The sequence below is a fragment of the Pan troglodytes genome, chromosome 6 (genome assembly GCF_028858775.2).
Source record: "Pan troglodytes isolate AG18354 chromosome 6, NHGRI_mPanTro3-v2.0_pri, whole genome shotgun sequence".
Lineage (NCBI taxonomy): Eukaryota > Metazoa > Chordata > Mammalia > Primates > Hominidae > Pan > Pan troglodytes.
In genome coordinates this window covers 68,330,876-68,475,054 of record NC_072404.2, presented here as the reverse complement: position 1 = coordinate 68,475,054, position 144,179 = coordinate 68,330,876, and the positions used below count along the sequence as shown (strand labels likewise).

General features: G+C 41.1%; 4 protein-coding genes and 1 pseudogene across 8 annotated transcripts; all 5 read right to left on the bottom strand.

Annotated features, from left to right (window-relative positions):
• Nucleotides 1–31,530: 31,530 nt before the first annotated feature.
• LOC134810617 (nascent polypeptide-associated complex subunit alpha, muscle-specific form-like) lies at nt 31,531–46,250 on the bottom strand. The gene is given in 4 exon segments (XM_063815926.1): nt 31,531–44,283; nt 44,285–44,674; nt 45,419–45,538; nt 46,155–46,250. Coding segments are annotated over 4 exon segments (1,455 nt in total). The 3' UTR covers nt 31,531–43,434.
• Nucleotides 31,531–51,076, bottom strand: LOC129144582 (putative uncharacterized protein FLJ92257). Its single transcript, XM_063815406.1, has 4 exons — nt 50,818–51,076; nt 49,875–50,065; nt 47,759–47,816; nt 31,531–47,666 (listed from the first exon to the last, which is right to left on the bottom strand). Exons 3-4 carry the CDS (start codon nt 47,759–47,761, stop codon nt 47,052–47,054), a joined length of 618 nt encoding a protein of 205 aa, XP_063671476.1. The 5' UTR covers nt 47,762–47,816; nt 49,875–50,065; nt 50,818–51,076; the 3' UTR covers nt 31,531–47,051.
• A 6,869-nt stretch (nt 51,077–57,945) lies between these two features.
• LOC129144581 (putative uncharacterized protein encoded by LINC00269) lies at nt 57,946–69,536 on the bottom strand. Its single transcript, XM_063815407.1, has 5 exons — nt 68,564–69,536; nt 67,221–67,410; nt 60,302–60,420; nt 59,888–59,892; nt 57,946–58,445 (listed from the first exon to the last, which is right to left on the bottom strand). Exons 2-5 carry the CDS (start codon nt 67,314–67,316, stop codon nt 58,195–58,197), a joined length of 471 nt encoding a protein of 156 aa, XP_063671477.1. The 5' UTR covers nt 67,317–67,410; nt 68,564–69,536; the 3' UTR covers nt 57,946–58,194.
• Nucleotides 69,537–70,445: 909 nt separating this feature from the next.
• LOC129144580 (coiled-coil domain-containing protein 144A-like) lies at nt 70,446–117,529 on the bottom strand. 5 transcript variants are annotated; one of them, XR_010158877.1, is made up of 8 exons: nt 117,316–117,518; nt 101,586–101,799; nt 97,490–97,546; nt 95,948–96,123; nt 95,295–95,376; nt 92,816–93,765; nt 77,823–78,313; nt 70,446–72,248 (listed from the first exon to the last, which is right to left on the bottom strand). XR_010158877.1 is itself a non-coding variant. In XM_063815405.1 (5 exons), the coding sequence occupies exons 2-4, from the start codon at nt 101,777–101,779 to the stop codon at nt 95,336–95,338; spliced, it is 411 nt and encodes a 136-aa protein (XP_063671475.1). In that variant the 5' UTR covers nt 101,780–101,799; nt 117,316–117,494; the 3' UTR covers nt 92,816–93,765; nt 95,295–95,335. The 5 variants fall into 5 exon arrangements, 1 of the variants encoding a protein (XP_063671475.1); XR_008549019.2 differs by lacking the exons at nt 70,446–72,248; nt 77,823–78,313 and adding an exon at nt 94,353–94,477 and having other exon boundaries at nt 92,834–93,765; nt 117,316–117,529; XR_008549020.2 differs by lacking the exons at nt 70,446–72,248; nt 77,823–78,313; nt 97,490–97,546 and adding an exon at nt 94,353–94,477 and having other exon boundaries at nt 117,316–117,500.
• LOC129135589 (U6 spliceosomal RNA) lies at nt 71,209–71,308 on the bottom strand (annotated as a pseudogene).
• Nucleotides 117,530–144,179: the final 26,650 nt, after the last annotated feature.

Below are 144,179 nucleotides of genomic sequence, written 5' to 3'. Positions count from 1 at the left end.
ATGAAAATTTGTATTAAAATTACAAGAATTACATGCACATTTGAGAACAGGAGAGTCATGATTGTTTATCAGCAATAATAAACATTATTAATTTTAATTGTAATCAGCTAAAGGAGATTAATTGCAATACATCATGATTTATAACGTGACTGTCAAAAGGAAAATATGATTGTAATCTTATACTACATCTATCAATGTCTTTGATTCATAAGACTATAGAGTAAGCCCCTAGTTTTCAAAGCCAACTTTTGAGGAAGTGACATCTTATGCAAGTTTGCTGCTTTCTGCCACAGTGATCCTTGGTCAGCTGGCACAAATTGTTTTACAAACGCCCCTAGGTCTAAAAATAGTTTGGCTCACAATGAACACAGAAACAACTTCATCCCTTCAGAAATACCTATCAATTACTTCCAATACAGAATGAAAAATTGACAAACGAAATATGTGGATTGTAAAAATGCCAGTTAGCTTGCATCTACATGAAAGAAAAATGCCATTTTTATTACATTAGATCATTGTTTCACATGAGTTTTGCCATAGCACAATGTTGAACCAAGGGCAAAGAGAGATGAATTAATGAAGTCTTAAGACATCAAGAATTTGAAAGAAAAGGCAGGTCATCTTTGAAGGTTAGTGACATAGCATTCATCTTCTGTTGTCACCTTTTCCATCATTCCCTGTATGCCTGATGGACAGGTTTCACTCAAGTTCAGAGAACAGCATGCAAAATTAGCTACCAGTTAATCTTTAGGAAGTGAGCTGCATTTCTAGCCAGACTGAGCTTACGTTTTAGCAGGAAGCATTTTTGGGAAATGTTTATGTTAGAGTTTGCCCTTCTTGACAAGGTGAGACATAAATGTCTACTTTAGAGACATGAATTAAGATGGGAAGATATTTGGGGGAATCATTTACTCAAACTCTAAATAATAAAGGTACACAAAGCCCAAATTAGACTAGATTTATTTCCCACTTGTTTTCTATGTCTCATGCAATTCACCTTGATTCCCTTCAGTTTCTGTTTAATGTAGAAAGTGGCATTTTCATTGTTTTAAGCTTCTAGCACAATGAAAGAATTTCTCTTTTTCATGAACAGAATCATAAATCAAAGGGAGGAAGGGTGTCCTATATCATATTTATTGTTCAACAAAACACTGCTCCATGGCTTAAATTCAGTTTAAAAAAGAGAATTTATTGAACATCTAACACATACACAAAAGGCAGTAAAGACAAATGAGAAGAGGGCAGGATATTGAAGTATACAGACTTCAATGCTGAGTTTTATATCTTAGGAAGTTACTCCACCTTACAGAGGCACAATTTCCCCTGATTTAGGAAGGTGATGCTAATGGGTATTGCATAGATGTAAGTATAAAAATGTTGTATTTAAGAGAATCCCACAAGCTTGGTATAAGGCAGAAAATAAATACATGTGACATGAATAAGTAGTTTATTACATTTGTATGCTATCTGCGGACTAGAGGAAGCAAGAAACACAGCCACTATGCTTGATTAGCATTATAGAGATGGTACAATGATAGTTGTCAGAAGCTGGGGGGAGGAAGAAATGGGGAAGTATTGTTTAATGGGTAGATTTTCAGTTTTACAAGATGAAACGAATTATGGAGATGGATGGTAGGGACGGCTGCACAATGTTATGACTATATTTAGTACCACTGAACTGTACACTTAAAATGGTTAACAGAGTACATTTTATGTTATGTGCATTTTACCACAATAAAAAAATAAAATACCTTAGGAACATTTTCATGAAAAAGCCCACATAAAATTCATTTTAATGCACGTGTTTATGCATAGCTTTCTATTTTTCTCTTTTCTCTTTATATTCCAAATTCTAATCAGAGAAGGGAATCCCCTCTGTACCTCCAGGGTATTCAGTAAAGACCACTGGAGGTTCATGCCCTAGTGACAGTGCTCGTTTAGGTCCAAATTGCAGATGGCTCTAGACTAACTCCACAAGGTTTAAAGAGAAGATTTAAAAAAACAACAGAAAAATATTCATCCTGAAGTTACTGAATTCCCTGCCACAACATTGTTCAAAGGTAGCCAATGAAATGTAGATATTCAATAGCATAACATCAAAATACCCAAAAAAAAACTCTGACATGCAAAGAAGCCATAAGATATATATACTTAAGACATATATTAACAAGATAAAAATAAGTATTTTATAAATGACAGAGAAGAAGGAAATTTCAAGGTCCTTAAAGTAAATATATTTTATAAATACATATAGATAAATACATATATATGTCAAGGTACTTAAATGAAAATTGAACATAGGAGAAAAATAGAAGTTATAAAATGAAAAATGTGACATGTATAGATGAAAAATAAATATTTGAAATAAAAATTCCATGAGATAGAACAAGTAATGGATTTTATCCTAACATCAGAAAATTTATAGAAAAAAATAGAAGCTCTACAAACTAAAGGACAAAGGGTAAACTAAAATAAGAAAGCCAGAAACTCACTGATACGTCAGACAATATGCAGCAGTGTAACATACATGTAATTAATATCTCAAAAAGGATGGGTGGGGGAATTATACGTGAATAAAGAATGGTACACTCATTCCTGAGGGCACCGAGGAGGGAGGATAGCTTTAGATTTCTTAGGGAGGGTATTATCCATTGATGAAAGTCCAACCCCATGTACAAACACCTCCCAGTAAGCCCCACCTGCAACACTGGGGATCAAATTTTAACATGAGATTGGAAGGGGCAAGCATTCAAACCATAGCAAGAGTTAAATTTCCTTTTTAAAAAAATCATTGATATGATTCCATTTCGCCATAGATAAAAGCTAGTATTTCAGCCTATCATCGAGTGTGCTTATAGCTCACCAAAAGGGCACTCTGTCTTGGGAATAAAGATTTGCCTAGAGGTATCCTAGTGCAGTCAAAGAAAGAGCAATGAGGGATAGAAAAGGTTAGTGATGGAGACACCAGCGCTGCATTTTGCAACAAAGAATGTAAAAATTTTACGGATTGGTTCTGCTAACTTACTACAGTTTACATTCCTCTCAGGTGGGAGAATTGTTGCGTTTCTTCTCAAGAGAGAAAAGCAATTCAGATATTCTGAAATCTCCACAAGAATGATAAGAAGCAAAGCAGAAACTATTCTAGGTAGGAAGTCAATCCTTTCAACTGTCTGTGCTCCATAGAAACAATTGTCTGCACTGGGAGTCATATGAGGTACAGACAATAGCCAGATATCTGATCCTCTCATTAGTGATTTCAGGAGAAATTACCAGTCAACTGAGTAATTCACGGAGTAAAGTAAACATTTGGCACTGAAAGAGGTTAGACGGATAACTATTTGTATCACCATATTCATGAAGCTGGAATATTTTCCATTACTGGTATCACATCCGAATGGAAGATGTTAAAAGGTCTCTCATCTTGTAAGATGGATATGACAGAACTTTCTCTGAGAAATGAAATTACTAACACACCTGCGAGGTGGATGGAAGAGAAAAAAAAGAATAATCAGCTTGAATTCTTCTCCTTGATAAGACAACTCACTAAAAACTTAAAGAGAAAAATACAACTTTAAAATAATTAACAAGATGACGACTCTAGCGTTTTTAAATTGCTGATAAGATTTTAATTTGCTCCAAATTGAAAATAACTATATTGCTTGTGTTTTAAGGCACATAATGAGCAATTATATCACACATGATAGTTTCAGCAGTAAAATATTATCCGTTAACAGCTGGAACTCATAAAAGCATAGCACAATGTGAAGATGGAATTTGCTAAAATAAACCATCTGCTGAAAACTACTATTCTGCAAATTTAAAAATAAAGTTTGAATATTATTTGTCTTATTTAAAAGGTCTGTGAAAAAATGCGCTATATGAAAAGTAGCTGCTACCTTAATTAATTCTTTATATTAGATGGCTGGTTACAGTAATGCACAGTAAGGTGCTACATAGATATATTGCTAAATTTTCTGCATATACTATGTATTTGGCTTAAATTATTTGAAATTATATAGTTAAAATAACAAATGCATATTTAAATGTTTTGACACAAATTGCAAATATACCTTTAAAAAGCGTCTTACACTCTAAATATTATTTGTCACCTATATATTTGTCTTTTCTCTATAGGAAAGTTTAAATTTTTCCCTTGAAGCTTTAATTATTTGAGTCTATAAAACAAACTGATAATGTACAAATTAACAGGAAAAAAAGGTTTACAGATATGTGCACAAGTATGCACTTGGTGTTTACATAATGTATATAAATATATCTATACAAATATTTGTATATTATAAATAGATATACAAATATATACTATATATATAAAAACTCCAGGAAAGGCAAGGTAGTCAACACGCCTATGCTGTCTTGAGGTTACAGAAAACACAGAGCTGTAGGTTGGTAAATCAGGCTTTGCGGAAGACAGGTGACGACAAGGAAGAAAGAGGAGCCTGGCAGCAGAGGTGGTCTTGTTACATGGATGAAACCTCACAGGGAGCAGCCCTCCTCTTGGGAAGAATAGATAGGAAATGGTTTTTAAAAATGTAAACGTGCCAGGCTCAGTTAATCTTTCCTAAACCCAAACAAGGGAGTATCTCAGGGAAAGCCTGTCTATATCAATGCAGATTTTCTCTACAAATGCAAATATCCCCAACAAACACAGCTTTTCAGCTATTCTTGTAGAAGAAGCTATCTCCAGTCTTCCGAGTAGCCATCTTGAAATATGTCAAAAAGCTGGCCAGGCAGATGCCTGTAATCCCAGCACTTTGGGAGGCTGAAGTGGGTAGATCACCTGAAGTCAGGAGTTGGAGACCAGCCTGACCAACATGGTGAAACCCCGTCTCTACTAAATACAAAAAATTAGCCGAGTGTGGTGGTGCATGCCTGTAATCTCATCTACTTGGGAGGCTGAGCTAGGAGAATTACTTGACCCTGGGAGGCTGAGGTTGCAGTGAGCCAAGATTGTGCCATTGCACTCTAGCCTGGGCAATAAGAGCAAAACTCCATCTCAAAAAAAAATGTATTTTAGGGTAATATTTTGAGTATCTTTACCTCCATATGTACAATAAAGATTATTGTGATTTTTAATCTTTTCTGTGGAGAAAACACAGGTGTGATTTCTAGTGTAGCTGAACATCGTTTATTTGACAATATTGCACTTGTGTGTGGGTGCGTGCGTGTGTAGCTACTCTTTAATTTTGTTCTCACATAATGATTAGATATTAACAATTAATTCAGTAAAATGTATGTTTTGCAATATTTCTCCATGTTATCATGCTTTAAATTAGTTTAATCATGTCCCTATAATGTGTACATTTTAACCTTTGACTATAGGTCTCAATCTTACTTTGCTTCCTGTATTTGAATTTATGCTAATAAAGTCCTACAGCTAAAAATATTATATAAACTATCTACATTTTTACTAGTATTCTGGTGTCATTTTATATTATGTAATGAAATCAAATTTTAATTTGGATTATTGTTACCTGAGTTAAGGATCTAAATTTTTAATTTTCTTATAAATATTACATAATTATTTCTGAACCATATATTGACTAATCTGCCCTTTATATGATGTGCATTATAAGAGCTTGGGATTGTTTCATTTGCAAAGATGAATGCTTGAGAAGTAGATATTTAATCATAACATTTCAAAATCTACTGGATAACCTAGAATTGAAAAATAGCCTATAGGTTGAAAAACTCCTGTAATGAAGAAAGAAAATAACTAACATACAGCGACAATATAAATATTATAAGTATTTATTTTATTATCGCCCTGAAATTTGATAATACAAACATGTAATATCTACATATCATCCATATATCAGGTCACAAAAATCAATACGTTCTTCAAAAATTTAGCATAACAGAAAATGCACTCTCTCTCCTTGACAGAATTAAGTTACAAATAAAAGTAAAAATACATAGATAAGTAGATGGAAGTAGATGTTTAAAAACAAAGAAAAATATTTGTTTTGGATAACATAAAATCTCAATTGACAATTCCAATATTTCCAGAACTTTGCCTGTCAACTGGTGGAGAGTTTTCCCAGGAGACATTTGTCAATGTCTAGGGTTATTGTGGGGATGTCAAGACTGGTGGAGGTGTGAAATTTAGAGGTCAAACGAAACACCTAGCATTGCTAGGGCAGCCTCCCACAACAAAGAATCCTCTGGTCCTAAAGGTAAGTAGCACCAAGGTTCAGAAACCATAATCTAGACAGGAAACACTAAGTAGCTATTCCAAGTGCTCAGGAAAACACATCAGTGCCCTTGAGGGGAAAAGTGTAAACATTTTAATTGCTGTACATGGTGACACAAATCCATGTTGTTAATCTAAGTGGAAGGGGCTGAAGCACAAAACGTAATTCAAAGAGTTTACTTGAGCCAAAATGAGGACAGCTGCCTGGAAGAAACAGACCCAAGTATCCCTGGATATGAACTCCCTTTGGAGCTTTGCAACAAGCAGTTTCTTAAAGTCAAAAAAGGGTCCAGAAGTGGGATGATGCAAAGAGGTTTGTCACAAATTCTCATTGGCTTATGGAAATAACATTTATTAGTGACTGGCTATACACTGTTACACTATTATTGGGTGTGGATTATAGTGTCTGGTGTGGCGTTATTGGTTAATTTATAGCTACTGTGGCAACAGCAAGCAGCCTAGATGAACACACAGCTCAAAGAGGAGCAGGACAGAACTGCTGTCTCTGTTGAATATCTCTCTGGGCCTGATTATTTAAAAGGGCTTGCATTTCTCACATGAAAGTTATTTTCTTTTCTCAATGTCCATAAATGAGAATAAATAGACGTAAAATAGATCTTTTCGAGGGTGAAGTAAATGGAATGAAAAACAAAACTCAAGCTGACCAGAAATCATAGAGGGAAGAAAAGGTTATAAATATATGGATTTTTCAAAGTGATTTTAAGCTATTAGGAATCAGTTAAATGTTGGTGGATTTTGTCTGAGAATGGGCTAAAGGAGAATGTCCCTTTTGCCTTCTGAAGTTTCCCTGAAAATCACTAATAGGAGGCAGATAAATAGTAGAAAAGGCATACAGGTTTCTGCAATGTGTGTACACTGGGGCCCTTAGAACGAAGACCCAGACACACGATGCGTGCAGAAGCTTATCTACCACATGAAGTTTACAGAAAGAATGGGGTCTTGGATCACAGGGGAAAAAAAATAGGTTATGTGAGAAAACGACCCTGGCTAGCAACAGTGGACTTATTACATAGGTGGAACCTCAATGGGAGCAGTCCTCAGAGAGAATAGAAATAAAATGTTTCTTTGAGACCTTTGGAGACCTCAGCCTCTCAGTTAACCTTTCCTAGATCCAGACAAGGGGGCAGACCTCAGAGAAAACCTGGCTGCATCAGGGCAGATTCTCTACCGATGCAAATCTCCCCAAGACAGATTTGCAGCTAAGTTTGCATTTCCGGCCCTTCTCAATAGCCATTTTGAAATATATCAAGGAAATATATTTAGGGGTAAAATATATTAGTTTCCTTCATACAGCTACAAAACATACAGGAATAATTTTTGTCAATGTCTACTACAAATCCAATATAGCAGTAATTATAAAACCCACCAGATATTGAAGAAAAAATATGTAGAGTACATCAATTACAAATGTTGATACTAAAATGCCAAATAAAATAAAAATAATATCCAACAATATTTGAAACAGTAAGACAAGAAATTGGGGAAAAAAAACAAATATCCACCTTGGGGATGAAAGTGTGTTTCAAAATTTGGTAATCCAATAATATTAATAATCATATTGATTAGCCCAAATTAAAAAAATAGGGGAATCTCAGTACATGCTAAAATATATTTGTTAAAAGGCAATATTCATGTCTTTAAAGTTTTTAATGCTATAAAGAGTCTGATATTCTATATGCAAACATGTGTATGTCCATTAGAAGAAGAGAGGCCTGATTTTCATATGTTACTACATAGAGATAGAGAAGTGGATAGATTAATTTGCATATGTATAGAGAAAGCATAACATAGAAATTTACTATCATATTAAAGGAATTTTAATTCAACAATAAAATAATTCAAAGGTAAAATTTTTAATTTTAACAGGTACATTATTAATATTAGATAATATTTATAATAATTGTGAAAATATTCAATGCTAAAATAAGATAAAATGTCTAAACATCAGTATTAAAACTAGTATAAATATTTGTTTGTTTATACAAGGAAAGTTCAAGCTTGACCTAAATTTATATAAGAAATAAAAGAAAAATTTTAAGGGAACTCTTTAATAACATAATCATATATATATATACACACACACGTAGCATGTATATATGTTATAAGGGATAGATATAGATTTAACATGTTATAACTATATTTGTATCTATAACTGCAGCTGTATGTATCTACATTTCTATATATTTACTCAGTGATATAAATATAGACTGGAATAAATATAAAGACACATATGATTCTTGGATAAAAAGGATTTAGTATCATAAAGACAAATTCTTTCCAAATTCACTTATGATTTCACAACAATATACAGTTTCATTAGTACAATTTAAAATTTTTAAATAAATTCCAAGATTCATTTAAAGGAATATACATGTATACAAGCAGTCAAGAAAGAAGCAAGAGTGCACTAAACTAACTTGCTATTAAAATACATTTTTAAACTTAGTAATTAAAACTGAGCAGTACTGATTTGGAGTACTGGAATTTAGGTATATGGGATCTCAAAAGCACAGAGCTCAAAGGAGACCCCTGTATGCATGAGAGCTTAGGATGTGCTTTAGAAGGCATTACCAAACCACGGGCAAAGTTACTTTAGTGTCTCAGTCTTACTAGGTTTGAAAAGCCAGAGAAAAGACTCAAGAACACCATATAAGAGCAAAACAAAAGGACAGGGAGAGAATGTGAAGATACTGAAACATTTTACATTAAGTTGTATAAAACATCCTTTAAAGAAAATATAAAGTTTAGGATATACATCAAAATCAGCAGAGCCACTAAATAAATAAATAGGCATTGTAAAAAAGCAAGAGAAAATTTAAGTGGATTTCTAAAAAATATTGGCACCTATGATTTTTAAAATATGTTTAAGATATCCCGTATTTCACAGGGCAGCCTTTCACAACACAGATATGTTAGGACATAAAGGTCCTTCTGTTTTTAATTTACTAGTGTTTATAGGGTTACAAATGTCTTCTACCCTTGTCTTTTGTCTGACGGTGCAAAAAATTTTCATAAGCATGTATTTCTGAATGCCTGCTGGATTGACATATATAATATGCTACTAGTATTAAAATATGTGACGGAAAACGCATCCAATCTTCTCACTGTTTACATAAATTCTAGGTTTCTCCTATTTACTTCAAGCACGTATGGAGCGAATTCTTACCTTTTAATATTGCCATGGCATTCACATTGAACATAAGTTGAACTCTCTCAAATGTTAGATGGGTTCAGATTCCCTTGACAATTTCCAGATCTAACCCTCACATTTCCTCAGTGTGGCTGGCCCAGATATTGACCCTACACAGTTGCCTCCTCCTGGTGACTACCAGCTATGGAACCGTTGGATACAACTTACCTGACTCACCCCACAGACCTCACAGCGCACATGGACAGCCCCCACATGCCCAAGTGACCTGCTCGGTTGCAGCGGGAGTCAAGAAATGTGCCTGCTGGCACTCACCCCACCGACTAGTGCCCCGTGGAAAACTTATTTGGGTAATGTTCTGGGCCCAATAAAGGCTGGAGTCCCACAGACCCCTTTTCTCTCTCCTGCTCCCCACTCATCTTCCCCATTTTCTTCAGCCCTATGAGGTGTGCTACTGTATTAGTCCATTTTCACACCGCCGGTAAAGACATGCCCAAGACTGGGTAATTTCCAGAAGAAAGAGGTTTAATAGACGCACAGTTCCACATGGCTCTGTGGGCCTCACAATCATGGCGCAAGGTGAAAGGCACGTCTCACATGGCAGCAGACAAGACAAGAGAGATTGTGTGGGGAAACTCCCCTTTATAAAACCATCAGATCTTGTGAGACTTATTCACTATCAGAAGAACAGCATGGGAAAGACCTGCCCCCATGATTCAATTACCTCCCACCTGTTCCCTCCCACAACATGTGGGAATTCAAGATGAGATTTGGCTGGGGACACAGCCAAACCCTCTTCTCAGCTACCCTCTTCTCTCTGGATCTGTGAGTAATAAATCTACTTTTGTGATTTCCCTTGTTCGGTTCTGTGGCCTCCATGGGTCTGAGCTGACCTACACTGGAACCTAACTCTCCTCCTGGCCAGGGTCTCTGAGAGTGGCTCTTGTCAGAAATACACAGGACACAGGTCAGGCAACAGTCAGCAGGCATCTCCTAGTCTCAACAGATGTTCTGTGAGAGGGAAGCCTGGTAGTGGGATGCACACCTGGCCACTGCTGGGGTAAGGAAGTGTCCTGTGAAAGGCACATGTTAAGCATCCACAACCCCCTGACCAGAACCCCAGAAAGGCAGGGCTCCAATTGACAGTCACTCTCCAGAGACAAACCTCAAGCCCTAACTGGAGGAAAAGAAAACAACATAAAAAGTTGAATTTACCTTACTATTTCAATGATCCAGTAAAGACATTCTCTGCCTGTACACCACATATTTTCTTCGATTGTGGATTTATTTTAGATAGAATTTTATGTCTGGCTTTCACTTTAGCCTGGTCACTACCTCAAGCATAAAGTAAAGATTTTCCATGCGTTCTTTTCTGGTACTACTACCTGCCAGTGTGGGGTCATGTCCTAGTCTATCTTGAGGGAATCCCCCTGTTCATTATTGTCAGAGTGAGACTGTTAAGTCTTGATTTCCCTGGACAACTTCACTGCATGAATTTTAATATGATTTTTTAATATATCCTTTACTGGACAATAAATTATATAGTTATCTGAGTAAGAGATATGGTCAGGAAGAGGCATTGCCTCATTCAGCTTTTCTCTTTGGTGAACTCGCATATGTTCTCCTCACCCGCCAGTCACCTCTAAACCGTGTTGTTCCAAGACAACAAACAGAACCCGAGTGTGTATCTTTCACCACTGGATTTGTGTTTCCTCCATAAAGCTTCATGCTTAACAGGGTTTCTGTTAGCATTTTCTCGATTTATTTTCCCACAAAATATCACAGGCCTTCTTCATATGGAATTATGGGTGATTTCCTTCAATCTGCGTCATATCAAGTTGAGGTTCATGTTGATGTAAAGTAAAACATACGTTGAAAATATCAGTAATGATGTGTTCCCCTCCTTTCCAGCACCTGTGCTTGTGATAGAAGCACATTTTAATACAACTGTAGTCTCATGTTTTGATCATTCCTATGATGAAAATAACATTTTTAGATAAAATATCTGAGTTTTATGAGGCCTTTAGTATGTGATGTGATAGAATATCAGAAGACCATACTTTTTTCTAGTTTTCCGTGCAATTCTATCATTGTTTCATCTTTACACCTACCAGTGTAATTTTCCAAAACAGATATCTTGTCATTCTTCCTGCTGTTATCAGTAAATAAGTGAAATGAAAAGCTAGATTATATAATTTATCTAGAACAAGAAAGTAGAATTCAATCTATATTCATTAATGAGACTAACCAGTCAATTACACAGGAAGGCATTTTACATGTTGAGGATCATATGGACCCATTGTCAGAAATAATATTATTTATGTCTATATTGATATCATCTGTGCATATTTACATAGCAATCAATGAGAGCTGATTTTCATTTTTATTATATGTATTTTTTGAGATAGGGTCTTGCTTTGTTGCCCAGGCTGGAGCGCAGTGGTGTAATCACTGCTCACTGCAGCCTCAGCCTCCCAAGCTCAAGCAATCCTTCCACCTTGGCCTCCCAAATAGCTAGGACAACAGGTGCACATCACCATGCCCACTTTTTTTTTAACTTTTGATAGAGACTGGGTCTTGCTATGTTGCCCAGGTTGCTTTTGAACTCCTGGGCTAAAGGAATCCTCTCATTTCAGCCTCTTCGACTGCTGGTATTACAAGCATGAACCACCATATGGGCTGGAAGCTGATTTTTACAATACTGAGATCATATAGATAACAGCATCTGAAAAATAGACAACACCAAGCTTTATGTTAAAAGGTGTGAAGGTATCAATATTGTTGTAGCTATTGGGGAGGAAAACATCAGTAAAACCAGTAAGTTAAAGCTCTTGCTTTAAACTTTGGCTTTAATTTAACAAATGTTCTATGGAGTGACAGTATGTATGTAACCATGCTATGCCCATTCACAGATGCAGTAGAGGGAAGAATTTCTCAAAGACAACTGTTTTAAGACTCAAATTAAACTGTACTGGGTTTGAAAAGAGAAAGTCCAGGAATTATCAAATATTTTAGATATCAGATAAAAGAGAATGCCAGGTATGCAATGATAATCAGCAATGGTTGTTCACACAATACATCAGCTCATTATTTGAATTAGCTTTTGAATTACAAGGACAAATGGATCAAGTCTAGACTCTTTAGTAGATAAACCTTATTAGGCTGAGATGTGTTTTCCCCTGGTTTTCCACAAGGAGATTACAAATTTGCAAACCTCAGCTGCTCTCATTTTATGCTCTCACCAAGCCAAAAGCTGAAGTTCATCAATCAGTGTGTTTAAGTGTCCACTAGTTATATATCATTTTGTAGTTTCAGCTATCTTTCCAACTTCGTAAATCATCACCTTCATTTGATCTTGTTTTTTTCCACTATCACTTCTTTATTGACCATATAAACAATATAAGTAAGTTCTTATTTTGTTATTGTTCATTTTAGTCTAATTTCCTCAAAATATCACAATGTTTTAATTACATTTTAATTTCAAAGTTTAAATGAAACCTACATAGAAATTAGTGTAAGATTTACATTTGCATTATTTTGGCATCAATTTGCTATCCTACCTCATGCACATAGAGATCATTTCCATGTACGTGATTTCAAACATCCAAGTGCAGTATTAAAAGCAGTTGTAAATTATGGTTCTCATTTTCATGATACAATTACAATATAAACTTCCTCTTGCTGCGGTAACCAATTACCACAAACTTCATACCTTACAATAAGGTGACCGTTAATCCTACAGTTCTGTAGTTCAGAAGCCTTAAATGAAACTCACAGGGCTAACATCAAGTTTTGGGTAGCGCTGCAGTCTTTCTGAGGGCTATGTGGCAGAATCTATTACTTGATTTTTTTCAGCATCCAGAGGCCACCTTTATTCCTTGGAACATGACCTCATTCTTATATCCTATTTTTCCTTTTCTTTTTTTTTTTTTTTGAGATGGAGTCTCCTTCTGTCACCCAGGCTAGAGTGCAGTGGCATGATCTCAGCTCACTGCAACCTCTGCCTCCCGGGTTCAAGTGATTCTTCTGCCTCAGCTTCCTGAGTAGCATGGACTACAGGCACTTCCCACCATGCCCAGTTAATTTTTTGTATTTTTAGTAGGGATGGGGATTCACCATATTAGCCAGGATGGTCTCGATCCCCTGACCTCGTGATAAACCCACCCCAGCCTCCCAAAGTGCTGGGATTAGGCGTGAGACACTGCACTGGGTCCTCATTCTTGTATCTTAAAAGTCAGTGATGTTGAGTAATTTCTCATGCCACCACCTCCAAGGTTGCCTTTCTTCTGCCTTCTTCTTTCACTTATAAGGAAGTTTGTCATTTCATTGATCCCACCCATTTAAGATAATCTATCATTTTTCTGCAACCTTAATTTCACTTGAAATCTAATTTCACATTGCCATGCAACCTAACATATTTGTATGTTAGACTCTGGGAATTAGGACATGAAAATTTTTGGGAGGCCATTCTTTGGCCTACAGCAGACATAATCTATTTACCTGCAGATTAAAGCATTCTTTATTTTTCTGTCTCCCACTCTTAATTTTTTAAAAATAATATGAATTGTAGTAAAGAGAAAGAAAGAAAAGAAAACAAAGAAAGAGAAAGGAAGGAAAGAAGGAAGGAAGGAAATAAAGAAAGAAGAAAGAAAAGGAGGAAATGAGGGAAGAAGGGAGGGAGGGAGGAAGGGAGAAAGGCAGGAAGGGAGAAAAAAGAAAGCATGAACACAAGAAAGAAGGAAAGAAAGAAGGAAGGAAAGAAAGAAAAAGAAAGAGAAAGAAAGAAAGGAGGAAGGGAGGAAGGAAAGGGGAAAAGAGAATGGTAAAAGGGAGGAAGGCAAAGAAAGAAAGAGGTGAAGGAAGGAAGGAAAAAGAGGAAAGGAAGGGAGGGAGGAAGGAGGAAAAGGAGGGTGGGAGGAAGGGAGAAAAAAGGCAAGAAAGCAAGAACGTGAGAAAGAAAGAAAGAATATGAGAAAAGAAGGAAGAAAATGGAGGGAGAAAGGAAGGGAAGGAGGAGGGAAGGAAGAATAAGAGGAAAGAAAGAAAGAAGGAAAGAAGGAATGAAGGAGAAAAAAGAAAGAAAAGAAAAAAGGGAAAGAAAAAAGAAAAGAAAAGGAAGAGGAAAAGAAGGAAGGAAGGAAGAAGGCAAGGGAAGGGAAGAGAAGAGAAAGGAAGAAGGAAAGAAGGAGGGAAGAACGCAAATATTAGAAATTCTGGGTTTGTTAGAGAATATGCCATACTGTTTTTTTTTCACTTGAAAAGAAAGAGTATCTGCCATTGAAGATTGGATGTCTTGTTGGTGATATTGTTGTTCTTATCTTCCACATGATTACTGAGTTTGTGCCTAGTCTTTCCATTACTAAGACAAAAGTGTTGAAGTCTGCAAATACAATTTTGGATTTTCCTAGTTCACTTTTGATTTCTTTCCTGTTTTACCTCATGTATTTGGAGGTTCTGTTGTTAGCTGCATACCCTAATTAGTAGGATGTTTACATCTTCTTGAGAATTGATTATTCTATTATCTATTATCTCTCATCTCTGATAGTGTTTCTTTTTCCAAACGCTGTTGTGTCTAATATCAATGTAGTCCTTCCACAGCATTATTTTAGTGTTTCCATGATATGGCTTTCTCCATATCTTGATGATAACCTATTTATATCTCTATATATTTGGAGCAAGATATAAAATTTAGACTTGATTTTTTAAAGATTTTTCAAGATGGAATTCTTATTTATTTTTGTTCTATTTGACATTCTATGAGTTTCCTATATTTGAAGTTTGATTTTCTGTCACTTCTTTTAGAATATTTTTGGCAGTTATTTTGAAAAATATTTCTTTTGCTCCATTATTTTTCCCTCTTTTCTTTTTGGGATTTCAATCATAACTAGAGCAGGTAATTTCATCTCAGTCTTATGCAGGTACTTTTTCTCAGGGTCTCAGGAATGTAGCATTCTCACACTTCTGTTCTTTTCCTGGCTGAGTTGGTGAGCTCAGTGATATTCCTCCTTCACCTTCAAGAGCAGTTTTATTTTGTTTTTCCTGTTTTCATACTCCCAGCATCAGGAGTATTCTAAGTGTGGCAGTTTTTGTTGCCTTCCCCTACATATTAAGTGGAATATCTTGCTCTATTTGGACTCTTATAACAAAATAACATAAACTGGGTGACTAAAAAACAACAGATATTTCTTTATTCACACTTCTTGAGGCTGTAAGATCTCAGGTCAAGATGCTCACAAATTCAGTGTTGATGAGAGCCCATTTCATGGTTCATAGGTGGTGCCTTCTTTCTATGTCCTCACATAGTGGAAGGCACACAAGAACTCCACTGAGCTTCTTTTATAAAGGCACTAATCCCATTCATAAGGGCTGGGCCCCCAAGACCTGGTCACCTCCCAAGTGTTCTGCTCTCCCTGATCTGTGTCATGTACAGACTCTCTTGGATTCCTTACCAATCGCTTGAGAGATCGCAGTGGGTTTGTGGGGGAAAAGTTTTCAAGATGATGGATCTTTCCCAACTTCTGCAGCTGTCAGCGGTCTCCCAATCTGACCAGCCCCACTTTGTCTTTAGTAATTTATTGATTATTCCAGCTTTACTTGTCATAGTGGTGTCTATTTGCATCTGTCCTATGTAAGTGCATCTGTCCTCTTTCTCCTTTCAGGTGCTTGTTTTCCCTCACATTTTGACTCAGTTCTTGGCAACCTCGTTGCTATAAAAATAAAGTCATGACTTTGAAGTTAGTTTGGTTCTTTCATTGTTGTCAGGTTAGGAACCCTATTCCCTCCCAGATTTCCAAAACCTAGAATTTTGGGGGGTTGAAATTTTAGGCTTTCTCTTTGAGTTGTAGTTTTATCTTCTTTCAGTTACCATTTGCATTTTCATAATGATTAATGAGACTAAGGTTTTTTTTGTGTAGTTGACTGTACCTTTGGATTTTTTTAATTTGGAATATAAACACCTTTTTAATTTGGAATGAAATCACCTTTTTTAAAATTTGGAATATAAAGAGAAAAGAGAAAAATAGAAAGCTATGCATAAACACGTGCATTAAAATGAAAATGTTCCTATTTTATTTTTTTATTGTGGTAAAATACACATAACATAAAATGTACTCTGTTAACCATTTTAAGAGTACATTTCAGTGGTACTAAATATAGTCATAACATTGTGAAGCCATCCCTACCATCCATCTCCATAATTCGTTTCATCTTGTAAAACTGAAACCCTGTACCCATTAAACAATACTTCCCCATTTCTTCCTCCTCCCAACTTCTGGCAACCATCATTGTACCATCTCTATGATTCTGTCCACTTTAATACAAACGGAATTATACTGTATTTGTCCTTCAGTGGCTAACTTATTTCACTTGGCATAATATCCTCAAGTTTCATCCAAGTTGCAACATATGTCAGAATATTTCCCTCATGTTTAAGGCTGAATAATATTCTATTGTATGCATATATCATATTGTGCTTATCCATTCGTCTGTTGTTGGACATTTCAATTGCTTCTACGTTTTAGCTGTTGCCAATAACGCTGCTGCAAACATGGATGTGCAAATATTTTTTCAAGACTGTGCTTTCAATTCTTTTGCTATCCTGAGATGTGGCGCTGCTGAATCATATAGCAATACCATTTTGATGTTTTGAGGAACTACCATAATCTTTTCCACAGCAAACATAGCATTTGGCATTCCCTCCAATACTGCAAAATGAATCGCCATATCTTTGCCTGTGGATTTTATTCACAAGTCCTGTGGCTCTCTCTACATCCCGGCCACCATGTGTTATTTCCTGTTTATGTATATGACATCAAAGGTGCAGGAAGTAATGAACTAAATTGGAAGGATAAACATAGAAAAATAGAGGTAAATACTGACTACATAAAACCATAAGAATAAGAATTTTGGATGATCTGTCTATTATATAACTATTTATCTAACATCTATCTGTTCCTCCATCTGTAATTAAAATATATTACAGTTAGAGAACAGAGGAAAATGTAGGAATACATGAATTTAAATTTTAATTCTTCTTAGATTGTCTCACAGCATCACTATAGGAAAGAAAATTTATAGGTCAATATCTGTTAACTATAAATGTAACATTCTTAAAGAATTCAAATACATTGAATTACAGCATGAATAATATATTACAATCCATTCAAGTTTATTTTATTCCAGGAACACAAAAATACAAATTTCACTTGCAATTAAAAAAAACCAGAAATTGATACATATGATTGATGTTTAGACACACAATGTATTTTTAAATATACATTTTTTAAAAATAGAAATTTTTCTAGGACAAATACTTAAAATATCACTGAAAATAGTGTTATTAGCTAATACCTTCATAATAACTCTGGTATTACATAAGAAACCAAAATTAAAATTTCAGGTACACTTAGAAATTAAAACTTTTAAAAATATTATTCTGTTCTCCATATGTTCATATTTAATATTATTTCTTGTTTTCATTCGTCTTCAGTGTTGCTCTACTAAAATATAACATACAATACTAACTTTTGATTTCTGTTCTTATTACTCAGAATTGTATACATTTTCTCATGCTCTTAATTTAGTTATGCTACTTTTCTGTACTTTGGAATTTTCACATTTGTGTTCACTCTCTTTTGAGTTCCCATAGTATCAAATGAGCTTTTTTCCCTCTTTCTGATTTGAAGGTTCATCTTCTAATAATTATTTTTTCCACTCAGTTTTTTTTCATTCTCAGTTAAGTGCCTCTCATCTGGTTTCTTTTCATTTATAAGGTTTCCTTTCATCTTAAGCCAGTCTTTCATTTACATTTTGATTTTGTTTGGTGGATGACATGCTTCCCTGAATTTTATGGAAGAGGCCAAAAGGTTTGTTCAAGTTTTTACCTGATACATTGGATTAAGTTATCTAATGTACACACTCTTAATTTAAGTCTAGGGGCGACTGTATACTCTTGATTTTGTACAGTATTATTTTTCTTAACATCCAAGTCCATCTTCATCTATTTGTATAAGATCAATAAAAATATGTTTGTCCAGAACCCTGCTTTGGTGGAGTTACTTCTAAGTAGTAGAGGTAGCAGTTGAGACATGAGATGGGTTCTGGGTCAGTTTAGAGGGCTGGGCGACATTCCTCCTTTTGATCTGTATGACTGAATGAATGCGGTTCTTGCTGTCTCGCTCCTCTCCTTAACACATTGAGCCATTGCAGCAGATGAGAAGGAATAATCTTGATCTGCCATTCAGGTGGAACACATGTTCTCTCCAACCACACCCATAGGTTGTACTCACACTCGGCCAGAAGGTATCCTGTCAATGATATGGAGATGTATCTAGCTATCTAGATAGATATCTACTTTGGTTTATGCTCTCTGGTTGCCCGTAAATTATCTCCTTAAAGTGAATATCAAAAGAGAGCTTGGTGATGGCAGTGTTATAAAATCCTCAAAATGCAGCACCCACACCCAGAGGAATTTGTAGATTCTGGGATTCTAATTCAGATACCAAACTATATAAAAGGGGAATTGGTCATTGAGGGTTGCTAGGCTCTTTGTTGAGCCTATTTGCTCTTTTCATGACTTCGAAATTATTTTAAAAATCTAACCTTTTTCTCAGTGTGCTGCAAGATGATTTGATTTAAATGCATAAGCACTAATTCTCCCCTAAGATTTGTACAATATATTTGCTCTGACAAGCCATAGCCAGCAACTCACTTCAAAGCAATTTATAGCATTTCCTTATTGAATTATTTTTAACTAGACACTCTTTGCCTTAATAAAAATATGAAGAAGCAATATACTTGTTCTAATTAGGTTCAAAAGTTGGCAGTCTCTCTCCTGGAAAGAATAGTAAAACTTTACAGCGGCCTAATATGCATCTATAAACACACACACACACACACACACACACACACACACACACACACGTAAGCACTATTCATAATATTTAAAGCACATTCTGTTCTATGACTTCATTTGTCTAGCACAAAATAAAACCATCTCAGTATATGTCAAGTACCAATTTTTTCGTATGGCCAATTATAGATATTTTATTTTTTAAAGATTAGCGTGTTCTTGAAGCTCTTTCTATTTCTTTGTCAATGAACTAAACATTGGCAAATATGTAGGGTTTCCCACATAAGAACATTATTAACATCAAAATAGAAAGCTGGTGGTAGAAATAATGATTGGGAACACAGAGTCTCTACTCAACGTTCTAGTTCTGCCATACCATAACTTTGTGATCTCAGGAAATCTCTCTCCATGTTGTCATCTCTATGTATAGTTCTGTCATTTTTCAATAAGAGCTTTTTGCTTAATTATGAAGTACTAGTTACTATAACCATTATTTTGAGTTTCATGTAAATCAAGAACACATGGACTCCACTTGCAAAACACTGAAAATGTAGTTAGGGATGGGGGCATAAAGCAACATTTTAAAATGTGTAAAGACAATGAGTAAGCAACAAAGTGTCCAATTTTTTAGAGGAAAGTTGCATACGTTAGGAAAAGGCAAGATTAAGTAACAGAGAAGTTGAATGATAACTGGCCAATTGGTGTCATTTACAATTGCAAGTCATACAAATGAAGTTTTCTGTGTTAAAGAGAAAAGGAGTTATTTAGAATGGGTCAACCTATTGGGGAAGCAATGTAGTTAGAGACAATGCCCAAAACCATGTGAGCAAATGCTCTGTAGAGCGCACCCCTGCAATGCTGCCATTGTGAGGCCAAATCTCTACTCGTCTTGGTACTGAGCCCTCTGTTCTGCCTCCATCATTGCCACTGTAGCTGCCACAAAATGATCCCTCAACCACCGCTGCCCAGGAGCAAAGAAAGAATTCTGTCCTTCCGTGCTCTCAGATGAATTTCCAACATCAGGTGAGACTTTGATGGGCACTATTCAGTTCCCATATCCCTGAAATAGATGCAGTAAAAACATAGAAATTGCCTATGTGTTTCCCAATAAGACACATATGGAAGCCTGTTTTCCCACAACAGGAAGGGGTTTGCACAATGGGTGTTCAGAGGAACTATATTCCCTGTAAACCATACTTTGCCCATATGAAGAAAAGCAATAAGGATTATTTAGTAAATAGACATGGAAACTCATCCAGGGTTGGCTGATGAGAAGCTGGTTAGCAAGGGGGTGTGCCTTCAGTTAGGACAAGGTCTGTGTTTCCCACGGGTTCTCTCCACAGCAGGAGGGAGGCAAACTTCCCTTTCCTCCCCTGCACCTACCCTCAAATGGCCCAGAGGTCTTCAGGTGCTAGAATTTCTCAATTAATGCTGCACAAAATATCAGACAGCCTTGACTGTCACAGTCTGTTCTCATGAAGCTAGTCTCTGCTCACTACATAAAACAGGATAGTAAGAACAAGGGTGTTTAACGCTACCCTAGCTCAAACATGTTTCTCTCTGTATTATGCCAAGAACCTGGGAACCAGTGCATCTGTTGCTTTCCCTTCTCGGATTCTAGCCCAGACAAAAGAGGCAAGGGGCATTTCTTCAGAGGCCTTGAGCTTCATTACACAATGTCCCAGGCTCTGCATGCACCCTCTTTATATATTTCTACCTTGAAAAAGTTTTTACATAATATTAATAATATATATTTTATATAATAAACACATGTTTATTTTATAGATAGATATAGATATACATAGATAAAGATCTCTAGTCAGCCTTTTTTAAGGCTGGGCTGATCGCGGTGCCTCAAAACTATAATCCCAGCACTTTGGGAGGCCAAGGTGGCCAGATCTCTTGAGTCCAGGAGTTGGAGATCAGCCAGGGCAACATGGTGAAACCCCATCTTCACAAAAATTAGCTAGTATGGTGTCATGCACCTGCAGTCCCTGCTACTCAGGAGGCTGAGGTGGGAGAATCGCTTGAGCACAGTATGTGAAGGCTTCAGTGAGCTCTAATCACATGACTGCACTTCATCTTGGGTGACAAAGTGAGACCCTCTATCAAAAATAAAATAAAAAGGCTACCACCATACTCACAGATAAGTGTGTCAGGTATATTTGCAGCTATCCTTCCTATATTCTATTTGGTAAAAAAAAAAATGCAAAGAACTCTTCTCATTCTAGATTTTTGTATTAATTAGACATTTGAAGTTTATAGCAGAAGAGCTATAATCATGTTTTGTATGCGTACTCTATAGACCAGATAGTGCAAACCGATATCAATGCTTTCTAAAAGTATATAAGGTTATTAGAAATATTTTAAACTACCTATAGGTATATATGTATCTAATTGAACTATCAAATGCAAATAAGATCATTTCCTTAGCATGTGAAATCCACTCAATTTATTAAAATATTTTCTAATATCTATTACAATATTTCTTAATTAGCTAACATAAGAGGAGTTTTAAGACATTTATATGTACTCACTAGATTCAAAGTCGATTCCACTATTTTCAGAAATCATACTCTGAGACAAGTCCTTTTTTTATCTGTTTCTGCCTATATTAAAAGACAGATATGTCAATTTTGCTAGTCATACTGTTCCAAACCTCTCCATCCTGATTATTTTTCAGTTAGTTCTAGCAGTCATTCAGAGACTTACTTATATTCAAATTTCTCTCTAGGTTTAACATTCATGTATGTCTTCTTGTGGTTTTGTCTATTTTTGCTGTATATAATTTAAGACATTTTATTGACATATATCATACATGCAGAAAAGTACGATGATTAAATATGGATAGCTTGATTAATGAAACACATGTATTTACTTACACCCATGTACGAAAATAGAACATTAATAAAAATAGTGATACTTCTCCTGCCCTTTCCAAACACTAACCCTCATCCTCAATAGTGACAGATTTTTTTTTATCATAGAGCAATTTGGTCTACTTTCAAATTTTTATTAAATAAATCAGAGTATCTACTCTAAGTCTATGTTTATTTCATTGTTGTTATTTTGCTTGTAGTATTTATCTGCTAACGGACATGGTAGATTGAAGACGGCTACATACACATTTTTTAATTAATAGATTTTTTGAGCACTTTGTGGCTCATGCCTCTAATCCCATCACTTTGGGAGGCTGAGGTGCGTGGATCATGAGCTCAGGAGATCCAGACAATCCTGGCCAACGTGGTAAAACCCCTTTTCTACTAAAATACAAGAAATTAGTTGATAGATAACATCAAGATAACATTTGAGTTCTTAGCTGCACTGAGTCAAGCCTACTTACATCTTTGTCTTCCGCTGCACTTTTCCTTCCACATCACAGTCCGGGAATGCCAAGCTGCGTTGGCCTTCTACCGCATTTCCACTATTGTGTCCCTGCCACCTCGGCTTTTTGCTGCCACTGCTTTTTGTCACCACCGCTGAGGGTTTTTGCCTCCGCTGCTTTTTGCCACCGCCGCCGTGGCTTTTTGCCCCCAACGCTGGGGTTTTTTCTGGCTCTTTGACCCACCACCGTGGCTTTTTGCGGCTTTTTGTGCCTGCCGCCGCGCCTTTTTGCCCCCGCCGCTTCGGCTTTTTCCCCGCCTCGTGAATTTCTGCCCCCGGCACTGTGGCTTTTTATCACTGCTTCCGCGGCTTTTTGCCCCCGCCGCGGGTTTCTCCCACCGCGGATTTTTGCCCCCGCCGCCGTGGCTTCTTACCCCCACCGCCGTGGCATTTTGCCCCCATCACCGTGGATTTTTGCGGCTTTTTGCCACTGCGGCTCTTTGCCCCCGAAGCCACAGCTTTTTGCCCTTGGCACCATGGCTTTTTGCTCCCGCCACCACGGCTTTTTGCTCCCGCCACCACGGCTTTTTGCGGCCTTTTGCCCCCGTTACTATGGCTTTTTGCCGCTGCGGTTCTTTGCCTCCAAAGCCATGGCTTTTTGCCCTTGCCGCCACAGGTTTTTGCCACCGTGGCTTTTTGTCGCCACGGCTTTTTGCCCCCGCCACCATGGCTTTTTGCTCCTGCCGCTGAGGCTTTTTGCCGCCGCGGTTTCTGCCCCTGCCACTGCTGCTTTTTGTGGCTTTTTGCCCCCTCACCGCCACGGCTTTTTGCCACCCCACAACTGCGCCTTTTTGCCCCCATGGTTTTTCCCATCGCCATGGGTTTTTGTGGGTTTTTGCACCCGCTCCTGCTGCTTTTTGCCCCCACTGCCGCGGCTTTTTGCCCCACCACTATGGCTTTTTGCCGCCGTGGTTTTTTGCCCACAAAGCCACAGCTTTCTGCCCTTGCCTCCGCGGACTTTTGCCCCCGCCGCCATGGCTTTTTGCCCACGCCGCCACGCCTTTTTACCCCCGCTGCTGCGGGTTTTTGCCGCCACAGCTTTTTATCCCCACCACCGCTGCTTTTTGCAGCTGTGGCATTTTATCGCCACCACCATGGCTTTTTGGGCTCACCACCGCGGTTTTTGCAGCTGCGGCTTTTTGCCCCCCGCACCGTGGCTTTTTTCTCCTGCCACTGAGGCTATTTGCCACTGCGGTTTTTGCCCCCGCCGCTGCTTTTTTCGGCTTTTTCCCCCTGCTGCTGCGGCTTTTTGCCCCTGCGGCTTTTCGCCCCTGCAGCTTTTCCCTCCGTCGCCGTGGGATTTTGTGGTTTTTCTGCCCCCGCCGCCACCGTGGCTTTTTGCCCTGCTGCTACAGCTTTTTGCCCCCGAAGCCACAGCTTTTCGCCCCGCCGCTATGGCTTTTTGCCCCCAAAGCCACAGCTTTTTGCCCTCACCGCCGTAGCTTTTTGCGGCATTTTACTCCCCGCCGCTGTGGCTTTTTGCCCCCGCTGCGGCTTTTTATCCCCATAGCCATGGCTTTTTGGGCCCTCCGCCATGGCTTTTTGCAGCCGCGACTTTTTGCCCCCGCCACCATGGCTTTTGGCTCCTGCCACTGAGGCTTTTTGCCGCCGCGGTTTTTGCCCATGCCACCACTGCTTATTGCAGCTTTTTGCCCCCCGCCACCGCGGCTTTTTGCCCCTGTGGATTTTTCGCCCCTTCTCCGTGGGTTTTTGTGATTTCTTTGCCGCTGCTCCTGCTGCTTTTTGCACCTGCCGCAGCAGCTTTTTGCCCCATTGCTACGGTATTTTGCCGCTGTGGCTTTTTGCCCCCAAAGCCACAGCTTTTCACTCTCACCACCGCAGCTTCTTGTGGCTTTTCGCCCCCGTCGCCGTGGCTTTTCAACCCCGCCGCTGAGGCTTTTTGCCGCCGCGGTGTTTGTTCCGGCTGCTGCTTTTTGTGGCTTTTTGGCTCCCGCCGCCATGGCTTTTTGCCCCCGCAGGTATGGCTTTTTGCTGCTGCAGCTTTTTGCCCCCAAAGCCAAGGCTTTTTGCCCTCACCGCTGCGGCTTTTTGTACCTGCCGCTGGGGCTATTTGCCCCCGCTTCCGTGGCTTTTTGCCACCTCTGTATTTTCCCCTGTCACCACGGGTTTTTGCTGCTGTGGCTTTTTTTTAACCACCACCGCCGTGGCTTTTTGCTCCTGCCGCTGCGGTGTTTTTACCTCCGCCGCCGAGGTTTTTGCCCCCACCGCCTTGGCTTTTTGCAGCTTTTCGCCCCTCTCGCTGCAGCTTTTTTGCCCCCTGCCACCGCGGCTTTTTCCCCCAGCCACAGCGGCTTTTGGTGTTTTTTTGCCCCCGCTCCCACTGCTTTCTGCCCCGCCTCAGCGGCTTTTTAACCCCCTCAGTGTGGCTTTTTTCCCCCACCGCCGCGTCTTTCTCCAACCTCCACCGTGGCTTTTTGCCCCTGACGCCGCATCTTTTTGCCACTGTGGATTTTGCCCCCGCTGCCTTTGGAACCTTAATTTCACTCGAAATCTAATTTCCCACTGCCACGCAACCTAACATACTTGTATGTTAGACTCCGGGAATTAGGACATGAACATTTTTGGGAGGCCATTATTTTGTCTACAGCAGACATAATCTATTTACCCGCAGATTAAAGTGTTCTTTATTTTTCTGCCTCTTTCTTAATTTTTTAAAAATCATATGAATTGTAGTAAAGAGAAAGAAAGAGAAGAAAGAAAAAAGAAGGAAGGAAAGAAGAAAGAAAAGGAGGAAATGAGAGAAGGGAGGGAGGGAGGGAGGAAGGGAGAAAGGCAGGGAAGGAGAAAAAAGAAAGCAAGAAGAAAGAAAGAGAAAGTGAGAAAAGAAGGAAGGAAAGGAGGAAGAGAGAATGGTAAAAAGGAGTAAGGCAAACAAAGAAAATAGAAGGGAGGAAGGAAGGAAAAAGGAAAGGAAGGAAAGGAGGAAGGGAGAATGGTAAAAAGGAGTAAGGCAAACAAAGAAAATAGAAGGGAGGAAGGAAGGAAAAAGGAAAGGAAGGGAGGGAGGGAGGAAAAAAGGAAGGGAGGAATGGAGAAAAAAGGAAAGAAAGTGAGAAAGAATAAGAGAAAAGAAGGAAGAAAAGAAGGGAGGGAGAAAGCAAGGGAGGGAGGAGGGAAGGAAGAATAAGGGGAAGGAAAGAAGGAAGGAAGGAGAAAAAAGAAAGGGAAAGAAAGCGGAAAAGGAAGGAAGGAAGAATGCAAGGGAAGAGAAGAGAAAAGAAGATGGAAAGAAGGAAGGAAGAACGCAAATATTAGAATATTCTGGGTTTGTTAGAGAATATGCCATACTGATTTTTTTTCACTTGAAAGGAAAGAGTATCTGCCATTGTAGATTGGCTATCTTGTTGGTGATATTGTTGTTCTTATCCTCCATATGATTACTGAGTTTGTGCCTAGTCTTTCCATTACTAAGACAAAAGTGTTGAAGTCTGCAAATACAATTTTGGATTTTTCTAGTTCACTTTTGATTTCTTTCCTGTTTTACCTCATGTATTTGGAGGTTCTGTTGTTAGCTGCATACCCTAATTAGTAGGATGTTTACATCTTGATAATTATTATATTATTTATTGTCTCTCATCTCTGATAGTATTTCTTGTTCTGAACTCTGTTGTGTCTAATATCAATGTAGTCCTTCCACAGCATTATTTTAGTGTTTCCATGATATGGCTTTCTCCATATCTTGATGATAACCTATTTATATCTCTATATATTTGGAGCAAGATATAAAATTTAGACTTGATTTTTTAAAGATTTTTCAAGATGGAATTCTTATTTATTTTTGTTCTATTTGACATTCTATGAGTTTCCTATATTTGAAGTTTGATTTTCTGTCACTTCTTTTAGAATATTTTTGGCAGTTATTTTGAAAAATATTTCTTTTGCTCCATTATTTTTCCCTCTTTTCTTTTTGGGATTTCAGTTATAACTAGGGTAGGTAATTTCATCTCAGTCTTATGCAGGTACTTTTACTCAGGGTCTCATGAATGTAGCCTTCTCACACTTCTGTTCTTTTCCTGGCTGAGTTGGTGAGCTCAGTGATATTCCTCCTTCACCTTCAAGAGCAGTTTTGTTTTGTTTTTCCTGTTTTCATACTCCCAGCATCAGGAGTATTCTAAGTGTGGCAGTTTTTGTTGCCTTCCCCTACATATTAAGTGGAATATCTTGCTCTATTTGGACTCTTATAACAAAATAACATAAACTGGGTGACTAAAAAACAACAGATATTTCTTTATTCACACTTCTTGAGGCTGTAAGATCTCAGGTCAAGATGCTCACAAATTCAGTGTTGATGAGAGCCCATTTCATGGTTCATAGATGGTGCCTTCTTTCTATGTCATCACATAGTGGAAGGCACACAAGAACTCCATTGAGCTTCTTTTATAAAGGCACTAATCCCATTCATAAGGGCTGGGCCCCCAAGACCTGGTCACCTCCCAAGTGTTCTGCTCCCCCTGAACTGTGTCATATACAGACTCTCTTGGATTCCTTACCAATTGCTTGAGAGATCGCAGTGGGTTTGTGGGGAAAAAGTTTTCAAGATGATGGATCTTTCCCAACTTCTGCAGCTGTCAGCGGTCTCCCAATCTGACCAGCCCCACTTTGTCTTTAGTAATTTATTGATTATTCCAGCTTTACTTGTCATAGTGGTGTCTATTTGCATCTGTCTTATGTAAGTGGATCTGTCCTTTTTCTCGTTGCAGGTGCAAGTACTCAGGAGTACACTGTTGTTACTAATTACTCAGTATTGGTTGGTACATTGTCAAAGATCAAAAAACATTTTTAATGATAAAAAAAAATTCTTGGAGGTTGTGTAATGAAGGGTTAATTCTGCAGACATGGCTTTCCAAAACCTTGTGCATTCCAAAGGTCTTCAGGACTGGCCCTTGACAAGCTCCTGGGAGATGATAACCTATGAGCCCTTGGTATATGCTGCCTGATGAGAGTCTTTGTATACCTGAAAACGTAGGTCATATCAAATAGGCGATGTTTACAACGTGATTTCTTGTGAGCACCTGTTTCTGTATGCCTAAGACTTTGTGTAATGCCATATTAATATGACCTCTCTTAGGGCATAGGGAGGTTGGGAACTAAGTAGCTAAGTTCAGTCACAGGACGTTCGATGCGTATTTGGTGGAATCCTAATAAAAACCCTGGACTCAAGAGTCTTGACTGAGCTTCCCTAGTTGGCAACAAGTTCACACATGTTGTCTCACACCATTGTAAAGAAAATTAGTCAGTGTGAAGTCCCCACTATGAAAGGACACCTGTAAGCTCACATCTGGTTTGTCCTGGACTCAACTTTATGTGCTTTTATGCTTCTGATTATTTTAATCTGGTTTTTTTCACTGTTAGAAAATATAACCACAAAAAAAATCAGCTTTCTTGGGTTATGTGAATCATTAAAACAAAGGGGGACTTGGGGATCCCTAATAGAAAGTATATATATTCTTAAAAAGAAAAAGAAAACTGGCTATAACAGATATTGCTGATGACTTGTCTTCTGTGTCCTGGACTCAATGTGTTCACCTGAAATTCACCTGTTTCCAGCTAACTGAGAGCTCCCCACATCATGCCTGTCTTTCTGATTTTTGGGCCTGCCTGTAAGCTTCTTGAGGCTAACCAGTGCTTCTCAACCACACATAGGAACAAAAAAGGAGTTAGGGGTGGAGAGTTAATGATTCTAAGGCAATCCTTAAGCAATAAGAGATGGGGATTCCAGCATCCCCATCTCTTTGTAAAGTTATTTTGACACAATCTCCATACCTCCATCATTACTGAGCACATAGCAGTAACTACTCATTCACACTGGCTTTGTGTTCTGTTTCATTTTCTCCATTTCCGTGCTTTCTCACTCAATTTCTGATTAAAGTATCTGACCCCAGATATTTGTTTCATAGTCTATTTTTGAGGGAATCCAGAGCCAAGACAATAACAATAGGAGCTTTGCAATGAGGGAGGGTGAGTATAATCATCATCAGGTTACCTACCTCACTGGGAACATGAAGGCCTGGAGAGCTTGCTGTTTCAATGAGAGAAACATGTTGAATCTCAGTTGAATACATATATATATATATATATATATATATATATATATATATATATCCAAAAAGACATGCCCTTTACTTATATCAAAGGAAAGTGCTCTTTACCTCTCTTTGTTGTTGTGTTTTTATCACTATTGACTACACAAGCAGAATATCATACCTAGGATTTAAAGCCCTCTCTGCAGGATTTTCAAGCTCATGTTTTTATCATAAGTCACTCTGCTTCCATGTGTTTTCAATCTAATCCTCACTCCTCTGCTTTTACACCAGAGAATTCATCACTGACTTATTTTTGACTGACCTCCTTATAGAGCTGTCAAGTACACAATTTCTGCTGTGACCTTTCTCTTAGAGTTCAGTCATATAGCCTCTCACTAGATATCATTTCCTCTTATCTTTACTAATAATGAATTGTGAGTTAAAACTCAATATTTTTAAGATTGAGCTTACCATCTGCACACACACACACACCATTATTGGTGTATTCTCATAGCCTTGAAACACTAATGTCACGTTGATGTCTGCCTTTTCTTTCTCTGCTACCTCATTCCTCATCCTTAGATTATTCTAAAAGATTCAATTAGATCAAGTTAGCTAATTATATTTATGAGATCCTCTCTACCCTTACCAACTTTTCGTTTAACAAAATTTAAAAATTTCTGGCAGGAGACTGTTGAAATCCCCATGGATGACTTTGGTTGTACTATTTTACCTTTCAGTTTTAATAGGTTTTCTATTATGTATTTTGAAGTAATGCTATTGTGTGCATACGTATTTCTTATTTACATGACTTCTTGGTGTATTTTCCCCTTTGTCATTTTGAAATGTTATTCTTCATTTATTAAATAGGGAATCCTTTCCCCATTGCTTGTTTTTCTCAGGTTTGTCAAAGATCAGATAGTTGTAGATATGCGGCATTATTTCTGAGGGCTCTGTTCTGTTCCATTGATCTATATCTCTGTTTTGGTACCAGTACCATGCTGTTTTGGTTACTGTAGCCTTGTAGTATAGTTTGAAGTCAGGTAGTGTGATGCCTCCAGCTTTGTTCTTTTGGCTTAGGATTGACTTGGCAATGCGGGCTCTTTTTTGGTTCCATATGAACTTCAAAGTAGTTTTTTCCAATTCTGTGAAGAAAGGCATTGGTAGCTTAATGGGGATGGCATTGAATCTATAAATTACCTTGGGCAGTATGGCCATTTTCATGATATTGATTCTTCCTACCCATGAGCATGGAATGTTCTTCCATTTATTTGTATCCTCTTTTATTTCCTTGAGCAGTGGTTTGTAGTTCTCCTTGAAGAGGTCCTTCACATCCCTTGTAAGTTGGATTCCTAGGTATTTTATTCTCTTTGAAGTAATTGTGAAAGGGAGTTCACTCATGATTTGGCTCTCTGTTTGTCTGTTGCTGGTGTATAAGAATGCTTGTGATTTTTGTACATTCATTTTGTATCCTGAGACTTTGCAGAAGTTGCTTATCAGCTTAAGGAGATTTTGGGCTGAGACAATGGGGTTTTCTAGATATACAATCATGTCATCTGCAAACAGGGACAATTTGACTTCCTCTTTTCCTAATTGAATATCTTTATTTCCTTCTCCTGCCTAATTGCCCTGGCCAGCACTTCCAACACTATGTTGAATAGGAGTGGTGAGAGAGGGCATCCCTGTCTTGTGCCAGTTTTCAAAGGGAATGCTTCCAGCTTTTGCCCATTCAGTATGATATTGGCTGTGGGTTTGTCATAGATAGCTCTTATTATTTTGAAATACGTCCAATCAATACCTAATTTATTGAGAGTTTTTAGCATGAAGGGTTGTTGAATTTTGTCAAAGGCTTTTTCTGCATCTATTGAGATAATCGTGTTGTTTCTGTCTTTGGCTCTGTTTATATGCTAGATTACATTTATTGATTTGCGTATATTGAACCAGCCTTGCATCCCAGGGATGAAGCCCACTTGATCATGGTGGATAAGCTTTTTGGTGTGCTGCTGGATTCGTTTTGCCAGTATTTTATTGAGGATTTTTGCATCAATGGTTCATCAAGGACATTGGTCTAAAATTCTGTTTTTTGGTTGTGTCTCTGTCATAAATGGTGCTGGGAAAACTGGCTAGCCATATGTAGAAAGCTGAAACTGGATCCCTTCCTCACACCTTATATAAAAATCAATTCAAGATGCATTAAACATTTAAACGTTAGACCTAAAACCATAAAAACCCTAGAAGAAAACCTAGGCATTACCATTCAGGACACAGGCATGGGCAAGGACTTCATGTCTAAAACACCAAAAGCAATGGCAACAAAAGACAAAATGGACAAATGGATCTAATTAAACTAAAGAGCTTCTGCACAGCAAAAGACACTACCACCAGAGTGAACAGGCAACCTACAAAATGGGAGAAAATTTTCACAACCTACTCATCTGACAAAGGGCTAATATCCAGAATCTACAATGAACTCAAACAAATTTACAAGAAAAAAACAAACAACCCCATCAAAAAGTGGGTGAAGGACATGAACAGACACTTCTCAAAAGAAGACATTTATGCAGCCAAAAAACACATGAAAAAATGCTCATCACCACTGGCCATCAGAGAAATGCAAATCAAAACCACAATGAGATACCATCTCACACCAGTTAGAATGGCAATCATTAAAAAGTCAGGAAACAACAGGTGCTGGAGAGGATGTGGAGAAATAGGAACACTTTTACACTGTCGGTGGGACTGTAAACTTGTTCAACCTTTGTGGAAGTCAGTGTGGCAATTCCTCAGGGATCTAGAACTAGAAATACCATTTGACCCAGCCATCCCATTACTGGGTATATACCCAAAGGACTATAAATCATGCTGCTATAAAGACACATGCACACGTATGTTTATTGCAGCATTATTCACAATAGCAAAGACTTGGAACCACCCCAAATGTCCAACAATGATAGACTGGATTAAGAAAATGTGGCACATACACACCGTGGAATACTATGCAGCCATAAAAAATGATGAGTTCATGTCCTTTGTAGGGACATGGATGAAATTGGTAAACTATCGCAAGAACAAAAAACCAAATACCGCATATTCTCACTCATAGGTGGGAATTGAACAATGAGATCACATGGACACAGGAAGGGGAATATCACACTCTGGGGACTGTGGTGGGGTGGGGGGAGGGGGGAGGGATTGCATTGTGAGATATACCTAATGCTAGATGATAAGTTAGTGGGTGCAGCACACCAGCATGGCACATGTATACATATGTAACTAACCTGCACAATGTGCACATGTACCCTAAAACTTATACTATAAAAAAAAGAGAAAAAGAAATGTTATTCTTCATCCCCAGTGATATTTCCTGTTCTGATGTCTACTTTGCTCATCACAGTTTTAGGGGATTTTGGTTTGTTTGTTTTTCTATTTTTTGGTTCAAGTAAGTTTCTTACTAATGTGTTCAATTCCATTTGATGATTCCATTTGATTCCATTCGAGGATTACACTCGATTCCATTCGATGATGATTCCATTCGAGTCCATTCAATGATTCCATTTGAGTCCATTCGATGATTCCATTTGATTCCATTCGATGATGATTCCATTAGAGTCCATTCAATGATTCCATTCGATTCCATTCGATGATGATTCCATTAGAGTCCATTCGAAGATTCCCTTCGATTCCACACGATGTTTCCATTCGAGTCCACTCGATGATTCCATTCGAGTCCATTCGATGATTCCATCAGACTCCATTCAATGATGACACAATTCGTGTCCCTTCGTTGATTCCATTCGATTCCATTCTATGATGACTGCATTCGTTTCCATTCGATGATGAGTCCAACGGATTCCATTCGATTTCTCCATTCGATTCCATTCCTTGCTGAATCCATTCAATTCCATTAGATGATGACTCCACTAGATTCCATTCGATGATGATTTCATTAGATTCTATTCGATGATGATCTAATTCGATTCTATTCAATGATGATTCTATTCGATTCCATTCAATAATTTCATTCAATTCCATTCGAAGATTCCATTCAATTCCATTCAATGGTGATTCCATTCATGTCCAATTGATGATTCCATTGGATTCCATTCGATGATGATTCCATTTGAGTCCATTCGATGATTCCATTCGATTCCATGTGATGATTCCATTCGATTCCATGTGATGATGATTCCATTGAGTCCATTCAATGATTCCATTTGATTCCGTTAGATGATGACTGCATTCGGTTCCATTCGAGGATGATTTTAACGGACTCCATTCAATGACTCCATTCGATTCCATTCATTGATGATTCCATTCGATTCCATTTGATGATGATTCTATTCGATTCCATTTGATGATGATTCCATTCGATTCCATTCGATGATGATTCCATTCGATTCCATTCAATGATGATTCCATTGGATTCCATTCGATGATTCCATTTGATTATGTTTGATGATAATTCCTTTTGGGTCCATTCGATGATTCCATTCTATTCCATTCGATGATGATTCCATTTGATTATTCCATTCAATGCCATTTGTTGTTTTGATTCCACTCAATGTTGATTCCATTTGAGTCCATTCGATGTTTCCATTCGAGTGCATTCCATGATTTCATTCGATTCCATTCAATGATGATTCCATTTGATTCCATTCAATGATTCCATTTGATTTCATTCGATGATTACATTAGATTCCATTTGATGATTCCATTCTAGTCCATTCAATGATTCCATTTGATTCCATTCGATGATGACTCCATTCGAGTCCATTCAATGATTCCATTTGATTCCATTCAATGATTCCATTGGATTCCATTCTGTTTTATTTTGATTCGTTTTGATGATGATTTCATTCCGTTTCATTCGATGATCCCATTCGATTCTATTCGATGACGTTTCCATTCGATTCCATTTGAAAAAAATTCCATTCGATTCTATTTGATGCCGATTCTATTCGATTCCATTCAATGATGATTCCATTTGATTCCATTCGATGATTAAATTCGATTCCATTCAATGATGATTCCATTCGAGACCATTCGATGATTCCATTCAATTCCATTCATTAATGATTCCATTCAAGTCCATTCGATGATTCTATTCAAGTCCATTCAATGATTCCATCTGATTCCATTCAATGAATCCATTCGATTCCATTCTATGATGATTCCATTCATTTCCATCTGATGATGATTCCATTCGATTCCATTCAATGATTCCATTCGATTCCATTTGATGATGATTCCAATCAATTCCATTTGATGATTCCATTCGAATCCATTTGATGATGAGTCCATCCATTTCAATTTCATGATAATTCCAGTCGTTTCAATTCGATAGTGTTTCCATTCAATTCTATTCAATGTTGATTCCATTAGTTTCCATTGGATGATGATTCCATTCGAGTCCATTTGATGATAATCACATTCGATTTCATTCCATAATTTGATTCCATTCGATGATGATTCCATCTGATTTCATTTGATGATTCCATTCGATTCCATTTGATGATGATTCCATTCGTTTCCATCCGATGATGGATTCCATTCAATTCCATTCGATGATCATTTCATTCGAGTCCATTCGGTGATTCCATTTGATTCCATTCGAAGATGATTGCATTCAAGTCCATGAATTATTCCACTCCATTCCATTCGATGATTCCATTTGAGTCCACTCGATGATTCTTTGATTCCATTCGATAATTCCGTTTGATTCCGTTTGATGTTGATTCCATTCGAGTCCATTCGATAACTCCATTCAATTCTATGCAATGATTCCATTCAATTCCAGTTGAAGATGATTCCATTTGAGACCATTCGATGATTCCATTCAATTCAATGACTCCATTCAATTCCATTCGATGATTCCATTCGATTCCATTTGATGATGATCCCATTCGATTCCATTCGATGATGATTCCATGGGATTCCATTCGATGATGATTCCTTTCCGTTCCATTCAATGATGATTTCATTCAGTTCCATTCAATGATGATTCCTTTGGATTCCATTCAATGATGATTCCTTTCGACTCCATTTGATGTTGATTCTTTTCTATTCCATTCGATGATGATTCCATTTGATGCCATTTGATGATGATTACTTTCGATTCCTTTCGATGATTCCATTCGATTTCATACGATGATGATTCCATTCGAGTCCATTCGATGATTCCATTCAATTCCATTCGATGATGATTCCATTTGATTCCATTCAATGATTCCATTTGATTCCTTTTGATGATTATTCCATTCGAGTCCTTTCGGTGATTCCTTTTGATTCCAATTGAAGATGATTCCATTCGACTGCATTCAAAGATACCATTGGATACCATTCGTTGATGATTCCATTTGAATGCATTCCATGATACCATTCGATCCCATTCAGTGATGAATCCATTCGATTTCACTCGATGATCCCATTCAATTCCATTCTATGATGATTCCATTTGAGTCCATTTGATGATTCCATTTGACTCCATTTGATGATGATTCCAATGATTCCATTTGATTCTATTCGATTATGATTCCATTCGATATTGTTCAATGCTGATTCCATTCAATTCCATTCGATTATTCCATTCGATTCCATTCGATGATTCCATTCAATTCTATTCGATGATGATTCCATTCGATTCCATTTGATGATGACTGCATTTGATTCCATTTGATTACATTTTATTCCAATCGAAGATGATTGCAATCATGTTTGATGATTCCATTCGATTCAATTCAATACCATTTGATTCCATTCGATAATGCCATTTGAGTCCATTCGATGATTCCATTCGAGCCCATTTGATAATTCCATTTGAGTCCAATCCATGATTCGAGTCCTTTTGATCTTTCCATTTGAGTCCATTTGATGATGATTCCATTCGAGTCCATTTGATAATTCTTTTTGAGTCCATTCAATGATGATTCCATTCGAGTCCATTCGATGATTCCAATTCGATTCCATTCGATGATGATTCCATTTGATGATCCCATTTGATTTCATTCAATGATGATTCCATTCGATTCCATTGAATGATTCCATTTGATTCCATTTCATGATGATTCCATTTGCGTCCATTCAATGATTCCATTCGTGTCCATTTAATGATTCCATTGAGTTCAATACGATGATGATTACATTGGATTCCATTCTATGATTCCATTCAATTCCTTTTGTTGATGATTCCATTCGATTTCATTCAATAATTGTATTTGATTCCAGTCGATGAAGATTCAATTCTATTACATTGGATGATTCCATTTGATTCCATTCGATGATGATTCCATTTGATTCCATCCGATGATGAGTTCATTAAATTACATTGGATGATGAATCCATTCGATTCCATTTGATGATGATTCCATTGTATTCCATTCGATGATGATTCCATTCAATTTCATTCGATGATTACATTTGATCCCATTCGATGATTATTCCATTCTATTCCATTGGATGATTCCATTCTATTCCATTCGATGATGATCCCATTCGATTCCATTCGATGGTTATTCCATTCGGTTCCATTCGATGATGATTCCATATGATTACATTCGATGATGATTCCATTCGATTACATTCGATGATGATTCCATTGGATTCCATTTGATGATGATTCCACTCACTTGCATTCGATGATGATTTTAATTGAGTCCATTCGAAGATTCCATTCGATTCCAATTGATCATGACTCCTTTCGAGTCCATTCAATGATTCCATTCCATTCCATTCCATGATGATTCCATTCAATGCCTTTCGATGATTCCATTCGATTCCATTCATTGATGATCCATTCGAGTCCATTCTCTGATTCCATTAGATTCCATTTGAAAATGACTCCATTCGAGTCCATTCGATGATTCCATTCGATGATAATTCCATTCGAGTACATTAGAAGATTCCATTCGAGTCCATTTGAATAATCCCTTAGGTACCATTCATTGATGATTCTATTCGATGCCATTCAATGATTCCATTTGGTTCCATTTGATGATATTTCCATTTGAGTCCATTCAATGATTCCATTGGATTCCATTCAATGATGATTCCATTCGTGTCCATTCAATGATTCCATTTGATTCCATTCAATGATGATTCCACTTGAGTCCATTCAATGATTCCATTCGATGATTCCATTCGAATCCATTCGATGATTCCATTCGATTCCATTCGATGATTCCTTTCAATCCCATTTGATGATTCCCTTTGAGTCCATTCGATGATCACTCCATTCTATTCAGTGATCCCATTGGATTCCATTTGATGATGATTCCATTAGATTCCACTCAATGATGGTTCCATTCAGTTTCATGTGATGATGATTCCATTAGATTCCAATGATTCCATGCAATTCCATTTGTTGATGATTGCATTCGATTCCATTTGATGATGATTCCATTCGATCATGATTCCATTCTATTCCATTCAATGATGATTCCATTTGATTTCATATGATGATTCTATTTGATTCCATTCGATGATGATTCCATTCTATTCCATTAGATGATTCCATTCCATTCAATTCTATGATGATTCTATTTGACTCCATTTGATGATGATTCCATTTGATTCCATTCGATGACGATTCCATTTGTGTCCATTTGATGATTCCACTCAATTCTATTTGATGATGATTCCAAACAAGTCCGTTAGATGATTCCATTTGATTCCATTGGATGATGCTTCATTTCGATGCCATTCAATGATTCCCTTTAATTTCATTTGATGATGATTCCATTCGAATCCATTCGTTGATTCGATGATGATACCATTCGATACCATTCGAGGATTCCATTCGATTCCGTTCTATGATTCCTTTCAATTTCATTCAATGATGATTCCATTCGAGTCCATTCAATGCTTGCATTTGATTCCATTCAATGATGATTGCATTCGAGTCCATTCGATGATTCCATTTGATTTCATTCGATGATGATTCCATTCGATTCCATTCAATGGTGATTACATTCAAGTCCATTCGATGATTCCATTCGATTCCATTTGATGATTCCATGCGATGCCATTCAATGATTCTATTCGATTGCATTCAATGATGATTCCATTCGAGTCCATTCTATGATTCCATTCAAGTCCATTTGATGATTCCTTTCAATTCCATTCGATGATGATTCCATTTGAGTCCATTCGATGATTCCATTCAATTCCATTCGATGATGATTCCATTCGATACTTCCATTTGATTTCATTCGATGATGATTCCATTCGATTGCATTCCATGATTCCATTCTATCCCAATCGATGATGATTCCATTCGAGTCCATTCGATGATTCCATTCACGTCCATTTAATGATTCCATTGGGTTCAATTCGATGATGATTACATTGGATTCCATTCTATGATTCCATTCAATTCCATTCGTTGATGATTCCATTCGACTCCACTCGATGATGATTCCATTCGATTTCATTCAATGATTCTATTCGATTCCATTTGATGATTATTCCATTCTATTCAATTCTATGATTCCATTCGATTCCATTCGATGACGATTCCATTTGATTCCATTCAATGATGATTACATTCATTTCCATTCGATGACAATTCCATTCGATTCCATTCGATGATGATTCCATTCGATTGCATTTGATGATGATTCCACTTGGGTCCATTCGAAGATTCCATTCGATTACATTCCATGACGATTCCATTTGAATCCATTCGATGATTCCATTCGACTCCATTCGACAATGATTCCATTTGATGCTATTCTATGATTCTGTTCGATTTCATTCGATGATGATTCCATTCGAATCCATTCGTTGATTCCATTTGACTCCATTCGATGATGATTCCATTCGATGTTATTCTATGATTCCATTCGATTTCATTTGATGATTCCATTCAACTCCATTCGATGATTCCATTCCAGTTCATTCTATTATTCCATTAGATTCCATTCGATGATGATTCCATTCAAATCCATTTGATGATTCCATTCGATTCTATTCGATGATGACACCATTCGAGTCCATTCGATGATGACTGCATTCGATTCCATTCGATGATTCCATCTTATTACATTCGATGAAGATTCCGATCGATTCCATTCGATGATTCCATTCAATTCCATTTGATTATTCCATTTCATTCCATTCCATAATTATTCCATTCGAGTCTATTTGATGATTCCATTCGAGCCCATTCGATAATTCCATTTGAGTCCAATCTATGATTCCATTCGAGTCCATTCGATCATTCAATCTGAGTCCCCTCAATGATGATTCCATTCAAGTCCATTCAGTGATTCCATTCGAGTCCATTCGATAATTCCATTTCAGTCCATTCAATGATGGCTTTTGATTCCATTCAACGATATTCCTTTTGAGTCCATTCAATGATTCCATTCATTTCTATTTGGTGATGATTCCTTTCATCTCTATTTGGTGATTCTATTCAATTTCATTTGATGATGATTCCTTTTGAGTCCATTAGATGATTCTTTTCGGGTCCATTAGATGATTCCTATCAATTCCATTAGATGAGGATTCCATTTGAGTCCATACAGTGATTCCATTCAATTCCATTCAATGACGATTCCATTCAATTCCATTTGATGATTCCATTTGATTCCATTCAATAATGATTTCATTTGAGTCCATTCAGTGGTTCCATTTGATTCCATTCGATGATGTTTCCATTCGATTCCATTCGATGATTCCATTTGATTCCATTCAATGATGATTTCATTCGAGTCCATTCGATGATTCCATCTGATGCCATTCAATGATGATTCCATTCGAGTCCATTTGATGATTCTACTCAAATCCATTTGATAATTGCTTTTGATTATATTCGACGATGATTCCATTTGACTCCATTCAATGATTCCATTCGATTCCATTCAATGACGATTCCATTCAATTCCATTCGATGATTCCATTTGATTCCATTCGATAATGATTTCATTTGAGCCCATTCAATGATTCCATTTGATTCCATTCGATGATGTTTCCATTCGATTCCATTCGATGATTCCATTTGATTCCATTCAGTGATGATCTCATTCGAGTCCATTCGATGATTCCATTTGATGCCATTCAATGATTCCATTCGAGTCCATTTGATGATTCTATTCAAATCCATTTGATAATTGCTTTTGATTATATTCGATGATGATTCCTTTTGAGTCCATTCAATGATTCCCTTCTATTTCATTTGATGATGATTCCATTCAAGTCGATTTGATGATTCTATTTGATTCCATTCTCTGATGATTACATTTGAGTCCATTCGATGATTCCACTTGATTCCATACGATGATGATTCTGTCCAATTCCATTTGATGATTCCATTCTATTCCATTCAATGATGATTCCATTCGAGTACTTTAGATGATTCCATTCAATTCCATTTGAGGATGATTCTATTCGTGCCCATTAGATGACTCCAACTGATTCCATTTGATGATGATACTATTCGAGTCCATTCGATGATTCCATTCGATTCCATTCAAAGATGATTCCATTCGATTCCATTCATTGGTGATTCCATTCATTTCCATTCATTGATTCCATTCCATTCCTTTTGACAATGATTCCATTCGATTCCATTCAATGATTCCACTCGATTCCACTTGACGATTCCATTCGATTCCATTCTATGATTCCATTTGATTCCATTTAATGACTGCCTTTGATTCCATTCTATGATTCCATTTGATTCCATTCGATGATTATTCCTTTTGATTCCATTTGATTATCCCATCTGATTCTATTCGAGCATTCCATTCGATTCCATTCGAGTCCATTCTATGACTTCATTCAAGTCCATTCAATGATTACATTCAAGTCCATTTGATGATTCCATAAGATTCCTTTTTATGATGATTCCATTAGAGTCCATTCGATGACTCCATTCGAGTCCATTCGATAATTCCATTTGAGTCCAATGATTCCATTCGATTCCATTTGATGATTCCATTTGAGTTCATTTGATCATTACATTCGAGTCCTTTCAGTGAATCCATTGTATTTTGATGATGATGCCATTCGATTCCATTTCATGATGATCCCATTCGATTCCATTAAATGATGATTCCATTCGAGTCCATTCGATGATTTCATTCGATTCCATTCAATGATGATTCCATTCAAGTTCATTTGATGATTCCATTCGGGTCCCTTCATTGATTCCATCCAATTTCATTTGATGATGGTTCCATTCGAGGCCATTCGATGATGATTCCATTCGATTTCATTCAATGATTCTATTTGATTCCATTCAATGATGATTCAATTCTACTCCATTGGATGATTCCATTCCATTCCATTTGATGATGATTCCATTTGATTCCATTCAATGATGATTCCATTTGACTGCATTCAATGATGATTTCAATCGAGTCCTTTCGAAGATTCCATTCGATTCCATTCAGTGATGACTCCATTCGTATCCATTCGATGATTCCATTCCATTCAATGATGATTTCATTCGATTCCATTCAATGATTCCTTTCAATTCCATTTGATGATGATTCCATTCGAGTCCATTCGATGATTCCATTCGATTCCATTCGAAGATGATTCCATTTGTTTCCATTCCATGATTCCATCCGATTCCATTCGATGATGATTCCACTCGAGACCATTCGATGATTCCATTCGGTCCCATTCGATTATTCCCTTAGATTCCATTCACTGATGATTCAATTCGATGCCAATCGATGGTTCCATCTGATTCCATAGCATGATGTTTCCATTCGAGTCCATTCAATGATACCATTCGATTCCATTCAATGATGATTCCATTCGTGTCCATTCGGTTTCCATTCGATTCCATTCGATGGTGATTCCATTTGAATCCATTCGATGATTCCATTTGATTCCATTCGATGATGATTCCATTCGAATCCTTTTGATGATTCCATTTGATTCCATTCAATGATTCCATTCCATCCCATTCGATGATGCCCTTCGATTCCATTCGATGATCATTCCATTCAATTCAGTGATCCCTTTGGATTCCATTTGATGATGATTCCATTCGATTCCACTCCATGATGATTCCATTCGGTTCCATGTGCTGATGATTCCATTAGATTCCATTCGAGGATTCCATGTGATTCCACTTGTTGAAGAGTCCATTCGATTCCATTCAATGATGATTCCATTCGATTCCATTCGATGATGATTCCATTCGTTTCCATTCGATGATTACTCCATTCAATTTCATTCGATGATTCTATTTAATTCCTTTTGATGATGACCTCTCTCGGCATGGGAGGGGCCAGTGAGAGGCAAGGGGCTCACGCTGACCTCTCTCGGCGTGGGAGGGGCCGGTGTGAGGCAAGGGGCTCACGCTGACCTCTCTCTGCCTGGGAGGGTCCGGTGTGAGGCAAGGGGTCAGCGTGGGAGGGACCAGTGTGAGGCAAGGGGCTCACACCGATCTCTGTCAGGGTGGGAGGGGCCAGTGTGAGGCAAGGGGCTCATGCGGACCTCTCTCAGCGTGGGAGGGGCCGGTGTGAGGCAAGGGGCTCACGCCGACCTCTCAGCATGGGAGGGGCCAGTGTGAGGCAAGGGGTCAGCATGGGAGGGGCCAGTGTGAGGCAAGGAGCTCACACCGACCTCTGTCAGGGTGGGAGGGGCCAGTGTCAGGCAAGGGGCTCATGTGGGCCCCTCTCAGCATGGGAGGGGCCGGTGTGAGGCAAGGGGCTCATGCCGACCTCTCTCAGCGTGGGAGGGGCCAGTGTGAGGCAAGGGCTCACGCTGACCTCTCGGCGTGGGAGGAGCCAGTGTGAGGCAAGGGGCTCACGCTGACCTCTCTCCGCGTGGGAGGGGCCGGTGTGAGGCAAGGGGCTCACGCTGACCTCTCTCTGCGTGGGAGGGGCCGGTGGGAGGCAAGGGGTCAGGGTGGAAGGGGCCGGTGGGAGGCAAGGGGTCAGGGTGGAAGGGGCCAGTGTGAGGCAAGCAGCTCATGCGGACCTCTCTCAGCATGGGAGGGGCTGGTGTGAGGCAAGGGGCTCACACCGACCTCTCATCATGGGAGGGGCCGGTGTGAGGCAAGGGCTCACGCTGACCTCTCTCAGCGTGGGAGGGACCAGTGTGAGGCAAGGGCTCACGCTGACCTCTCTCGGTGTGGGAGGGGCCGGTGTGAGGCAAGGGGCTCACGCTGACCTCTCTCTGCCTGGGAGGGTCCGGTGTGAGGCAAGGGGTCAGCGTGGGAGGGGCCAGTGTGAGGCAAGGGGCTCACACCAACCTCAGCATGGGAGGGGCCAGTGTGAGGCAAGGGGCTCATGCGGACCTCTCTCAGCGTGGGAGGGGCCGGTGTGAGGCAAGGGGCTCACGCCGACCTCTCAGCATGGGAGGGGCCGGTGTGAGGCAAGGGGTCACGCTGACCTCTCTCTGCATGGGAGGGGCCGGTGTGAGCCAAGAGGTCAGCGTGGGAGGGGCGAGTGTGAGGCAAGGGGCTCACGCTGACCTCTCTCTGCGTGGGAGGGGTCGGTGTGAGGCAAGGGGCTCACGCCAACCTCTCAGCCTGGGAGGGGCCGGTGTGAGGCAAGGGGTCACGCTGACCTCTCTGCGTGGGAGGGGCCGGTGTGAGCCAAGGGGTCAGCGTGGGAGGGGCCAGTGTGAGGCAAGGGGCTCACGCTGACCTCTCTCTGCGTGGGAGGGGTCGGTGTGAGGCAAAGGGCTCACGCCAACCTCTCAGCCTGGGAGGGGCCGGTGTGAGGCAAGGGGTCACGCTGACCTCTCTGCGTGGGAGGGGCCGGTGTGAGCCAAGGGGTCAGCGTGGGAGGGGCCAGTGTGAGGCAGGGACTCACGCCTCTGGGCAGGGTGCCAGCGGCATGAGTTGGGCATCAACAGGCCACCGTGAGGGAGGAACTGGGCCGCATGCAGGCTGCCGGGAGGCAGGCAGGGACTTGGCCCCGGGAGGCTGCCATGGCTTCGAGAGCTGGGCCTGGAGAGGCCCCTGGGAGGCAAGAGTGGGGCCTGCAGAGGCTGTTCTACAGCCAGGGCTGGGCCTGTACAGGCCACCGAGAGGCAGTAGGTGGGCCTGAAGAGCTTGGCTTGAGAAAGTTCGGGGCCTACAAAGGCGGCTGGGAGCTGGGCAGGAGTTCAGCCAAAAGAGCTTGCTTACTTGCTGGGAGGCAGGGCCGGGAGACGCCGACTTCAGGACGACTTGGGCCTGCAGAGGTCGCCGGGAGGCCCAAGCTGGGCGTGGAGGAGCCCACCGACCAGAGACCATTTCGGGTCTGGAGACGCTGTCGGAGGGCAGGAGCTGATCCTGGAGAGGCCACCGTGAGGCCTGACCTGGGCCTGGGGAGCTGGGCTTGAGGAAGCTCTGGGCCGACCAAGGCCGCCAGGAGATGGGCAGGCGCTGAGTCCAAAGAGGTTGTTGGGAGGCAGCAGTCGGGCCTGGAGACGCAGCCGGGAGGAAGAGCTGGGCCCGGAGAGGACGCCAGGAGGCTGCAAGTGGGTCTGGAGAGGCCGACTTGAGGAGGTTCTGGGCCCGGAAAGGCCGCCGGAAGGGAAAAACTGGGCCTGGAAAGGCCGTTGTGAGGAATGAGCCCCATGGGCCTGAAGAGGCCACTGGCAGGTGGGAGCTGGGCCTGCCGAAGTGGCCGAGAGGCAGGAGTTTTGGACTCGGGAGGCCACAGTGAGGCGAGAGCTAGCTGGGCGTGGAGAGTCTGCTGTGAGGCCGAGGGTGGGCCTGTGCAGGCCTTCGGGAGGCAGGAGGCCGGGAAGGCCGCCGGGAGGCATGAGCTGGGCTGGGCTGAAAGAGGCCACTGGGAGGCAGGAGGAGCTGGGCCTGGAGAGGCTGACTCGAGGAACTTTTGCACCCGGAGCGGCCGCTGAGAGAGGCCGGAGCTGGGCCTGGGGAGGCCGACTTGAGGACGACTTGGGCCTGCAGAGGGCGCCGGGAGGCAGGAGCTGGTCCTGGACAGGCCGACTTGACGACAGTCTGGGCCTGCAGAGGCCGCCGGGAGGAAGAGCTGGGCCTGGAGAGGCCGACTGGAGGAAGTCCAGAGCCTGGAGAGGATGCAAAGCAGCAAACGCTAGGCCTGGAAAGGCTGCCCTGAGGCACAGGCTTGGCCTACAGAGGCCACTGGGAGGCAGGAGCTGGGCCCGCAGAGGCTCCCGAGAGCGGGGAGCATTGCCCCAGGAGGCCACGGTGAGAAAGAGGTGGGCCTGGAGAGCCCACTGTGAGGTAGAGGCCGGGCCTGTAGAGGCCGCCGACAGGCAGGGGCTGGGCCCGTTGAGGCCACGAGAGGCATGGGCTGGGCCTCAACAGGCCAGTGTGAGGCAGGAGCTGACACTTGGGCAGGTTGCAAGAGGCATGAGTTGGGCGAAAAGAGGCCACCGTGAGGGAGGAGCTGGGCCTGTACAAGTTGCCGAAAGGCAGGAGCAGCTTTGGACTGGAGAGGCAGCAGACAGGGAAGAGCTGGGCGTGGAGAGTCTGCTGTGAGGCAGACGCTGGGCCTGTACATGCCCTCGGGAAGCAGGAGGCTGGGCCTGGAGAGGCCGACTTGAGGAAGTTTTGCTCCTGGAGAGGCCACTTAGAGACAAGAGCTGGGTGTGAAGAGGCTGACTTGAGGTCGATTTTGGCCTGCAGAAGCCACTGGTAGCTAGGAGTTGGCCCTGGAGAGGCTGACTTGAGGACAGTTTTGGCCTGTAGAGGCCACTGGGAGGGAGAGCTTGGTCTGGAGAGGCCAACTGGAGTAAGTTCAGGGCTTGGAGAAGATGCACAAAAGGAAACGCTCAGCCTGGAAAGTGTGCTGTGAGGCATTAGCTTGGCCTACACAGCACTTGGAGGCAGGAGCTGGGCCTGCAGAGGGTGACTTCAGGACGATTTTGGCCTGCAGAAGCCTTTGGGAGGAAGAGCTTGGCCTGGACCGGCTGACTGGAGGGAAGTTTTGGGACTGGAGTATGCGTCAAAAAGCAAAAGTTAGGCTACGAAAGGCCACTTCGCGGCATGATCTTGGCCTACAAAGGCAATTGCGAGGCAGGAGCTGGGCCTGTAGAAGCTGCCAAAAGGCAGGAGCTTGGCCTTAGGAGGCTATGCTCAGGCAAGTGGTGGGCCTGGAGGGTCTACTGTGTGGTAAGAGTCTGGGCCTGTGTAGGCCGACATGAGGCAGGAGCTGAGTTAGGAGAGGCCAACTTTTGGAGAATTTGGGCCTGCAGAGCCTGCCAGGAGGCAAGAGCATGCCTGAAGAGTCCGTCTTCTAGCATGAGCTGGGCCTAAAGAGACCATTGTGAGGCAGCAGCTGCCTGGGAGGCAGGCAGATTCGTGGCCTGGGGAGGCCACCGTGAGGCAAATGCTCAGTTTTCGGAGGATGCCGTGAGGCAGGGAGAAACTTGGCTTTCGGTGGCCGCAGTGAGGGAATAGTTTGATTGCCGAGGCTGCCGGGAGGCCGAAGGTGGGCCTGGAAAGCTTTACTTTAAGAACTCTGTGGCCTACAGAGGCTGCCAAGTAGCTCAGCAGGAGTTGGGCCAAAGGAGGTTGTTGTGAGGCAGGAGACGGGCCTGTAGACGCACTGGGAGGATAAGCTCGTCCTGGAGATGCCGAGTTAAGGACATTCTGGGCCTGGACAGGCTGCAAAAGGCAAAAGCTGTGCCTGGAAAAGTCGCCATGGGGCATGAGCTTGGCCTAAAGAGGCCATTGCAAGGCAGGAGCTGGGCCCATAGAAGCTGCCGAAAGGCAGGAGCTTCGCCTGAGGATGCCACAGTGAGACACCATCTGGGTCTGGAGGGTCCACTGTGAGGCAGAGGCTGGCCTGTAGAGTCTGACAGTAGACAGAAGTTGGGCAAAAGGCTGATTTGAGGAAGTTTTGGGCTTCAAGAGTCAGCCAGGAGGCAGGCACTAGGCCTGGAAATGGCCCGACAGTCATGAGTTGGGCCTAAATGGGCCACTGTGAGGGAGGAGCTGTGCCTGTTGAGGCTACTGGCAGGCAGGCAGAAACTTGGCCTGGGGCAGCCACCATGAGACAAGAGCTGGGCCTGGAGAAGCCCCTGGGAGGCAAGAGCAGGGCCTGTAGAGGCTGTTCTCAAGTCAAAGCTGGGCCTGTTCATGCCACCGGGAAGCAGAAGGCGGGCCTGGAGAGTTTGACTTGAGGAAGTTTTGGGCCTACATTGGCCGCTGTGAGCTGGACAGGAACTGGGCCAATAAAGGCTGTTGTGAGGCAGCAGTTGTGCCTATAGACTCAGCCCAGAGGAAGAGCTAGGCCTGGAGAAGCCCCCATGAGGCAGAGGTTGGGCCTGTAGATGCTGACAGGAGGCAGGAGCTGGGCCTGGAGAGGTCAACTTGAGGAGATTTTGGGCCTTCATAGGCCACCAGGAGGCAGCAGTTGGGACTAGAGAGGCTGACTTGAGGAAGTTTTGGGCCTGGAGATGACGTCCTGGGACAGGAGCTGGGCCTGGAGAGGCCACCATGAGTCAAGAGCTGGATGTAGAGGCCAGTGTGAGGCAAGACTGGGCCTGTCTAGGCTGCTGGGAGACAGGCAGGAATCTGGCCAGGGAAGGTTGCCATGAGACAAAAGTTGGGCCTGGAAAGGCCCTTGTGAGGCATGAGCTTGGCCTAAAAAGGCCACTGGGTGGCAGGAGCTGGGTGTGTAGAAGCTGCTGAAAGGTTGGGAGCTTGGCTTGGGGGGTCCACAGTGAGGCAGATGCTGGGCCTGAAGAATCTGCTGTGAGGCAGATGTTGGGACTGTAGAGGCTGACGGGAGGCAGAGGCTGGGCCTGGAGAGGCTGCCAAGATGCAGGAACTGGGCCTGGAGAGTCTGCCAAGAAGCATGAGCTGGGCCTGGTGAGGTCGACTTGAGAAAGTTCAGGGCCTGGAGAGAAGGCTGGAAGGCAGGAGCTGGGTCTAAAGAGGCCATTGTAACGGTGGAGCTGTGCCTGTGGAGGCTGTTGTGAGGCAGTAGCCTCATCTGTGGAGACTACCGTGACGTAGGGTATGGGCCTAAATAGGCCATTGTGAGTCATGAGCTTGGTCTGTGGAGGCTGACTGGAGAAAGTTCTGGGCCTGGAGAGGCTGCCAGGAGGTAGGAGCTGGGCCAAAAGATTTAAGCACATTACATTTATTAGGCACTTTATTTCCATTATTACACTGTAATATATAATAAAATAATTATAGAACTCACCATAATGTAGAATCAGTGGGCGCGTTAAGCTTGTTTTCCTGCAACTGGATGGTCCCACCTGAGCGTGATGGGAGAAAGTGACAGATCAATAGGTATTAGATTCTCATAAGGACAGCACAACCTAGATCCCTCACATGCACGGTTCACAACAGGGTGCGTTCTCCTATGAGAATCTAATGCTGCTGCTGATCTGAGAAGGTGGAGCTCAGGCGGGAATATGAGCAAAGGGGAGTGGCTGTAAAATACAGACGAAGCTTCCCTCACTCCCTCACTCGACACCACTCACCTCCTGCTGTGTGGCTCCTTACGGCTCCATGGCTCAGGGGTTGGGGACCCCTGCTCAAGTGCATCCGAAACGACCCTTCCCACACCAGTCTTCACAGTGGTCAAGTGCAGCAACCACTTAGCTCCCAAGGCATGTGCCTCAGCTGGCATTTCGTCACAATCAACAGTAAGTGGTAGCTTGAGTCATTGTGAGGTCACTTCCTGGAAATCACCAGCATCCCATTTCCCACTGGCAAAGAGCTCAGCACTGCCCCCTGGGAAACCAAACCTATGCCCAAATCCCATCTGTGTGGGTTTATCTCCTGGGACTCTTCCTAACATATTAGTCAGAGTCCAATCAGGAAGCATAAACCACTCAAAAGTTTAAAGTGGTAAAATTTAATACAGAGAATTATTCATTATAACAGGTGAACAGCATAATGAGAGATTGGCTAGCACAAAGTAAAGAGAACTCTAGAGAATATAGGGCTAGCCCAGGCCAGGCATGGTGGCTCATGCCTGAAATTCCAGCAATTTGAGAAGCTAATGCAGGAGGATTGCTTAAGGCCAGGAGCTAGAGACCGGTCTGGGCAACACAGTGAGACCCTGTCTCTATCCAAAAAAAGAAAAAAATTAGCTGGGAGTGGTGGTGCACACTTGTAGTCCCAGCTACTCGGAATGCTGAAGTTTGAGCCTGGGAGGTCAAGGCTGCAGTGAAGCATGATTATGCCACTACAGTCCAGCCTGGTGACAGAGAAAGACCCTGTCTCAAAGAACGAAACAACAACAACCATTTACAGACAGAAAAGAAATAGAGCTAATAAGCTAAGGGAAGATGTTGAAATGTGACAAGTAAAGTAATATGAGGTCTTTTATCTATTTAAAATAATCAAACAAAAAATGACTTACTAAATTATAATACCCTGTGCTGGCAAAGGTGCAGTGAAATGGGCACTTTCTTATACTATGAGGGGTGTTTAAATTGTGTATAAGCCTTCCAGGGTAAAGCTTGTCAATTTTTTAAAATAATAGAGACAGGGTCTCACCATACTGCCATACTGCCTCCTCCAACTCTTGGCCTCAAGCAATCCTCCTGTCTTAGCCTCCCAAAGTGCTAAGATTGTAGCTGGGAGGCACCCAAAACCTTGTCCATTTACATCAAGGGTAAGGAGAATGTCCATTCACCATGACTCACAGTAATCTTACTTCTGGGGAGACAATTCAATCTCAACAAAAGGTCATCTGTACAAACACAGTAAAAATCTGGGGAGTAACTGAAGACAGAGTTGGTAAGTGAAATAAGAAACAGTTATAAGAAATTAAACTATGGTATCAATAGGCACCTGGTAAAAGGTCAGTTGGTGTTAGCTGCTACTTTTTTGTTGCTCTGAGACAGGGTCTCACTCTGTCACTGAGGCTGGAGTGCAGAGGCCTGATCATGACTCACTGCAGTCTCAGCCTCCCTGGGCTCAAGTGATCCTCCCAGCTCAGCCTCCCAAGTAGCTGGGACTGCAGGAACATGCCACCACACTAGGCTAATTCATGTATTTTTCTGTAGGGATGGTGACTCCCTTTGTTTCCAAGGCCTATCGCAAACTCTTGGCCTCAAGCCATCCTCCTGCCTCAGCCTCCCAAAGTGTTGCGATTACCAGTGTGAGCCACCACACCTGGCCAGCTGCTACTTTTATCATTATTATTATTATTCCACTCAATTAAAAATTATTATTTTCAAGGCTATGCAACAGTATGTATCCTACAGCGTAATTGTAAAAACATATACCGTCGTCCCTCAGTATACAGAATTAGTTCCAGCCCCCCATCTCTGCATATACCAAAATCCATGCTTACTCACGTTTCGCTGTCACCCCTCTGGAATCCACGTATAGGAAAATTCCAAATATTAGTTGGGCATAGTGGCAAGCACCTATAGTCTCAGCCACGTGGGAGGTTGAGATGGGAGGATCGCTTCAGCCTGGAAGGTTGAGGCTGCAGTCAGCTGTGATAGCACTACTACACTCCAGCCTTGGAAAAGAGAGGGAGACCCTGTCTCAGAAAAAAAAAACCAACAAAATAAAACAGGTTAGAAATTGTAATGAGGTCTGTTGGGCAAAATTCCATATAAGCAAAGTATAAATTAATAAAGCAAATGGTGATAAATTAGTACGATTGACTTTCTGGAGTTTCTGACAATAAAAGTAAGGAAAATGCAAAACACAAAGACAGAGAGTAAAAAGAGAAATTAGGAAAGCATTCTACATGTTTAATAGGAAGACACTGGCCATGTTCGTGCAGCGGCAGTATGTCATGATATGACATACCTTGGAGAGAAGTTAACAGATGAGGAAGTTGATAAAAATGATCAGAGAAGCAAAATACTGGTAGCGACACTCAAGTAAACCACGAAATTTCCATAACTTATGTCAGCAAAGTGGGAATATTGTACAGTGTGTGTTGAAGTTCCTATACAACATTGTTTATCTGCCTTTTGTTTGTAAGGAATGTATATACTAAAAGTTCTTCTTGCTGTCAAAAGAATATGTGTGAATAAGTCATTTTAACTTATGCTTCTGTTTTTCTTTTATCTTCCTGCCATCATCCCACAGCCTTACTTTAGAAATTTTTTTTTTAGAAAATTGAACAAGTGCTCCTTGTGGTGGCACATACCTCTAGGATGGGAGGCAGGGGTGGAAGGGTCACTTGAGGCCATGAGTTTGACACCAGCCTGGCCAACAAAGCCAGACCCCATGTCTACAAAACAATTTAAAAATTAGCCAAGTATCGTCATGTATACATACCTACAGTCCCAGCTACTCAGGAGGCTCAGGTAGGAGGATCCTTAGCCCAGGAGTTCAAGGCTGCAGTGAGCTGTGATAGCACTACTGTACTCAAGCCTGGGTGACAGGGTGAGACCCCATCTCCTAAAATAAAAAACAAAGAAAAAAAATAGTTCAAGTAGCAAGTTGTATGTGGCTTACTCTGAATATTTCTAAACTAGAAATTCTCAATCTTTTGGGGTCTAACATCCCTTTACATTTTTTAACTTTATTGAAGATCTCTAAGACTATTTCTTTCTGTAAATAATTATATTAAAACTAGAAAATAAGACAAAAATGTTTAAATATTATTCATCACATATTAAAGCCATTACATGTTGATATAATACAAGATTTTAAAAATATTTAATATTCATCACATATTAATAATAAAACCATTACATGTTGATATAATACTTTTGTTTTTTTCTTTGAGACAAAGTCTTGTTCTTTTGCCCAGGCTGGAGTGAAGTGGCGCAATCTCAGCTCATTGCAACCTCCGCCCCGCAGGTTCAAGCGATTCTCCAACCTCAGTCTCCCAAGTAGCTGGGATTACAGGCGCCCACTACCATGTCTGGCTAATTATTGTATTTTCTTAGTAGAGAAGGAGTTTTCCTAGTAGAGAAGGCTGGTCTTGAACTCTTGACCTCAGGTGATCCACCCACCTGGGTCTCCCTAAGTGCTGGGATTACAGGTGTGAGCCACCGCGCCCACCCCGATTAATATATGTTTTAAAACACTGATTAGACAGGCAACAACACCAGGCAGGGGTCTCCTCCTTCCCAGCGACACAAACCCCACTGCACGGCTGAGGGGTTGCAAGGGCTGCAGAGCCAAAAGGCTCTGACTTGAGATATCATTATTTTACTTGTATTTTTATTTGTATTGTGAGACAGGTCCTGCTCTGTCACCCAGACTGGAGTGCAGCTGTGCACTTACAGCTCACTGCAGCCTCGACCTCCTGGGCTCAAGCCATCTTCCTGCCTCAGCTCCCCAGTAGCTGGTAGTACAGTTGAGTGCCACCATGCCTGGTTATTTTTTTAATTTTTTTGTAGAGTGAGGGGTCTTGCTATGTTGCCCAAGCTGGCCTCAAACTCCTGACCTCAAGAGATCTGCCCACTTCAGCCTCCTGAGTAGCTGAAACTACAAGTACACATCACCATGCCTAGCTACATTTATTTCATTTTGAAAAATATTTTTGTAAAGAGCAGATCTTGCTGTGTTGTCCAGGCTGGTCTTGAACACCTGCCCTTAAAAGATACTCCCACCTCTGCTTACCAAACAGCTGGGACTACAGGCACGAGCCACTGCAATGAGCCTGAAGAGATTTCTTTAATCTAGCATCCCATACTTGGTTAGGATTGGGAAAGGCAGTAGTGTTTTTTAAAATTACTTAATAATTTCAGTAACAATCAAACTCATCCTTGACCCCTGCCTTCTCACACCCCATATCCAGTCTGTCAGGAAATCCTGTTGACTGTCTTCGACATGTACTAAAGATCGTCACCCAGCAACTCCCTGGCCTCCTCCCCTACTTCTCCCCTCTGACCATCTCTCAACACCACCACGACCCTGGTCAGGACCACCATCATCTCCCGCCTGGATGCTGCCAAAGCTTGGCCCCCATGCTTCTACCCACATCTTCCCACAGTCTTTCTCAACGCAGCAGCCAGAGAATGCTTTTAAATTGGGAGACAGATCATGTCGCCTCTCTGCTCAGAACCTTCCCGCAGTTCCCATCTGAGTCAGAGTAAAAGCCAAAGCCCCAGGAATAACCTCCCAGGGCTTATGTGATCTGTACTGATCCCCACCCAGCAACTCCCTGGCCCCCTCCCCTAATTCTCTCCCTCTCTCCGTCTGCTCCATGGGCCTCCTTCCAGAGCCTCAGACACACCTCAGACACTTTATTCTATTGTTTCTGCCTACAATCCTCTTCCCTCAGCACCTTGGCCAGCTCCTTCCCCTCCTTCAAGTCTTTACTCAATTTTCACTTAGGAGGCCACCCCTGACCATTCTATTTAACATTGCCATCTGTCCCCATGCCCACCATGCTCATTTCTTCTTTCTTTACTTTCTTCTTTCTTTTTTTCAAGATCTCACTGTCACCAAGGCTGGAGTGCAGTGGCGCAATCACAGCTCACTGCAGCCTCAAATTTCCAGGCTCAAGTGATCCTCCCACCTCAGTCTCCCGACTAGCTGGGACTCCAGGTTCATGCTATCATGCCTGGCTAAATTTTTTAGTATTTTATTTTATTTTGAGACAGAGTTTCACTCTTCTTGCCCAGGCTGTAGTGTAATGGTGCAATCCCAGCTCACTGCAACCTCCACCTCCCAGATTCAAGTGATTCTCCTGCCTCAGCCTTCCAAGTAGCTGGGATTACAGGTGCGTGCCACCACGCCCAGCTAATTTTTCTATTTTTAGTAGAGCCGGGGTTTTACAATGTTGGCCAGGCTGGTCTCGAACTCCTGACCTCAGGTAATCTGCCCACTTCGGCCTCCCAAAGTGCTGGAATTACAGGCATGAGCCACCATGCCTGGCCAATTTTTTCATTTTTTGTAGAGACAAGGTCTTACTATGTTGCCCAGACTGGTCTTGAACTGCTGGCCTCAGGTGATCCTCCTGCCTAAATTCCTAAAGTGCTGGGATTACCGGCATGAGCCATCATGCCTGGCTTCATGTTCATTTCTTCTTGCTGCTGCAACATAGTTTGCAGTTTCCTACATTTAGTGGCTTAAAACACCACAAATCTACCATCTTACAGTTCTAGGGGCCAGAAACCCAAACTAGGTCTATTAAGGCTAAAGTCAAGGTGTCAGCAGGGCTGCATTCCTTCTAGAGACTCTAAAGTGTTCCCTTGGCTTTTCTAGCTTCTAGAAGCCACCCCCATTCCTTGGATCATGGCCCCTGACTCCATCTTCAAAGCCAGAAGTGAAGCATCTTCAAATCTCCCTCTCTTACCTCTGCTTTCATCACCACATCTCCTGCTCCAATTCTGAATCTCCTACTCTCTTTCTTTTATAAAGACCCTTGTAATTGCTGGGCATGGGGGCTCCCACCCGGAATCCCAACACTTTGGGAGGTCAAGGCACGAGGAACACTTGAGGCCCGAAGTTTGAAATTAGCATGAACAACAAAGTGAGACCCCCACCTCTAGAAAAAAATAAAAATAAATATTAGCCCAACATGGTGGTATGCGCCTGTAGTCCCAGCTACTTGAGAGGCTGAGGTGAGACAATCGATTTAGCCCAGGAGTTTGAGATCAGCCTGGACGACATAACTAAATCTCATCTCTACAAGGATGAGGTGGGATGATCACTTGAGCCCAGGAATTTGTGGCCAGCCTGGGCAACAAAAGAAGACCCCATCTGGCCAACATGGTGAAACTCCGACTCTACAAAAATGAGCTGGGCATGGATGACATGCATGTGTAGTCCTAGCTACTTGGGAGGTTGAGATGGGAGGATCGCTTGATCTCAGAAGGTCAAAGCTATAGTGAGCTATGATCACATCACTGCACTCCAGCCTGGATGACACAGGGAGATTCTGTCTCAAAAAAAAGAAAAGAAATATATATTTCATCTCTGTCCCTGGTTCCTGGCACAGAGCTTCTAAAGCTCTTACAAAGACCTCAGTGATAGATGTGACAGGAACATCTTTTGTTTTAATATTTGGTCTTGGTCCCAGGTTTCTAACACAAGAGCCTCTAAGAATTTTGGAATCTCCAGCATGGTAAGAATGCATTTGGGGATGTTGTTGAGATGACTGGGTGACTGCAAGCTCCTAGATTTCTTCAGGAGGAGGGCTGATTGCCAATGGAAGCAACCACATGATTAGACGCTTGGAACTTTCAGCCTCATGCACTGAACTCCAGGAGGAAGAGGGGCTGGAGACTGCCTTAATCACCAACGGCCAAAGATTTTATCAATCATGCTTGCATAATAAAGCCCCCATAAACACCCTGAACAGGGTTTGCGGAGCTTCTGGGGTTGCTGAACACAGAAGATGCTGGGAGGGTGGCATGTTCAACAGAGGACATGGGAGCTCTGTGCCCCTCCTAACTTACCTTGCCCTGGGCATCTTTCTTTTTTTTGAGATAGGGTCTGGCTCTTTTGTCCAAGCTAGAGTGGAGTGGCACAATCTCAGCTCATTGTAACCTAAGCCTCCCCAGTCCCCAGCTCAAGGTGTCCTCTCACCTCATCATCCCTAGTAGTTGGAACTTTAGGTGCACACCACCACACCCGGTTATTATTATTTTTTTGTTTTTTGTAGAGACAGGTTTTCACCATGTTGCCCAGGCTGGTCTCAAACTCCTCAGTTTAAGCGATGCTCCCACCTTGGCCTCCCAAAGTTCTGAGATTACAGGCGTGAGCCACTGCATCCAGCATGTACGTCTATTTCATTGGCTGTTTCTGAAATGTATCCTTTGCAATGAACCAGCAATAGGAGATGAACTGGCCAGATGCGGTGGCTGACATCTGTAATCCTAGCACTTTAAGAGGCAGAGGTGGGAGGATCACTTGAGACCAGGAATTTGTGGCCAGCCTGGGCGACACAACAAGACCCCATCTATACAAAAAATAAATTAGCCAGATGTGGTGGTGCAGGCATGTAGTCTCAGCTACTAGGGAGGATGAGGTGGGAGAACCACTGGAGCCCAGGCAGTCAAGCCTGCAGTGAGCTATGACTGCACCATTGCACACCAGCCTGGGCAAAAAAATAAGACCCTCTCTCTCAGAAAAAAAGAAAATAAACTGTTCTTCTGAGTTCTGTAAACTGTTCTAGCAAATAATTAAACCCAAGAATGGAGTTATGGGAACCCCCGATTTGTAACAGGTTGGTCAAAAGTACAGGTGACAACCTAGGACTTGCCATTGGCATCTGAAGTGAGGATGGTCTCGTGGGACTGAGCCCCTAACTTGTGGGGTCTGTGCTAACTCCAGGCAGTGTCAGAATAAAATCATGGGATACCCAGTTAATATCCAGAGCACTGGAGAATTTGGTGTAGAAACTCCATACATACATTCAGTCGGAAGTGTGTGAGCAGAGACAGACACGGGCTTTTCTTTCACCTGTCTACCTGCTTAACTGCATAGGAGAGGCAATACGTGGTGCTCATGAACAAAGCAAGCATTAAAGTCAGACCAGACATTCGACTCAGTCTTAATATCCAGGTGAGCTTGGGCAAATCACTCATTATTGCTAAGTCTTCATCACTTCATTCGTAAAATGGGGATAACTGTGGCACCTACCTGTGATTCTGTGAGAATTAACGAAATATTATGCTTGGTGTTATTGTGATCATTATACCTATTCCAAACTATTTGACAAGGACAGTGATGGATGACAACATCAAAAAATTAGAAACTGTAGTGAGATCTCTCAGGCAAAATTCCATACAAGCAAATTACTGTCTCCACAAAGCATTCCTGCCACACCTAATTCACCATTCCCTGAACAAAATGTGCCCTCTTCATTGTCCAGGTCTGTGCAGTGCTGGTTTCCCTGCCTGCACAGCTCACTCCAGCCCATTCCAGCCCATTCCCCATCCCTCCACCTCCCCCTTCCCTCCCCACTCTCATACAACTCTTTCTCATCTTTCAGGACTTAGCTTCAATGTCACCTTAACTGGAAACTTCTCTCAGCCTCCAAAAGAGCTTCCCATTGCATTTGATGCATGCACATCATTTTTGAATTATAGTCCAAGTCTTTTTGTACCTGAATAACATGTTACCCAGTCAGTCTCTTTTCCTGGATTCAGAAGTCTTTCATGGTAGATCCAGCTGGAAGTGACAAATACATTCTTTTGAAATAAAGGGATGACACAAACAGACATAAGTTCTTAAACGTCTTAAATGGTATGTGAAAATTAAACAAAATTCAAAGACTTGTGGGAATACTTAGAAGGAAAGTTACTGGGAATGTCATAAAGGGTTAATTTGTATTTTATTTTTTGAGACATTATTTTTATTTGATTTTTTATTTTCTGTCACCTAGGCTGGAGTGCAGTGGTGCAATCAGGGCTCACTGCAGCCTCGACCACCTGGGCTCAAGTAATCTCACTTAATTTTTATTTGGTTTAAGAAACAGTCTTGGTTGAGGGTGGTGGCTTATGCCTGTAATCTCAGCACTGTGGGAGGCTGAAAGAGGTATATTACTTGAGGCCAGGAGTTTGAGATCAGTCTGGGCAATATATTAAGACCTTGTCTCTACCAAAAAACAGAGTGAATGTGTGGAAGACAATTTTTCCACAGAATGGGAGTGGAGGGAATAATTTCAGGATGATTCAAGTGCATTACAAATATTGTGCACTTTATTTCCATTATTATTACATTGTAATATATAATGAAGTAATTCTACAACTCACTATAATGTAGAATCAGTGGGATCTCTGAGCTTGTTTTCCTGCAACTAGACTGTCCATCTGGGGTGATGGGAGACAGTGACAGAACATCAGGCATCAGATTCTCGTAAGGAGCGCACAACCTAGATCCCTCGCATGCACACTTCACAACAGGGTTCGTGCTCCTATGAGAATCTAATGCTGCTGCTGATCTGACAGGATGTGGAGCTCAGGTGGTCATGCAAGCGATGGGAGGGGCTAGAAATACAGATGAAGTTTCCCTTCACTCGCCTGCTGCTCACCTCTGGCTCTGTGGCCCTGTGGTTGGGAGACTGCTGCTCAAGTGCATTCGAAAGGATCCATCCCATGCCATTCTTCAGTCATCTTTACTGCTGTAGTGGTCAACTGCAGCACCCCTAAGCTTGCAGGGCATATGCTTCACCTGGTATTTCTTTTTTTTTTTTTTTTTTTGAGACGGAGTCTCACTGTGTCGCCCAGGCTGGAGTGCAGTGGCACAATCTCGGCTCACTGCAAGCTCCGCCTCCCAGGTTCCCGCCATTCTCCTGCCTCAGCCTCCCGAGTAGCTGGGACTATAGGTGCCCGCCACCACGCCCGGCTAATTTTTTGTATTTTTAGTAGAGACGGGGTTTCACTGTGTTAGCCAGGATGGTCTTGATCTTCTGACCTCGTGATCCGCCCACCTTGGCCTCCCAAAGTGCTGGGATTACAGGGGTGAGCCGCTGCACCCAGCCTTCACCTGGTGTTTCATCACAATCAACAGTAAGTGGTAGCTTGAGTCATTGTGAGGTCACTTCCTGGAAATCACCAGCATCCCATATCCCACTGGCAAGGAGCTCAGCACTGCTCCTTGGATAACCAAACTTATTCCCAAATCCCATCTGTGTGGGTCTATCTCCTGGTACCCTTCCTACCATCAATTCTGTATTTGTAGGAGTCCAATCAGGAGACAGAAACCACTCAAAAGTTTAAACTAGAATGAGCAAGGTGGCTCACACCTCTAATCCCAGCACTTTGGGAGGCCAAGGTGGGTGAATTGCTTTGAGCTCAGGAGTTTGAGACCAGTCTGGGAAACATGGCGAAACCCCATCTCTACAAAAAACACAAAAATTAGCTCGGTGTGGTGGCACTTACTGGTAATCCCAGCTACTCGGGAGGCTAAGTCAGGAGAATTGCTTGAGCCTGGCAGGTGGAGGCTGCAGTGAGCAGAGGTTGTGCCACTGTACTCCAGCCTGAGTGACAGCGTGAGACCTGGTATCAAAAAGAAAATATATATATATATATATATATATGTAAATTTAATATAGAAAGTATTAATTTTGGCCAGGCACCATGGCTCATGCCTGTAATCCCAGCACTTTGGGAGGCCAAGGCAGGCGGATCACCTGAGGTCAGAAGTTCAAGACCAGCCTGACCAACATGGAGAAACCCCATCTCTACTAAAAATACAAAATTAGCTTGGCATGGTGGCACATGCCTGTAATCCGAGCTACTCGGGAGGCTGAGGCAGGAGAATCGCTTGAACCCGGCAGGCGGAGATTGCGGTGAGCCAAGATAGCGCCACTGCACTCCAGCCTGGGCAATCCAGCCTGGGAAACAAGAGTGAAACTCCATCTCAAAAAAAAAAAGTATTAATTTTAGCAGAGGATCAGCATAACAAGGGACACACTAGCACAAATAAAGACAACTCTAGAGAATACAGAACTAGCAGAGGCCAGGCACTGTGGCTCATGCCTGTAATCCCAGCAATTTGGGAAGCCTAGGCAGGAGGATCACTTGAGGCCAGGAGTTGGAGACCTGTCAGCGCAACATAGTGAGACTATATGTCTACCAAAAAAAAGAAAAATATTAGCCAGGCATGGTGGTGGTGCACACCTGTAATTCCAGCTACTTGGGAGTCTGTGGTGGGAGTATCCCTTGAGGCTGGGAAGTCTACACTACAGTGAGCCAAGATCATGCCACTGCACTCCAGCCTGGGCGACAGAGTGAGACCCTGTCTTAGAAAGAAAAAGAAAAGAAAGTGTTAATCCCCCTAAGGGAATCTCCTCTTCTCCTTCCCTCTCTGGAACCTCACTTGTCAGTTCTTCCTCCCACTTTCCTGTATCTTTAACCTATCCCCCACTTTTAGCGCCTTCCCACCATCATTTAAATTACTCAAACTTCTTCTGTTTTAAAAACCTCTCCCTCAACTCAGTGAGAGGTCTCCTGCACACCCACTGAACCATCTGCTCCCCCTGGTGACTTCTCTACAGAAGCCTGAGCCATGTCTCTAATCCATGAATCTCATCATGTTACTCCCCCATTTACATCACTTCTCCTTGCCTCGGGGATTAAGTCCAAACTCCTTAACAGCCCCCGCTCTGCCCTGCCTTGCAAGGCAGCCTCACGGCTTGCCCCTCTCCATTTCACCTGCTATGGAGTCCAGCTGAGCCTCACCTGCCCCCTGAATGCACACTCTTTCTCCTCTGGGAGTCTCTGAAGTGGGTGATATCCTCTGCTTATAATACGCTTCCCCTTAAACCTCTACTCTCTTCCTGGCTAGCTTCGGCTCCTCTGTCACTTGTCCGCTTTGGCATCACCTCCTCATGGAAGACTTCCTTGACTCCTCAGATTCTCAGGAGCATGGCAGGTGAGGTGCTCCTCCCATGAATGGATGGAGATTACAGAGTGTGTGTTATTCATGCTTAATTCACCAGTGCTTAGCTCAGTACCTGGCACAAGTTACTGTGGTGGCCAAAGTAATAACCCCCCACCCTGCCAACTAATTGCTCATGTCCTCTGTTACACAGCACAATTACATAGGAAGGGGGAATTAAGAGTGCAGATAAAATTAATGTTGCTCATCAGCTGACCTTAAAACAAGATTATCCTGGAGTATCTAGGAGAGCCCATGTAATTACAAGCATTCTTTAAAAGTGGAAGAGGGAGGCAGAAGGTTAAGAACCAGAGACAGTGGGCACAATGACTCATGCCTGTAATACCAATACTTTGGGAGGCCAAGGCAGGAAAATCCCTTGAGTGCAGGAGTTCAAGGTCAGCCATGGCAACATACTGTGGCCCCATCTCTACAAAAAAATAAAAACAAGATTCACTGAGTGTCATGGTGCTTACCAGCTACTGGGAAGGCTGACATGGTAGGATTGCTTGAGCCTGGGAGTTTGAGGCTACAATGAGCCATGATTGGACAACTGAACTCCATCCTGAGTGACAGGGCAAGGTCCTGTTCCTAAAGAAAAAAAGGACATTGGAATCAGGGTCCCCTCCATCCTAAGGTGGCTACAAGGCATCTCTCTCTGCAAATGAGTAAACATCATCCTCCAACTCCTCACAGAGTGAAGCAGCAGGAAAACTCCCTCACCTCATTTCTGTGCTACTTGGGAGGCCTGGACACCCAATAACCAGCACCTTGCTGATGAAACAATTAGGAAATGGCTGGAGTTGAGCTAAGGAGAATTTGGATCCTTCTTTTGGTTCTCAATAGGCAGGGTAGGGGCCAGGCATGGTGGCTCATACCTGTAATCCTTGCACTGTGGGGGGCCAAAGTGAGAGGACTGCTTGAGGCCAGGAGCTCAATACCAGCCTGGGCAACATAGCAAGACCTGGATAGCATACACCTGTGGTCCCTACTACTTGGTAGGATGAGGTAGAAGGATGGATCACTTGATCCCAGGAGTTTCAGGCTGCAGTGAGCCATGATCACACCACTGCACTTCAGCCTGGGTGACAGAGCCAGACCATGTCTCAAAAAGTAAAAAAAAAAAAAAAAAAAAAAAAAAGAGAGAGAGAGGGAGAGAGACTATAGGCAGGTACCCCCATATTTGGCTAATTTTTAAATATTCTGTAGAGACAAGGTCTTGCTAGGTTGCCCAGGCTGGTCTAAAACTCCTGGCATCAGGCTAGGCATGGTGGCTCATGCTTGTTATCCCAGCACTTTGGGAGGCTGAGGCAGGCAAATCACCTGAAGTCAGGAGTTCAAGACCAGCCTGGCCAACACGGTGAAACTCTGACTCTACTAAAAATATAAAAATAAGCCGGGCAGTAGTGGCATGTACCTGTAGTCTAAGCTACTCAGGAGGCTGAGGCAGAGGTTGCAGTGGGCCAAGATCGCACCACTGCACTCCACCCTGGGCAACAGAGTGAGACTCTATCTTAAAAACAAAACAAAACACAACAAAACAAAAAACAAAAAAACTCCTGGCATCAACACATCTTCCTGTCTTAGCTTCCCAATGCCCTGGGATTATATTGTTTCCTATAATTGAAGACACTCGTTCTTATACTGCTTTAAGGTATAAAGAAAAAAAAAACATATTGACAAATGTTGGTGAAGGCCGGGCATGGTGGCTCAGCCTGTAATTCCAGAACTTTGGGAGGCTGAAGTGGGCAGATCACTTGAGGCCAGGAGTATGAGACCAGCCTGGGCAACATGGCAAAATCCCATCTATAAAAATTAGCCAAGCATGGTGGCATACACCTGTAATTTTCAGCTACTCAGGAGGCTGAGATGAGAGAATCACTTGTGCCTGGGAGGTCAAGGCTGCAATGAACTGTGATGGCATCACTGTGCTGCAGCCTGAGAGACAGAGCAAGCCCCTATCTAGAAAAAAAAAATGTCAGTGAAGATGTGGAGGAGTTGGAACTCACATACATTACTGATGGGAACATTAAATCGTGTAACCACTTTGGGTAGTTCTGTTCTTGTCATTTTAATTGGATTTTTTTTTTTTTAAATCAAGACAGGGTTTCACTATCTTGCCCAGGCTGGTCTTGAATTCATGGGCTCAATTCCTCCCAACTAAGCCTCCTGAGTAGCTGGGATTATAGGTGTGAGCCATTGCACCCAACTGGTGTAGCCACTTTAGAAAACAGTGTGGCAGTTTCTCAAAAGGCTAAATGTACAGTCATGATATAATGCAACAATTTCACTCCTAGGCATATATCCCAGAGAAATAAAAATATATGTCCACACAAAAACTTGTACAACAGTCTTCATAGCAGCATTATTTATAATGGCCAATACATGGAAACAACCCAAATGTCCACCAACTGTTGAACAGATAAACAAAACACAGTGTGTCTCTGCCACGGAATATTGCCACAGAAGGAATGAAATATTGATACACACTATGACATAAAGGAACTTTGAAAACACTGTGCTAAGAGGGAAAAAAAGCCACAAAAGATCACATATTGTACAATTCTATTTGTCCAGATTAGGCAAATATATAGTGACGAAAAATCAATCAATGGCTGCCTAAGGCTGGGGGCCAAGGCAGGTTGGGGGAGTAGGAGGTAGTGGCTAAGGGGTATGGATATGGATTTCTCTACAGGGTAATGAAAGGTTCTAAAAGTGACTGTGGTGATTGATGCACAACTCTGTGAATATTCTAAAACCTACTGAATCGCAGATTTCAATAAATAAAGTGAATGGTATGTGAATCATATTTTAATAAAGCTATTATTTAAAATAATAATAATGGGGGGCTGGGCACAGGTGGTCATGCCTGCCTGTAATCCCAGCACTTTGGGAGGCTGAGGCAGGAGGATCACTTGAAGTCAGGAGTTTTGAGCCCAGTCTGAGCAACCTGGTAAGATCCTGTCTCTATGATAAAAAATGAAAAAATTAGCTGGACATGGTGGCACACGTCTGTAGTCCCAGCTACTTGGGAGACTGAAGTGGGAGAACTGCTTGAGCTCAGGAGTTTGAGGCTCAGTGAACCATGATCGTGTCACTGTACTGCAGCCTGAGCAACAGAGCAAGACCCTGTCTCTGAAAAGGAAAGAAAACAAATGCAAGTTTTTACCACTTTGTGAGTGTAGCCAAGTTGGAGGAGAAATAGACAAGAATAAAAGAGCACTGAATAACGAGGGTGAGTGGCTGATTAGGCTCAGTTGCTAGCTAAGTGGCTTCTAAAAAATTAATTAGTAAAGTTATAGCTCTGGGGACAGTCATGTAGTCAAAGAATGAATGCTAAACTCATTACAAAGGCCCGTGGTCTTTCTTTACATGCCTTCTAGTGAAAAATTCCTAAGTGCCTAAATAGCAAGTCTTGTTTATTAAAGACTACAAAAAAGAAATGGAGGCCCGGAGTGGTGGCTAATGTCTGTAATCCCTGCACTTTGGGAGGCTGAGGCAGGCAGATCACTTGAGTTCAGGAGTTCGAGATGAGCCTGGCCAACATGGTGAAACCCCATCTCTACTAAAAATACAAAAATCATCTGGGTGGCGGGCACCTGTAATCCCAGCTACTCGGGAGGCTGAGGCAGGAGAATTGCTTGAACCCAGAAGGCAAGGGTTGCAGTGAGCCAAAATCGCACCACTGCACTCCAGCCTGGGCGACAAGAGCAAGACTCTATCTTAAAAAAAAAAAAAATGGCATCTTCTTAAAGAATGACATAGTGTTTCATGATAAAGAAGCTCTAATTTTGCATTTGTTCAAGTATTGATTAGATTTAGCCAATATGACACCAATCTTGGATAAAGTGCAAACAATACATTTTCTCATTAAAAACTGATTAGGTAGTCTAATATCAATTCTGACCTTATTAAAAACTGATCAGATTAAAAAAATTATGGAATGATGGAGCCAATAAGATGTTCCAACCTGTTCCAAGGGGAATTCCAAAACCCACACATATTTGAGACCATCAAATATAATGAAATATATTTGATTACTATATTGAAAAATAAACTGATTATATAGCCAATAACAATTGGCAGGGGTCTCTTCATCCACAGCCACACAAACCCGATCACGCAGCTATGTGGTTGCAAGGCCTACATAGCCTAGAAGGGACTGGTCTGACTTGAGAATTCATTTCATTTGTATTTGTATTTCGAGACAGGGTCCCACTCTGTCACCCAGGATGGACTGCAGTGGTATAATCATAGCTCACTGCAGCCTTGACCAACTGGGCTGAAGAGATGCTCCTGCCTCAGCCGCCCCAATACCTGGGAATACAGGCAAGTACCACTATGTCAGGCTTTTTTTTTTTTCAATTTTTGTATAGAGAGAAGTCTTGATATGTTGCCCAAGCTGGCCTCAAACTCCTAGAATCAAGAGATCTGCCCATCTCAGCCTCCTGAGTAACTGGGGCCACAGATACACACCATCATGCCTGGCTATATTTATTTTATTAAATTTATTTCTTTTATTTTTGTAGAGCGGTCTTGCTATGTTGCCCAGGCTGCTCTCAAACTCATGGCCTTAAAACATACTCCCATCTCTGCCTCTCAAACTGTTGGAACTATAGGTGTGAGCCACTGCACCTGGCCTGACTTGAGATTTCTTTTATCTAGCATCCTTTACTTGGTAGGATTGGGAAAGGCAGTAGTGTTTTTTAAAATTACTTAATCATTCAATTAGAATCAAACTCAACCTTGACCCCTGCCTTCTCTCACAGCTTTGGGTAATGTCAGGAAATCCTACTGACTGACTTCAATATCTATCCAGGCTCTGACCATCTCTCACCACCACCGTGCACCCGGTCAGGATCACTATCCTCTCCCACCGGGATGTTGCCACAGCTTGGCCCCCATGCTTCTACCCAAATCTTCCCATAGTCTTCTCAACTTGGCAGCCAGGGTGTGCTTTTAAATCAGGAGACAGATCATATCGCCTCTCGGCTCAGAAGCCCTCGGTGGTTCCAATTTTAGTCAGAGTAAAAGCCAAAGCCCCAGCAACAGTGTCCCAGGGCTTACATGATCTGTACCGATCCCAGCCCAGCAACTCCCTGGCCTCCTCACCGACTTCGCTCCCTCTATCTCTTTGCTCCACTGGCCTCCTTCCAGAGCCTCAGACACACCAGGGAATTTCCTCCTAATGCCTTTATCCTGTTGACTCAGCCTACAATGCTTTTCCCTCAGCACTTTGGCCAGCTCCATCACCTGCTTCAAACTTTTGCTCAATATTCACTTATGAGGCCAACCCTGACCACTCTACTTAACATTGCCAGCTGTCCCCATTCCCATCATGCTCATTTCTTTCTTTCTTTTTGAAACAAGGTCTTGCTCTATTGTCCAGGTTGGAGTACAGTGGTGCAATCATAGCTCACAGCAACTTCAACCTCCCAGGCTTAAACAATTCTCCCACCTCAGCTTCCCTAGGAACTGAGACTACAGCTGCATGCCACAACACCTGGCTAATTTTTTTTTTTTTTTGAGACAGAGTCTCGGTCGCCCAGGCTGAAGTGCAACAGCATGATCTCAGCTCACTGCAATGTCTGCCTTTCAGGTTCAAGTGATTCTCTGCCTCACCCTCCCGAGTAGCTGGGATTACACCCACCACCACACCTGGCTAATTTTTGTATTTTTAGTAGAGATGGGGTTTCACCATCTTGACCAGGCTGGTCTTGAACTTCTGACCTCGTGATCCACCTGCCTCCGCCTCCCAAAGTGCTGGGATTACAAATGTGAGCCACCGCGCCCGGCCTTTTTAAAAAAATTCTTTTAGACATGAGGTCTCATTATGTTGCCCAGGCTGGCCTTAAGCTCCTGGGCTCAAGCAATCCTCCTACCTCAGCCTCCTAAAGTCCTGGGATTACAGGCATGAGCAACTGTTAACATGAAGCCCTGGCTTCATGTTCATTTTTTACTTGCTGCTACAACAAACTACCCTACATTTAGTGGCTTGAAACACCATAAATCTACCACCTTACAGTTCTAGGGGCCAGAAGCCTAACTAGGTCTATTAAGGCTAAAGTCAAGGTGTCAGAGGGGCTGCATTCCTTCTGGAAACTCTAGAGAGAATGAGCTCCTTTGCCTTTTCCAGCTTCTAGAAGCCACCCATTCCTTGACTCACCTTGAAGATGGCCCCTGACTCCATATTCGAGGCCAGAAGTGCAGCATCTTCAAATCTCCCTCTCTGACCTCTTCTTCCTTCACCACATCTCCTTCTCTAATTCTGACTCTCTTACCTCCTTGTTTCTCTTATAAAGATCCTTGTGATTGGTGGGCATGGGGGCTCCCATCTGTAATCCCAACACTTTGGGAGGCCAAAGACGAAAGATTGCTTGAGGCCAAGAGTTAGAGATCAGCCTGGGGAACACAGGAAGACCCTGCCTTTACAAAATTAAAATTAAAATCAGCTGGATATGGTGATGCAAGCCTGTAGTTCCAGCTACTGGAGAGGCTAAGGTGGGAGGATCACTTTAGCCTAGGAGGTCAAGGCCGCAGTGAGCTATGATCACATCATGGCACTCCAGCCTTGGTGGCAGAGTGAGACTCTGTCTCAAATATAAGAAAAGAAATACACATTTGGTCTCTGCCCCTGGTTCCTGGCATAGAGCTTCTAAAGCTCTTATGAAGTCCTTAGTGACAAAGGTAATACGAGCACTTTCTGTTTTAATATTTAGTCTTAGTCCCAGGTTCCTGACACAAGGGCCTCTAAGGTCTTTCAGATCTGTAGCATGGTAAGAATGCAAGTGGGATGCTGTTGAGCTGACAGGGTGGCTGCAAGCTCCTAGACTGCTTCAGGAGGAAGGCTGGCTGCCAGAGGAACCAACCACATTTTTTTTTAAATGGAGTTTGGCTCTTGTAGCCCAAGCTGGAGTGCAATGGCACAATCTCAGCTCACTGCAACCTCCGCCTCCCATGTTCAAGCAATTCTCCTGCCTCCGCCTCCTGAGTAGCTGGAATTATAGGGATGCACCACAATGCCCAGCTAATTTTTGTTATTTTTAGTAGAGACGGGGTTTCACCATGTTGGTCAGGCTGGTCTCAAACTCCTGACCTCAAGTGATCCACATGCCTCGGCCTCCCAAAGTGCTAGGATTACAGGCATGAGCCACCGCGCCCAGCCCCAACCACATTTTTTGAGGCTTGGAACTTTCAGCCTCACCTGCTGAACTCCAGGAGGCAAAAGGTACTGGAGATTGACTTAACTACCAATGGCCAATCAATCATGCCTCCATAAAAACCCAAATAACAGGGTTTGGAGAACCCTCGTGTTGCTGAACACAAGGAGGTGCTGGGAGGGTAGCGTGCCCAACAGAGGGCATGGAAGCTCTGTGCCCCTCCCCACTTACCTCGTCCTGTGCATCTCTTTCATTGGCTGTTCCTGAGATGGAGCCTTTACATTGAGCCAGTAATAGAAAATAAGCTGGCCAGATGCGGTGGCTCATGCCTGTAATCCCAGCACTTTGGGAGGCAGAGGTGGGCGGAATCACTTGAGCCTAGGAATTTGAGACCATCCTGGGCAACATAAGAAGACCCCATCTATACAAAAATTAAAAGAAATTAGCCAGATGTGGTGGTGGGAACCCTGTAATTCCAGCTACTTGAGAGGCTGAAGCAGGAGAATCACTCGAGCCCTGGAGGCTGAGGCTTCAATGAGCTATGACTGCACCACTGCACACCAGCCTGGACAACAGAGTGAGGCCCTGTCTCTTAAAAGAAAAGAAAAAAACCTATTTTTCTAAGTTCTGTGAGTTGTTCTAGTAAATAATTAAACTCAAGAAGAGGGTCATGGGAAACCCTGATTTCTAACTGGTTGGTCAAAATACAAGTGACAACCTAGGACTTCCAATTGGCATCTGAAGTGAGGGTGGTCTTGTGGGACTGAGCCCCTAATCTGTGGGGTCTGCACTAACTCCAGGTATTGTCAGAATGGAATTGTGGGATACGCAGTTGGTATCCAGACAGTTGGAGAATTGGTGTAGAAACTCCACACACATATTTGGTCAGTAGTGTGTGAGTAGAGAGAAACATGAGTTCTTCTCTCACCTGTCTACCTGCTTAACTGCATAGGAAAGGCAATGTATGGTGCTCATGAACAAGGCAAGCATTAAAGTCAGACCAGACCTAACATGTGACTCAGTCTTAATACCCAGGTGAGGTTGGGCAAATCGCTCATTAACCCCAAGTCTTCATCATTTTGTGCATATAATGGGGATAACTGTGGCCCCCACCTGTTTTTGTGAGAATCAATGAAATAATATGCTTGATGTTATCGTGACCATCATACTATTTGACAAGGGCAGTGATGCATGATAACATCAAAAAATTAGAAACTGTAATGAGGTCTCTTGGGCAAAATTCCATACAAGCAAATGACCGTCTCTCCAAAGCATTCCTGCCACACTTAATTCACCATTCCCTGAACAAAATGTGCCATCTTCATTGTTCGGGTCTGTACAGTGCTGGTTTCCCTGCCTGGGCAGCTCACTCCATCCCATCCCAGCCCATTGCCCATCCCTCCACCTCCTCTTTCCCTCCCCACTCTCATACAACTCTTCCTCATCTTTCAGGACCTGGTTTCAATGTCACTTTAACTGGAAGCTTCTCTCACTCTCCAGAAGAGCTTCCACTGCACTTGATGCATGCAGTATTATTTGATCATTTTTGAGTTATAGTCCAAGTCTTTTTGTACCTGAATAACATGTTGCCCAGTCAGTCTCTCTTCCTGGATTCAGAAATCTTTCATGGTAGATCGAGCCGGAAGTGACAAAAAGACATTCTTTAAAAGAAAAAAAAAAAGAGGGATGACACAGACAGACGTCAGTACTTGAAAGTTTTAAATGGTATGTGAAAAACAAACAAAATTCAAGGGCTTCTAGGAGAAACGTAGGAGGGAAGGTGCTACTGGGAAATATGATGGAAGGTTAATTTTTATTTTATTTTATTTTTAGAGAAAGGGTCTTGCTCTATCGCCTAGGCTGGACTGCAGTGGTGCAATCACAGTTAACTGCAGCCTCAACCTCCAGGGCTCGAGCAATATTCCCATCTAATGTTTATTTTATTTCAGAAACACAGTCTTGCTCTCACCAAAGTAAAGTGCAGTAGTATGATCATAGCTTACTGCAGCCTCAACCTTCTAGGCTCAAGTGATCCTTCAGTCTTAGCCTCCCCAGTAGCTGGGACTACAGGTGTGCACTGCAATGTGTAGCTCTTTTTATTTTTTAATTTTTAGTAGAGACGTAGTGTCGCTATGTTGACCAGGCTGGTGGTGATCTCCTACACTCAGGCAGTTCTCCCACCTCAGCCTTCCAAAGTGCTGGGATTACAGGTGTGAGCTGCCACACCTGGCTGAGGGGGTTAATTTTTAATTATAAAGAGCTCAAAGCAAATATTAGAAGGAGCCTAAATGCCTACAGCAGCTGACTGGTAAATTGTGATACATCCATATAATCAAATATTATGTAACCATGAAAAGGATTAAGATAGATCAATAGGTATTGGCACAAATGTCCACGAAATATGAAAATGTGAAGTGATGTTCAATCAGCCTGTATGTATCTTGAAGGATATGGCCCGTTTTCTCAATAGCAATTATTTCCTGAGATAAGATTATGGGTCTAAAGAGTGAAGGAAATTTTTCACTTCTTTATTTAAAAGTATTTACTATTTTTATAATTTAGTAAAAGACTAAACAGATCATTGAATTAGCACAAATTAACTCTATAAATAAATGGAAAAGACACGGACAGCCCAGGCATGGTGGCTCACGCTTATAATACCAGTACTTTGGGACGGGGCGTTGGGGGGATTGCTTGAGGCCAGGAGTTCCAGACCAGCCTAAGAAACAAAGCAAGACCTTGTCTCTACTAAAAATTAAAAAAATATTGGCCAGGCATGGTGGCATATGCCTATAGTCCCAACTACTGAGGTGGAAGGATCACCTGAGCCCAGGAGGTCAAGGCTGCAGTGAGTTGAGACTGTGCCACTACACTCAAGCCTGGGAGACAGAGCGAGACTTCATCTCAAAAAAAAAAAAAAAAAAAAAAAGACAATAAAGAAATAAAGCTAACAAGCTAACATAAGGAAAGATAAAACGTGACAAATAGGCCGGGCGCGTGGCTCACGCTTGTAATCCAGCACTTTGGGAAGCTGAGGTGGGTAGATCACGAGGTCAAGGAGTTCGAGACCAGCCTGATCAACATGGTGAAACCCCGTCTGTACTAAAAATACAAAAATTAGCATGCTGCTATAAAGACACATGCACATGTATGTTTACTGTGGCACTATTCACAATAGCAAAGACTTGGAACCAACCCAAATGTCCAACAATGACAGACTGGATTAAGAAAATGTGGCACATATACACCATGGAATATTATGCAGCCATAAAAAACGATGAGTTCATGTCCTTTGTAGGGACATGGATGAAGCTGGAAACCATCATTCTCAGCAAACTATTGCAAGGACAAAAAACCAAACACTTCATGTTCTCACTCATAGGTGGGAATTGAACAATGAGAACACATGGACACAGGAAGGAGAACATCACACACCGGGGACTGTTGTGGGGTGGGGGAAGGGGGAGGGATACCATTAGGAGATATACCTAATGCTAAATGACAAGTTAATGGGTGCAGCACACCAACATGGCACACATATACATATGTTAACAAACCTGCACATTGTGCACATGTACCCTAAAACTTAAAGTATAAAAAAAAAAAAATTAGCTGGGCGTGGTGCTGTGCGCCTGTAATCCCAGCTACTCAGGAGGCTGAGGCAGGAGAATCACTTGAACCTGGGAGGCAGAGGTTGCAGTAAGCTGAGATCACACCACTGCACTCCAGCCTGGGTGACACAGCGAGACTGTCTCTCAAAAAGGAAAAAAAAAAAGTGACAAAGTAATATGAGGTCTTTTATTTATCACACAGAAAATAACTTGTTAAATTATAATACCTGTGCCAGCGAAGGTGCAGTGAAATGGCCATTTTCTTGTAGTATTAGTGGTGTTTAAATTGTATACAAGCCTTCCAGGATAAAGCTTGGAAATTTTTTTTAAATAATACAGACAGTGACTGATTATACTGCCTCCTCCACCTCCTGGCCTCAAGCAATCCTCCCACCTCAGCCTCCCAAAGTGCTGGAATTACAGGCTGACAGCCACCATGCCTGAAAGCTCGGCAATTTACATCAAGGGTAGTAAGAATGCTCATACCCTGCGACTCACAGTAATCTCACTTCTGAAAATATCATCTTTGGATATAATTCAACCTAAATAAAAGGTCATATGCACAAATACAGTGAAAATCTGGGAGTAATTTTTTTCTCTTTTTAAAAAAAAATATGGAATGCTTCACAAATTTGCATGTCATTCTTTCAGAGAGGCCATGCCAATCTCTCTATTGTTCCAACTTAAGTATGTGTGCTACTGGAGCAAGCATGAGTAATTTAAGATAGAGTGGTTAAGTGAAATAAGGAAGAGTTACGGAGAATTTAAAAATCTATGGTATTTATAGGCACCTAGTAACAGCTCAGTAAATGTTAGCTGCTACTATTGTTATTTTTATGGTAATTTCACTAAATTAAAAATTGTTTTTAAAAGCTACCATTGTCATGGAATGTAATGTATCCTACAGTATAATTGTAAAAATAGATACAATTTGTTCCTTGGTATATGGGGGGATTAATTCCAGCTCCCCCATTTCTGTGTATACCAAAATCCATGCATACTCAAGTTTTTGAAGTCAGTCCTGTGGAATCCACATGTAAAAAAAAATGCGAAAATTAGTGAGGTGTGGTGACGAGTACCTGTAGTCCCAGCTACTTGTGAGGCTGAGGAAGGAGGACTGCTTGAGCCCAGGAGGTTGAGGCTGCAGTGAGCCATAACTGCACCACTGCAGTCCAGTCTGGGGAACAGAGTGAGACAGAAGGTTGACTTTTTAATCAAATTTTTCTGTTCACTTGAAGATATGGTCAGGACTGTGGCATACGAAAATTCTTCATAAAATAACTGTCTAATCCAATTAATGCTGGAATTAGGGACAGAATGTTTTGGTGACTATTTATTCCTTCACTTGCTGTTATATAAACTATTGCCAGTGGGCACTTACCAACCAGAAGTGTCATCTCAGAGCTACTCACAATGAAAGGTGATCTCTGGGGCTCAGATGTGTTGAGGTCCCCATGCCTGGGCTATGGGTGCTGAGTGGGACTTACTTATCTATCCATTTTACATATTCCAGCACTGGGAAACTAGGGTTTATCCATCTTGATAAGATGTCATTTAAATTCCACTTGGCAAGAACCACAAATGGAAGAAAGGCCATGAAACCATAGTACAGTACTTGTTCTCAAGGGAATCTTCAGCTTAGGTGACTCTGTAAAAGAGAAATTACACTGTTGAAAAATCATCGCAGGTCAGTTGAGGTGGCTCATACCTATAATCCCAGCCCACTGGGAGACTAAGGCAGGAGGATCCCCTGAGGCCAGGAGTTCCAGACCAGCCTGGGCAACACAGTGAAACCTCAAAAAATCTCTACAAAAAATTAGAAAATGAGCTGGGTGTGGTAACACATTCCTATAGTCCCAGCTACTCTGGAGTCTGCAATAGGAGGATCGCTTGAGCCCAGGAAGTGGAAGCTGCAGTGAGCTCTGATCTCACCACTGCACTCCAGCCTGGGTGACAGAGTGAGACCCTGTCTCAACATACACACACCACACACACCCTCATCTCAGTCTGTCCAGCCTTGACTAATCAAAAGGGTCTTCTGGTTACAGAAGAGGTATGCTCTTTTGTAGGACAGGGAGAGACCAACAAGCTTGTTCACAGACTTTTCCTCATCCTTTGCTTAGTTTTCCAAGAACCCTCATAGTGGAAACAGAGTCCCTGGGAAAACGACCTAAATCTTTAGGTTACCAGAAGAGAAATATGCCTCCTTTGTCAATTAATAAATGGAACACTTGCCTTAAAATCCGGGGAGTTCTGCTAGAATGAATCACTCCCTAAGACCCTGACCTATGCAGGGAACATGAAAAACTGGAGTTTAACTGGGCACAGTGGATCATGCCTGTAATCCCAGCACTTTGGGAGGGCGAGGCAGGTGGATCACCTGAGGTCAAACCTGGCCAACATGGTGAAACCCCGTCTCTACTAAAAATACAAAAATTAGCTGGGCGTGGTGGTGGACGCCTGTAATCCCAGCTACTTGGGAGGCTGAGGCAGGAAAATTGCTTGAATCTGGAAGGCAGAGATTGCAGTTACTTCTAGAAGAATTCCATTAGCCATTTGAAATCCTTCAACATTCATTAAGGCCAAAGAGTTTTCACCTAATTTAATCTGATGGGTATGTGACCAGAGTCTTTCTAGGGAATAGAGACTCCCAAACTGTTCAGCTGGGAAGTGAGGAGAGAATTTATTACTCAAAATCAAAGGGAAATGAAAAGAGGCCAATCTAGAATGTCATTATTCTTTTTTCGGGGGGAATGGATTCCAGAGTCATTTTGTGACCTTTACATGACCTCCTTATTAGCATCTAAAAGCTTCCAGTATAGGATGCAGCCAGCTAGGTTCTCTTCTAATGTAATAAAATCTGCTTCAGCAAAGCTTATGCAGAGCCATCTCCAGACTCCAGAAATAATAAGCTATAAATTACTGGATCTCCCATTTGATATAATGAAGTATAAGCACAGTCCTGAATGACTCCTCTACATACTACTCTGGGTGGCTTGAAGTGAATTTGATACAAGAACTGGAGCGAGCGCAAAGCAGAGCTAGATCTAGGATTAATGCTCTTGGGCCCAGCTCCTCACTACTCACCGATGAGTCCAGTTCCAGAACCCAAGTAGAGGATGGGGAAACAAGGCTCCTGGCATTTCCCAATGTCTGCATCTCTTTCACATTTCTTGTCTCCTTGCAAAGAAACTAAACAGGCTCAACTGAAATAACTAAATGATTAAACCCTACGCAGAGAATCTCCAAAGATTCACAAAATATCATTCAAGACTGTTACACAGACAACCATGAGGATGACTTGATGTACCAGTGATCTACAATATTTGGGATCATTCCAAATTCCCATCAAGGATCTGCCTATATCAACATGGGAGCCAAGGACCAACCACTCAAATGGGCCCTGCTGCCAAGCCTTTTTTTTTTTTTTTTTTTTTTTTACAATGCCATCTCTTCATATTGTTCTGTTTAACAAAACTGCAGCCTGTCACCCATCCTTAAATCCCTTGGCCAATGGCACAGAGCCAGAGTATGCTACTCCCTAGCAGGAAATCAACAGGATGACCTACTAAACACCATTCAGAAGATGCTAAGACCCATGAATTGCAACAGGAAAGAGAATTAGTCAGGCAGGTACATGCTGTGCCAAAAATGCACTACAACCCCCACCCAATTCTGCCTAATCCTAGCTAGGCTGACACCAACCTGATGAGACAGGCCTATAAGATCTCAAACTAAAACAGAAACTCTTGAACCGGGTTCTTGCGAACCCAGGAAGCAGCAGTAAACCATTAAAGAACAGATAAGTTCTTGAGGTGAAGCAGAGTTTCAGATAAATGGAATGCTGGTAGAACACAGGGCTCAAAGGAGCAAAAGTTAACCTAAGCCTAGGTAGAACCTTGTTTACTAGAGTATTAGGCATGGGTTGTGGCAACTATTCTAACCAAAGAGGCTCCACTGAGGGCGGGTTGGCAATCCAAGGTATAGCATGCATAGGGCTGGTGAAATTCAGGGTGACTGAAACAAAAGCTTCAGAACCAGGAAGACCACATCTGGGGGTAGAGCACAAAACTCTCAAGAGATGAATCTTTGTAAGAGTGAGGCAAACTATATAGCAGTTTTAGGAGACCTGTTGGTGCCCAGCAAGAGCTCCAAACAGGCTATATGCAGGGATGCAGGCTGTAGTTTCAGGAGAGAAGGTTCACAAAAGTCATTCAGTCCAAGATCCCAAACTGCGTTCTCTACTAAAAGGAATCAAGGCCCCCTAGAGAAATGGCTGACTCCATGTATGGTACAGTATATTGATCCTGGAACATCTTTTTTGCCAGAAAGCAAGGAAGCCATCAAAGTCCAACAGGATCACATCAAAAAGACGTAAGAGTCAACTTGAAGAGATAATTATTAACCTAGATGAGACAATGTAAGCATCCAAAACAATAAAGACTGCAATGGCCTGAAATACATCAAATGCAAACAATAATCTATGAGTTCATAATGGCATTCAGAAAAAAAAAACTATTGGTCACTAGAGTGAAGGTTAGTAGGTCACTAACTTATTACTCTGAAAAGTGACTTAAAATGAGAGGTAAGGTGGAGAATTAGCTATTTATTCAGTTTTTCCTGTAAAAACATAAATTTTTAGGGAGATTGAAGCAGATGAAACAAATCTGGAAAAATGGAGATAACTGCTTAATCTGCGGGTTGGGTACATGAAGGTTCATCATATTTCTTTTGTGTATATTTGAACCCCCTACAAAAAAAAAGCACAAGACAGAATGTGAGCCAAGCAGCTTAGGGTTTAGGCAAGGCTTCTGCCTACAGAGACACTAGGATATGAGGGGTAGTTTTAGCCCTGATGGGCTGAGCCAACTGGAGGTATATAAGGAGGTGCTAAATTGCAGAGGTATCATGTTGCCCAGCACTTGATCAAATCCTAGATCCTAGGTCTGCTTGGTAGTATGCTTCCTAGATGGTGGATCTGAGGCTACCTACAGAACTTCCTTTGCAGTCATAATTCGCTCAGAAACTACAAAAGTGCTTGCTCTTGAAAATGGAGCCTGTCTTTGTCCATTTCATGCTGCTATAAAAGAATGCTGCAGACTGCATAATTTACAAGAAAGAAAAAAGGAAGGAGGGAAAGAGGGAAGGAGGAAAGGAAGGGAATGAATGGAAGGAAGGGAAGGAAAGGAAGGAAGGGAAGGAAGGGAAAGAGGGAAAGAGGGAAGGAGGAAGGGAGGGAAGGAGGTAGGGAGAGAGAGAGGGAGGGAGGGGAAGGGAAGGGAGGAGCAGGGAAAGGAGGAAGAAAAGGAAAGGAAAGAAAAGAAAAGGTAAGGAACAAATTTTATTTCTTACAGTTCTGGATGTTAGGAAGTCCAAGGTTGAGAGGCCTGCATCAGGTAGGGATCTTCTTGCTGTGTAGAGGAAGACTATCTTCCTCTACACATCATCTCACGACAGAAGGCAGGACAAGAGAGTGCAAGAAAGCAAGAGGGCAAAAGGGGCTGAACTCTCTTTTATAATAAGCCCACTCTGATTGCTAATCTATTACCACAATAACAACATTAACTCATTCATGAGGGCTCTCTTATTAGGCCTCACATCCCAACTGTTGCATTGAGGACTGAGTTTCCAGCACATAAACTTTGGGGGACACATTTAAACCATAGCAGAGCACTTATGTTAATTCAACCAAGAGGAGCTGGGAAAATCAAAGGCATGAGAAAGACAACAAATGCTGGCAGAGAAATATGTGCAGGTTAAGGAAAAAAGTCACAATGAATCCTGTAGTGCAGGCTACTTCATCAAAAGCACCTAAAAAAGATCTCATTAACTCCCCCAACTCACCTCCACCCACGTCTAAAGGGCCACACACAGCACTACCAAAGGCAGTACAATGAGAACAGCATTCTCCTCAACAGACGAGCTGTGAGTACCCAGACACCCGACCTCAACAGCTCCAGAACAGCCCTAAAACAGCTCCTCCCTAACCACCACTCAAGTCACCAGCTGGGAAAATATTCGGAAAACCCAAATCCTGACACACCACTATGAAACAACTTAAACAGCAAATAACAACCCATTTAAACAGCAATGTCAGCGGCTGGGAAAAAAAGGAACAATGAGTAGAGGAAAAGCAGACCTCTTGGGGTCCAATAAGACCCAGTCTCTCAGCTTCAGCACTTTCAAATGCAGAATCCATACACCTCTGGGGCCTGTGGAGCTCCACGAGGCATGTTGTCCTCAAAGATAAATGAGCAGGCAAGCTGGCTAGAAAACCACTAAGGGTATTATTCTTTAAAGAATCTTTATAGGGTCACAGAGGAATGGGTCTTACAGGCGTTGTGTATTCCCCACAGATTCTGAGGATGATGTCAGTATCCCTTTCCAGATGTGTTTAACACTTTGTGGTCGCTTGTATTCCTGCCACTGAGTGCCAGTGCTTTGTTAATTTGAACTGATTCCAATTCACGCTGACCCTGGCTCCCTGGATCTGGTTACCATTAGCCAAGACTGTCATCCATACTGTACCCTTTTAAAGAGTCCTAAAAACAACTCTTCACCTACTCTTCCAAGACAAGTAAAAACGTCTCCCAAAGAAATGGGGAAAAAAGATTGAGAGAGAGAAAACAATTAACATACTAACAAGACAGTAGAAAGAGAAGCGGGAGGAGAAACCAGGAAAATCATATGTGGGCTCACACCTATTTCCAAAGCTGGACTAACATCCTTTTGCTTGTGTCTGAATAAGGCATAAATTTTAAGCTGCTAATGAAAAAAAAAGAAAAAGAGAAAGAAGCAGGCCCAGGCCGGGCGTGGTGGCTCACGCCTGTAATCCTAGCACTTTGGGAGGTCGAGGCGGGTGGATCACCCAAGGTCAGGAGTTCGAGACAAGCCTAGTCAACATGGTGAAACACCATCTCTACTAAAAATACAAAAAATTAGCTGGACATGGTGGCGCATGCCTGTAAATCCAGCTACTCGGGAGGCTGAGCAGGAGAATAGCTTGAACCCGGAAGGCAGAGAGAATGTGATGACCTGAGATCACGCCATTGCCCTCAAGCCAGGGCAATGACAGCAAAATTCAGTCAAAAAAAAAAAAAACATAAAATAACTCAGACTTCATTAAATACAACCCTAGTGGCGAATGACTATTGGTCAACAGTAAAAAAAGATGGATTACTCAGAACAGAGATTGAGTCCAATAAGAATCCAAGAATCTTACCTTTAAATAACGAAATAAATCCTTTCCTTTGAAAGTAATATCCTCTTAAGGCCAGGAATTCCATTAGTAGACAGCCTTCTTAAAAAAAAAATTCCTGGCCAGGCATGGGTTCACACTTGTAATCCCAGTACTTTGGGAGGGTGAGGCAGGAGGATCACCTGAGGTCAGGAGTTCGAGACCAGCCTGGCCAACATGGTGAAACCCCATCTCCACTAAAAATACAAAAATTAGCCTGATGTGGTGGTCGGCACCTATAATCCCAGCAACCTGGGAGGCTAAGGCAGGAGAATCGCTTAAACCCAGGAGGCAGAGGTTGCAGTGAGCCAAGGTCGTGCCATTGCACTCCAGCCTGGGCGACAAGAGTAAAAACTCTGTCTCAAAAAAAAAAAAAAAAACTCCTTTGGGAAGAGCTTCTACGTAAAAATCTTCAACATGAGACTGGAAAAAAGGGTATGGGACCATCCCTGGACCTTTGGCTTTTACAGCTGGAGCTATAAGAACAAAAAGAAAAAGGGATATCATTTAACCACAATATATAGAAAAGAATAATTATTGGTCTTTAACTTTTACACTTTGATCTTTAATTCTGTTATTGTAATTGAGTGCAAAGAAAAATAGTACAAGTGAAGTAGAACACCAAAAATGCTAATATTCTGTTTATCAAAGTCTATAGTGAAATATCCCATTAAATCCAAGTGCAGTGACTCACACCCATAATCCCAGCACTTTGGGAGGCTGAGGCAGGTGAATCTCCTGAGGTCAGGAGTTTGAGGCCAGCCTGGTCAACATGGTGAAACCCCAATCTACTATAAATACAAAAATTAGGCAGGCGTGGTGGCAGGGGCCTGTAATCCCAGCTACTTAGGAGGCTGAGGCAGGGAGAATTGCTTGAACCCAGGAGGTAAGCTTGCCATGAGCTGAGATCACACCTGCACTCCAGTGTGGGTGACAGAACAAAACTCCATCTTACCAAAAAAAAAAAAAAAAAAAAAAAAAAAGAACAGCTAGTAGGTGACATTTGCTATGGGGAGACTAGGAGTGATATGATCTTGTTGCAATCCTTCCATTTTAGTAAATCTAAACAGTGTGAATCCATTCTGTTTCGTCCCCACTCCACTCCAGATCCAAAACAAGAAAATCAATTATGTTTATATTTCTTTAAAAACATATCTAACTAAATCATCTAATTAAAAGACAATATGCATGGCTCCATACTCTAAAAGAAAACTTATGTCCTGCGTATCATGGACATTTGATGAATACTTGTTCAGTTGACTGGTGTAGACTTCAATAATAACCTGTTCGATGCATTATGCCAGATAAATCTTGCGTCTCAAAAGTAGGACAAATATTGGTCTTTCAGTTTTGTCTACCCAAAATGCAATATTTACATGTATTTATAATGGGTTAATAAAAAGAAAATGAGTTTATTGTTCTAGAGAGTATGAGAATTTGAAAACATGAATTCTCCTGTCCTGGCACATAATTAACACTTAGAGGTATATTATTTCATGTGGAGGGTACCATTAAAAGAATTCAATGTTAAGCCTTAAATAATTATTTCACATAATCTTCTAATCTGACTTAAGTCTGAAGACCTATCTCCTGAAGCTGTTTCATCAAGTTGTAAATTTTCACCTGTTGAATTCACAAGTTCATGTCTGAAAGGTGAGAATACTTAATATTCACTAGGCAATATTCACCAAATAATATCTACTAGTACATATTTAACATTTCATCACCAAGGGTGGTTGTGCTAAGAAAAGACAGGCTGGGCATGGTGGCTGACACCTTTAATCCCAGCACTTTGGAAGGCCGAGGCAGGCAGATTACGAGGTCAGGAGTTCGAGGCCAGCCTGGCCAACATGGTGAAAGCCTGTCTCTACCAAAAATAGAAAAATTAGCCAGGCATGGTGGCAGGCACCTGTAATCCCAGCTACTCAGGAGGCTGAGGCAGAAGAATTGCCTAAATCCAGGAGGTGGAGGTTGCAGAAACCACAATCACGCCACTGCATTCCAGCCTGGGTGAAAGAGCAAGATTCTGTCTCAATCAATCAATCAATCAACCAATCAATCAATAAAAATATAAGGAGAAAGCATTTACTGTGTATTTATATGCCCAGTATTACGTGAAGCACTTTACTATCTTATGAAATCTTCGGGATAGATCTTCAGTTCTCCTGACCACAAAAGAGGACACTAAAGTTCAGACATGAGAAGAGACATGGCCAACCTGTGTCCCCAGGGCCTACGGTCTTACCACTAGGTTACAGTGTTTCCAGTTATCACATGTTGTGAGATTTTTGCTTTAAAATAAACCAAAAAGAACCAAAGGCGAAAAAGGCATAAGCTATTAAAAAGTGGGAGAAACACTAAGAGAACCTTAAGCATATAACTAAAAATATTATGGAAATGTTATTGAATTCATTAGCAAATTTAATTCTAGATTTTCACTGAGGAATAGGTTATATTACTCATGATGAAGAAAAAATGTTCAATATGGTTTATCATGCTTAAACGTTCACTTAAAGCAATTCAGTTAAAATTCTGCAAATCATACAATTTTATAGTTTGCTAGTAGGTTACAAGTAAATAGTCATCCAAATAAAAACAGTAAAACACATGATGTTTTCCACTGGTTGTTGCTCTTTTTAGGTGAGCATTTGATATATACCAATAGACAAAGGATAATAACAAATTGCTAATTTCTTTCATCATTATATAAAGGTGGCTTAAGGGCAGAATAGTATAAGGGCAATGACGAATTTGAAATCTAACGTCAACTCAGTAATGCATCAAGATAAAAGTAGAGACGACAGGGGCACCTTGGTGTACTGAATATTTATTTATTTATTTATTTATTTATTTATTTATTTTGAGATGGAGTTTTGCTCTTTTTGCCCAAGCTAGAGTGCAATGGTGCAATCTCGGCTCACTGCAACCTCTGCCTCCCAAGTTCAAGTGATTCTCCTGCCTCAGCCTCCCGAGTAGCTGGGATTACAGACATGCGCCACCATGCCCGTCTAATTTTGTATTTTTAGTAGAGATGGGGTTTCTCCATGTTGGTCAGGCTGGTCTCGAACCCCCGACCTAGATATCTGCCTGCCTCGGCCTCCCAAAGTGCTGGGATTACAGGCATGAGCCACTGCACCCAGCGTATTTTAAGTATTTTTATCTTCCACTTTTTAATTTATCTGGGTCCAACGAATTCCAAATTTAACAAAGCAGACTAAGAGAAACAATTCATTAAAAAAAATAATATTTGGCCAGGCACAGTGGCTCACGCCTGTAATCCCAGCGCTTTTGGAGGCCAAGGCGGGTGGATCAGGAGGTCAGGAGTTCAAGACCAGCCTGGCCAAGATTGTGATACCCTGTCTCTACTGAAAATATAAAAATCAGCCAGGCGTGGTGGCTGGCGCCTGTAATTCCAGCTGCTCAGGACCCAGGAGGCTGAGGTTGCGGTGAGCCGAGATCGTGCCACTGCACTCCAGCCTGGGCAACAGAGCAAGGCTCTGTCTCAAAAAAAAAAAAAAAAAAAAAAAAAAAAAAAATTCTTAAGGGAGTTACAAACACAAAAATGAAGGAAAGAATAGCTGCTATCACAAAACCAGATTTAAGTCCATAGCCCACAGATCCTACACAGCAATTACACAATGGAGAACACAGAGCAACCAGCTAACAATATCGCCACAGGATCAAAATCTCATATACCAGTGTTAATCTCAAATTAAATGGTCTAAATGCTCCACTCAGAAGTCAGGGTGGTTAAGTTGAATACAAAAACGAAAACCAACCACTGCTTGTCTTCAAAACCCATCTCACATGTAATACCATGCAAAGGCTCAGTGTAAAGGAATGAAGAAGGATCCATCATGCAAATAAAATGGAAGAGTAAAGGTTGCCATTCTTTTCTTCTTTCTTTCTTTTTTTTGAGATGCAGTCTTGCTCTGTCGCCCAGGCTGGAGTGCAGCGGTGTGATCTCGGCTCACTGTAAGCTCTGCCTCCGGGTTCAAGTGATTCTCCTGCCTCAGCCTCCCAAGTAGCTACTTTTTGTATTTTTAGTAGAGACGGGCTTTCACCATGTTAGCCAGGATGGTCTCAATCTCCTGACCTCACGATCCGCCCACCTCGGCCTCCCAAAGTGCTGGGATTACAGGTGTGAGCCACCAAGCCCAGCCGCTATTCTTATATCAGATAAAACAGACTTTAAATCAACAACAGTAAAAAAAGACAAAGACGAGCATTACATAATGATAAAAGACTCAATTCAACAGGAAGACTTCATTATCTTAAATATATACACACCCAACATTGGAGCACTCAGATTCATAAAACAGTACTTCTAGACCTATGAAAAAGTTTAGACAGCCACATAATAATAGGCGACTTCAACACCTCGCTGACAGCATTAGACAAACCACTGAGACAAAACCTACAAAGAAATTCTGGACTTAAATTTGACTCTTGATCAATGAGGCCTAATAGACATCTATAGAATACTCTATCCCAAAATCACAGAACATACTTTCTTCTCATGTGCACATGGAACATACTCTAAGGTCAACCACATGCTTGGCCATAAGCAAGTCTCCATAAATTTAAAAATAAAATAAAATCATACCAAGCACACTCTTGGATTACACTGCAATAAAAACATATCAATACTGAGATATCTCAAAACTACAGAATTACATGGAAGTTAAAAAATGTGCTCCTGAATGACTTTTGGGTAAACGATGAAATTAAATCAGAAACAAAAAATCTTCAAAATAAATAAAAACAGAGACACTACATATCAAAACCTCTGGCATATTGCAAAAGCAGTGTTAAGAGGAAAGTTTACAGTGTTAAGTGCACATGCCAATACGTTAGAATGATCTGAAATTAACAATCTGACATTACGCTTGGAGGAACCAAAAAACAAGAAAATAACCCCAAAACTAGCAGAGGAAAAGAATTAACTAAAATCAGAGCAGAAATGAATGACACTGAAACCCCAAAACCCACACAAAGGATAAACAAAAATTGATTCCTTGAAAGAATAAAAAAGATTGATAGACTTCTAATTGGATTAACCAAAAGTGAGAATATTTAAATAAGCACCATCAGATATGACACAGATGACATTACAACCAATCCAACAGAAATAAAATAGATCCTCAGAGACTATTATGAACACCTCCATGCACACAAATTAAAATTTCTACAGGAAAACAGATAAATTCCTGGAAACACAAAAATTTTCAAGACTGAACCAGGAAGAAACTGAAATCATGAACAGACCAGTAACAAGTTCTGAAATTGAAGCAATAATAAAAAAGCCTACTAACCAAAATAAGGCCTGGACCAGATGGATTCACAGCTGAATCAGAACCAAAGCTGTTCTCAATCCTACGGAAACTCTTCCAAAATATTGACGAGGAGGGACCCCTCCCTAATTCAGGAGTTGGAGACCACCTGGACAACATGGCAAAACCCTGTCTCTACAAAAAAATACAAAAATTAGCTAGGCGTGCTGGCATACACATGTTGTCCCAGCTATTTGGGGGGCTGAGGCAGGAGGATCACTTGAGCCCAAGAGGTTGAGGCTGCAGTGAGTTGTGTTTGCACCACTGCACTCTAGCCTGAGAAACAAAGTAAGACCCTGTCTCAAAAAACAAAACAAAACACAAAGCTAAAATTGACAAATGGAACTTAATTAAAGAGCTTCTGTACATCAAAAGAAACTATTAACAGAATAAAAAGACAACCTACAGAATGGGAGATTTTTGCAAAGTATGCCTCTGACAAAGGACTAATATCCAGCATCTATAAGGAACAAACAAATTTACAAGAAAAAAACAACCCCATAAAACAGTGGGCCAAGGACATGAACAGATATTCCTCAAAAGAAGACATACATGCATCTAGTAAGCACATTTTAAAAAAAGATTCCTATCATTAATCATTAGAGAAATGCAAATCAAAACCATGAGAGACTAACCCACACCAGTTGGAATGGCAATTAGTCAAAAATATTTAGTAACAGATGCTGGTGAGGTTGTACAGAAAAGGGAACACTTATACACTGCTGGTGGGAATGTAAATTAGTTCAGCCACTGTGAAAAGACATTTGGTGATTTCCCAAACAACTTAAAACTGAACTACCATTCTACCCAGAAATCCCAATATTGGGTATATACCCAAAGGAATATAAATCATTCTACCCAAAAGACACATGCACTTGTATGTTTATCGCCACACTATTCACAATAGCAAAGACATGGAGTCAACCAGGAGCCCATCAAAGGTGGATTGGATAAAGGAAACATGGTACATTCACACCATGTTACACTATATAGCCATAAAAAGAACAAAATCATGTACTTCGCAGCAACATGGATTTAGCTGGAAGCCATTATCCTACACAAACTAATGCAGGAACAGAAAACCAAATACTACATGTTCTCACTTAGAACTGGAAGCCAACCACTGGGTACACATGGATAAAAAGATGAGAACAGCAGACACTGAAGACTACAAGAAGGGGAAGGATGGGAGGCGAACCAGTGTCAAAAATGACCTATTGAGTAGTAAATACTCACTACCTGGGTGACAGGGTCAATCATACCCCAAACCTCAGCATTATGCAATATACCTTTGTAAAAACATCTGCACATGTACCCCCTGAATCTAAAATAAAAGAAAGAAAAAGAATAAACAAAATGCTTTTTAAAACTTGCCAAAGAAGCCAGGCGCAGTGGCACACTTCTGTAATCCCAGCACTTTGGGAGGGGGGGGCGGGCGGATCACGACGTCAGGACATTGAGGCCATCCTGGCTAACACGGTGAAACCCTGTCTCTATTAAAAATACAAAAAAGTTAGCCAGGAGTGGTGGTGGGCGCCTGTAGTCCCAACTACTCGGGAGGCTGAGGCAGGAGAATGGCGTGAACCCGGGAGGTGGAGCTTGCAGTGAGCGGAGATCGCGCCACTGCACTCCAGCCTAGGCAACACAGAGAGGCTCCGTTTCCAAAACAAAACAAACAAAAAAAAACTTGCCAAAAAATAGAAAAACAATCCTAAAATTCACATGGAAGCAAAAAAAAAAAAAAAACCCAGACTAGTCCGCCTACTTATGAGGAAAAAGAGCAAAGCTGGAGGCATCACTTCTACCTGACTTCAAAATACATTAGGAGGGGCCGGGTGCGGTGGCTCACACTGTAATCCCAGTACTGTGGGAGGCCAAGGCGGGCAGATCACGAGGTCAGGAGATCGAGGCCATCTTGGCTAACACGGTGAAACGCTGTCTCTATTAAAATACAAAAAAATTAGCCGGGCGTGGTGGCGGGCGCCCGTAGTCCCAGCTACTAGGGAGTCTGAGGCAGGAGAATGGCGTGAACCCGGGAGGCAGAGCTTGCACTCAGTGAGCAGAGATCACGCCACTGCACTCCAGCCCTCCAGCCCGGGTGACAGAGCGAGACTCCCTCTCAACAACAACAACAATAACAAAAAATTACAAGGTACAGTGACTAAAACATGGATTGTTATAAAAACAGATACACAGACCAATGGAACAGAATAGAGAACCCAGAAATAAATCTACATATTTACAGGCACATGATTCTTGACAAAGGTGTCAAAGGTGTCAACAACATAACATTGGCAAAGAACACTCTCTTCAACAAATTGGGCTGGGGAAACTGGATATCAGTAGGATGAAGAATGAAAGCAGATCCTTATCTTTCACCATAAAATCAACTCAAAATCCATTAAAGACTTAAACATAAGACCCCAAATTATGAAACTACTAGAAGAAAATATAGGGAAAATACTTCAAGACATTGGTCTAGGCAATGATTTTATGGCTAAGACATCAAAAAAAAAAACAGGTAAAAAATAAAAAGAAATCAAAAATAGATAAATGAGACTATATATATTAAAAGTTTCATTACAGCAAGGAAAACAACCAAATGGAGTGAAGAAAATCCATAGAATGAGAGAAAATACTTGCAAGCTGTTCACCTGACAAAGGTCTAAATCCAGAACATATGGGAAAGCAAACACCTTAACAGTGAAAAAGTTAGTAGTCCAACTAATAAGTAGGTAAAGGCTCTGAGTAGATTATTTCTCAAAGGAAGACATACAAATGGCCAATATATGAAAAAGTACTCAATATCATCTCACCACAGTTAGAATGGCTACTATCAGGAAGACAAAAAGTAAAAAATGCTGGTGAGGTTGGGGAGAAAAAGGGAACTCTTATGCACTGGTGTAGGAAATAGCAAATTACTATAACCGTTATGAAAAACAGTGTGGAAGCTTCTGTAAAAACTAAAAATAGAACTGTGGTATGATCCAGCAATCCTACTATTGAGTATTTATCCAAAAGAAAGAAAATCAATGTATCAAAGGACACCAGCACCCCCATTCACAATAACTAAGATGTGGAATTAACCTTAATGTTTATCAACAGATGATTGTGGTTGATGAATAAAGAAAATAGGGCATACATACACAGTGGAATACTATTTAGCCAAAAAATAAATTCATGTCATTTGCAACAACATGAATGATCCTGGAGGACATTATGTTAAGTGAAATAAGGCATGAAACTGTAAGTACTTCATGTTCTCACTCATGGGAACTAAAGTAAAAAATTTGAGGTCATGGAAGTAGAGAGTAGAACTGTGGGTATTACAGGGTGGGAAAGGTAGGGGGAGTGGAGGATGGGGAGAGGCTGGTTAATGGATACAAAATTACAGCTACATAGGAGGAATTAACTCTAGTGTTCCGTGGCATTGTAGGGTCACTATGATTATGATTTATAGTGTATTTTTAAAAAGGTAGAGGAGAGGATTTTCAATGTTCAAAGCACAAAGAAATAGTAAATGTTTGAGGTGATGGCTTTGCTAATAGCCTGATTTGACCATTATACACTGGCTACATTTATCAAAATATCACTGTGAATCCCATAAATATGTACAATTATACATGTCCACAAAAATAAAAAGGAAATTGGGTATGACGTAATACACCTGTAGTCCCAGCTATTCACGAGGCTGAGGCAGGAGGACCCCTTGAGCCCAAGAGTACAAGGTCAGCGTGGGCAATGTAGTGAGTGGGACACTATCAATTCAAAAATAAATAAATAAATAAACAAACAAACAATTCATCCTATAAATAGACTATGGGCCACACTTAGTGACTTCCTTCTAATGAATAGAATGTGATACAAGTGATACCGTGTGGCCTCCAACATTAGGCTAGAAGAGGCTCTCTACCTCAGACTGCTTGCCCTTAGAACCGAGCCCCCATGTTGTGAGGAAGCTCAGGTCACAAAAAGCACACAGGAGTTCCAGTGCAAGTATTTGGGCTGCCTGCCCCAACTAAAGTTCCAATCAACAGCGACTGTCAACAACCAGACATATCAGTGACCAGACCTTCAGATGATTCCAGTCCCCTAACATTTGACTGACTGCAAGTGAAGCTGAGGGGAGCAGAGAAGGTTGTCCTGGACAAGGATTTTCCAAACCACAGATTGGTGAACTAAATACATGTTGCTGTTAAGCCACTCACCTTTGGGTAGCTTGTTAGGGAAAAATAAACAGGAAAATGGACTTAAACAAAAAGACAGTAAGAAATATAATAGCTTACACAGTAGTAATTAGTCTCCTTTAAAGTAGGATCTACTAAATGTTGAGGTTAATTTGTTAATGACAAACAATGCTTATGAGAAGCAGCAGACAACCAGGAGACAGACGTATGAACTATTGAGGAGGATGTTTAGAAAAAGTTCCCTTCAGTTACAAATTCTCATAACTAAGCAAATGAGGCTCTTTAGCATTTGCCCCTCAAGTTATGGGATAAGGAAGATGAGGAAGGAAGGATATATAATTTGAAGTATGAAAGTTGAAAAAAAACAGAAGTATATATATTTGATATAACCCAAATTAGACATTTTACCTGATTTCAATGAACTGAAATTCTAAAAGTGATAAGCAGCTGAGTAATTATTAATCAATCTAGTATTTGATCTTCATTTTCATCTCCTCAATGAGAAAATAAAGAGAATACTAGGGAATCAGTTTTAACCTTCTCTGTAGTAAAACAAATGTAGTGTCCTTTACATGTTAAAAAATTAAATACAATTTCCCTTCAAGCTGAGAAGGTAAGACCATCTCATCTTTACATTGTACCAAAATGCTGCTCCATATCATACAAATTGGCTCTGAAATTTTGAAATTCATACAACTAATTTGACTATTTGTCTCTGATAAATACCTGGACATCACCTGATTTTTAGGTGCTGCATTCCTGAAAATTTTTATTTGAATGGGTTGAACTACTAATTTGATTATGTACTGAGCTATAAAGCATAGCTAGGCACCTCTGTTAAGTAAAAGCAGTTAAATACAGAAAACTGTAATTTCTGAGGATGTAGGATCTGTGCCAAGAAAAGGATCAGCTCCAGTGTTATACAAAGAACCAGGCACCAGGTCAACAGAGGATCTATTTGTGAGCTGTAAGATGATGAATTAGCTCAATTTCCAAAGAGGAAAGCAACAGCCCAGACTTAATCTTCTCCTTCCTACATGGCAAAAATCTACGCAATTCTATGACTTATTATGAGTTAGTAAATATAATGCAGTAAATAGTAGACTGAGTCAGCAGATCCTCTAACCAAGATTTGATGAAAATCGGAGTGAAGAGGTAGGGACTGAGTGAGAGAAAAACGGTTTGAACGGAGAAAAAGAAATGAATACGCTCTGTCTTTGTAAGCCTGACTTCCCATTGTGTCACAGGAGTCAGCAAGGTATTAATATAAGCTGGCCACATGTTCCTTCAGGAAGCAAACAGTGAAATTAAAAGCATCCTAGTACTTGAATTTCTATTCTTCCTTAGGACAATTGGGAATAATAAGCAACATGACAGAAAAATAATTATCCTAAAATTAGATTCGGTACTGGCATGATGATAGACATAGATCAACATATTAGAATTGAGAATCCCAAAATAAACCCACATATTTATGGTCAATTGATTTTCAACAAGGGTAAAAAAACAACAACTGAGACTATTAATTTGTTAAAAAGAATAGCCTTTTCAACAAATGGTAATGGGGCAACTGGATATCCACATGCAAAAGAATAAAGATGGACTCCTAACATACGCCACATCTAAAATTAACTCAAAATAGAACTGCTAACTATAAGAGCTAAAACTATAAAATTCTTTTATCAAAATTTGAAATGTCTGCACTTGAAAAGACATCATCAAGAAAGTAAAAATAAAAGCCACTGAGTGAAATAAAATATTTGAAAATCATATCTGTTAAGGGTCTTACACCTAAGATCTATAAAAAACTTAAAATTCAGAAAAAAAAGGGAAGGTGATTTTAAAATGGGCATAGCATTTAAATAGACATTTTCCCAAAGATACACAAGTGGCTCATAAGCACATAAAAAGATGCTTAACATCATTACTCATTAGGGAAACGCAAATCAAAACAAAAATGAGGTATCGCTTTACGGGGCACGGCGGCTCACGCCTGCAATCCCAGCACTTTGGGAGGCCAAGGCGGGTGGATCACGAGGTCAGGAGATCAAGACCACCCTGGCTAACACGGTGAAACGCCATCTCTATAAAGATACAAAAAATTAGTCAGGCATGGTGGTGGGTGCCTGTAACCCCAGCTACCTGGGAGGCTGAGGCAGGAGAACGGCTTGAACCTGGTGCAGGGGAGGTTGCAGTGAGCCGAGATTGTGCCACTGCACTCCAGCCTGGGCGACAGAGCGAGACTCCATCTCAAAAAAAAAAAAAAAAAGAATGAGGTATCACTTCACACCACTAGGATGGAATCTTCAATCAAAAATGTGAAAGATGTTGGGAAGATACAGAGAAATTAGAATCCCCATACAATTCTGACGGAAATGTAAAATGGTGTAGCCACTTTGGAAAACAGACTGGCAGCTCCTCAAATTCCACTTGTAAGTATACACCAGCAATTCCACTTCTAAGTATACACCCATGAGAAATGAAAACATATGCAAACACAAAAACTTGTACATAAAACTTCATAGCAGTATGATTAATAGCCAAAACATGGAAACAACCCAAAGGTCCATAACTGATGAATGGGTAAATAAAATGACTGGTATATCCACAGAGTGGAATGTTACTCAGCAATTAGAGGAAGTTGAGTACTGATACATGTTACAATGCGGATGAGCCTTAAAAATGTTATGCTAAGTGAAAGAAGCCAATCACAAAAGACCACCACATGTTTTGTGATTCAATTGATATGAAATGTCCAGAATGGGCAACTCTATAGAAACAAAGTAGGCTGGTGGTTCCCTAGAGCTGAGGAAGGGCAAACTGGTGGATGATGGCTAAATGATGCAGGGTTTCTTTTCAGGGTCGTGAAGATGTTCTCAAATTGATGTTGCTGATGACTACACAACTCCATGAATATACTAAGAGACTTGTACATTTTCAATGGGTGAACTGTATGTTATGCAAATTATATATCAACACAGTTGCTTTAAAAAATCCAGTGGCAGGATCTAGATACATTTCTTAATTCTCTACTTTGGATGTATATACTCTACAGGATCTGAGTATTTCCATGCTTTTACAATATACTTAAAATGAAATGAAAATGAAGGAAATGCCTAACATTTCAAGTACTTTGTAAATTAATCTAAAACATTTGCATTTTGGAGAAGAGTTTAATGGCCTTTCCATACAAGTTATCCTGAAATTCATGCAATAAACAGACACACATTCTATACCCATTCATGAAAGTAAAGACAAGAAATAAGACACTTCTTTGGAACACTATATTAAACATTATCCTCTGATTTAATCTGGCTTGCCTTACCATGACAGTAGAGAAATAGCTAAAAAATAATGGTTTGCAGAAAAAACTCTCTCAACTGCTGTGAGGAATGAGGTATAATTCCCAACTTTCATAAAGGTAAATATTATTTTTAAAATGTATATACTTATGAGAAAAACATGACAGAATGAAAGTCAGAGGTTAAGAAATAACTGCATGATAAAGATAATAAAATTAATTATAATAAAAATAAAAAACTATCCAATGCAATTAGTATCCTAAAACATTAGATATTATTCCACTACCTATAGATTAACCATTGACATGTTATGTTTCATATATACTTGACTTCCGATTTTACCTAATTCCTTCTTTGAATCTTGGGTCTCTTCTAAATTAATATGACAATGTGGTGTAGCCTCTAGGTAAGGCTCTGACATAGGTTGTATTTTTAGGGTATCAGCCAGTTCTTGTTGAAGTTGTCTCATAACTACCTGTTCAGATATTTTTGTTACTGATTTTACATGTTACCTTATTAGTAAATCATGGTAATAAGATTTAACATGTACTTTGAAAAATAGCACCACATACATGAATTTACCTTCTTTTCCTATGTGTATACATGCTTGTTTATTACTGAATTCAGTTAAGGACACAGAAGGTATTATTTTCCTGCCAAGTCAGTATTCCGCTTACATTCAGTTCACTATTCACTCACCCCTGATACATTTGCAATGCTTAACTTCCTACTTAAGTCACAAAAACAAATCCATATGTGGGTGGGACTGGTGGTAGAAAATGCAACATTGTAAAATGTTTTTCCTCTTTTTTATTAGAAGCTCAAAGAAACCCCACCACTCCTGACATCCTCAATTGCCTGCTCAGATCCTTCCAATAGATTTCTATCTCAGAATACAAGTAAAATTCCAATTGCCTTCCAGGCCCTAGGTAACCACCTGGCCTTCACCTCCCTCCCTGACCTCAGCTCCTACAAATCTCTTTCCTACTCACTGCTTTCTCACTGTATGTGAATCCTACCACCTCCCATTAGATTGAAAATGGGGACGTAATGTCAAACAAAGCAATTGCAGATAGCCACAATTATCTTTGTGTGGGACAAAGTCATATCCAAATGATAGCCACTGAGCCTTGAAATAAAAATTACGGGCAAATTATTTTTAAGAACATTCAAAGTATAAATATCAGTGGTAAGATTAATCAAATATGGTTTTGCTGGAAATTCACATCTGTCCCAAATTATGATTTAATAAAAAGTAAATGCTTTTAAATAATTGAGATGTCATAACAATACTGTGATATTGAAATAGTCTCAGATTAAAGTCAAATTGATACAAATAAAAATAAAATTATACAAACGTAAATACATAAAAAGCCCCTGAAGGAAAAGTATTATGAGATACAACAGTATACTTCAGTTCACCTGGGAAATCTTGAATTAACAGTCAAAGTAACCCACCTAATCGAATCTTAATTTCAAAAGACTTATTTCAGATATAAGGCATTTCTGTTTATCTGCTTCATCATGGTCTTAAAATGTGGCCACATACAAATATTAAAATTATTTTAGCAGTATGTCTACATCATAAATATTAGTCTATATCTACTAACAACTTGTAACTTAACCTCTTAAAATTTCAAAGGTGATATAATTTCTTTACTCAAAGTAAAGTGTACTTCAGGTCTTTCTTTTGCTGGTATGTTTCTAGGCTAACACAGCAAATACACTTTTATTCTAAGTATATTTGTACATGCTTTTTTATTTTTTTGAGACGGAGTTTAGCTTTTGTTGCCCAAGCTGGAGTGTAATGGTGCGATCTCGGCTCAATGCAACCTCCGCCTCCCGGGTTCAAGCGATTCTCCTGCCTCAGCCTCCTGAGTAGCTGGGATTACAGGTACGCGCCACTACGCCCAGCTGATTTTGTATTTTTAGTCGAGATGGGGTTTCTCCATGTTGGTCAGGCTGGTCTCGAACTCCCGACCTCAGGTGATCCGCCCGCCTTGGCCTCCCAAAGTGCTGGGATTACAGGCATGAGCCACTGCACCCAGCCTATTCTACATACTTTTATATTCAACTATATATAACATTTAGCATAACCAAATATTACTTTAAATTTTCTTTCTTTCAGTTTGAAAAATATCTTTCTTGGTACTTACTTTTTTTTCTTTCTTTTTCACATTGATATATTCTTTCTTTCAAATTATTACATACATTCATTAAGTCTTTGTTTTTCTCTTCTAGCAGAAGACTCTGCATTTCACTCCCAGCTAGATTTTTTTACAACGGCATGGATTCGGTCTTGGATAGTACTGATTGTCTTTTCTTGATTGTCAGCTTTCTTGTGGGCACCATCCAGTTGCTGTCGAAGCAACCTATTTTCACTTTGTAGTTGAGCACATCTGTCCTCTATAGATTCCTGCTTCTTCAGCGTATTTATTTACTTTGCTTTGTTCATTTTTATACATTCGTTCAATTTCTTTCTTTTGACACTGTGTTTGGCCAAGGTCTCTTTGGAAACATTCTAAAACTGACGTCTTTTCTCTGAGTGTTTCTCTTGCATGATGAAACTTAATTTTTAGGCCGTTAATTTTACTGTCAGCATTAGAGAGTTTTTTCACAAAGAATCTAACTGTTATCTTTTAGGTTAGACATATCAGAATTCATTTTCTCCTGTAAATGAACCCATTCATGTCCTGTTCTCTGGAAAGCAAGTTCTAGGTTTTCTTATGCTGTCTGACTTTGATCACAATCATGTACAGCAGCAGCCAGCCTGCATCGATATGACTGAATTTCCATTTCCAGTCTTTCCATGTTGTGTTTTACATTCTCAAGTTGAGAACTGAGTTTTATTCTCAGCTGTCAAAATGCTAAGCTGTCCACTGTACTGAAATACTATTTTTGTTGATGTTTCCTCATTCAGTTTTATCATATTTTGAAGGTTGTCATTCTTTTATTTCACACTTTCAACATCCTTCAAATATTTCTTTTCTTTCAGCTGGTTCTGATGTTTTATTGTGTCTAGTTCCAGTCTTAGCATGGCAATTTCTTCCTGCAACATACTATTTTTATGCAACAGGTCTTCTTCTTTCTTATGGCTTTGAGAAATCTAAGTAAACAAAGGAAACTTAGCACTCAATAGAATGACATATCATGGTTTCTTCTGAAATTAAAGAATAACCTGTATATTTGTACAATGAAAGGATTCCCATAAGTGGATATTTAACTGAAAAAAATGTTAAATCAAAATTTCAAACCTCAGAGTGTAAATTCCCAAAAGTTAAAAAAATCTATTTGAAGACAATGAATCAATAAAAGTAAAAAATAAACCACTAGAGGATTTTTAAGACTCTCAGAATTGACAAAGCCTTTCTCTGAATTACAAAAAACCCAGCAGCATAAAATATGAGATTGATACATTTGACTACATTTTTAAAATTTAAAAATTTTAAAATCTGATATCTAACCTATACACCACCCCATTGTAAGACTCTTAGTTCTGCATTTATTTGGACTGAAGAAATTTCTCAAAGTTCTCTAAGTTCCTTTTTCCTGATAATGTTCTATAGATATTCTACTTTTCTAACAATTTTATTCTAAGTTATAAAGATTACACTTATTCATAAATGTTAAATCTAAGCATTGTACATTTCTACATTTTACACTTCTACATCTAAGCATTGCACTTTTACATACATTACTGAACTCATTTAAGGTCGCAATTCTGAAGAGGAGAGACTGAAATATATGCAAGATGCAGGATTTTCCCCAGGTCTTCTGATTCTACTTCTAGTCCTCCCTCCATCAAATTGCAGTTACTTCTGTGGTGTAAATATATAAATACAAAAGAAGCCTCTTATTTAAAAATACCAATGGTAAAATTTATAGAGATCTTCTTAAAAAATCATGAGATTATTTGCTATTGTAATAACTTTTATTTCCTCTTTATAATGTTTGAAACAGTAATAAGTGTGAAATAGGGGGAAATACACTGAACTATTTTTCCAGAAACAAAACACTTACCAATAAATTATCACTAAATGTATATTATTCTACGTCATTGTTTTCAAAGCCCTTTGCATTGAAATTAGATACTACTTGGAGAAAACTTCTAAGTTCTTCAAAAGTAAGAAGAATGACATTCACAATATGGCCTCTAAACTGGCTATACATTTCCTCCTTATCTATCAGTGAAAATAATAAACTGACTTCTCCATTAATATTTTGAGAAGATAAAACAATGTCCAAAAACTAGAACGTCTGTTGTTAGTACCAAAAATTTTGAGATTATGGGAAGATCATCAATTCTTATAAAAAATATCAAATGCTTCTTCTTTGGATTGAGGCCATTGTGAATGTCACTACTTCACTGCTGCAGACTAATGGAGCTGAATTAAGAATATGGCTTTATCCTACACACACACACACAAGTGTATATTCTATATATAGATACACAAACACATAGGATATGTGTGTGTGTGTGTATATATATATAATTTAAAAATACTTTATATTTTCCAAGGTACATAGAGTTGGTTTTTCAAATATATACACATACAAAAACATATTTGAAAATGACTAAAGAAAATATCGCAGAATTCATTTTCTTTTGAGCCCCTTTGACCTCCTTTTGCTTACTGGTCAGAATCTCATCTTGTAATATTCTGGCATTCTGCTCTTCAGAAAGTTGCTTGTGGGTATCGCTTCGCTTCTGCACAACCTAGACATACATTACATTTTTGGTCTAATAGCATTGAAAAAGAAAATCTAAAAGAACAGAACCTTTTTTGTAAAACTGTTAAAAAAAAAAGTAGCCTATTAAAACACAAGGACTTTTATCTCTCAGGAATTACTCAAACTTTAATTGCATACATGACAGCTAAATTTCTCAAAGAGGAAAAACAGTTCTTACCTACAGAAAAATACAGTATTGTGTAATAAAATTTCTTTCAAAACATTTAACTAGCTTTGTTATAGTCTCAAAGCTATAGAGCCTGTATTTTAACATAAAAAAATACACAAATATTTATGTGATTAAACTCAATTTATCCTCCATTCCTTCATTCAGAAAACATAAGAGATAGTTTGAGCATCTAAGACTGAACATCACAGGCAGAGATGCCAAGGTTTACAATAAATAGCTATAAATGTCATACTTCCTTTTTAAGATTAAATAACAGTCTTGGTATGTTTTGAAACTAAATTATATACATTATATCAAGGAATATTATAAGTAATACTGATGAAATATAAAGTTAGAAATATAAAGTTTTCACCAAAAATTAATTTACCTGATCCAAATTCTTTCCTAATGTCCTCAATTCTGTGACCAGTGATTTCAGAGTCTGTTTGAGTTGTTGTTTCAACTTCTTTCCCACATTCCTTTTCTTTTCTTTTTAACTGTTCACTGTCTTTTTTAGGCAATATATCAGCATTTCTTCCCTTTTCTTCTTCTTTTAAGGTCATTCTACAGTAAAACATATTAAAATTTGTTTTGTTAGAAAATAAAAAGTTTATTTTGTTATCTGGCTCTTCCTACGCAGTGTTTATTATTCAAATAAAATTTCTATGTTCTTGACTATTTTTCCTTTCTAGTTCTCATGTTTTTAATTTCTCACTTCAGTCTCTTCCAAGGGATAAATATACTTGAAAGGTAGTGAAGAAAAAACATCCTGCTAAGTGGTGAGTTTCTGTTATTAGCAATTCTGATAAATGTTATGGAAAAGAATATTGGAAATTATTTAGTATAGTTACACGTTGCAAATTACTTCTTTTTGGCAGGGCGCCGTGGCTCACGCCTGTAATCTCAGCACTTTGGGAGGCTGAGGTGGGCGGATCACAGGGTCAGGAGATTGGGACCATCCTGGCTAACACGGTGAAACCTCATCTCTACTAAAAATGCAAAAAAAAATTAGCTGGGTGTGGTGGAGGGTGCCTGTGATCCCAGCTACTCGGCAGGCTGAGGCAGGAGAATGGCGTGAACCTGGGAGGCGGAGCTTGCAGTGAGCTGAGATGGCACCAATGCACTCCAGCCTGGACGACAGAGCGAGACTCCCTCTCAAAAAAAAAAAAAAAGAAAGAAAAAGAAAATTACCTATTTTTCACACAGTCATAATAACTCAGGACAGATCATTTCAAATTAACTAATTAAAAAGAACATACTACTTATAAATAACTTTGTAAATTCACTAGAAATAAATTTTAATTTTCATGAAATACTGCAGGTATCCCTAAAATGATTTACAGTGCAAGATGGCTCCATTGGGCCGGGCGCGGTGGCTCAAGCCTGTAATCCCAGCACTTTGGGAAGCCAAGGCAGGTAGATCACCCAAGGTCAGGAGTTCGAGACCAGCCTGACCAACAAGGTGAAACCCCATCATTACTAGAAATAAAAAAATTAGCCAGGGCTGGTGGCAGGCATCTGTAGTCACAGTTACTTGGGAGGCTGAGACAGGTGAATTGCTTGAACCTGGGAGGTGGAGGTTGCAGTGAGCCGAGATCAGGCTGCTGCACTCAGGCAGCCTGGGTGACTGAGTGAGACTCCGTCTCAAAAAAAAAAAAAAAAGATGGCACCAACGGATGTCAGTCACACAATATATATCTGCAGATTACTATAATCCAATACAAGGCAATGGGGTCTAATATCTGTTAACCCAGCTGTCCCCAGTCTTTTTGGCACCAGGGACTGATTTTGTGGAAGACAATTTTTCCATGGACCTGGGGGAGAGGGGGCTGGTTTAGGGATGATTCAAGCACATTACATTTATTGTGCACTTTATTTATATTATTATTACATTGTAACATATAATGAAATAATTAATTATATAACTCACATGATGTAGAATCAGTGAAAGTCCTGAGCTTGTTTTCCTTCAACTAGACAGCTCCATCTGGGGGTGATGGGAGACAGGGACATATCATCAGGCATTAGATTCTCATAAGGAGAGCACAACCTAGATCTCCAATGTGTGCAGCTTACAGTAGGATTTGGTTCACGCTCCTATGAGAATCTAATGGTGCTGCTGACCTAACAGGAGGCAGAGGTCAGGTGGTAATGTAAGTGATGGGGGGCGGCTGTAAATACAGATGAAGCTTTGCTTGCTCACTTGCCGCTCACCTCCTGCTGTGTGGCCTGGTTCCTAATAGGCCATGGACTGGTACTTGTCCGTGGCCTGGGGGTTGGGGACCCTTGTGTTAACCAATACTTTTTATGTTTATTTTTTGGTAACACTTTCCACTTATCTTCTTGATTCTTATGTATTTTATAAACAATTTTAAAATTCCTTTTGTGACAAGATAGGATCTAATATTTAAACAATAAAGAATAACGTGTTTTTTTGTTGTTGTTGTTTCTTTTGAGACTGAGTCTCCCTCTGTCGCCCAGGCTGGAGTGCAGTGGCGCGATCTCGGCTCACTGCAAGCTCTGCCTCCCGGGTTCATGCCATTCTCCTGCCTCAGCCTCCTGAGTAGCTGGGACCACAGGCACCTGCTACCATGCCTGGCTAATTTTTTATATTTTTAGTAGAGACGGGGTTTCACCGTGTTAGCCAGGATGGTCTCAATCTCCTGACCTCGTGATCCGCCCACCTTGGCCTCCCAAAGTGCTGGGATTACAGGCGTGAGCCACCGCGCCCAGCCAACATGTGTTTTCAACATAGAACTTTGAATTAATTGTATCTGTATAGGAGAGAGAGATGTGAAATAAACTAATCATTACTCACTTTCCGTTTTAGTTTTTATTTCATGTATATTAATAAAACTGGGAAGTCCCAGCTGGGCATGGCGGCTCACGCCTGTAATCCCAGCACTTTGGGAGGCCAAGTCGGTAGATCACAAGGTCAGGAGATCGAGACCATCCTGGCTAACACAGTGAAACCCCATCTCTACTAAAAAAGAAATACAAAAAATTAGCCAGGCGTGGTGGCATGCAGCTGTGTCCCCAGCTGCCAGGGAGGCTGAGGCAGGAGAATCGCTTGAACCCAGAAGGCGGAGGTTGCAGCAAGCTGCGATTACGCCACTGCACTCCAGCCTGGGTGACACAGTGAGGCTCCATCTCAAAAATAATAATAATAAAAAAATAAAATAAAAAATAAAACTTGGAAATCCTAGGCAGAGCAATTGGGCAAGAGAAATAAAGGAATTCCAAATTGGAAAGGAGAAAGTTAAGCTATCTCTGCCAATGACACGATCTTATACCTAGAAAGCCCTAAAGATGCCTACAAAACACTCCTAGATTTGATAAATGAATGCAGTGAAGTCTGAGGTTACAAAATCAATGAATCCAAATCAGTAGCACCCATATACACCAACTATGACCAAGCTGAGTCAAATCAAGAACCCAATCCCTTTTACAATGGCTGCAAAAATGTAAAATACCTAGAAATATACTTAATGAAGGAGATGAATTATCTATATAAGGATAACTAGAAAACACTGCTGAAGGAAATCACAGATGACACGAAGGGAAATACATCCTATGATCATGGACTGCAAGAAGTGATATTGTGAAAATGACCCTAATGCCCAAAGGAGCCTACAGATTCAAGGCATTTCCCATCATAATACCGATGTCACTCTTTACAGAATTAGAAAAAAAAAAATGCTGAAATTCATGTAAAACCACAAAAGAGCCTGAACAGCAAAAGACATACTAAGCAAAACAACAACAACAACAACGAAAAGTCTGGAGGCATCAAATTACCTGACTTCAAATTATACTATAAGGCCACAGTAAGAAAAACAGCATGGTACTAGTATAAGAGTAGATACATACATCAATGGAACAGAATAGACAACCCACAAATAAAACCATTTACAACCAAATATTCTTTGACAAAGTATACAAAAACATGAACTGGAGAAAGGACACCTTATTCAATAAATGGTGCTGGGAAAATAGGATAGCCACATGTAGAAGAATGAAACTAGATCCCTCTCACCATATATAAAATAAAAATTAATTCAAGATGGACTAAAGGCCTAAATCTGATACCTGAAAACATTGGCCTAAGCAAAAGATTTACGATGAAGAATCTAAAAGCAAATGTGACAAATAATTTAACTAATTAATTAATAATTAAACTGAAAAGTTTCTGCACAGCAAAAGAAATAATCATCTGAGTAAACTAACAACCTATAGAATGGGGGGAAATATTTGCAAATCACGAATTAGATAAAGGACTAATATCTAGAATCTACAAGAAACTCAAACAAATAAGCAGGAAAATACAAATAATTCCATTAAAAAGTGGGCAAATGACATGAATAGACATTTCTCAAAAGAAGATGTACAAATGGTCAACAAACATATAAAAATATGGTCAATATCACTAATCATCAGGGAAATGCAAAATAAAACAACAATGATATATCACCTCACTGCAGCTAGAATGGCCATTATTAAAAATCAGAAGCAATAGATGTTGGTGTGGATGTGGTGAAAAGAGAACACTTATACAGTGGTGGTGAGAATGCAAATTAGTACAACCTCTATGGAAAACAGTATGGAGATTTCTCAAAGAACTAAAAGTAGATCCTACTATTCAATTCAGCATTCCCACTTCTGGGTATCTACTCAAAGGAAAAGAAACCATTATGTCAAAAAAACACCTGCATGCATATGTTTATTGCAGGACAATTCACAATATGCAAAGATGTGGAATCAACCTGTGTGCATTAGCTGATGAGTGGAATATATATACATATATATATCACAGAATATTACTCAGCCACAAAAAAGAATGAAAGAATGTCTTTTGCAGCAACTTGATGGAGCTGGAGGCCATTATTCTAAGTGAAGTAACTCAGGAACGGAACAACAAATACCACATGTTCTCACTTACAAGTGGGAGCTATGCTACGCGTATGTGAAAGCTGACAGAGTGGTATAATGACATTGGAGGCTCAGAAGGGAGAAAAGCATAAGGGCATTGAGAGACAAAAACTACCTATTGGGCTACAATGTACTATTTGGGTGATGGGTACACTAAAATCCCAGACTTCACCACTACACAATTCATCCATGTAACCAAAAACCACTTGTACTCCTAAAGGTATTGAAATAAAAAAAATTAAAGAGAGAGTAAAAAGAAGAATAAAACTGTATAACGTTTTTAAAAAGTATTCTGGGTTGAGACAAGTGGCCATTTTATGCTCTGTTGGTTGAACTGTAAAATAATACAAACATTCTTGAGGACAATTTAGAAATATTAATCCAAGGCCTTTTATAAAAAAGTTCTTATATTTTAACCAAAATATTCTGTATTGAAGACTTGATTCAAAGTAAATAATTAGAAATGTAGAAAGTGACTTAGATAAAAGACGTTCTGGGCTGTATATCATGGCTCACGCCTGTAATCCCAATGTTTTGGGAGGCCGAAGCAGGAGGATTATTTGAAGCCATGACTTAGAGATCATCCTGGACAAGACAGTGAGACCTTGCCTCAATGAAAAACTTAAAAAGTTAGTAGGGCATGGGGGCATGTGCCTGTAGTGCCAGCTACTTAGGAGGTTGAGGCAGGATCCCTTGAGCACAAAAGTTCAAAGTTGCAGTGAGCTATGATCACACTACTGCACTCCAGCCTCAGCGACAGAGCAAAACCCTGTGTCTAAAAATAGTAAGAATAAAAGATGTTCCTCACAGCATTAATTCTAACACAAAATAATTTCAAACCCCAAATTCAATTTGTTAAATATTGAGGTTCCCATATGGTAGACTTCCATACAGCCATTAAAATCACGATTTAAAATATACAATTATTAGAAGAATTCACAGTGAAAAATTTGTTACCTTATTTCCAAGAATTTCATATTCCACAAGTGCAAGACATTTTCTCCCCATTAAGCCCCAGAGAGTCAGCAATTGCAAAAATTCTTACATATCTTTAGTATAGACAGTTAAAATATTTATTTAAAACTCAAATGTCATACCTCAAACTGTAGCGTTCTTGTTCCCATTGACCTTTTTCATGCTCTAACTGTAATTGTGTTTCTTTTGCTTCACATAGCTCCTTTTGTAGTACACCAACCATATTTTCCATTTGTTTAATATTTACTGTAAGTTGTTCACAATGATTATTCTTAAGTTCTAATAAGTGTTCCCATGAAAGAACTGCATCTTGCATTTTCGATAGGCTAACAGAATCTACATGAGGGAGAAAACAAGGTGGAAATAAAATATGAGTACTTTTTGCATATAAAGGACTGTGCATTTTAAGTCACCCATCCATACACCTAACAAATATGGACTAAGTTCCTAACATGTGGTCTGCTGAGCTTTGCAGATACAACAGACAATACCTCTGCTCTTGCTCAGCTTTCAGTGTAGTGAAGAACAAAGACAATAAAAGTGAAAATTACAAATTCAGATAGATACTGGAAGAAAACAGTTCTATGGTACATACAATCTGATGTATACTGGGCTCAGGGAAGATTTCCTTGATGAAAAGACGGCTACACTGAGAAATAAAGGATGAGAAGGAAGCAGTTAAGTAAAGGGGGTAGAAGAGCATTCTAGCCAGTCTGTGGTAAGTGCTGAAGCTCTCCTGCAATCTGCTTCTGGCCATGATGGAGAAACAGGTACTGATTTACCTTCTTGTCTGAAACAATCAAAAACAAAAAAGACAAAATATATTATACAATGATTTTCAAGAAAATGGAGTTCAGGTACACTTTGGAAGGCCGAGGCAGGCGGATCACCTGAGGTCAGGAGTTCGAGACTACCCTGGCCAACATGGTGAAACCCCATATCTACTAAAAATACAAAAATTAGCTGGGTGTAGTGGTGCAAACCCATAGTCCCAGTTGCTCGGGAGGCTGAGGCAGAAGGATCACTTGAACCCAGGAGGTGAAGGTTGTAGTGAGCCGAGATCGTGCCGCTGCACTCCAGCCTGGGCAACAGAGCAAGACTCTCCAGAAAAAAAGAAAGTGACTTCAGGTAACAAAGATAATGATCCCTGTAAGAGAAAACAAATGAAGTAAGCCTTACAAACAACCCAGCTCCCTGACTTGACAAAGTTTCCATGCCATGACACAGGGAGAAAAAAAAACTGAGGTAGAGTCCACCAGATTCTCTGAGTTGGAATGATGAAGCACAAAAAACCAATAGCAGAGTGATGAACAGTACATGTGTGCTAGGAAACTACCTGAGACCAGGGGAAAAAAATCTTTAAAAAATTAGAAACAGTGAAAAATAGCGCCTGTTGCTCACAATGTGTAAGGAAGAGTGTCCATTCCTATGAGCAATACTGGAAAAACTCGGGCTTCACAGGGCAATGAACAGAGTTATTAGAAACACCTTGCCTCAGAAGTGGAAAATTAGACCAAACCATAAAGCAAGACCACAAATATCAAGCTGTGTATAAGTAACTCAACTGTGTCCCAAAATAAATCTCAAGCAGAGACATGGGAGATATTTTCTGAAAGCAAACTGTATGTGTAGAGATTCAAATTAAAATGTCAGAAATGAAAACTATACTGGATGGAAATGAATACAGACTAGACATCACAAAAGAGAAGATTCATAAATTTGAGACATCAGAGAACTACGAGAAAACTTTAAGCAGTAATATACAGGTCCCCAAAGAGAAAGGGAGAGAGACAGACAAAATATAGAGAGCAGATGGCCAGAAATTTTCTAAACTTAATGAAAACTATAATCCCACAAATCCAGGAAGGATCTGGCTGGGAAAGAGGAAATGAAATTATACTATTCTAATTTTCTTATGCCATATACGATATGGTATAATACTGCCTGAAGGTGGACTGTGATAAGATAAAATCATATAGTACAAATTGTAATGAAATCACAAAGATAGCAAAAACAGACTTATAGCTAATAAGCCAAAAGAGAGAGATAAAACAATCATAAAATTACATGACTGGCCAGGTGCGGTGGCTCACGCCTGTAATCCCAGCACTTCGGGAGGCCAAGTGGGGGCAGATCACCTGAGGTCAGGCGTTCGAGACCAGCCTGGCCAATGTGGTGAAAACCCATCTCTACTAAAAGTACAAAAAATTAGCCAGGTGTGGTGACAGGCGTCTGTAATTCCAGCTACTTGGGAGGCTGAGGCAGGAGAATCGCTTGAACCCAGGAGGCCGAGGTTGCAGTGAACAGAGATCATGCCGTTGCACTGCAGCCTGGGTGGCAGAGTGAGACTGCATCTCAAAAAAAAAAAAAAAAAAAACATGGCTAACTGAAAAGAAAGCAGAAAAAGAAGAAAAGAAAACAAAGAACAGCTGGGACTAATGGAAATCAAACTGTATGATAACAGATAAACTTAACTATATCAGTAATCACATTATAAATGAAACCAGCCTAATAACCTAAATTAAAAGGCAGATTGTCAAACTGTATAAAAAAGCAAGGTCCTACTCCCTGCTACCTATAAGAAATACTTTAAATGTAGGCCAGGTACAGTGGCTCACGCCTGTAATCCCAGCACTTTGGGAGGCTGAGGCAGACGGATCACGAGGTCAGGAGATTGAAATCATCCTGACTAACACGGTGAAACTCTGTCTCTACTGAAAATACAAAAAATTAGGTGGCAGGTGCCTGTAGTCCCAGCTACTCAGGAGGCTGAGGCAGGAGAATGGCGTGAACCCAGGAGGCAGAGCTTCCAATGAGCCAAGATCCCGCCACTGCACTCAAGCCTGGGTGACAGAGTGAGACTCCATCTCAAAAAAAAAAAAATACTTTAAATGTAAAGATGCAAATTAGTTAAAAGGATGGAAAAATATATACCATGCTAACAGTTAACAAATAAAGCCTAGCAGAAATGGTTATATTAATACCAAAGTAGATTTCAGAGCAAAAAATATTACTAGCTATCAACAAAATTATTTCATAATGATAAATGGTTCAATTAATCAAGAGCACATAATCCTAAATGTTTATGTACCTAGTAACATAACAGCTTCAAAATACATGAGGCAAAAACTGATAGAAGAAATTGACAAATTCACAGGTATAGTCTGAGATTTCAATATCGCTTACTCAATACATGACAGAACAAGGAGGCAGAAAATCAGTAAGACTAGAGTAGACTTGAAGAGCACTATGCTTCTCAAGGACCCATGGAACACTTAGCAAAACAGATCATATTCTAGGCCATACAGTAAATCTTCATGAAAGAATTAAGTCAAAAGGATTTAAGTCATACAAAGTATGGTCCCTGACCACAGAGCAATCAAATTAGAAATCAGTAATAAATAAACCTGACAGTAAGTCTAGGCCATAAGGACTGCAACTACTAGGCAAGTCCTGGCACTGTGCTGGGCTCAGAGCCAGTAAATATGGGATCATGTGACCTATTGAGACCCCAGCTAAGGGAGTACTTGTGCTACCCCTCCCCTAACCCCAGACAGTGCAGCCTACCACTCTGAAAGAGACTACTTCCTTCCACTTGAGAATAGAGAGAAAAAGAGAACTTTGTCTTGCAACATGGATACAAGCTCAGCCACGGTAGGATAGGGCACTGGGCAGAGTCGTGAGGTCCCCATTCCAGGTCCTGGATCCTGTATGACATTTCTAGACACAACCAGGGCCAGAAGAAATCCCACTCCCTTGAATGGAAAGACCCAGTCCTGGCAGGATTCACCACCTGGTGACTAAAGACCTCTTGGGCCCTGAATAATTAGTAGCAGTAGGCCGAGCGCAGTGGCTCACGCCTGTAATCCCAGCACTTTGGGAGGCCAAGGCGGGCGGATCACGAGGTCAGGAGATCGAGACCATCCTGGCTCACACGGTGAAACACCGTCTCTACTAAAAATACAAAAAATTAGCCAGGCGCGGTGGCGGGCGCCTGTAGTCCCAGCTACTTGGGAGGCTGAGGCAGGAGAATGGCGTGAATCCAGGAGGCGGAGCTTGCAGTGAGCCGAGATAGCACCACTGCACTCCAGCCTGGGCGAAAGAGCGAGACTCCGTCTCAAAAAAAAAAAAATTAGTAGCAGTAACCATTAGTACATGCCATGGGTCTTGGGAGAGATGCTGAGATGAGCTGGCTCAAGTGTGACACTCCCAGCTAGGGTGGCTACTAGCAGAGATTCCTGCTTCAGAAAGGCAGAGGAAGGGTTAAAAGGACTTGGTCTCGCAGCTTAGGTACCCGTTCAACCACAGTGGGGTAAAGCACCTAGCAGGCTCTTGGGGTCTCGTCAGTGGCATTTCTGGACCTGCCCTAGGTAAAGAGGAGCCCACACTCTGAAGGGTGAGTTCCGGGCCCAGCAGCATTCACCACAAGCTGACTGAGGAGCCCTTGGGCTTTACATGAACATTGGTGGTAGCCTGATAGTATTCCCGTGGGCCCGTGAGTGCTGAACACGAGAGACTCTTCTGCCTGTGGAAAGGGGAGGGAAGAGTAGGAAGGACATTGTCTTGTGGTTTGGATGCCAGCTCAGCCACAGTAGAATACAGCACCAAGTAGATTTCTAATGTTTCCAACTCTAGGCCTTGGTTCCCAGAAGGCATCTCTGGACTAAATCGGGACCTAGGGGAACTTGCTCCTCTGAAGTGAAGGACACAAGCTTGGCTGGCTTCACCACCTGTGGACTGTATGACCCTAGGGACTTGAATAAACATAGGCAGTAGCCAGGTAGTGGTTACAGCAGTTCTTGGGTGAGACCCAGTGCTGTGCTGGCTTTAGGTCTGACCCAGCATAGTCCCAGTGGTAGGGGTCCTAGGGGTCCTTGTGTTACCCATCCAATAGCTCCAGGAAGCTCAGCACAGAGAGAGAGAGAGACTCCATTTGTTTGGAAAAATAATGGAAGACAACAAGAGTCTGTGCTTGATGATCCAGAGCATCCTTCCAGATCTTATTCAAGACTACCATGCCTCTATGAGTCTGCCAAAAATACAGTGTTACTAGGCTTGGAGTGCCCAACCATGCAGATATACCTGCAGTGACCAAAAGCAGATCACAACACCCCAGTCCTTTCAAATACTTGGAAAATCTTCCTAAGGAAGATGGGTATAAGCAAGCATAAACTGAGAAGACTACAATAAATACCCATTCTTTTCAATGTCCAGACACAAATGAACATCCACAAGACTGTCCACAAAAACATGACTTCACCAAATGAACTAAATAAAGCATGAGAGATCAATCCCAGATAAACAGAGCTATGTGACCTTTCAGATAATTCAAAATAGCTGTTTTGAGGAAACTCAAAGAAATTCAAGATAACACACACACAAAGAATTCAGAATTCTATCAGATAAATTTCAGAAAGAAATTGAAATAGTAAGAATCAGGGAGAAAATCTGGATTTGAAAAATGCAATTGACATACAGAAGAATACCTCAGTCTCTTAATAGGAGAATTGATTAAGCAGAAGGAAGAATTAGTAAGCTTGAAGACAGGCCATTTGAAAATACAGTCAGAGAAGACAAGAAAACAAAAAAGGAAATTAAGCATACCTACAAGATCTAGAAAGCAGCCTCAAAAGGGCAAATCTAAGAGTTATTAACCTTAAAGAAGAGGCAGAGACAAGGATGGGGTAGAAAGTTTATTCAGGCTGGGCGCGGTGGCTCACGCCTGTAATCCCAACACTTTGGGAGGCTGAGGCGGGCGGATCACGAGGTCAGGAGATCGAAACTATCCTGGCTAACACGGTGAAACCCCACCTCTAATAAAAATACAAAAAATTAGCTGGGCGTGGTAGCGGGCACCTGTAGTCCCAGCTACTCGGGAGGCTGAGGCAGGAGAATGGCGTGAACCTGGGAGGTGGAGCTTGCAGTGAGCTGAGATAGCGCCACTGCAGTCCGGGCCTCGGTGAAAGAGTGAGACTCTGTTTCCCAAAAAAAAAAAAAAAAAAGTGTATTCAAAGGGACAATACCAGATAATGCCCCAAACCTAGAAAAATATATCAGTATCCAACCTCAAGGCATTTAATAATCACACACGCAAAGGTCAAAGATAAAGAAAAGATCCTAAAAGCAGCAAGAGAAAATAAACAACATACAATGGAGCTCTAATATGTCTGGCAGCAGACTTTTCAGTGGAAACCCTACAGGCCACGAGAGCGGCACAGCATATTCAAAGTGCTGAAGGGGACTGGGCGCGGTGACTCACACCTGTAATCCCAGCACTTTGGGAGGCCGAGGTGGACGGATCACAAGGATGGAGACCATCCTAGCCAACATGGTGAAACTCCGTCTCTACTAAAAATACAAAAATTAGCTGAGTGTGGTGGTGTGTGCCTGTAGTCCCAGCTACTCGGGAGGCTGAGGCAGGAGAATTGCTTAAACCTGGGAGGCAGAGGCTGCAGTGAGCTGAGATTGTTCCATCGCACTCCTGCCCGATGACAGAGCGACTCCATCGAGAAAGAGAAGAAAGAAAAGACAAAAGATGATAGGATGAACTGACCAAAAATAATAACGATAACTTTTCAAGACATAGTATAATCAGATATAATAGAAACAAGAAGTTAAGAAGCAGAAGAATAAAGTTAAAATGTAGAGACTTCATTACTTTTCTTTTTGCTTGTTTATGCAATCAGTGTTGTCAACAGTTTAAAATAATGGGTTATAAGATATTGTTTGCAAGCCTCATGGTAACCTTATATGTGAAAACATACAATAGATATGCAAAAAATAAAAAGCAAGAAATTAAAACATACCACTGGAGAAATCACCTTCACTAAAAGGAAGACAGGAAGGAGGGAATTAAGGAAGAAAGACCGCAAACCAGAAAACAAACAAAATGCAGGAACAAGTCCTTACTTATCAATAACTTTAACTATAAATGGACTAAACTCTCCAATCAAAAGACATAGAGTAACTGAACTGAAAAAGAAAAAAAAGGCCCAATTGTTGCCTACAAATAACACACTTCACCTGTAAAGACACACACAGTTTGAGAATTAAGGGATGGAAAAAGGCATTCTGTGCAAATGGAAACCAAAAATGGGCTGAAGTAGCTATACTTGTATCAGACAAAATAGATTTCAAGACAGAATTGGCTGGGTGCAGGTGCTCACACGTGTAATCCCAGCACTTTGGGAGGCAAATCACTTGAGGTCAGGAGTTCAAGACCAGCCTAGCCAACATGGTGAAACTTCCTCTGTCAGCAAACAAAAATTGGCTGGGCGTGTAGTCCCAAGCTACTCGGGAGGCTGCAAAAGGAGAATCGCTTGAACCCAGGAGGCAGATGTTGCAGTGAGCTGAGATTGTGCCACTGCACTCCAGCCTGGGGAACAGAGCGAGACTCTGTCTTTAAAAAAAAAAAAAAAAAGAAACTAACTTCAACAGTGGGTCAATGAAGAAATTAAGAAGGAAATTTTAAACTTTCTTGAAACAAATGATAATGGAAACACAACATATCAAACAAATGAGATACAGTGAGAGCAGTACTAACAGGCAAGTTTATACCCATGAGCTTCTACGTCAAAAAAGTAGAAAAACTTCAAATAAATAACATAATGCTGTACCTTAAAGAACTAAAAAGTGGCTGGGCATGGTGGCTCATGCCTGTAATCCCAGCACTTTGGGAAGCTGAGGTGGGTGGATCACCTGAGGTCAGGAGTTCAAGACCAGCCTGGGCAACATGGTGAAACCCTGTCTCTACAAAAAATGCAAAAATTAGCTGGGTGTAGTGGTGTGTGCCTCTAATCCCAGCTGTTCGGGAGGTTGAGGCAGGAGAATTGCTTGAGGTGGAGCCAAGATTGCGCCAATGCCTGGGTGACAGAGCAAGACTCCGTCTAAAAAAAAAAAAAAACTGAAAAGCAAGAGCACACCAGACACAGAGTTAGTAGAAGAAAAGAAATAACAACAGTCAGAGCAGCAATAAATGAAATTGAAATAAAGAAAATACAAAAAGTCAATAAAACAAAAGTTGGTTTCTGGATAATATAAAGAAAATTGAAAAATGTTTAGCCAGGGTAAATAAGAAAAAGAGAAAATCCAAATGAATAAAATGAAAGATGAAAAAGGACGCATTATAACTGATACCACAGAAATTCAAAGAATCATTAGAGGTTACTATGAGCAACTATAGTCCAATAAAGCTGGGAAATCTAGAAGAAATGAACAAATTCCTAGATACATATAACCTACCAAGATTGAACCATGAAGAAATCCAAAACCTGAATAGACCAATAACAAACGATGAGATGGAAGCTGTAATAAAAAGTCTCCCAGCAAAGGAAAGTCTGGGACCCCACAGCTTCACTGCTGAATTTTGCCAGCCATTTAAAGAAGAATTTGTACCAATCCTTCTCAAACTATTCTGAAAAACAGAGGAGGAGGGAATACTTCCGAACTCGTTCTACAAGGCCCATCTTACCCTGATACCAAAAGTAGACAAAAGCACAACAAAAAAAAGACAATTACAGGCCAATATCCCTGATGAACATTGATGCTAAACTCCTCCACAAAATACTAGCAAACCAAATGCAAAATTAGATTTAAAAGATCACTCATCGTGACCAAGTGGGACTTATCCCTGGGACTCAAGGATGGTTCAATACATGCAAATCAATGTGTAATCATTATCAGCTGAATGAAGGACAAGAACCATATGATCATTTAAATTGATGCTGAAAAAAACATTCGATGGAATTTAACATTACTTCATGATACAAATCCTCAAAAAACTGGAGATAGAAAGAATATACCTCAGCACAATAAGAGCTGTATGTGACAAACCCACAGCTAGTATCATACTGAATGAGGAAACACTGAAAGCCTTTCCTCTAAGATCTGGAACACGACAAGGATGCCCACTTTCACTACTGTTATTCAGCATAGTACTGGAAGTTTTAGCTAGAGCAATCAGATAAGAGAAAGAAATAAAGGGCATCCAAATTGGAAAAGAAGTCAAATTATCCTTGTTTGCTGATGATATAATCTTATATTTGGAAAAATCCTAACGACTCCACCAAAAATCTATTAGGACTGACAAACAAATTCAGTAAAATTGCAGGATACAAAATCAACCTACAAATATCTGTAGCATTTCTATATGCCAACAGCACACAATCTGAAAAAATCAAGAAAGTAATCCCAGTTACAACAGTTTCAAATAAAATAAAATACCCAGAAATTAACCAAGTGAAAGACCTCTACAATGAAAATATAAAACACTGATACAAGCAGACTGGGCGTGGTGGCTCATGCCTGTAATCCCAGCACCTTGGGAGGCTGAGGTGTGCAGATCACAAGGTCAGGAGATCAAGACCATCCTAGTCAACATGGTGAAACCCCGTCTCTACTAAAAATACAAAAAAATTAGCTGGGTGTGGTGGCATGTGCCTATAATCCCAGCTACTCGGCAGGCTGAGGCAGGAGAATCCGCCTTGAACCTGGGAGGCGGAGATTGCAGTGAACCGAGATTATGCCACTGCACTCCAGCCTGACGATAGAGACTCCGTCTCAAAAACAAAACAAAACAAAACAAAAAAAAACAAAAGAAGAAGAAAAAACATTGATACAAGCAATTGAAGAGGGCACACACAAAAAATGGAGATTTCATGTTTACATACTGGAAGAATCAGTATCATTAAAATGTATATATTACACCCAAAACTATGGATTCAATGCAGTCCCTATCAAAATACCAATGATATTCTTCATAGAAATAGAAAATATAGGCTGGGCATGGTGGCTAATGCCTGTAATCTCAGCACTTTGGGAGGCTGAGGTGGGCAGATCACCTGAGGTTGGGAGCTCGAGACCTGCCTGACCAACATGGAGAAACCCAGTCTCTACTAAAAATACAAAATTAGCCGAGTGTGGTGGCTCATGCCTGTAATCCCAGCTATTTGGGAGGCTGAGGCGGGAGAATCACTTGAACCCGGGAGGCAGAGGTTGCACTGAGCCGAGATCGTGCCATTGCACTCCAGCCTGGGCAACAAGAGTGAAACTACATCTCAAAAAAGAAAAGAAAAGAAACAGAAAATATAATCCTAAAATGTATATGGAACCACAAAAAACTCAGAATAGCTAAAGATTTCCTAAGCAAAATAACTGGAGGAATCACATTACCTGACCTCAAATTATACTACAGAGCTATGGTAACCAAAACAGCATGGTACTGGCATAAAAACAGGCATATAGACGAGTGAAGCAGAATAGAGAACCCAGAAACAAATCCATGCACTTACAGTAAACTCATTTTCAACAAAGGTGTCAACAATATATACTGGAGAAAGGACAGCCTCTTCAATAAGTGGTGCTAAGAAAACTGGACATCCACATGCAGAAGAATCAAACTAGATCCCTGTTTCTTGCCATATTCAACAATCAAATAAAAATGGGTTAAAGACTTAAATCTAAGTCTTCAAACTATAAACCTACTGCATGAAAAACTTGCAGAAACTCTCTAGGACACCGCACTGGGCAAAGATTTCTTGAGCAATCAATACCCAATAAGCAGGGGCAACCAAAGTAAAAATGGACAAATGAGATCACATCAAGTTAAAAAGCTTCTGCACAGCAAAAAAGTGAAAAGACAATCCACAGAATGGGAAAAGTCTTTGCAAACTATCCATCTGATAAGGGATTAATAACCAGAATATATAAGGAGCTCAAACAACTCTATAGGGAAATCTAACAATCCAATTAAAAAACGGGCCAAAGATCTGAATGGCTATTTCTCCAAAGAAGACGTAGAAATAGCAAACACGTATATAAAAAGGTGCTCAATCAATATCATTGATCATAAGAGAAATGCAAATCAAAACTACAATGAGATATCATCTCACCCCAGTTAAAATAGCTTTTATCCAAAAGACAGGCAATAACAAATGCTGACATGCAAGTGAAGAAGAGGGAACCCCTGTACACTGTTAGTGGGAATGTAAATTAGTAAAACCACTATGAAGAACAGTTTGCAGCTTCTTCAAAGAACTAAAAATAGAGCTACCATATGATCCAGCAATCCCACTGCTAGATATATACCACCCCCCAAAAAAGGAAATTATTATATCAAAGAGATATCTGCACTCTCATGTTTATTACAGCACTATTCATAATAGCAAAGATTTGGAAGCAACCCATGTGTCCATCAAGAAACAAACGGATAAACAGGATGTGGCAAGCATACACAATGGGGTACTATTTAGTTATGAGAAAGAATGAGATCCTGTAATTTCCAGCAGCATAGATGGAACTGGAGGTCATCATGTTCAGTGAAATAAGGCAGGTACAGAAAGACAAACATCATATGTTCTCACTTATTTGTGGGAGCTAAAAATTAAAACAATTGAACTTATGAACATAGAGAGTAAAATGATAGTTACTAGAGACTGGGAAGGGTACTGTGAGTGTGTGTCAGGGGAGTGAGGATAGGTAATGGATACAAAAAATAGAAAAAATAGGATCTAATATTTGATAGTGTAACAGGGTGAGTATAATCAATAATTATTTAGTTGTACATTTAAAAATAAAGAGTGTAAGTGGATTGTTTGTAACACAAAGGATAAATCTTTGTGGTCATAGATACCACATTTACCCTGATGTGATTATTACACAAACTATGCCCATATCAAAATGTCATATATTCCATAAATATATATATATATACACCTACTATGTAACTATAAAAATTTAAAAAAAGAAAACTGGTGTCAATTTACAAGACTGGACACTAATAACACTGCAAAAAGTGTTGGGTTTTTTTTTTTGGACATGCCTACATCTCAACCAAAGATTAAAATGTATACAAAGCATCAGGGTAGCATGACCCAATCAATAAAAGAAAACAAACATCCAGAAATCAAACCCAAAGAAACCAAGATATGGCTGGGTGCTGTGGGTGGTTCATGCCTGTAAGCCCAACACTTTGGGAGGTCAAGTCAGGCACATCCCTTGAATCCTGGGAATTTGAGACCAGCCTGGGCAAAATAGCAAAATCCTGTCTCTACTAAAAATACAAAAAATTGGCTAGGCATGGTGGGGCATGCCTGTAGTCTCAGCTACTCAGGAGGCTGTGGTAGGAGAAACAGCTGAGACTGGGAAGTTGAGGCTACAGTGAGCCGTGATCATGCCACTGAACTCCAGCCTGGGTGACAGCAGTGAGACCCTGTCTCAAAAAAAAAAAATGTATAAATTGCCTGAAAAAATTTAAAGTAACCATCTTAATGGCACTTGATGAGTAAATCACAACATAGACAACAAAATAAAATCAGGAAAATGAAATGATCAACAAAGATAGAAACTATAAGGCAAACAAATTGTAGAGCTCCAGAATACAAAAATGATTGAGAAATTATCAAACTTAAGGAAGGAAAAAGACCTTAAAACTTAAAGAACTCAACAAACTCCAACTAGAATTAAACACAAAGAAACCCACTATGAGAAACATCATAAACCAAAGTTTCAAAAGCCACAAAGAGAGAATCTTGAAAGAAGCAAGAGAAAGGTGATAAATTATCTGTAAGAGTGCTTCAGTAAGATTACCCGTAGATTTCTGAACAGAATCCTCACAGGTTAGAAAAGAGTTGGATAATATAATCAAAGAGCTGAAAGAAGAAAAACTTCCAAGCAAGAATACTATAACCAGCAATACCGTCCTCCAAATGAGGGAAAAATACAGATTTTCTAAGGCTAACAGAGATTAAAAAGTATATCACTAATAGACTTGCCCTACAAGAAATGCTAAAGGGAGTCTCTTCCATTGAAAATGAAATGATGCTACAAAACAACACAAAATCAGATAAAAATAGGTGACTCTCAGGAAAGATAGGCACATACACAAAAATAAAATTTTGTAGGATAATAATACTGCAGAAAACACTTTTAATTATGCTCTAAAAGTTGTACGTCAAAAGCATAAAAATAGAAATAAACATCTGTTAATGTAAATATAAAATAGAAAGTTGAAATTAGTGACAATAATTACAAAGTTGAGGGTAGAAAATAATGAGAAGAACTATTTGTACACAACTGAAGTTAAGATGTTATCAGCTTAAGAAGCACTGCTATAACATTAAGAAGTTTAATATAGCCAGGCGCGGTGACTCATGCCTGTAATCCCAGCACTTTGGGAGGCCGAGGTGGGCAGATGGCCTGAGGTTGGGAGTTCGAGACCAGCCTGACCAACATGAAGAAAGCCATCTCTACTAAAAATACAAAATTAGCCGGGCATGGTTGTGCATGCCTGTAACCCCACCTACTGGGGAGGCTGAGGCAGGAGAATCGCCTGAACCTGGGAGGCAGAGGGTGCGGTGAGCCAAGATCACACCATTGCCCTCCAGCCTGGGCAACAAGAGCAAAACTCGGTCTCAAAAAAAAAAAGAAAAAAAGGTTTAAGATAACCCCCATGGCAACCATGAATAAAATACTCAGATATAAAATAAGAAAGGAGTCAAAGCATGTCACTACAAAGATGAACAAGATGCAAAGACAGAAGAGGGACAAACTGGGTACAAAAATTAAATAAAAGAAGTAAGAAAATGGCAACAGTAAGGCCTTCCCTTTCAGGAAATTATTTAAATATTCATGGACTAAACTTTCCTATCAAAGGACATATATTATATAGAGATTAAAAAATAAAAACTCAAGGAAACTATATCCTGTCTCTAAGACAAACACGTTAGATCCAATACCAAAAATAGACAAACTGGCAGGATGGAAGACATTACATGCAAATATGAATGAAACAAGAGCAGGAGAGGTCACAATTATATTAGGCAAAATACCTTGCAAGTAAAAAATTACTATTTTTTTTCACTTTAGCATGCTCTACTGGATATTTAATATACACTTTTTTGTATTCATTATAAAGTACTCTTCAATAGTGAAACAGAGGTTAGTATGTTTTTAGTCAGGAAATACAAGTACAAGTCTCTAATTTATATTATATTTAGATGGTCTGATTCACTCAAATCCTGAAGTGGCAGGCTGCCAGATGCCTGGAACCTCTTAACAATAAAAGTGACATCAGAAATATATAGTAATGTTCTTACCAAAATTAATAAATGCTTAGATATAAGAACGACTACTTAAAACTTCTAAGTCACAAAACACCGTGCTAAAGGTTTTTAGCAACCTCTTCTTTACAGAACATAATTACTTCCTTATGTGGGGGTAGATTTGTGAATAGGCCAAAATTTCATAGGAAGGTGGGACATGGACCTTCCCCCTCCTCATTAGAAGTCATTTCGTCAGGACTTATGGTGGCCATATGGTGTTTCAAATGCTAACAGGAAACAAATGAGTCAACTTATGCACATGAAAAGCAAACTATGAATAACGAATAAGGAAGGGGGGAAACAGTTCAATAAGTTCAGATACAACTTGATACTGTCACAGGCTGTCACAGACCTCAGTATCTTCTTTATGGCCTAAGGAAACTGAGCCACCAACAGGAAAAAAGGTCACCTCACAGAGAATGCTGTGAGATTCTTAAGTTGCTAGACTCCTTTCCATCTTCTTCTCCTCAGGTCGATACTGCCGTCAAATTCTACACAATTCAACATCCATCTTCACATAACAATTAGTGTGACCCAAATTCATCCAAGATGTTAAAAGAAGGGAAGACAATCTACTAGGATTAGCCATAACTGTCCACAGTTGCAGGATGGAAAAGATATGACATGCAAATATGAACCAAACGAGAGCAGGAGAGATCACAATTATATTAGGCAAAATACCTTTTAAGTAAAAAATTACTATTTGTAGTAAAATATACCTTACGTCAAAACTGTCAGAAGAGACAAAGAACATTAAATAATAATAAAAGGTTTCATTCACTGGGAACCTATGAAACATACAGACGTACATAGGTAAACAAATAAAAATCAGGGTTCCCTCATATATAAAGCAAACACTGACAGAATTTAAGAAATAGACAGTAATATAATAATAGCAGGATACTTCAATACTCTACTTTCAGTAAAGAATAACAAAGCAAAACCAAATATAAACAAGGGAACAAAGGACTTGAAAGCACTATAAAACAATTACACCTAATAGACACATAGAAAGCATTACACTCAACAAAAGTAGAATTCACAATCTTTTTTTTTTTTTTTTTTTTTTTTTTTGAGACTGAGTTTCGCTCTGGTTGCCCAGGCTGGAGTGCAATGGCGTGATCTCGGCTCACTGCAACCTCCGCCTCCCAGGTTCAAGCGATTCTCCTGCCTCAGCCTCCGGAGCAGCTGGGATTACAGACGCGCGCCACCACCCCCGGCTAATTTTGTATTTTTAGTAGAGACGGGGTTTCTCCTTGTTGGTCAGGCTGGTCTCGAACGCCCGACCTCAGGTGATCCGCCCGCCTCGGCCTCCCAAAATGCTGAGTTTACAGGCGTGAGCCACCGCGCCCGTCCCAGTTTATTTTTTCCACAGGAAAAAGGAGGGACTGAGGACCCCACGGACCACAGCTCCTCCCACCCAGGAACGCGGCACCCCGAGGCGGGATTCTCCACTGAAGATCCCCAGGAGGTCACCGCACAACCTGAGGAAATGCATGGTTGCGGGCGTGGAGCTGCCCCAGGAGGGCTAGAGCCAAGCCGAAGTCACCGAGCAGGCACGGGTAGAGATGGGATGCCCAGGCTCCCGGCTGCCGCCCAGCCCCACTCTGCGCCGAAGGAGACTGAGAGCCGAGCTGCGCCGGCGGCGACTCAAATCCTGGTCCCTGCAGCGGACCGCGAGAAGGCCCGGGTCCCCCCAGAGCTGGTTCCAACCACAGGTCTACCCCTCAGGACAGTCTTTCCGCACACTCACCGGTTCTTGTCTTCTGTGGTGTCCCGACATCTTCCCAATGGACCTTCCAGTACCTGCAGGTCCCAGGGCCATGGAGGCAATGGCGGAGTCACTTGGAGCCTCGCGGAGAAAACCGGACAGAGGAATGGACACCGAACACGCAACGGACACACAACACCGAGCTCCGCGGGTCCGGAAACAAACACGCAGCCAGGTGGTGGAAGGCCGCCCCTTCCTCCGAGGCTGGCACCTGATTGGACAGTTCCACACAAGCGCCTCTGATTGGCTAGGGATCCTGACCCCGCCCTGCAGGGCCCTGATTGACAGAAGCTGTGTTCCTGCCTGGGACAGGCGGCCCGAAGGACGTGTGTTTGGCTGGCTCAGCCCTTTGCTTCAGGGCTTCCTTGCGGTGCTGGCACGTGGCCCCTCCAGGGGAACATCTGCATTTAAGCAGAACTTGGTTGTGCCTTTCCAGTGTTCCACTGTTGGCCTCCTGCACTTCCTGAGTTCTTTCTGACCTTTGGATTTTTGAGGCGGCAGCCTGAGCTTTCACAAGAGAGGCAGTCCTTTAAGGCAGCCATTTCCAATAGAAAGAAAAAAAAATGTGAGCCATGCGTGTCATTTAAATTTTTCTAGTAGCTGCTTAAAGGAAAAGGAAACAGGCTGGACATGGTGGCTCACGCCTGTAATCCTAGCATTTGGGAGGCTGAGGCAGGTGGATCACCTGAGGTCAGGAGTTCGAGACTAGCCTGACCAACATGGCAAAACCCGGTCTCCACTAAAAATACAAAAAGTAGCCCAGCGTGGTGGCAGGCGCCTGTAATCCCAGCTACTCGGGAGGCTGAGGCAGGAGAATCGCTTGAACCCGGGAGGTGGAGGTTGCAGTGAGCCAACATCCCACCATTGCACTCCAGCCTGGGCAACAAAGCGAGAATCCATCTAAATTAAAAAAAAACCAAAAAGGTGAAATTGACTGCAATAATTGATTTTACTCAATAGATCCAAAATATTATTTTGATTTGTGATCTACATAAAATTATTATTATTATTATTTTTCATTTTAAAAATAGAGACAGAGTCTCTCTCTGTCGCCCAGGCTGTAGCACAGTGAGGTGAGCATAGTTCACTGCAACCTGGGACTCCTGGGTTCAAGTGATCCTCCCTCTCCAGCCTCTCGAGTAGCTGGGACTACAGGTGGGCACCACCATGCCCGGCTAATATTTTTATGTTTGTAGAGACGTGTCACCGTCTTGCCCAGGCTGGTGTCCAACTCCTGCTTCAAGGGAAGCTCCGGCCTTGGCCTCCCAAAGTGCTGGGATTGCAGGCGTGAGCCACTGAAGGGGGCCTTTGGTAGGAAATCTTAGAAACTCACTCTATATTTTAAGCTTCCAGCACATCTCACGTAAGACCAGCCACATTCCAGGTGCCCTACGTGGTCAGCGGCTGCCACATTGAAGTGGAGCTCTGGGAGCATTGGCTCCCCTGACTTCAGGCGAAGTGAAGGCCTGAACTCTCTCCTTTTCTGCCATGGGCAAAGGAACACCCCCTTCCTACCAGCATCTCCCCTCAGGCTGATAGGTGGGAGAGGTGGTGCCCTGAAAGAGAGCAGGGGGCTCACAAGCAGAAAGTGTCCACAGGTAAACAACTGTTACCCACCTGCTGCTTGAGGGTGGGGTGGGGCATCCTCCTTGTAGAAACCAGACAGTAAAAAAAGAATGATGAGGCCTCAGGAGGATGAAACCCCATGTCTTCAGATGTGTCCACAGCCCTGACCTCCAGGGTTTAGATGTGGAGGGAATAGATTAAAGACAAATTTCTTTCTTTCTTTCTTCTCCCTCCCTTCCCCTCCCCTCCCCTCCCCTTCCCTCCCCTTCTCTTCCCTTCCCCTTGTTTTTTGGAGGCAGGTCTCAATCTGTCACCCAGGCTGGAGTGCCCTGGCACAATCATGGCTCACTGCAGCCTCAACCTCCCAGGTTCAAACGATCCTCCCATCTCAGCCTCTCAAGTAGCTGGGACCACAGGTGCATACCACCGCATAAATAAGTGATATAGAAAATCAGTACATGTAAGGTGCTGTTTGTCAGGGAACTTGTAATCAACCTGTTCTTGAATCCTGTCATCCCATCTGTAATGAGAGTATGTATTAGTTAACTATCCCTACATTTAAAAAAAAACAAAAAACAAAAAACACCCCAAGGCTGGGCATGGTGTTCACACCTGTAATCCCAGCACTTTAGGAGGCTAAGGCTGGCAGATCACCTGAGGTCAGGAGTTCGAGACCAGCCTGGCCAACATGGTGAAACCTTGTCTCTACTAAAAATGCAAAAAAACAAAATTAGCTGGGCGTGGTGGCGGGTGCCTGTAATCCTGGCTACTTGGGAAGCTGAGGCAGGATAATCTCTTGAACCCAGGAGGTGGAGGTTTCAGTGAGCGGAGACCACGCCATTGCACTCAAGCCTGGGCAACAAGAATGAAACTCCGTCTCGAAAAAAACTAAATAATAAAAAAAAAAACCCAAGCCTGGGCGCGGTGGCTCATGCCCGTAACGCCAGCACTCTGGGAGGCCGAGGTGGATCACAAGATCAGGAGATCGAGACCATCCTGGCTAACACGGTGAAACCCCGTGTCTACTAAAAATACAAAAAATTAGCCAGGCATGGTGGCACACACCTGTAGCCCCAGATAACCAGGAGGCTGAGGCAGGAGAATTGCTTGAACCCGGGAGATGGAGATTGCAGTGAGCCAAGATCATGCCACTGCACTCCAGCCTGGGCAACAGAGCAAGACTCCATCTCAAAAAAAAACAACCAAATTTGTTTTAGTTTATATTTCAGCTGCTAAGCCATTTAGGCTGAATTCAGCTGGGCCATTCTTCTGGTTTCATCTGGGATCTTTCAGGCATATGTGGTCAGCTGCTGGTTGACGAGGCAGCTCTCTTTCTGAGAGTGAGCTGGCTGTCAATGGGGACACCTTGATTCTACTCCTTCCCTTGGTATCTCATCCTCCATTGTGGGCCTCTTCTCATGGTAATGGCAGGATTCCAAAAGAAAAGGCAGAAGTATTTAAAATCTTTTCAGCCTAGGCCCAAAGGTGGTACATTGTCATATTCACAGCTTTCTATTGGCCAGAACAAATAAGGATGGACAGATTTAAGTTTTGAGAAACACACTTTACCTATTGATGGGAGTAGCTGAAAAGGCACATTCCAAAGGGCATAGATATAGCGAAGGATGAATAATAGCTGTCATTTTTGCAATCAGTATCACTTTGCCTTTTCTTGTAGACAACGTTTATATACATGTTCCAAGTCAAGAGACTTGTCCAAAACTGCACAACTACTAAACTGCTGGGCTGGGACTTAGGATCACCCTCACCTAATTTCAAAGCTCATGCACCTCCATAGGCCATGCTACTTATGCAGCATCCCCGGGCTCTCAAAGTTCTAGATAGTGAGTCTTCTGAAAAAGAAGTGGGATTCCATTGAGATTCTCATGCATCTAGTACCCTTCACTCCTGGGAATAATCCCCTCCAGAAAATACTTCTGAAGACCCTTGAAAGGACTTGAAATAATCTGGGGGAAAGGCTGAGTTTAGGAAATCAAGGCTCAATATTATATTTTTCATTTCTCACCATAGGAGAAATTCATTTATTTATTTATTTATTTATTATTTATTTATTTATTTATGTATTCTTATACTTTAAGTTCTAGGGTACGTGTTCACAACGTGCAGTTTTGTTACATAGGTATATGTGTGCCATGTTGGTTTGCAGCACCCATCAACTTATCATTTACATTAGGTATTTCTCCTAATGCCATCCTTACCCCAGCACCCCACCCACTGGCAGGCCCTGGTATGTGATGTTCCCTGCCCTGTGTCCAAGTGTTCTTGTTGTTCAGTTCCCACCTATGAGTGAGAACATGCGGTGTTGGGTTTTCTGTCCTTGTGATATTTTGCTGAGAATGATGGTATCCAGCTTCATCCATATCCCTGCAAAGGACACGAACTCATCGTTTTTTATGGCTGCATAGTATTCCATGGTGTATATGTGCCACATTTTCTTAATCCAGTCTATCATTGATGGACATTTGGGTTGGTTCCAAGTCTTTGCTACTGTGAATACTACCACAATAAACATACGTGTTCATGTGTCTTTATAGTAGCATGATTTATAATCCTTTGGGTATATACCCAGTAATGGGATCGCTGGGTCAAATGGTATATCTAGTTCTAGATCCTTGAGGAATCGCCACACTGTCTTCCACAATGGTTGAACTAATTTACACTCCCACTAACAGTGTAAAAGCATTCTTATTGCTCCACATCCTCTCCAGCATCTGTTGTTTCCTGGCTTTTTAATGATCGCCATTCTAACTGGCGTGAGATGGTATCTCATTGTGGTTTTGATTTGCATTTCTCTGATGACCAGTGATGATGAGCATTTGTTCATGTGTCTGTTGGCTGCATAAATATCTTCTTTTGAGAGGTGTCTTTTCATATCCTTTGCCCACTTTTTAAGTTCTTAAGGTTGTTTTTTTCTTGTAAATTTGTTTAAGTTCTTTGTAGATTCTGGATATTAGCCCTTTGTCAGATGGGTAGATTGCAAAAATTGTCTCCCATTCTGTAGCTTGCCTGTTCACTCTGATGGTAGTTTCTTCTGCTGTGCAGAAGCTCTTTAGTTTACTTAGATCCCATTTGTCTATTTTGGCTTTTGTTGCCATTGCTTTTGGTGTTTTAGTCATGAAGTCCTTGCACATGCCTATGTCCTGAATGGTATTACCTAGGTTTTATTCTAGGATTTTTATGGTTTTAGGTCTAACATTTAAGTCTTTAATCCATCTTGAATTAATTTTTGTATAAGGTGTAAGGAAGGGATCCAGTTTCAGCTTTCTACATATGGCTAGCCAGTTTTCCCAGCACCATTTATTAAATAGAGAATCATTTCCCCATTTCTTGTTTTTGTCAGGTTTGTCAAAGATCAGATAGTTGTAGATGTGTGGTGTTATTTCTGAGACTTCTGTTCTGTTCTATTAGTCTACATATCTGTTTTGGTACCAGTACCATGTTGTTTTGGTTACTGTAGCCTTGTAGTATAGTTTGGAGTCAGGTAGCGTGATGCCTCCAGCTTTGTTCTTTTTGCTTATGATCATCTTGGTAATGCGAGCTCTTTTTTGGTTCCATATGAACTTTCAAGTAGTTTTTTCCAATTCTGTGAAGAAAGTCATTGGTAGCTTGATGGGGATGGTATTGAATCTATAAATTACCTTGGGCAGTATGGCCATTTTCACAATATTGATTCTTCCTACCCATGAGCATGGAATGTTCTTCCATTTGTTTGTGTCTTCTTTTATTTCACTGGGCAGTGGTTTGTAGTTCTCCTTGAAGAGGTCCTTCACATCCCTTGTAAGTTAGATTCCTAGGTATTTTATTCCCTTTGTAGCAATTGTGAATGGGACTTCACTCATGATTTAACTCTCTGTTCGTCTGTTATTGGTGTATAGGAATGCTTGTGATTTTTGCACATTGATTTTGTATCCTAAGACTTTGCTGAAGTTGCTTATCAGTTTAAGGAAATTTTGGGCTGAGACGATGGGGTTATTCTAAATATACAATCATGTCATCTGCAAACAGGCACAATTTGACTTCCTCTTTCACCACCATAGGAAAAATTTAAAAGCATGTATAATGCACTCTATGTGTCTGCAAATTCTTGTCATCCCTTTGTGGTATCTGTAGGCTATTTACGACTTTCAACACAGACTAAATCAAAATACCGTGCGTGAAACAACAATCTGTTACTCTGAAAACAAGTGACATAAAAATAGAGCTGCCAAGAGGACATTCTCCCTTGCTGCAATTTAGCCCAGACAACTGCTGAGTACATCTTCAAGTCATCTTTTTTTTTTTTTTTTTTTTGAGGTGGAGTCTCACTCTGTTACCCAGGCTGGAGCACAGTGGTACAATTTTGGCTCAGTGCAACCTCTGCCTCCCGGGTTCAAGTGATTCTCCTGCCTCGGCCTCCAGAGTAGCTGGGATTACAGGTACGCACCACCACACCCAACTAATTTTTGTAGTTTTAGTAAAGACAGGGTTTCACAATGTTGGCCAGGCTGGTCTCGAACTCCTGACCGCAGGTGATCCCAAAGTGCAGGGATTACAGGCATGAGCCACAGTGCCTGGCCCATCTTTTGATTTTAACAGGGCAGAACTGTTTTCCAAAAGCCAAAACTCAGGAGCATCCATGGGGGCAAATACCAGCAGTCCACATGGAAAACACATATATTTAATTCATCCTTCACACCGAACCAATGAACATTACCCTTGGTTTAACATCAGAATTCAGAGGGTGATAGGTGGGCCAAAAATCTCCCAAGGCCAAGTTGCAAAAGACCAGTAAATCAGAATCTCTGAGTGAGTCCCAGGCAACAATTTTTTTTCTTTTTTCTTTTTCTTTTCTTTGTGTGTGTGAGCGTGTGTGTGTGTGTGTGTGTGTGTGTGTTCCCCAGGCTGGAGTGCAATGGTGTGATCAAGGCTTATTGCAACCTCTGCATCCTGGGTTCAAGCGATTCTCCTGCCTCAGCCTCCCAAGTAGCTGGGATTACAGGTGCCTGCCACCACCAGGCAACAGTGTTTTTAAAATTCTCCAGATGATTACAGTATGCAACCAAGTCCCCAAAACATTGCCTTACACCAACATCTTCTGGTGAACTAGTTGTAAATGTTTTCTCAAATTAATGCAAAAATGTTGACTGTTGGAATTTGGTTTTCCAGCCATACCTGCATTACCTACTTAGTACCTTGGTTGGAATTGACTTCTACTACTTGTTTTGTTTTGGATTCAACCAAGTTCCACAAGCGCCCTACTGTATGCACAGGGCACTGTACTAGATTCCCTAACCTTGGTGAGCATCATTATTGGAGAGGACTTTGCTGGGGAGAAATCCATCCCCCAAAATCAACACCATACCACTTACCAAATGCAGGCAAAAATGGAAAGACCCAGGAGGTCACTTGAATGTTAGAACATTAATAGATACTTGAAAATATTAAAATCCATCTCATGGTTACCTGAGCAAATGTGTTCCACTTTAAAACAAAACAAATGAATAAACAAAATGCTGCCATTATTCTGAGGTACCGAGTTAGGGTTTTTATGCAAATATGTAATATTTAAAAATTTTATTGGTGGGGCAGATGTGGTGGCTGATGCCTGTAATCTCAGCACATTGGGAGACTGAAATGGGTAGATTTCTGGAGCCCAGGAGTGGAAAACCAGCCTGAGCAACATGGCGAAACCCTCTCTCTACAAAAAATACAAAAAAGTGGGATGTGGTGGCACGTGTGCCTGTAGTCCCAGCCACTCAGAAAGCTGAGGTGGGAGGATCCAGTGAGCCCAGGAGGTGAAGGCTGCAGAGAGCTGAAATGTTGCCACTGCACTCCAGCCTGGGCAACAGAGTGAGATTCTGTCTCAAAAAAATATTTATTGATGTATAACATGCATACAGAAATGTGTGCACAAAGCATTCATGTAAAGCTCAATGAATTATTACAAAGCAAATATAGTTTTATAACCAAGAAATAGAACCACCCTCATGTATGTCCCCAACAATCATTTTCTTTCTCCTTCCCTTCCGCAACAAACATCACCCATATCTTAGACATTAGTATTGTAGATGGATTTTGTCTTTTTATACAATTGTTTTACTACAGAACATTTTATTTATTTATTTATTTATTTATTTATTTATTTATTTATTTATTTATTTTTGAGAATGAGTTTCGCTCTGTCACCCAGGCTGGAGTGCAGTGGCACTATCTTGGTTCACTGCAACATCTGCCCCCTGGGTTCCAGTGATTCCCCTGCCTCAGCCTCCTGAGTAGTTGGGACTATATGTGCCCACCACCATACTCGGCTAATATTTGTATTTTTAGTAGAGATGGGGTTTCACCATGTTGGCCAGACTGGTCTCGAACTCCTGACCTCAAGCAATCTGCCTGCCTCAGCCTCCCAATGTCCTGGGATTACAGGCATGAGCAACCACATCTCACCCAACTTTACAGTTTTAAGAAATAAATACACCCCCCATGTAATCTTCACCTACTTTAAGAATAGAATGTTTTTGGCCCAGTGCGGTGGCTCATGCCTATAATTCCAGCACTTTGGGGGGCTGAGATGGGTAGATCACCTGAGGTCAGGAGTTCCAGACCAGTCTGGCCAACATGGCAAAATGCCATCTCTGCTAAAAATACAAAAATTAGCCAGGTGTGGTGGCAAGTGCCTGAAATCCCAGCTGCTTGGGAGGCTGAACCAGGAGAATCGCTTGAACTCGGGAGGCAGAGGTTGCAGTGAGCTGAGATCGCACCATTGCACTTCAACGTGGGTGACAGAGCGAGACTCCATCTCCAAAATAAATAAATTAATTAATTAAAAAGAATAGAAGGTTAATGTTTTCATCATCCTCAGAAATTCCCTTTTGTTTTTTCCTAGGCAATTTTTTTTTTCTCCCAAGAGGCTATCTCTGCTCTGATTTTTTTTTCAACATATGTTACTTTTGCCTGGAATCATACAGCTGCATTATTTTATGTCCAGCCTGTCTCATTTTGCAGGGTTAGGAGAGTCATCCCGGGTCCATGCTTCAGTAGTTTGTTCCTTTGTACTGCTGAATAGTATCCTGTTGTATAAATGCCCAGCAATTCATTCATCCATGTGGTTTTCTACTTTGGGCTATTATGACTAAAATGTCTATGAACAACCTTATGTAATGTCTAATATTTAATTTCTTTATTAGCATTTAAGTGACACCTCTTTGCATATTTTAGCGGTTGCTCCAGGGATTGCAATATGCACTTTTCTTTTTCTTTTGAGATGGAGTCTCACTCTGTCACCCAGGGTGGAGTGCAGTGGCACAATCTCGGCTCACTGCAAGCTCCACCTCCCGGGTTCATGCCATTCTCCTACTTCACCCTCCCAAGTAGCTGGGACTACAGGTGCCTGCCACCACGCCCAAATGATTTTTTGTATTTTAGCAGAGACAGGGTTTCACTGTGTTAGCCAGGATGGCTTCGATCTCCTGACCTTGTGATCCGCTGCCCACCTTGGCCCCCCAAAGTGCTGGGATTACAGGTGTGAGCCACTGCACCCGGCCGCAATATGCACTTTTAACATACCACGATCTATGTAGAGTTAATACTGTGCAATTTTAATCAATGTACATTATAAAAACCTTGCTATGAAACAATTTTATTAAACTCTTTCTATTTATCGTGCTACCATTATAAATTTAACATCTTCATGATTTAAATTCCACGTTACGATGTTATAATTTTTGCTTTAAATAGTCACAGGTTGGCTGAGCAAGGTGGCTCATGCCTGTAATCCCAGCACTTTGGGAGGCCAAGGCGGGCAGATCACCTAAGGTCGGGAGTTTGAGACCAGCCTGGCCAATATGGTGAAACCCTGTCTCTACTAAAAATACAAAAAAATAGCCGAGTATCATGGCGCATGCCTGTAATCCCAGCTACTCAGGAAACTGAGGTGAGAGAATCGCTTGAACCCGGGAGGCAGAGGTTGCAGTGAGCTGAGATCATGCCACTGCACTTTAGCCTGGGTGACCGAGTGAGACTCTGTGTCCAGAAAAACAACAACAAGAAAAGTCATAAGTCTTTTCACAAAATTAAAAGAAAAATTAAATATCTGCCAGATATTTGGAGGCAGATACTTTGGAACTGTACACATGCACACAGTTCCTATAACTCTTTAGTCACCATTTTTGAATTGTTCAGTGAATCTTGCTTACGATAATTACTACTGTGGTGTTCTAGTGGTAATTTTATATCTGAATTATCTACCTATATTGATTAGTATTTTGGAATTCTAAATACTAATTTAGGATAAATTTAAACTTCCTTCCTTCCTTCCATCCTTTATTCTTTCCTTCTTTATTTACCTAATCTTTTTCTATCAATATGGACTCATGGATATTTATTTTATTCTGTGAGTTGGAGTTCAATGCTATCATGATTTCATTGTTCACATTGTTCCAGCTTGGGCCATTGGGAGGTCTGCCAAGTTATCTTGTTTTGACATCTCTCTTTTATGAAAAGCACTTTTCAGCTTTCTGGCTCTACAAGAAACTCTACTCAACTTTTATTTTCCATTTTTAGCCCTAGAATTATCCATTTTTACAAGCTTTGTTTCCTTTTATTAAAGAATTATATTAGAAATCAAGATCTAGAGAGCTAGGTGTGCTCATAGACACTGGGATATAACTGCTTTTGGGCCTCTCAGCAGACGGACTTTGAAACTGTGCATATAAATATAAACTCAAATATGCCCACATCTATCTATCTATCAATAGATCTATCTATCCATCCATCCATCCATCCACCCATCCATTCATCCATCCTGAATGTATGGACATGGCTTCATTCTGACATTTCCAACTCCAGTCCAGAACCGCTAGTTTATTCTAACATGATTCCTTTGTTTATGTGTAATTGTTTTATGACTATACTGAGAAATGGGCACTAATTATCTACAAAATATATTCTAACATATAAAGTAGTTTCAGAATTACTAACCCATATTCTTGCAGGAAACAAATTTACCAACTAGATTCCAGTGTTTGTATAGAAACTTGAGTCTTAACAGCATTCAATCAAAACACTGCTTTCCAAAGTTACTTAGGTCAAGACTCTTTATCTCCACCCTTTTAAGGGTGGCTGTACTACAAATGTATACATTTGTAGTACAGTTAGACTCATTTATCTACTTGTATATTTTGAGATGGAGTCTTGCTGTGTCCCCCATGCTGGAGTGCAATGGTGTGATCTCGGCTCACTGCAGTCTCAGCCTCCCGGGTTCAAGTGTTTCTCCTGCCTCAAGCTCCCGAGTAGCTGGGATTACAGGCACTCACCACCACACCAGGCTAATTTTTATAGCTTTAGTAGATATAGGGTTTCACCATGTTGGCCAGGCTGGTCTTGAACTCCTGACCTCAGGTGATCTGCCCGGCTTGGCCGCCCAAAGCACTGGGATTACAGGCATGAGCCATCGCACCCAGCCTCTGAGTTGTATGCTTTATAATAAACTGGTAAACTTAAGTAAAATGTTTCCCTGAGTACTCTGAGAAGTTCTGTCAAATTATTGGACATGAGGGCTTATGGGAGCCCCTGATTTATAGACAGTTGCTCAGTGTAGATGGGCCCCAGAGATTGTGACTGGCATGGGCAGTGGGGGGCAGTTGGTGGGACCGAGCCCTGAACTTGTGAGATCTGTGCTAACTCTGGGTGGTGACAGAATTGAATTGTTGGAGAACTAGTTTGTGTTGGAGAATTGGTTTGTATTCAGCAAGCTACACACATTTGCTGTCAGAAGTGTTGTCAGATAAAAGACATCACAGGATGGGTGTGGTGCCTCACATTTGTAATCCCAGCACTTTGGGAGGCAAAGACAAGTGGATGGCTTGAGCTCAGGAGTCTTAGACCAGCGTGGGCAACACGGGAAACCCCATTTTTATTAAAAATAGAGTGGCTGTGGTCCCAGCTACTCTGGAGGCTGAGGTGGGAGGATTGCTTGAGTCTGGGAAGCAGAGGTTGCAGGGAGTCCAGATTGCACCACTACATTCCAGCCTGGGTGACAGAGGGAGACCTTGTTTCAAAAAAAAAAAAAAAAAAAGGAAAGAAAGACATCACAGGTGAGAACCTTAAACTGACTCCAGGTGAGTTTGGCTAGTGGTGAGAATCAGGTTTCTCTCCCTCACCACTTAGAAATGTACCACCCTGGGCTCCATCTCCAAGGTCAGAGTGGTTACTAAGCTTGGGCCTGTGTTTAATCTAGAGTATGGGGTTCCTTATGAACTGTGGATGAAACAGGCTGTTTCCCTTTTTGTTTTGTTTTCTTTTTCTTTTTCTTTTTTTTTTGAGACAGAGTCTTGAATTCTTGCCCAGGCTGGAGTGCAGTGAGGTGATCTCTGCTCACTGCAAGCTCTCTCCCGGATTCAGGCAATTCTCCTGCCTCAGCCTCCCGAGTAGCTGGGATTACAGGTGCCTGCGACCACACCTGGCTGATTTTTGTATTTTTAGTAGAGATGGGGTTTCACAATGTTGGCCAGGCTAGTTTCAAACTCCTGACCGCAGGTGATCCACCTGCCTTGGCCTTCCAAAGTGTTGGGATTACAGGCATGAGTAACACGCCTGGCTTTGTTTTCTTTATAAAAATCTTGCTGCAATGTAATTCCAGTTTGCCCAAGTATTTAAGAATTTTATTTCTTAATTTAAGTATAAGAGTTTTATTTTCCTGGTTGAAAATCTAGCCAGGCACAGTGCCTCACACCTGCAATCCCAGCACTTTGGGAGGCTGAGGAAGGTGGATCACGAGGTCAGGAGTTCAAGACAAGCCTGGCCAACATGGTGAAACTCCATCTCTACTAAAGATACAAAAAATTAGCCGGGCATGGTGGCAGGCACCTGTAATCCCAGCTACTTGGGAGGCTGAGGCAGGAGAATCGCTTGAACCTGGGAGGCGGAGGTTAATTTCTAGCCACTTTTTACATCAGTCAGTCCAGATTCCACAGAGCAAGCAGCTTCAAGAAATGGTTACAAAGCTCAAGGGGGGAAGTGAGACATAACTGCTGCCTAGTTCCTGTGCCTGTGTGGACCTAATAACTTAGAGGTAGTTTACATTCCTCAGATTAAAAAATTTCTGCCAGGTGCAGTGGCTCATGCCTGTAATCCCAGAACTTTGGGAGGCCGAGGCAAGTGGATTGCTTGAGCCCAGGAGTTCGCGGCAAACTTGGACAATGTATCAAAACCCTGTCTCTACTAAAAATACAAAAATTAGCTATATGTGGTAGTGCATGCCTGTAGTCTCAGCTACTCAGGATGCTGAGGCAGGAAGATCGCTTGAACCCAGGAGGTCAAGACTGCAGTAAGCTGTGATGGTGCCACATAAAGATGGGAACAGCAGACACTGGAGACCCCTGGGCTGGGGTACGGAGTGGGCCAAGGGTTGAAAACCTACCTGTTGGGTATATGCTCACTGCTTGGCTGATGGGATCAATCCTACCCTAAACCTCGACATCATGCAATACACCCATGTAACAAACCTGCACATGTAACCCTTGAACCTACAAGTTGAAGTTTTAATAAAATCTAATATTTCCTCTTTATGGATGCCCAGTCATAGTTGAACACTGTAGGTATCTAGAAGGATTCCATAGTGAACTATGTTTATTCAAGACTTTTTAGGTTAATGCGTTTTTAAAGTTTTATTTTGCAATTTTATATGTCAATATCTCATGGTTTAGGATAGGCTACCTCATTTTAGTTTTTTGTTTTGTTTTGTTTTGTTTTTTTTGAGACAGAGTCTTGCTCTGTCGCCCAGGCTGGAGTGCAGTGGTGTGACCTCGGTTCACTGCAAGCTCCATCTCCCGGGTTCAGGCCATTCTCCTTCCTCAGCCTCCCGAGTAGCTGGGACTATGGGTGCTCGCCACCAAGCCTGGCTAATTTTTTTGTATTTTCAGTAGAGATGGGGTTTCACCATGCTAGCCAGGATGGTCTCGATCTCCTGACCTCATGATCTGCCCGCCTTGGCCTCCCAAAGTGCTGGGATTACAGGCATGAGCCACCACGCCCGGCCAGGATAGGTTACCTCATTTTAGTTAATTGTGTTTTGTTTTGATTTATATATTAATAGTTCTGCATGGCAATATTCAATGTCATACATTTCAAGCCAGTGTACAGCAAAAGTCAAATATGAATCAGTCATACGTCTATTGCCACTATAATTATCTTCGTGTTTGTTTGCCTGTATAAATATTACCCACATTTTAAAAATAATTTGTATATAACTGTTATTTTGATTGGTGATAGGTGGTTATTTTCTCATGTGTCGGTGAGTAGTCATGGAAATTGTCTTAATTTCTACACCTGTTTATTGTTGAATATGTATTATCTTGGAGTGAGAGAAACATTTTGTGATTTGGAGGTATGTTTTGAAAAGCTTCCTAACTCTATTGATTGTATGTTTATTTTTGTGAAAAATACACACCAAAATGTACAATCTTAAATACTTCAAATTATGTAGTTCAGTTTATATTACATATATTGACACTGTTAGCAACATATATGTAGAATGTTTTCTATTTTTATGTTATTTCATTGAGACAGAGTCTCACTCTGTCACCCAGGCTGGAGTACACTGGTGGAATCGTGGCTCACCCCAGTCTCCCAGGTTCAAGCAATTCTCCTGGCTCAGCCTCCTGAGTAGCTGGGATTACAGGTATGTGCCACCATGCCTGGCTAATTTTTGTAGTTTTAGTAGAGATGGGATTTTACCATGTTGGTTAGGCTGGTCTTGAACTCCCAACCTCATGTGATCTGCCTGCCTTGGCCTCCCAAAATGCTGGGATTACAGGCGTGAGCCACCGTGCCCAGCCTAGAATGTTAGTATCTTGTGAAACTAATACACAATCCATGTGAATCCTATTTCCCATTGCCTGGCCCTTTCCAAACATTATTCTATTTTCTCTTTTTAATAGTGTATCTACTTTAGATATCCCATATAAGTGGATTCATATAGTATTTGTCTTTTTTCAGCTGGCTTATTAAATTTAACATAACGTCATCAAGATTTATGTTTATGGTAGATGTTAGAAGACTTCTCGTTTGCTTTTAAAGCTGAGTTGTATTCCATTATTTTTATATTCCAAATTATATTTATCCATTCATTTGGTGAGGGAAGTTTGGGTTGCTTTTACCTATTGGCTTTTGTGAATAATGCCACAATAAATGGTGTTAATAACTCATTTGGCCATACATATGAGAGTTTTTATCTGTGCTGTATTCTGTTTTGTTGGTATAGGGTTTTCTTTTACGCCAGTACCAAAGTGCTTTGATTACCCTACCTTTGTTTTGTATTTTGAAATCATTAAGCACGATGTCTCCAACATTGTTTTCTTTTTTAAAATAGTCAGGCTCTTTGTGGTTTCTTGATATTTCATATGATTTGGGAGTTGTTTTCCTATTTTTGGAAAAGAGAAATTTGGAATTTGAAAGGGATTGTATTGAATGCGTAGATAGATCACTTTGGTCCAGTATGGCCATCTTCACAGTATTAAGTCTTCCAACCTTTGAACAAGAGCATGCTTAAGTGTGTATTGTTTAATTTTCATATTTTGTGGGTTTTTTTGGCTTTCCTTCTGTTAGTGATTTGTAGTTTCATTCAATTTGGCCAAAAATAATAGCATGTAATATTCAAGTTTAAAAAATGGATTAAGACTTGTTTTGTAAGATAAGAGGTGTATCCAGGAGAATTTTCTTATGAGCTATTGAAAAGATTGTGGATTCTGCTGTTGTGTGGTGTGTTCTGTATATGTCTTTTAGGTTTAATTATTTTACATTGCTTTCAAGTCCTTTGTTCCCTTATTAATATTCTGTCATGCTTTATTATTCATTACTGAAAGTATTGAAGTACTCTCCCACTGTTATATTACTTCATTTCTGTTAATGCTTGCTTTATATATTTGGGAACCCTGATAGGAGATACAAATAGGTTCCCAGTGAATGAACCATTTTATATTAATATAATGTCCTTGTTTGTCTCTTGTGAGTTTTGACTTAAACTATGTTTTATAAAATATGACAGCTTTTTACTTAATATAATTAGTTCTCCACCTCTCATTTGGTTAACATTTGCACAGAATGTCTTTTTCCATCCTGCCACTTTCAGTCTATTTTCACCGTTAGATCTTAGGTGAGCTTGGAGACATGACATAGGTAGATTTTGTTTTCTAAATTAAAAACAATTCCTTTATTTAATGTATTTCTTTTGATTGGGAAGTTTAGTCCATGAATATTTTAATACTTTTCTGAAAGAAAATGACTGGCACTTACCATTTTATTGTTTTAGTTAAGTCTTATAGCTATTTTGTCCCTATTTACTTTGTATTCTTTTATGTCTTGTTGATATTTGTAATGACTCATGCTTTGCTTTTTTATTTTCTGTTGCGTATCTGCATTTTCTTTATGGTTACCATTTAAATTACATAAAATCTCTTAAAGTTACAACTGTATATTTTAAACTGGTAACAACTTGCACTCAGTTGCATACAAAAATCCTTGCTCATTACATCTGCCCTCAAATTATAATGTCACTGAGTATATCAAATATTAATGGGTTTTAATTTTCATGATGTCTTTCAAATTTTAAAGCACAATTGTTTTCTGCCTAATTATTATAATACTACTAAGTTTTATTTTTGTGTATATGCATATCTTTCCCAGAGAGTCGTGTATTTTTTTTTTTTTTGAGATGGAGTCTAGCTCTCTCACCCAGGCTGGAGTGCAGTGGTGTGATCTTGACTCACTGCAAGCTCTGCCTCCCGGGTTCACGCCATTCTCTTGCCTCAGCCTCCCGAGTAGCTGGGACTACAAGCACCTGCCACCATGTCCAGCTAATTTTTTGTATTTTTAGTAGAGACAGGGTTTCACCGCATTAGCCAGGATGGTCTCAATCTCCTGACCTCGCAATCCACCTGCCTCGGCCTCCCAAAGTGTTGAGATTACAGGCATGAGCCACCGTGCCCTGACAAATTGTGTATTTTTGTATGATTTGGTTTGTTTTCTGTCATTTTAAATTTTCAATGGGAAAGACTTCTTTTTGCATTTCTTGTAGGACAGTTATACTGGTGATGTACATTCTCAGCATTTAGTTACTTGGAAAATATTTATTTTTTCAAATTTTGTAGGACAGTTTTGTTAAAAGTTTTGTTTCCTTTAGCGCTTGGACTGTATAACCAAAGACCCCTCTTGTTGGTGGGGTTTTCATTCAAAAATTCACTGGTAATCTTGCAGGAGCATGCATATAGATGATACATCTCTTTTGTCTTTCTGCATTCAAGATTATCTTCTTTTCTGTGACTTTCAAAACTTTGCTTATATTGTGTCTTGTTATGGGTCTCTTTATCTGAGTTGAAGTTTGTTGAGCTTCAGTTTTTAGTATGTTTTTTCTTATACTGGATAATTTCTCAGTCATTTTTTTATGCTTCTGCTCTACAATTTGTTTCTTTTTGTCATTGTGTTGATATTCTTATTTTCCTGATTAAACTAAGTTTTCTGTGTTTCTATGTTACACGTTGAGAATAATTGAGGTGGTTATTTTGATTTTTAAGGCAATTTATACATCATCATTTCTTTAGGGTTGATTTCTGCATACTTGTTTCTTTGATTGGGCCATGTTAGTCTGATATTTGTATATTTTGTAACATTTGGTTGAGATATGGGCATTTAAAAAAAGTAACCTGTCACAGTCTGTATAAAGTGACTTTCTTCCCTGCAGTGTGTGACACCAATTTACCAGGCTAGATATTGAGAATTTCTCAAACCTGTTCTTAAGATGTCTCTTCCCTAGATTTTTGTGTTCTCTTTATTGAGTTATGTGGTTTTGCCCAAGTTTCTGCTTTACAGCTTGTAATTAGTTGGTACACCTGCTGTTTCTCTGTGGTCCTACAGTCTCTCTGCTGCTATAACAATCATTTATTTACCTTTTGTCTCGCAGACACTAACCTGTCATTCAAAGAGTAGCACCATTTCTTTCAGCACTCTTTGTCATGGTAGACAGAAACCAGTCTTTGGAAAGATCCCTCAAAGCCAGAATTATGGACACATGTGCCACTATTTTTTTTTCACTTTTGAGAGAGAAGCCAGGAGTTGAGAGTTTTCACTTAAAGGCATTATTTTGTATTGAGGAGGAAGTATGGCTGTGGTGGGTAAATGTAACAAATGCTCCTTTTTCTTCTATGTGGCTGTTGGCATCGTTTTCATCTGTGGCACTGCAATCTCTTAACTGCTTTTTAGAACTCTTACAAAGGCACTGTGGTCAATATATTTTTGTTAAGTTTACAAGTCTATTAAGGAATTTGGGCTTGTGGTATTATGCTATCTTATTGTGCTTGGTATAATTTTATATTTTGTATTTGTAGGGTATACTCACCTGAGTCTAATAAGTGGTATAATTTATTTTTATTTTTTTTAGCTGTGTCCTCTCATTTTACTCCAAATCTTTTGCCTGAGCAAAGCATAAAACATTTATTCCCAAAAGTGATACTGAGAAGATATGAAAGCTATGACACTGAAAATTTAAACTTAAGACTGGAAAAGTGTGGGTGAGCGTAAGGAACACACACAAAAAAATTATAATGGACTTAACCAGTGTTTATCAACAACCTTAGCAAAATCTTTCAGTGTGATGAATGTGGCAAAGCTTTTGACCGGTGCTTAATCCTTACTCAACATAAGATAATTCATGCAGGAAAGAAACCATACAAATGTAAGGAATGTGGCAAAGCCGTTAACTGGTTCTCAAACCTTATTCAAAATAAGAGAATTCATAGTGTAGAGAAACCCTACAAATGTCAAGAATGTGACAAAGCCTTGAACCACTGCTCACACCTTATTGGACATGAGAGAATTCATACTGGAGAGAAATCTTACAAATGTGAAGAATGTGGCAAAGCCTTCAACCAGGGCTTACATCTCACTGGACACAAGAGAACTCATACTGGAAGGAAACCCTACACATGTGAAGAATGTGGCAAAACTTTTAACTGGTTGTCATACTTTTCTCAACATAAGAGAATTCATACTGGAGAGAAACACTACAATTATAAAAAATGTGGAAAAGCTTTTATGCATGGCTGAATTCTTACTAAAAATAAGATAATTCATACTGGAGAGAAATGCTACAAATGTGAAGAATGTGGCAAAACCTTTAACCAGAGCTCACATCTTATTGGACACAAGAGAATTCATATGGGAAGGAAATCCTACAATTGTGAAAAATGTGGAAAAGCTTTTACGCATGGCTCAATCCTTACTAAAAATAAGAGAATTCATACTGGAGAGAAATGCTACAAATGTGAAGAATGTGGAAAACCTTTAACCAGAGCTCACACCTTATTGGACATAAGAGAATTCATACTGAAAGGAAACCCTACACGTGAAGAATGTGGCAAAACTTTTAACTGGTTCTCATACTTTTCTCAACATAAGAGAATTCATACTGGAGAGAAACCCTACAATTGTGAAGAATGTGGAAAAGCTTTTATGCATGGCTCAATCCTGACTAAAAATAGGAGAATTCATAATGGAGAGAAATTCTACAAATGTGAAGAATGTGGCAAAACCTTTAACCAGAGCTCACGTCTTATTGGACACAAGAGAATTCATACTGGAGAGCAATGCTACAAATGTGAAAAATGTGGCAAAGCCTTTAACTGGGTTTCAAACCTTACTAAATATAAGAGAATTCATACTGGAGAGAAATCCTAGAAATGTGAAGAATGTGGTAAGTATTTGATCAATGGTCAATCCTTACTGAATATAAGATAATTCACATGATAGAGAGCCCCTATAATTGTAAGGAACGTAGCAAAGGTTTTATTTTGTGCTCAACTTTTACTATAAGTGAATTCATTCTGGAGAGAAATTTTACCAAAGTAAAGAATGTGGCAAAACCATTAACGAATGTTGACATCACAATCTACATCAGTGATTTCATACTAAATAAAATTGGTATAAATGTAATGACTGTTGAAGGGTCTTTCACAAAATATAACCCTTAAAGTGCACAGGATTATTTTACTGAACAAAAACATTACAAATATAAAGAAAGGCACAATACCTTACTTATACCACAGATTTTATTGTACACTGGAAAATGTATACTGAAGGGAAACTCTCCAGGAGTTCCTCAAACTTTATACTGGGGAGAAACCCTATGGATGTAATTAATTGGAAAAACTTTTGTTCCATACATATACCTTAGAAAACACTGGAGAGTTTCTACCAGAATATATTATACAGATTTAGATAATGTGAAAATGTAAATTAGAAATCAAGCCAAAGAAATATCATAGATTGACAGTAGAAAGCACTAAGGCAGTAACAGTTTAAGACATTACTCTAAATCCATGTTGATTACAGAGAATAATTTAAAATAGGTTGCTTACTTGTACCTAAGTTTAAATGGAGAAGGAGATTAATTATTTTTTGGACAGTTATAATTACATTCAAATTATACTTTTTGGAATTGAAATAATTTTAGTTATTTTGAAAAGCAAATATTTATGTAAATTAAACACAAATTTCTTGATGTTATATCTTCATTTCTAGTTCTTATGTGAAAGCATGTGGTTTCTGCATCAGACCTCTGAGACATGTTTCACTATTAGGTAGGCACCATTAACACACTTTTCCATGGAACACTAAGGACATTTAAATGTAAGACACATGAAGAAAATCTAAGTGGAGAGGCCTTTTATAACAGTATTGTAAGTGATTCATGCGGCAGGTGTTAAGGGTAATATTATTTTGCATTGTAGTAGAAAAGAAGCATTTTGAATCTTAGAAGTAATTTGTTTTACCAGTTACACGTTAAAATAATGAAATGCGTGGAGTTTAAAATACTTTTTGAGACAATGTTTGAACTTAATTTATTTTAATGGAATAAAATTGTTTTTTATGTGTTAAGACTGTTTTCAGAGGCATAGACAGGCTCAGAGAGCTGCAGTAATATCCTTAGTACCCACCTAGTAGCCTGCAGAGTCAACACTGTGTCTTGGAGGAGACAGATACCTACTAAATAGCTGGCCCAGGAACTGTGGATTGGTGGTGAAGTCCTGGTAGGAGCCCAGGAAGGTGGTAAAGGAGAAGATGGCTCAACTTGGAAGTCTGGTACAAGAGGCTCATGCAGCTTCTCCCTTGTACATGGCTGGGAGTATCTGCATAATTCCCATCTCAAGGTTTAAGGTAAAGTTTTATTTATTTATTTATTTTGAGATGGAGTCTCGCTCTGTCGCCCAGGCTGGAGTGCAGTGGCGTGCTCTCAGCTCACTGCAAGCTCTGCCTCCGAGGTTCACGCCATTGTCCTGCCTCAGCCTCCTGAGTAGCTGGTACTACAGGTGCCCGCCACCACACCTGGCTAATTGTTTTGTATTTTTAGTAGAGACGGGGTTTCACTGTGTTAGCCAGGATGGTCTCGATCTCCTGACCTCATGATACGCCCGCCTCAGCCTCCCAAAGTGCTGGGTTTACAGGCGTGAGCCACTGCACCCAGCCAGAGTAGACTTATTTTTTTATGGAGGGGAACAAGAAGAGACATATGGTCAATGACAGCACTGTGAACCACTGGCAGGTTGGGGGCTGGGGCTTATACTAGGAAGCTCCCATTCTTCAGAGACTTGTGCATGTGGAGTACACAGGTGTCCATGGTGAAGGTTCAAGGATTCCAAAGTTTTATGTGGGCCAGGTGCAGTGGCTCATGCCTGTAATCCCAGCACTTTGGTAGGCTGAGGTGGCTGGATCACCTGAGGTCAGGAGATCAAGATCATCCTGGCCAACATGGTGAAACCTTGTCTCTACTATTAATACAAAAAATTAGCCAGGTGAGGCGGCAGGTTTGGTGGCAGGTGCCTGTAATCCCAGCTACTCAGGAGGCTGAGGCAGGATAATTGCTTGAACCCAGGAGGTGGAGGTTGCAGTGAACCAAGATCATACCATTGCACTCCAGTGAACCAAGATCATACCATTGCACTCCAGCCTAGGTGACAAGAGTGAAACTTCATCTGAAAAACAAACAACGACAAGAAAGTTTTATGTGGAGGTGGAGAATAATTAAGCCATTAACACCTTCAAGGCATCTTCATGATACTTTGTCATCTGTAGAGCAACAGCACCCATCTACATTAATAGCCTGTATGAAGAGAATTATCCCAGTGAGTCCTCAAAAAATGTCCTTCTTGTAAAGTTGGGAAAACACAGGCTTTGTAATGTCAAATGTCTGCTGAACAGCACATGGATCAGAACTGAGAACCGTAAACAGCAAGGGCTGCAAGAAATTTCCTTCAAGCTGTTGGAGGCTCTATCTGCTCCTCACATGGATGGAAAGGACCTCAAGGAGCCTCATTTTCTATTTTAGAGACAGTGCACAGGGCAAGACAGCCTAGGAATACTTTTTTGACTTTAAGCAACACAATTTTTTAACATTAAAAAGAACCTTGCCAAACAGATACAATTACAGACGTGACAAGGGGGCAAATGCTGGGAGAGTCCAGGAGGGGAGAAAGCCCACTTAAAGGGCCAAGAATCTGAGCAGATGACTCAGGGAAAACACATTTGTATTAAGCAATTGAAGGATGACTTGAAAATTTCAGTCAGAAAACTGGAAATCAACATGAATCAACATGATTTTATTTGCCACATGGATACCAGATTGGCAAAACATTAAAAGAAAGTTAACATCCAGGAGAATCTGGATTCAGGGAAGCAGCTACATTCAGAAATTGCTGGTGGCAATGTACCTTCCTAAGACCTTTTGGAAAGTGATTGGTCTATAGCTATTAAAATTTTACATATGCATATCCTTCCACCAAGTAATGTCCTGGGGAGTTTGTCATCTACAAGGGAATAATATATCCAATGGGCTGAGTGGTGTCCCCTCCCCAAAGTTCATGTTCTAACACTCAGTGCCTCAGAATGTGACTGTATTTGGACATATGGTCTCCAAAGAGGTTACAGGTTTTGAGTTCATTAGAGTGGACCCAAATCCAATATGACTGGAGTCCTTATTAGAAGAGGCGTTAAGGATGCAGAGATAGAAGTTCAGCCATCTACAAGTCAAGGAGAGTTCTCAGAGAAACCATTCCAGCTAATAGCTTGTCGTTGGATTTCTAGCCTCCAGAATTGTAGAAAACTAAGTTTCTGCTGTTAAAGTCCTTCAGTCTGCAGTGGTGTGTATGGATGCTCTAGCAGATGGTTATAGACTATTAGGGCACACATAGGATGTTTCCTGAGAAGTGGCTGAAATGGAAATAGAAGACGATCATGTTCAGGCTCCACCTGCATTGCAAGGCTGAACTGCTGAGGAAAATGGCCTCCTTTATGGAATATTATGAAGACATGTGAGGTTGCAGATCCAGCCCTGATGGGGCTACAGGAACGAATTCTGTGGGATAGCCCATAGAGTAGCCTAAACATCCACCCTCCCCTTTTCAGCACCCCTTTTTGTGTAAAAACCTCCCTAGTTAAAGTGTGGGCTTTTAAATCTTAAAGGTCTGGCAGGGCAGTGTAGTTGCCTGCTATAGGAAATACCTTGGGTGGGTGTTTAAAACAATATAAATAGGCTGGGCACTGTGGCTAATGCCTGTAATCCTAGCACTTTGGGAGGCTGAGGCAGGTGGATCACCTGAGGTCAGGAGTTCAAGACCAGCCTGACTAACATGGTGAAACCCCGTCTCTACTAAAAATGCAAAAATTAGCCAGGCATGGTGGCACGTGCCTGAAATCTCAGCTACCTGGGAGGCTGAGGCAGTAGAATCACTGGAACCTGGGAGACGTAGGTTGCACTGAGCCAAGATCAGGCCGCAGCACTCCAGCCTGGGTGACAGACTAAGGCTCTGTCTCAAAAAAAAAAAAAAAAGCCAATATAAATAGTAGCAACATGCAAAGATACTCATGGCCTAGTGTAAACAATACAAAACTATTTTTCTCCTCTTTCTACAACTATGTGAGCAAGAACTTAGCACCAATCCAAGTTTCTGTTGGTGATGAATGGAGGTCCAATTCTTTTGGGAGGGGACTGTGGGTCACTTAGATGTCAAAGCCCTTTGACAGGGGCAATGGAGTCTCCATATTTGAGTCTGGGTCCTGGGCCTGCCCTGATCTTCTTGGATTCCTGTCTGAGGTGGTCCCTCTGTTCCTACTGTCACCCCAGACCAGCGCTGGCCATGGTTGGTGGCGTGGTGCTCCTGCCCTTTGTCCAAGGAGATGGGGTGGTTGAACCTATTACTCATCTCTACTTATCTGCATGAAGCTCTGCAAGGAGAGTGCCCAGAAGCTGGGCCAAGAGGCATCAGTGACCTGCCTGGCTATCTCTGCAGTGGGGAAAGTCCAATTAGAAATTCTGTTCTCCAGATCAGGTACCTGTGAGCATCTGCATAGACTCCCAGCCAGAGAGAAAACCAGATTACAGTGTGAAGTCTTGGGGTTAACATCTGAGTAGACAAACTTGTTCTCCAACACTCAACTTCTTATCCTGTCAGCCATGACTTGGGATATGATCCTGGCAGAACTATCAGGCTCCAAACACCTTACCACCTGCTCCTGTCCAGGGAAGGCACCCTCAACTCTTATTCCCCCAACACATGGTGATGGGCAGGGATGTGGGGTTGCCCAGATGGGATCACAGGTGAGGCCTGGCCTGGATGGGTCTGCCCTGAGCTGCCCTGTGTTACCTATGTGTGTCCCCTGCCAAGTGACCTGAGGATTTGTGGATGAGAGCTGAGCCAACGTCTGCATCATTGGAAGATGCCCTCACTTCAAGCCTTCCACAGATGAGAGCCTCAGGAAGTCAAGATATAGCAATAGAACATCTTGCTCTTGAGCATCTCCATGAAATTAGCTTGATACAGGGCTGTGTCTAGAATAAGGGTTTCTGGTTACCAGAGTTTTAAGTTCTGGAGGGTCTGACACCAAGAAAGTGAGGTTACTTGAAGGTTCCATAACCTGGGCCCCTTCTTTCAGTGTGAGCTGCCCACAGGCCCTGCTGGGGTCCTGACTGCTCACCCTCCTTCCCCGTGTCAACTTCTAGAACTGCCTTAATTGCACATGACATAATCCTTTATAGCAAAATGTGTAAGACTTTCACTCAAATACCATTAGAATTAATAAGTTGATCAGTGTCACAAGATACAAGATACACATACAAAATTTTACTTAAAGCAACCAACAATAAAAATAAAATGTATAAATTTGATTTATAATGCTTCAAAAATATTTAGAAAAAGTAATAGAAGTGCAAAAATTTTACACTTATTATTATTTTTTTTTGAGACAAGGTCTTGCTCTGTCACCCAGGCTGTAGTGCAGTGGTGTGATCACAGCTCACTGCAGCCTCGACCTCCTGGGCTCAATTGATCCACCTGCTTCAGCCTCCTCAATAGCTGGGACTACAGGTGTGTGCCACCATGCCTGACTAATTTTTGTATTTTTTGTAGAGACTGGGTTTCTCCATGTTTCCTAGGCTGTTCTCCAACTGGGCTCAAGCAATCTGCCTGCTTCTGCCTACTAAAGTGTTGGGATTATAGGTGGGAGCCACCATGCCTGGCCTACACTTAATTTTTTTTTTAATGCTGAAAGAAATCAAGATCTGAAATAATTTAAAGGTGTCTAATTTTCAAGAATAAAAATGCTTAATATTTCCAAGATAACAATATCCCACAAATGGACTGAGAAATTCAAAATAATCCCTTCAAATTCACAGCTATTTTTTGTTGTTGTTTAAAATGACAACTCTCCCCACACCAAAACTAATATAGATATGCACAGGAAACCAAAAGCATGAAACAATCTTGAAGAACAATTGACTTCCACTTCCCAATACAAATTCTTACTGCAGGCTGGGTGCAGTGGCTCACACCTGTAATTCCAGCATTTTGGGAGGCCGAGGGGGGCGGATCACTTAAGGTCAGGTTCAAGACCAACCTGGCCAACATGGTGAAACCCTGTCTGTACTGAAAAAAACAAAAAGCAAAAAACAAAATTAGCCAGGCATGGTGGCAGGCACCTGTAACCCCTGCTACTTGGGAGGCTGAGGCAGGAGAATTGCTTGAACCCGGGAAGTGGAGGTTGCAGTGAGCTGAGATCACACCAATGCACTCTAGCCTGGGCGATAGAGTGGGACTCTATCTAAAAAAAATTCTTACAGCAAAGAATAATATCTATTACCCCGCTTCCTCCCCATTTTTTTCTCTGTCCAGACTTAGAACTACGGGGTAATTTGACCACTCTGTGATACGGCCAGCTGCAGGTTTTTCCCTGCAGGCTTAAACCCAAGCCAGGGTCTCAAACATTCCCAGGCCCTGATAAAAATGTTTAGGATGTTGCCCACAGCATTGATAGAAATTAGCCCTGGCCCTAAGCCAAATTTCTTAACCTTTATATAAGCTCCATAACCAGATCCACTCATTGCAGACATACCGGGGTAGAACATCTGTGTTTTGACCCTTGCAAGGATACACTGCCGTCCCCTCTTTGTGTCTGTTCCTTTAATGCATGCTTTGAACAGACCACTCTGGGCTTCGAGGCTTCTTTCTTTGGAATTCCATCTGTCCCATTTCAGGATGGTTTGGGGCAGTCCCTTGTGGAAACTCCCCTGCTGTCACTTTTAGGGCAACTCCAGCCACTGATTCAGCCTGAGGAAAGAACTGGTGTAGTCGGCATTACTCTAAAGAATGTGCTGGGAGGCCGGGTGCAGGGGCTTACACCTGTAATCCCCGCCCTTTGGGAGGCCAAGGTGGGTGGATCACGAGGTCAGGAGTTCAAGAGCAGCCTGGCCAACCTGGTGAAACCTGGAGTCTACTAAAAATACAAAAATTAGCCAGGCATGGTGGTGGGTGCCTGTAATCTCAGCTACTTGGGAAGCTGTGACAGGAGAATCACTTGAACCTTGGAGGTGGAGGTTGCAGTGAGCCCAGATCATGTCACTGCACTCCAGCCTGGGCGACAGAGCAAGACTCTGTCTCAAAAGAAAAAAAAAGAGAGAGAATGGCCTAGAGAAAACAGGACCCTGCTGGGGAGATCCCAGGATGACTGCAAGCGCCTATGTGAGGCTCTGTCACCCACTGCCTGATGCCTGCAGGCTGCCCTGTGAGTGCCAAGATGCTGTGAAAGCTCCAGCAGGGTAGAGGAGGCTGATGGGGGGGGGCTGAAATTTCCAAGGATCCTGGAGCTCATCGGGCAGAGAGGTGTTAGGCTGGCCTCTGCCAGGGCAGTCCACCAGGGAACAAAGGCTCTGCTGGGGACCAAGAGCAAAGTCCCCAAGTTAGAGG

What these genes read in the sequence shown, in the direction of transcription:
- LOC129144581 (XM_063815407.1), bottom strand. Translation starts at nt 67,316, where the DNA reads ATGAGCCACCGCATCTGGCCAGCTTATTTTCTATTACTGGCTCAATGT. An exon ending in AAAGAGATGCACAGGACGAG is followed by an intron (nt 60,421 to 67,220) that starts GTAAGTGGGGAG and finishes TTTTTTCTTTAG; the next exon opens with GAACAGGACCTTGCCCTGTC.
- LOC129144580 (XM_063815405.1), bottom strand. Translation starts at nt 101,779, where the DNA reads ATGCAAGATGCAGTTCTTTCATGGGAACACTTATTAGAACTTAAGAAT. An exon ending in CAAGAACGCTACAGTTTGAG is followed by an intron (nt 96,124 to 101,585) that starts GTATGACATTTG and finishes GTTTTACTGTAG; the next exon opens with AATGACCTTAAAAGAAGAAG. An exon ending in TAGGAAAGAATTTGGATCAG is followed by an intron (nt 95,377 to 95,947) that starts GTAAATTAATTT and finishes ATGTATGTCTAG; the next exon opens with GTTGTGCAGAAGCGAAGCGA.